The sequence below is a fragment of the Schistocerca gregaria genome, chromosome 4 (genome assembly GCF_023897955.1).
Source record: "Schistocerca gregaria isolate iqSchGreg1 chromosome 4, iqSchGreg1.2, whole genome shotgun sequence".
Classification (NCBI taxonomy): domain Eukaryota; kingdom Metazoa; phylum Arthropoda; class Insecta; order Orthoptera; family Acrididae; genus Schistocerca; species Schistocerca gregaria.
Genome location: NC_064923.1, coordinates 302,390,552 through 302,534,730, shown reverse-complemented (window position 1 = coordinate 302,534,730; position 144,179 = coordinate 302,390,552). Strand labels below are relative to the sequence as shown.

The 144,179-nt window shown below is 39.7% G+C and overlaps 1 protein-coding gene across 1 annotated transcript; it reads left to right on the top strand.

Annotated features, from left to right (window-relative positions):
- Nucleotides 1-37,425: 37,425 nt before the first annotated feature.
- LOC126366010 (exosome RNA helicase MTR4) lies at nucleotides 37,426-132,264 on the top strand. The gene is made up of 16 exons (XM_050008854.1): nucleotides 37,426-37,631; nucleotides 50,208-50,333; nucleotides 57,527-57,769; nucleotides 76,023-76,197; nucleotides 77,078-77,392; nucleotides 77,472-77,706; nucleotides 80,603-80,734; nucleotides 80,819-80,979; nucleotides 83,099-83,375; nucleotides 94,567-94,739; nucleotides 107,826-108,143; nucleotides 108,354-108,542; nucleotides 113,294-113,457; nucleotides 117,617-117,779; nucleotides 121,339-121,501; nucleotides 131,591-132,264. Exons 1-16 carry the CDS (start codon nucleotides 37,504-37,506, stop codon nucleotides 131,746-131,748), a joined length of 3,120 nt encoding a protein of 1,039 aa, XP_049864811.1. The 5' UTR covers nucleotides 37,426-37,503; the 3' UTR covers nucleotides 131,749-132,264.
- The last annotated feature ends 11,915 nt before the right edge of the window (nucleotides 132,265-144,179 follow it).

The window sequence follows — 144,179 nt, the reverse complement described above, 5'->3', positions numbered from 1 at the left end:
GAACTCACGAGGATCCCTTCCATTGATTTCATGCTCCTATTTAAAACTAGCTTCTGCAATGCCCTTCTGTCCTTGGCCTTCAGTACACAAAGCCTGCCTGGTCTTCCTTTAGCTGAGGTTGTTCCTTCGCGTTTCCACTTCACAGTCACATCACCAACAGTCAACTTGGGCGGATTTAGAAGGGCTAAAATGTCCCTGATGGAGTTGTTACTCATGTACTGGTGTTACTAGTCCACGTTCAAGATCACTGAGCTCTCCTGCCCCGCGGAGTGGCCGCTTGGTTTAAGGCGCCATGCCATGCCACGGACTGTGCGCCCCCCCCCCCCCCCCCCCACCCCCCGCCAACGGAGGTTCGAGTCCTCCCTCGGGCATGAGTGTGTGTTGTTCTTAGCATAAGTTAGAAGCAGTTAGTTTAAGTAGTGTGTAAGTCTAGGGACCGGTGGCCTCAGCAGTTTGGTCCCTTAGGAATTTACACACGTTTAAACATTTTGAGCACTCCTGACGGACTTAATTGCTGTTACTGCTTCTCTGCCTACTTAAACAGGATGAGTCATTAACTATTGCCACCTAGAATAACTCCGAAAGTATGATACTAGCTGAAAAGTTTGCGGGACAAATGTTGCATGGGACAACGGCGGCCACAGTATGACGTTGGTTTTTTGTTGCTATGTAGGGTCGCTTCAGGGCTACGAAGGTCAACTTTTTTTTTTTAATGGGTTGTTATAGTTTGGTACTTATTTTCTGATAGCGGCTATCGAGACGAATCCAATGATGTGTAACAGTATAGTCTTTGAAGGTCAACGAAGGTCAAAAAGGTGGCATGAACGTCCCTTTACAGAAGGTGTTCGAAGTTATGACCATTCGTATCAATGCAGTGCTGCAATCTCCTTCTCATGGACTGAATGGTATTCCTTATCACTTCGGCGCTCATCGAAGCACATGCTCTGACAATTCTCTCTCATATATCGTGCAAACAGTAAATATTCGCCGAATATGACGTATCCATCTAACGCGCCATTGACATGTAAACACCATTCTGTGGTTTCTCAATACAACCCTGATAGGAACGGTAAGACTAGTATCGTCGAATCAAGCGAATGTGAATGATGTATTCCTTCGAAGAACAAGTCTATATGCTTTTCATTTACGGAGAATACCAACGAAATTGAGTGAGAGCTAGAGACTTATACGATGAAAGATATCTTCAACATACTCACCCTACACATCCTAAATTTACATATGTGTACTATACACTGAGAACAAGTGCATCTTTAACGCATCGGACACATATCCGGCAAAGGAAACGGAAATAGGTGCTCTTGCCACTGTGGTTGGAGATCCTCGTTTTAGTTCACGTTAAATTGCAAGGGAACCTGGCATGAGCGAGAGTAGTGTCTTTCGTGTTCTGCATCGCCATAAATATCATCCTTGCCATATCAGTCTCCACCAAGAATTAACTGCTACGGACTGTATGCGTCTCACTGAATTCTGCCGATGGGCTTCAGATTCATAGGGATGACACATTTATTAATTTGATTTTATTTACTGACGAGGCTACATTCACGAAACATGGAAAAGTTAATTTGCATAACATGCATTATTGGGCAACTAAAAAATCCATGGCCGGCCGGAGTGACCAAGCGGTTCTAGGACTACAGTCTGGAACTGCGCGACCGCTACGGTCTCAGGTTCGAATCTTGCCTCGGACATGGATGTCTTTAGGTTAGTTAGGTTTAAGTAGTTCTAAGTTCTAGGCGGCTGATGACCTCAGCAGTTAAGTCCCATAGTGCTCAGAGCCATTTGAACCAGTACAAAATCCACGTTGGCTGCGGCAAGTTGCACACCAAAAACCGTGGTCGGTGAATGTATGGTGTGGGATTCTGAAGGACAGAATTATAGGCCCCTATTTCGGTGAAGGAAATCTTAATGGTAGGAAGTGCACCACATTCCTGCAAGAAACATTAGGTCTGTTATTGGAAGAAATACCTTTAGGAACAAGGAACAGAATATGGTATCAACACAATGGGAGCCGTCCGCCGTGGCCGGGCGGTTCTAGGCGCTTCAGTCCGGAATCGGGCTGCTGCTAGGTCGCAGGTTCGAATCCTGCCGCGGGCATGGATGTGTGTAATGTCCTTACCTTAGTTAGGTTTAAGTATTTAAGTAGTTCTAAGTCTAGGGGACTTATGACCTCAGATGTTAAGTCCCGTAGTGCTTAGAGCCATTTGAACCATTTTTGAACACGATGGGTGTCCGGCATATTTTTCGCTGATGGCTAGAAACGAGTTGCAGAGACAATTCCCACATCTTTGGATTGGACGCGGAGGAGATGTGTCGTGGCCTGTCCGTTCGCCAGACTTGTCACCTCCGAATTTTTTGTTGTGGAGATTCGTAAAAGACATTGTTTATGAAGACGTTCCAACTACACCTGAAGATATCGAGAGAGAACTGTCAGAGCATGTTCTTCGATAAGTGCCGAAGTGATAAGGAAGACCACTCAATCCATGATAAGAAGACTGCAGCACTGCATTGATACCAATGGTCATCTCTTCGAACACCTTATGTAAATGGACGTTCTTGCCACCTTTTTGACCTCCGTTGACCTTCAAAGACCTTTCTGTTACACATCATTGGATTTGTCTCGATAGCCGCTATCAGAAAATAAGTACCAAACTATAGCATCCCATTAAAAAAAAAAAGTTCACTTTCATACCTCTGAAGCGACCCCACCTAGCAACAAAAAACCAACGTCATATAATGGGCCCCGTTGTCATATGTAACTTTTGTTCCACAAACTTTTCAGCTCCTATCATACTTTTGGAGTTATACTTGGTGGCAATAGTAAGTGACTCACCCTATATACGGACGGTTCCGCATCTCGTGATATCTGTTGGTCATTCTGAATTACATAGGGCTGTTCGGATAGTTTTGATCAGATAATGTATATATTTTAATGGCAAATACCCATTTCTTTTTCAGTATTTCATCATTCTGTAAGCTTCTAAGCATTCAGGCACTTTCTTCTTTTTTGAAACCCACGTTTTCTCATCTTAAATGTTACTCTAACCATGCGCCGAGATATTTTGTACAAGATGTTTGATCAGTGCTGGAAGTCTATATCTAGGGCTAGCCATCCAGATTAACACTAGGCATAATTCTATACGAAAGCGTTAAGGCATTGACGATAGTTAAACTTGATACAACTCTTTTGGTACCACAAATTTTCAGGGTTCGTTTCATATGGATTTCTTCTTCAAATGCTGATTGGTTAGAGTTCAACGATGTTATAAGTTTGTTTACCTCTGCTACAACTTTTAGGGCCGATTCTGCAGTTTTCTGTGCGACATCAGGTTCACGCTCTTACGTCTTACGTCTTCCACCCGCGTCCGGCCATAATGATTTAGGTTTTCCGCGATTTCCCTAAACCGCTCCTGGTAAATGCCGGGATTGTTCTTTTGAAAAGGCATGGTCGATTTCCTACCCCATCCTAGACATGCGTCTCTAATGACCTAGATGTCTACAGGACGTTAAACCCAATCTTCCTTCCTTCCTTACGTCTTCCAGTTCTGTAGCACTGTCTGACATTATGCAACCATCCACTGCCTCCCTTGATAGCAGTGTAATCTATGTCTCTGGTAGTTTGATTTGCATAATGTAGTAGGTCACTAACATGCATATTATGTAATAGTATCAAGCATACTTGAACGCGCAAACACCAATTTTTGTAACAAGTGCGCCTTGCAGTACATGTATTAAAGCTTGCATTTGCTATTATTTCAGTACTACCGTAGAAATCCTCCATGTTTATCCATAGTTTTTCTTATGCACTACACGCTATATTGCTGAGGACTTATTCCATATCTGTTCATTTTATTATACTGCGTATGATCTTCCACATACACAATTATATTTAGTACACACTCCATGGACAGCGACGGTCCTTTACTACGTTTCACTCGAGATGAGATTTGCGGCTTCCCGTCAGACAAGCATGATGTACTACATGGCTCAACAACCAGTTTTAATGTCACTTTCACTTGTTACGCACGTACTGTCATCACTGTACTCCTCATGTACATTGTCCGCACAGTCAAGCGTATGACACCATACATTCTACTGACTCATACTGCAGAAACGTTAGTATTTCATCTGCCACTTCTTTCTCACTCTGCGAAATTCCTTGGGTTCCTTTCTGCCGAAATGTCAACTTCGACGACTTTAACTGTAGATATAATGCAATGATTGCGGCCGGCCGCGGTGACCGAGCGGTTCTAGGCGCTTCAGTCCGGAACCGCGTGACTGCTGCGGTCGCAGGCTCGAATCCTGCCTCGGGCATGGATGTGTGTGATGTCCTTAGGTTAGTTAGGTTTAAGTAGTTCTAAATTCTAGGGGACTGATGACCTCAGAAGTTAAGTCCCATAGTGCTCAGAGCCATTTGAACCATTTTTTGCAATGAGTGCTTTGTTTATCGTCGCCATTGCTCAGCTTCGTATCAACACCACTAGCACTGTAGAACTGTTGTGGGTTACTCACCGACCAAGCAGTTCAACCACGCTCATTAGCGTCATGATGTTCTCACTACTGGCCGCGCGGGGTAGCCGCGCGGTCTCAGGTGCCTTGTCACGGTCCGTGCGGCTCCCCACGTCGGAGGTGCGAATTCTCCCTCGGCCTTGGGTGTGTGTGTTGTCCATAGAGTAAGTTAGTTTAAGTTAGATTAAGTAGTGTGTAGGCTTGAGGCAACGGCCTTGCCGCAGTGGATACACCGATTCCCGTGAGATCACCGAAGTTAAGCGCTGTCGGGCGTGGTCAGCACTTGGATTGGTGACCATCCAGGCCGCCATGCGCTCTTGCCATTTTTCGGGGTGCACTCAGCCTCGTGATGCCAATTGAGGAGCTACTCGACTGAACAGAATACCATCATAGCGACCGGGACAGCGGTGTGCTTACCCCATGCCCCTCCTGTCCGCATCCTCCACTGAGGATGACACGGCGGTCGCATGGTGCCAGTAGGCCACTCGTGGCCTGAAGACGGAGTGAGTAGGCTTAGGGAGTGACAACCTCAGCGGTTTGGGCCCATAAAACCTTACCACAAATTTCCAAATTTGTTCTCACCATTGGTCAACTGCAGTCCGGGGGCGTGATATGGCGTAGACATCATTGGCCTTTTGCAACCTTGCACTCAAGAAATTGTTTGTCAGACGATAAGCAACTCAATGGTCAACTCGTCCTATACAGCGAAGTCGGCCAGCGTCCGTTGTGAACTGCTGAGCCGTCGAAATGTGACACCGGCATTGTCGGCGGCTGCTGGCTGGGTCAGCCACGCAGAGTAGATGGTGTCAGCAAGGACCGCCGTGGAAAAGCCGGCCGCCTGGGAGAAGGCAAAGCGCGCTCGACGTGGCCCAGGCCTGTCGCAAGGCAGCTAGCGGAGTGCGGGACGCTAAGGAGGCAGCATAACAGTGTCAGCCACAGGATTCTCGTAATTTGTGTTCCACTTGTGGGCCACTCGGGTCGATGCCGCAACAACAAATTACAGCTCATCCCCACAGATTATCCGACAAACTAACATTTTCCGCTTGCTAGGGTTCTGATAAGATGTGCACATGCTGGCGACGTATTGTTTGCAATTTCATCAGACGCTACCAGTCATCTAAGTTAAAAAGGGCCAAAATTAACCTTTTTTTATTTGAACTTGCTTAAATATTTGACATGGAGGATTTCTACGGTAGTACTGAAATAGTAACAACTGCAAACTTCAATACATATACTTTAAATTATTCCATCTATAGACCATTTTACATAATTTCCATCGATCAGTTCGGAACAATGCCAAAGAATCTAAGTGAAAAAGAAATGAAAAACATCAAAGCTAATTTTTATTGTCTTTTAAAATAGTACCCATTGTCTATATAACGTTGCTTCTCATTGCAGCAGCAAAACGTCTTTCCACGTTGGTATTAGTCTTTTTACCCTTCTTCTTATAAGTTCATGAGCGACGTCTGAGTATATTTTATTTATACGGTGTTGTAGTCCATATTTATGTTATTCCCGATTTTAGTATGACAGTGACGATACATTATTAATATTGTGCCCTGCACGCATTTGCAGCGTCATGGCTGGTTGGAAACGCCAGAGAAGTGACCATTAAAAGCTGTCCACTGCAACGAACATGGTGCCCCACATAGACATAGTTGTTTTAAGTCCCTGTTGACATTCTCTTTGTCAGATCCAGACAACATTCAACGCCATTCAGTCAGCAGTACTTGAACGCACTTCATTTTTCATCGAAAATAAACGCACACTAGATATGTCTTTCGCGACTGACTAACAACAAGACAGACTCAAGAAGCCACTATAATTTTCATGGCTTTTATCATCTCTCTGTTCAAATATCTATATAGAGAGATACTCTGACGTTCGTGCCACTGGCAGTTTCCGACCGAAAGGTGTGACTGAAAATTCTCACAACACATGGCTGTGATGAGGGTCGGTTGGAAATGACAGATAAAGGTAAGTTTGACTTCAGGAAAGATAAAGGAGCCAGAGAGGCATTTACGACATTAGGCTTGGTAATGGAGGCAACACCTAATAAAAATCAAGACACCTTGAAACTATTTGTAGACACAGAAAAGCATTCTGGAACGTGAAATGGTGAACGATGTTTCAAAATCTCAGATAAATAGGGAAAAGGTATAGGTACAATATGTGCAGTACATACAACAACCACGTAGGTACATTAAGAATGGTAGACCGAGCGAGAATTGCCCAGATTAAGATGGTTGTAAGGCAAGAATGGAGTCTTTCTTCCCTACTGTTCGATCTCTAGATCAAGGAAGGAAAGACTTCAATAAAATAAATATTTAGGAGAGGCATTAAAATTCAGGATGGAGCGACATTAGTAATAAGGTTTGCTAAGGACATTGCTACCCTCAACGAAAGTGAAGAAATACTACAGGGCCTGCTGAATGAAATTACTACTTTAAATGAGCAAGGAATATCGACTGATAATAAATCAAAGAAAGCGAAAGTAATGAGATTAGCAATAAACTTGCCATCAAAACAGGGGACCACGGAAGAGACAAAGTGAAGTAAATCCGCTGCCTCGGAAACAAAGTACCGCACGGTCGACGAAGCAAGTTGACAAGCACAGGCAAAGAAGGCATTCCTCACTAAGAACAGTTGAGAAGGACTCAGAAAGACCAAGTGAAAGGCGTATTCATATTTGTTCACATAAAAAAACGAAAGTTTTGATCACAGACACTTCCTCTCTATTTCAGGAACGGTACGAACGTCTTGCATCCATTAGACCAGGTTGAGCAATTTAACTTCTCTCTACCTACTGGCCGGTCAAACACAAACTTGAATCCGTTTGCAGTTTTTCAGAAGAAAACCTACCGTCAGTAAACATTGTTACTAAAAAAATTTCAAAGCATGTCTCTCGTCACATATTGGTCAGAAATGATACAAAGCGGAGTAAAATACATTACACAATTTTTAAAATTCTCACTTTGGAACGTTGATTTAACTTTTGAACACATGGTACATGGTTCATCAGTCTGGGTATTCTTTCATTGGCCTCTCAATATATATGTCCTTTAATTTCGTTTCTCGTTAAAAATGTCAGCTAGTTCACAAGAATTAGCAAGTTTCACTCAGTTAATACTAGGCAAAAATCCAATCTTCATTTGGATCGCGCTTCCTTGACTCTTGTGCAGAAAGGCGTGCAGTATACTTCTGCATTAATTTTCGATAAGCTACTACAAGAATCCGAAAACCTTAGCAGTAATCTACGAGCTTTTAAATATAATCTGAAGACTTTTCTCATGTGCCACTCAGTCACTCATTCTATATTGTCTAGGAGTTCCTTGAAAAATGAAGCTGATTCCTGTGTTATATTGTTGATTGCGTTTACTTAAACTTAAGGCGTGTCGGTTTTTTGGGTTTATAACATTTCATTTTATCTGTTATTACTTTTATGTAATAGTTTCATGTACAGATACGTCCCATTACCGCAGAGATTGGCTCTCAATTTGGTCCTACGCAACTAGATGTGTAAAACAAAGAGACTAAATCAACATCTGACAGAATCACACAGCCCTTCTGCTTTAATACAGCTTTGCATCTCGAAATTACTGAAGTCGCTACGATTATAATTGCTAACAGGACATCAGAAAGACAACGTCAATGCTTTCTATCATGTATTACAATTACTGGAATTAGACAATGTAAACCATTCATAAAGAGACACTCGTCATGCAAAGGGCGTAAATACGATGACAGACAATACACAGGAGGGCAGAGACAACATTTCAATCAAGGAGCGTATCGGAACGACAACCATTTTCAACCCGAATCGAATTACCAACGACATAATAAGCCACGATTTAACTCAGAGCCATTGTTTAACTCAGGTAGAAAAACGAATAATGACGCGAATTGACAATCACATCAGCAAACATACATCCACTCACACCACACAGGGAACAATTACGTACGGAGGAATAACTATCCGCACAGGTAACGACAGCAATCAGAGTATCTGAATCATTCCAATTACAGACAATATAACGAACACAGAGATCACGACAGGAATACGAGCGCTGATGACCGCGCAGTTGAGCGGCCCACAAACCAAACATTATCATCATGACAGGAACAGGAACAGAGGATAGGACAACTGGAACAAGTCGAATTAAGTGAATGAACAACATTTTTTCTTTAAACAGTTCTGACAGGAGACTTCATCCAAGACAGGGTAGCTTAGAAAATTCGCCGCCGCAGCGCTCAGTTCAAATTTATGAGCTTCGTCCACCGGATCCCCGACATGGTAACACAAGAACCGCGACAGCGTTGAACGACAGTGACTAGAAATAAAGCCTCCGGAGAAAGCGCTCGCACTGTCAACACAGAATACTACTCATTCCAAGAGTATTATTACAAACATGATCACTCTGGAAGACATCAGGGACACGTTAATCCAGGACAAGCAAGAAACTGAAGGAAATATTGATCATCCTGTTATTAACATACACACAGTAAAACATGCTTTACTTGCGTTTTTGGATTCGGGCTGTCTCATCTCAGTCATCAGTGACACTGGTTTCAACAGATGTAACGAAGATGAAACGTGCAGAACAATATCTTTACAGAGTACGAAAGTAAGAGATGCCATTTCAGGAAGAGGAGTAGATGTTAAAACGTAAATATATTTAGAATTCACTCCACAACGCCACACATTTTTTGCTAACTTCTTAATCGTTTCGCTACTTACAACCGAAGTTCTGTTTGACATGGATTTCTTGAGCAGACACAAAGTTATACTTGATTCCAGTAATTCTTATATTTCTCTACGAAGTAACGACACTTCGGTTACATTATATTTCGATCTTTGTATAACGAGAGAAGAACAACATCTCAACAGACTTCACTTTTCGAGTTCACACAGGAATATGAATTGGTATTCATCTCTTTATACTAAGGTAGAAATTTTCCACATCAACGAAGACAACGAATCTGACATAGATCTTTTTCAGGTAACGCAGAACGAACAAGATAAAGTTGAAGCAGCGACAGATAGTGAAAAGCAACAATTACTCCGCATTTTAAATTCTCACTCTCAAGTTTTTCATGACATTCCAGGATTTGTGTATGAATTTCAGGTAAAATCACATCACGAATTTACAGTTCCACTATGTAATATTTCACTCGTGTACAAAAAAAGGATCCAACAGAAGACTGAGCTTAGGCTAAAATAAGTTATCATCAAACCTACAGTCAGCTCTTATAACAGCACGCTTCATATAGTTGAGAAGAAAGGTTGTTCGATCAGACTAGTATTGAATTCCAGACAAACAGACACAAATCTAAACTTGAAAAATCTCACATTAAATTTATAGGACATTCTACCAGATCCAGAGAAATTACGGCACTTTCTAACACTGGAGGTATTACTACAAAAATGTCGTGGTATCAGCTTATTATCCACCCTTGATCTCAATTTTGGGTTTTTGGCAGATTGAGTTTCTCCCAAACTGTCGTGAATACATAGCATTCTTACTTCTTGGAAATTTCTACCAATTTTGCAAATTACCTTTCGGTTTAAGTAGGCCTATTTCTTCAGTTGAATTCATTAGAGGTTTGAATATCATTCTTCCAAACAAACATCTTTGTCGATGATATTCTCGTTTCGGAGAAACCTTGGTACGACCATAATTCCGCTCTGAAACTGTTGTTAGAAACCATTTCAGATCGTGGCATTAATGTCAGTGCTGGCAAATCTGAATTCGAAAAATCTCGCATTAAATTTATAGAACATACCATTTTGAGCACAAACATTCTACCAGATCCAGAGAAATTACAGGCACTTCGTAACATTCAAACTCCTACAACGAACCTCAAGTTATAAGCTTTCTTGGTCCGACAATTTTTTTGCGACACTTTATTGATTGCAAAATTCTTGACACTGCAAGGTTACGCCCATTAACAGGTAAGAACACAGTTTGGAATTGGGATAAACAAGCTAAAACAGAATTTGGTAGTTTAATACATGCACTAATTAACGCGCAATTACTTTTAAATCCTGACCTTTATTGTGATTTCTGCAGGTTTGAAAAAAACGAATTTTGAGGTTAACTCTACAGCAACGAGAATGCGAGAAAATCCTTCTTTTGTCGTTGGGACTGGCCCGTAGAGATTAGTTGTGGCTAGATGTCGTAATTTTACTAGCAAAGTGCGAGACTGTCGGAGGTTTACCTTTCTGACAAAGTTTGCATTTAGGAAGAACACAACGAACACGTTTTTCATGTTGAAGAATAAGAAGTCAGTCCTGGTATGCGAAGACATGAGCATAAATGAGATGAATATACCACACAAATTTCTTTATAAGGTCTTCTGGAATGCATACATGGCAAGTAGAGCTGTTTGAGTTCTATCGTTTGAAAAGAATATTCTTCCTCATTAATTAGTAGTTTACACAGTCGAATTGTTCTTGTCATACCATCGTTGTTTGATGTCTTTTCAAGTCGGATCTTTATCTTGTTCTTTTGAAATATCGCTCAGAGCGGATGAGACGAAATTTTCAAAATCTACCTGTTGTAGGTAGAAAACGCTAAAGTGGTTTTGGCAAAATCCTTTTGCTGTGTCATACTGTGTTCCATCAGTCGACCTGAAAGAGCGTCATGTTCCGTGTGCCGGGAATGTGTACGACAGTCAACCGAAATTCTTGAGCGTACAGCGCCCAAATTACTCAAGTCGCTACGATTTATAATTGCTAACAGGACATCAGAAAGACAACGGGCTGCTACCCGTGGTCTACGGGTGGCCGGCACGATAGCTCAGCTTGTTCGGTTAGAGGGTTTACTGCCCTCTGCAATAAAAAAAAACTGAGTTAATCAATCAACAGCGAACTTAAACGGATGTCTTACGACGTCCGCCCCGAGCAGATACAACGAACATAAGCGAACAAAATAAGACTAAAAAAAAAAAAGGTAGCGTCTTTGATTCATAATCAAAACGTCTTCGGTCCCGGGTTCGATCCCCGCCACTGCCTAAATTTTGATAAATAATCAGCATTGGCGGCCGAAGACTTCCGGCATAAGAAGTCAGCCTCATTCTGCCAACGGCCTTGTCAAAGAGGGCAGGGAGCGGATAGAGGTTCGGGGCACTCTCTTGTCCTAGGGGTGGGAAATTGCCCCTAAAGGCGGAAGAATCAGCAATGATCAACGACATGAGGATGCAGAAGGCAATGGAAACCACTGCATTAAAAACACGTAACGTGTATCCACAGGACACGTGGCCTGTAGTTGAAGAAGTGTCATGATGATCTATCCATTGGCAAAAGATTCCGGAATAGTCCCCCATTCAGATCTCCGGGAGGGGACTGCCAAGGGGGAGGTTACCATGAGAAAAAGATTGAATAATCAACGAAAGGATAATGTTCTACGAGTCGGGGCGTGGAATGTCAGAAGCTTGAACGTGGTAGGGAAACTAGAAAATCTGAAAAGGGAAATGCAAAGGCTCAATCTAGATATAGTAGGGGTCAGTGAAGTGAAGTGGAAGGAAGACAGCAGCAGAAAATGGCATAACAGGTGTAGGATTCGCTATGAATAGGAAGGTAGGGCAAAGGGTGTGTTACTGTGAACAGTTCAGTGACCGGGTTATTCTAATCAGAATCGACAGCAGACCAACACCGACAACGATAATTCAGGTATACATGCCGACGTCGCAAGCTGAAGATGAACAGATAAAGAAAGTGTATGAGGATATTGAAAGGGTAATACAGTATGTGAAGGGGGACGAAAATCTAATAGTCATGGGCGACTGGTATGCAGTTGTAGGGGAAGGAGTAGAAGAAAAGGTTACAGGAGAATATGGGCTTGGGACAAGGAATGAAAGTGGAGAAAGACTAATTGAGTTCTGTAACAAGTTCCAGCTAGTAATAGCGAATACCCTGTTCAAGAATCACAAGAGGAGGAGGTATACTTGGAAAAGGCCGGGAAATACGGAAAGATTTAAATTAGATTACATCATGGTCAGACAGAGATTCCGAAATCAGATACTGGATCGTAAGGCGTACCCAGGAGCAGACATAGACTCAGATCACAATATAGTAGTGATGAAGAGTAGGCTGAAGTTAAAGACATTACACAGGAAGAATCAATACGCTAAGAAGTGGGATACGGAAGTTCTAAGGAATGACGAGATACGTTTGAAGTTCTCTAACGCTATAGATACAGCAATAAGGAATAGCACAGAAGGCAACACAGTTGAAGAGGAATGGACGACTCTAAAAAGGGCCATCACAGAAGTTGGGAAGGAAAACATAGGTACAACGAAGGTAGCTGTGAAGAAACCATGGATAACATAAGAAATACTTCAGTTGATTGATGAAACGAGGAAGTACAAACATGTTCCGGGAAAATCAGGAATACAGAAATACCAGTCGCTGAGGAATGAAATAAATAGGAAGTGCAGGGAAGCTAAGACGAAATGGCTGCAGGAAAAATGTGAAGACATCGAAAAAGATATGATTGTCGGAAGGACAGACTCAGCATACAGGAAAATCAAAACAACCTTTGGTGACATTAAAAGCAACACTGGTAACATTAAGAGTGCAACGGGAATTCCACTGTTAAATGCAGAGGAGAGAGCAGATAGGTGGAAAGAATACACTGAAAGCCTCTATGAGGGTGAAGATTTGTCTGAGGTTATAGAAGAAGAAACAGGAATCGATTTAGAAGAGATAGGGGATCCAGTATTAGAATCGGAATTTAAAAGAGCTTTGGGGGACTTACGGTCAAATAAGGCAGAAGGGATAGATAACATTCCATCAGAATTTCTAAAATCATTAGGGGAAGTGGCAAAAAAAAAAACGACTATTCACGTTGGTGTGTAGAATATATGAGTCTGGCGACATACCATCTGACTTTCGGAAAAGCATCATCCACACAATTCCGAAGACGGCAAGAGCTGACAAGTGCGAGAATTATTGCACAATCAGCTTAACAGCTCATGCATCGAAGCTGCTTAAAAGAATAATATACAGAAGAATGGAAAAGAAAACTGAGAATGCGCTAGGTGACGATCAGTTTGGCTTTAGGAAAAGTAAAGGCACGAGAGGCAATTCTGACGTTACGGCTAATAATGGAAGCAAGGCTAAAGAAAAATCAAGACACGTTCATAGGATTTGTCGACCTGGAAAAAGCGTCCGACAATATAAAATGGTGCAAGCTGTTCAAGATTCTGAAAAAATTAGGGGTAAGCTATAGGGAGAGACGGGTCATATACAATATGTACAACAACCAAGAGGGAATAATAAGAGTGGACGATCATGAATGAAGTGCTCGTATTAAGAAGGGTGTAAGACAAGGCTGTTGCCTTTCACCCCTACTCTTCAATCTGTACATCGAGGAAGCAATGATGGAAATAAAATAAAGGTTCAGGAGTGGAATTAAAATACAAGGTGAAAGGATATCAATGATACGCTTCGCTGATGACATTGCTATCCTGAGTGAAAGTGAAGAAGAATTAAATGATCTGCTGAACGGAATGAACAGTCTAATGAGTACACAGTATGGTTTGAGACTAAATCGGAGAAAGACGAAGGTAATGAGAAGTAGTAGAAATGAGAACAGCGAGAAACTTAACATCAGGATTGATGGTCACGAAGTCAGTGAAGTTAAGGAATTCTGATACCTAGGCAGTAAAATAACCAATGACGGACGGAGCAAGGAGGACATCAAAAGCAGACTCGCCATGGCAAAATGGCATTTCTGGCCAAGAGAAGTCTACTAATATCAAATACCGGCCTTAATTTGAGGAAGAAATTTCTGAGGATGTACGTCTGGAGTACAGCATTGTATGGTAGTGAAACATGGACTGTGGGAAAACCGGAACAGAAGAGAATCGAAGCATTTGAGATGTGGTGCTATAGACGAATGTTGAAAATTAGGTGGACTGATAAGGTAAGGAATGAGGAGGTTCTACGCAGAATCGGAGAGGAAAGGAATATGTGGAAAACACTGATAAGGAGAAGGGACAGGATGATAGGACATCTGCTAAGACATGAGGGAATGATTTCCATGGTACTAGAGGGAGCTGTAGAGGGCAAAAACTGTAGAGGAAGACAGAGATTGGAATACGTCAAGCAAATAATTGAGGACGTAGGTTGCAAGTGCTACTCTGAGATGAAGAGGTTAGCACAGGAAAGCGCCCAACGAGCCAAACGTCTGGTGGGAGGGCTTTGCTGTCATTAAAAACTGCAGTGCGCGGTGTTCAGTATCTACTTTAGTGTGTTTAAATATGATGTAGAGAAATTTTGTATAAGTCCAAACGACTGCTAATACATCTAGTTCTGAAAGTGATAAAACACGGGTGACGAAAACAATACTCATTTGTACCATAACATTCTTCTCTTCAATTTTCTGAAACAAGCGTACACCAAGTGCACTCTTAACAGACTGTGGGGAAACTGGAAAATAGATAGAAGCATCTGAGATATGATGCTCCAGAAAAATGCTGAAAATCAAGCGGAGTGATAAGATTTGAAAATGGAGAAGTCCGCCACATTCGGTTCGTGTGGTTGTTTGGGGGAAGAGACCAAACAGCGAAGTCATCGGTCTCATCGGATCAGGGAAGGATGGGGGAGGAAGTCGGCCGTACCCTTACAAAGGAACCATCTCGGCATTTGCCTGGAGCGATTTAGGGAAATCACGGAAAACCTAAATCAGGATGGCCGGACACAGGATTGAACCGTCGTCCTCCCGAATGGGAGTCCAGTGTGCTAACCACTGCGCCACCTCGCTCGGTAAGTCCGCCCAGATACGTCGTGTAAAGGAACGTGTTGGACAAACACTGACTACAAAAAGGAACAGATTGATAGGACATGTGTTAGCACGTTTGAGAATAGCTTCCGCCGTAACAGAAGAAACGACAGAAGGCTTATACCCTAGGAGTAGATTAGAATACATCCAACATATCATTGAGGGAATTTGATGTAACTGCTACTATGGGATAAAGAGGATAGCAACAGGAGCGGATGTTGGGTCCGGCCGTATCAAACAAGTAAAAGAACTGATGGCCCAAAAATAGATGGAAGTGAAAAAAAGATGTCAGGCTCTAGTTTGTGCCTTCTGAAAAGCACCACGGACGCAATCAGAAATGCCGTGCACATATAATGGAAGGACGAATTCTCATACTATCACTTTCTGGGACATCAGTGACAAGTCTGAATCCAAACCAGTATCTACGTACTGTCGCCTAACGATAAACCCATAAACTATCAAGAGAAATGAGATATGTCAGTCTGTTTTGTGTTTTTTCTTCTCTTATATCACTCGCATTTACTGAGTTGTACAGTATAATCAGTGAACACTGTAGTTTCATGAACACAAACCCTGAAGGTATTATAGTCTCCCAGAGAAATGACATTTTCTCTCGGTCCTGCCAACATGTGATTGCTGATGGCAGCAAATGAGTGTCTACGTATCAAGCAAACTCCACATCTGCCGAATACTCACTTCTCTGTTCGTCAGGATTCAAGACAAGGAGTCGTACGTCATGCAGTAGATATACTTCCCAGTGACATTCCAACTATTCTAGTAAACAGATATCACACACCAACAACGTTATTCGTTCACACATTAACTCCACGGACTTGAACCGAATGACTTTAGCATCACAGTTGTTTCTTACTACCTCCCAGCCTCACTCCTTAACAAACAAAAATACTATATCCTGGAAACCTGCCATTTGCAATACTTTTACACCTTCGTAAACGTTACACCAATTGTTCGCAGCCTGGGATTAATTACCCCCTAGGGATAAACATAAATTTTTGAAGAGTAGAAATAAAAAAAGGTTCGATAGTCGCTCAGACACGAAACTATTTTCAGAAGATCATTATTATTATCATAAATATTGTAAGGCTAATATTGATGACGTAACACCAGTAATTACTTATTTTTGAAATACTTTGATTAACATGTGACACACAGCAGTGGAGGTTACAGTTAGCGAGACGAATGTATGAACATTTTCTTCATATATCCAGTACCCCAATACAAATACTTCGTTCTCTGCATCTATGACAATAAACATGAGACACATAGTAATGCTACATATCTCACGAAAATTTCTTCTCCAAGTTGTAGATACTTCCTACAGTGTATCATATATTGCTTCATTTCTCACCTTGAAACAGATAAACGAAGTAAGTAATGGACAGCAAAAAACAGCAGTAGCTACATGATGGCTAATATACTGCTGCACGCAATATTGATATTATTAGTATTATTAATGCACTGGATTTGACAGGATATCCTTCAGCAGAACATCCAACAACACTCAGTCAACGCCAAGCCGAATAAGTGCTTCCATAATATTATATTATTGTCATTTTAAAAATAAAAGAGTTCAAAGAAAAGTCGTTCTCGCTTTAAAGTTAGGTGCTAATGTTGGTGATGGGGTGGGGATGGAGAGGGAAGGGGGACAGGGAAAGCGGGTATACTAGCTAATATCTGATTGCGCACATGGGTAGCGGTCTCAGAAAAGTCAGGAAGCTCTCCATTACACACTGATGCTATTGTGCGCCTCTACCATTACACTGTCTGCTTCGTGTACAGCCGAGGGGAGTCAAGTCACAACATCTGCGTAGATGATGGGGGTGCAGGTAGAAACCCCGTTCATAATCATGGAAGGACTTGTAGTTACAGCGAACAGTTTTTCAGCTTCACTGTGAAAGTGTAGTGATGCGAATTGCATTTACTTACCCATCTTGAATAGCTGATTTATATTAATTGCTTTTATTGTTATAAAATTCTGCGTCTGAGTATGATGTTTACAATGATTTTTGAATAAACAGTAAGTCCGCCAGCTGCGGTGTAGAAGCAATATACATTAAAATTACTTTTATTTTCGCAAGGTGCTCACTATTAGACTATACCTAGATTGATTGCAGCGATCCCTTACATAACTTAAGTAATTGAACAAGAAGTTAGTTATTCCCTTAAAAAAGCACATGGTTGCTTTGTAGAGCTATAGGTGGTGTAAAACTAGTACCAGGTGGTCGTGTGACCATCCACTACTAACCTGAGTCATTACAGTGAAGTTGGGTTTATGTACTAGCTGATGGTATGGAATCAACACAATAAGTTAGCTCGACCTGCTGTCATGATATAATGGTAGAAAAAATATATCATATTTGGCTGTGCCCCTGACCATATCATGAATGAAATTGCCCAATTTGTTGGTGTATCAACAAGGACTATGTAATGTGTATTCAAGGAAAGTAGCTGTGTAACATGGCATAAGAACAGTGGTCGTTAAAACGCCTTGACAGGGATCAGAGATGAGTTTCATACTTTGGAAATGAGCTTAACAACGCTGAAATAATGAGAGTAACAGTTGATTTGGAAAAGCTTATCAAACTGCAAGCGTTGAAAAGGCATTTTAGAACACTAAATACCAGCAAAGTCAGTAGCAGTATGGATTCCAGAAAGGCCTCCCCTATCTACATGCCAACTGCCACTGCACTAACCATGCATTAAAATATCTGAATGACAAGATTTCACTTACTGGACTTTTTTGTAATATGTGTAAAACATTTGAATTTGCGAAGGACAAATTTAAGAGTTTGTGGGACTTGATGTACAATGAGTAACTGGTTCACTTCATATTCAACTGATAGAAACGAAGAGTCATAGCAGATAGCTCACACAGCTCTTATTATGAATCTTATTCTGAGTGAGGACAAATTTCTACTGGTATTCCTTTGGGCTCAATTCTGGATCCACTACTGTTCTTGCTGTATGCAAGTGACCATAAATCTTACACTGATAAACTAGAAATAGTGGCCTTTGATGATGATGTAAGGTTAATCAAACCCAACAGATCTGCAACAACAGAATGAGCAGTAGACGAAATATTCAAAAGTGGTATTGACTGGTTCTTAGTAAATGGTCTAACACATAACTTACTATCCCAGAGTTCATTAAATTCTGAATTTCTGACTGTGTATATTGGTCAGAACATGTATTGGAAATCACATATTATAAACCTTCTCAAATACTTGAATTTAGCAACATTTGCCCTGTGTGTAAATACCAATTTTATACATGGAAGAATTCCATTCATTGATATAATCTGGAATAATTTTCTGGATCAATTCCACACTTCGAGATATCTTTTAGACCACAGGATTCCTTGCACTGAAACAAGCTGTCAGGATAACATGTGGTCACCTTCCTCAAACTTCATGTAGGCAACTGTTAAAAAAAAAATATGTATAGCAGTGACAGCCTGGTGCTATGTTTGATTTTACACAGAAATAATGAATTATACCTCCACAAAAATATTTGAGCACCTCCTTCAGGAATAGGCACTGGAAAACAAATTTTTAAAACATACTGAAATAATTAGCGATTGACAACTTCTTTCTGAATCGATTGTGTCTAAATGTTTTTAGGTTACATTTATCAGAGCTTCTTGCACAGTAAAAACATAAATTACCAGAATACAGCGATATTCTCAGAGAAAAAATGTAAATTATGTGTAAACCTACAGGGACTTTTCACATAAAAATGAGTTGTCACTAATATGATCCACAGAATATGCAAAAAATTAAGCTAAACTAAACCAGGTCTTCTGCAAGATAGCATCTCAAGAGAATCATTTTCTTGAGTTACATCATAGATATTCCAGGTGGTATTAGGCAACAAGAAAAATTCTCTGCATGGATGATAGGAACATTTTAATTACAGACAAAATACCAGAGCTACTGTTAGTGAAAGCAAATGAACCTCCAAGGATATTTACAGCTGCCCAATAAGCTGTACTTAAGTAAAACAGCATAAATTTCCGTTTAAAAAGGGAAAATACCACTGTAACATTCATGTAAATGATTTTATAGATGATTATTGACTGTCAATTGAAATGAAATGCACACACAATCATACCAGCAAAGAGAATGCTTGCCCTCAGAATCCTGTTGTCAATATGTAATATCAACTGCCTCATAGTTACATAGTATTCCTAAAACACTCAGTTCTCAGCTATGGAGCCATTTTTTTAGCAGCAAGTGCACTACACTAAAAGTTCAGAAAAGGGTAACTATAGACAGTAGATAGACTCATAGTGAAATATGCTTAAAGAATTGAGAACTCTAACAGCACCTTATGAGTATATCTGTTTATTATATTGAGAAGAACTTAAGTAATTTCACACTAACAGCTATGATTATGGAGTGAGACACAGAGTTAACCTACAATACTAAGAAAATTTAAAAAAGAACTAAATACAAAATTTCTTACCAGGTGTTAGCATCTTTAAAGTGGCAGTACACCTCTTAAATTATGTATGCTATACGGTAAAGAGTTACTTAAATAATATGAAGTAAGGGTTGTTAAAAATATTGCAACTGGTATAATTTGAATATAAAACATCTTTGTCATTTCAAACTATACTTCCAAGAGCATAATGCATTTTACTGGAAAATTGTATACTCTAGATTTTTGATGGAAAATGTTAAACTTCTTCCATCTTCCTGGGGTCAACTGATTCAATTTTTCATATGGACAAATGGGATACACACAGAATGTAAAACAAAGGCAAGTGTTAATCATAGTCCTGATGTAAACCAAAAGATGTCTGTGTAAGATTTGAGTGAGTGCACTATGTGCAAGACCTCCTGGCGAGATGTGAATAAATAGTATAACATTGACTTTGGAGTTAACTAGACCTGTTAGCAATTATAAGTTCATAAGTATACTAACTTTCAATAGTGTTTTATTGTTGTATTAAGCAGATATGTTTAATATCGTTGGAAAATGATGTCAACAGATAAACAGTTAACTAGCAAAAAGTAATCAACCGTCTCAGTACACATCATTTTCTAGAAAGTTCAGGGATTTTGAAAAGGGTTTCTTCACTAAACAAAGAAATTCTTCTTCTTGTGTGTAATTTAAAAAAAGCTCAGAAACCAAGCACATTTTTAGTTTACAGTGTGAGGGGGTTCTGAGCGATAACTGGAGTCCGTTGAAAAACAGCTGTCACTTTGTAAGGCTACAGAAAATTCAAAGTTTTAGTTTCAGAAGATTCCAATGAATATTGCCTTTGATTTAAAATTTCTATACTCTTGGCATTGGATATGAAAGAATAAACGTTATAGATTAAGTAAGACTTCGATTTTGACAGTCGATGATTTATTTATGTAGCATGTACTAGATTAAGTTTCTGCCTGTGTTCTGAGATTTCTGTTTGAAGTATTTGTTGAGCTTCGAGCCGTGTTGCGGACGACTTTAAATAGACTCTGACATCAGCACAAGTACAGAAGAGTGACCTCAATGCCGCACATCGTTGCAAGGAATACTTCAAGCAGAGGCTTCCTTGGAAAAATGTGAACAATGGTCTACAAGAGAAAGGAATGTTTCTTTTTTTTTGGCTAGGAGAGAAAGTTACTCGTACGAAATCCTTGCAGTTGAAAAGTTCTATGTAACTAAATAGGGTAATAAACTTGTTTGTTGTATGAAAGTCCTCAGTTACTTACTGCGCGAAACTTGAGTAACATCAGTACGCCTATGTTTGGAAGAATAAAGTGTATGAGTACCCTGCAAGACTAGGAGACAAGTAATTTTAATCCTGCTGGCACCTCTCACCTTCTTCTGACTATAGCTGTAAGAAATACTGATATACCTAAATAAATAATAGAATATTCCAGAAAGGGGAGGGCGGCAGGGAGAAATTCGGGGTTGGACTGGTCCTCACATCAGCTGCCCCTCGCATTTCTACATGTCACGTACTCCCCAAACGTAACCCCACTCGTCTCCCTACTGGTCGTACCATTGTGGCTGCTTACAATGGTCCCACCAAACGAACCTCTGCCTTTCTTGACCAACACCTGCAAACTACTATCTGTAACCACCCGTCTTACATTTAAGAGATCACTCACTTCTTTCACCGTCTTTCCACTGTTCCTCACCCATTACTACTAGATTCTCTGTTGCTCTTTCTGGACGAGATATCCTAACACACTAATATTTCCCTTTCCCATGGTCTTGAGATCGTGTGACACTACCTTTCCCAACTTCTTCCTGATATAAAAATCACTCCCTCTTTCCTAATCCTCCTAGCCAACCACATTCGTCCCCGCAATCATTTCACTTTTAAAGGCCAAATCTATAACCAAATGTGTGGTATTGCTAGGGATGCTTGCATGGCATCGTTCTACATCAATTTATTTATGGACCATCTGGATGAATCTTTACTGTCTAGTCAATATCTAATATCCTTTGTCTGGTTTTGATTCATTGATGATACTTTTATGATCAGGTCTCATGACAGCGACAACCTTAGCTCTTATCTCCATAATCTCAACACCTACTTCCAAATCCATTTCACCTGGCTCTTCTCTCCTCAACGATCCACCTTTCTAGATATCGATCTTCACTTCTCATATGGCTTCATATACACATCTGTTCCTACCTAGAGCACCGAACCTTCACTTTGACAGCTGACACCTGTTTCATGACAAAATGTCTCCTCCTTACAGTCTCGACGTCTGTGGATGCAACGTCTGCATTGGAAATATACCGATAATCTTACCAGAGCCCTTAACTGACAAGCATATCCAATCCAGCTCATCCATAAATGGGTCTCCTGTGCCGTATCCTCCTCTGACTCTTGGAACCTGATAACTATTCAGCAACCTGCACTCTTCTGGTCACCCATTATCATCCTGGGCTTGAGAAGCTCAACCACAACTGTCACCAGATATCTGACAGCATTTCGTTGTGCCCTGAGATGTGGGATATCATACACAGGGTCCTGCCCCGTCACCCATATTTGTGTTCCGCCGCCCACGCAACCTACAGAATATCCTTGTCCAACCCTACTCTTATGCTGATCCTGATCCAGCACCCCATGGGTTATTCCCCTGTTGTCAGTACAAGACTTTCCCCATGCACCCAACTACCTACTGCAGTCCAATCAGAGGTATGAGGTATTTCCTACTCTATAAAAGGAAAAGCCAATTGTGAAAGCGACCATGTTACGTATCAGCTAAGCTGCAATTACTGTGCAGCGTTCTATGTGGGCATGACAAGTAACTAATTGTCTACTCACATATATGGCCTTCAAGCACCAGCGAACCACAAATTTCACCATCCATTTGTCGAACATGATGCACAACAGAACACAAATGACTTCAACAGCTGCTTCTCTATTCGAACTATTTGGTTACTCCTTTCCAGCTCTAGTTTCTCTAAATAATCCAGGTGGAAATTATCTCTCCAGCATATCCTGAGCTCTCGCAATCCTCCTGGCCTAAAGCTCTGCTAACATGTTTCCCACTGTCTCACCTTATCTTTTCCCTTCTCTCTTCTGTCCACATCACTCCTTCCCCATCCATACCATTTACTGCCTTCTCCCACCACTCTTCCTCCCTTCCATGTTGGCATTCTCACCCCCAACTCTCTCTCTCTCTCCCTGCCGTTTCTGTCCCTTTTTAACCACTTTCCATTTCTCTGGTTCCTCCTCTCCCTTTTCCCTCCTCCCCTCGTTCCTCTGTCTGCCTCTTATACGCTCTACGCTCTGAACACCTTTGTCTTGTTGTGCAGCCACTTTCTGTCGAATTACCTGCCTCACAGTATCCACTATTCCCTCCTCGCCTTGAACATCCTTTGCTGAACCCTCCTCACCTCTATCAGCCCAGGAAGCTTCTATCGATAATCAGCAGTTACTCTCGCCATGGCCCCAGTTGCGTTGCTTTGGGTGTCTGTGTGGCTGTGTGTGAATGTGTGTAGTTCTACAAGAGAAAGAGAATGAGCTAGAAAGCTACCGAATATATTGTTTTCTGATGTGTGTGTCTATGTGCCACACATCATTCAGCTACAGGTGAGTGGTTTCCTTTCCTTTATTTTAAGTGTTAGCCCACATTTCTGCATTACATGTATGATTTTCTTTTAAGACAGCATACCTGAATTTTTCTCTACTTTCTCCAATTTTTAGCCACAAATTATATGTGACGCAATTTTATTTCATGTTACTTTTTACCCTCTACAGCTCCCTCTAATACCATGGAAGTATAGCACTACAAATTAGAGGATGAAAGCAAATCCTGAAGATGTAATAATCACCTCTATTTAATTATATGATAAGAAACGTATTACTACTTATGAGAAACAGCCAGCATTGATGAAATGTTGCTACGAATCCACGAGTGATGAAGCTTGAGAATGTATATGGGATACATTTATACTGCAATGAGTTTGTCATCTCAAGAGAAGTGTAACGCACGTACCATATTTGGGCATAATAGTGTGAGGCTGCGCGGTGTATTGCGTCCATACTGGCAGCAGGTGAATGCAAGATGTTGTCACTGTAAAACTGAACAAGGCTGATGTGGCGTTACGAGGCAGATTAGCGAACTCAGTGGCACTGCATACTCTCATGCGGCAAGGGGCAAGGTATATTTCCATACCGACAGTGATGTTTTAGGATATGTGACTGGTACTGGCGCCGATGCACAATGACTGTGCCACAGTCAACTATAAGTACAGGACATTGTTGTTGTGCTCTTCAGTCTGAAGAATGCTTTGATGCCGCTGTTCATGCTACTCTATCCTGTGCAAGCCTCTTCACCTCCGAGTAACAACTGAATCTGCTTACTATATTTATCTCTCGGCCTCCCTCTCCAATTTCTATCCCCCACACTTCCCTCCTACACTACATTCGCAATGGCTTAAAGTCTCAGAATGTGTCCTATCAACCGGTCCATTCTTCTAGTCAGGTTGTGCCACAAATTTCTTTTCTCCCAAATTCTGTTCAGTACCTCGTCATTAGCTACATGATCTACCCATCTAACCTTCATCATTCTTCTGTGGCACCGCATTTCAAAAGTTTCTATTCTATTCTTGTTTAAATTGTTCATCATCCATGTTTCTCTTCCATACATGGCTAGCCACAAACTCCTCCAGAAAATACTTTCAGACATTTTAATCAAGAGCAGAAGTTAACAAATTTCTCTTGTTCAGAAACTCTTTTCTTGCCGTTGACTGTCTACATTTTATATCCTCTCTTCTTTGACCATCGCCAATTATTTTGCTGCCCAAATAGCAAAACTCATCTACGTCTCTAATGTCCCATTTCCTAATCTAATTCCTTCAGCATAGCCTGATTTAATTAAACTACATTCCATTATCCTCGTTTTGCTTTTGTTGATGTTCATATTATATCCTTCTTTCAGAACATTACATAATGAAGTTCTTCTCAGTACCGCAACTCTGCCAGGACGAAGGGGCTGTGCTTGGTGAGGGCACCACATGTAACTGTTGGTAGAAGTCACCTGTTCAAGGCCACAGTGGTGTAACAGCTCTATGTGCTGAGTCCCTGCCAGAGTTAGTGCCACAGACAACAGGCCATCCCACGTCTACTCCAGCAGGACGTCCGACTACTTCCCAGGGTGCAGCGGGGTTGGCAGCCATCTTCCGCCATCGCAGAACGAGCGCTTTATGAAGGCGGGCTGCCCCTGCCATGACACGGCCTTGAAGCCACCTGGGGCTGCCGCAGTTACGGCGTCGTCAATAGAATTGTCATATTCTTCCATATAATTTGTGTGATTTCGCCCTTTCTTCTCCTTCCTCGACCTAACAAACAATATTGTCGTCACTAGTTCTATAACTATTACTGCCATTGTCAAAACTTATGCCGCGCGGGATTAGCCGAGCGGTCTAGGGCGCTGCAGTCATGAGCTGTGCGGCTGGTCCCGGCGGAGGTTCGAATCCGCCCTGGGGCATGGGTGAGTGTGTGTTTTTGTGCTTAGGATAATTTAGGTTAAGTGGTGTGTGAGCTTAGGGACTGATGACCTTAGCAGTTAAGTCCCATAAGATTTCACACACATTTGAACATTTTGTCAAAAGTTATTCTCTGGTTAATTTCACTAACCCTGCCAGAATCACCGGTTTGGTTATCCCGCGTTTATTCTCCGGTTAGGCGTTATTACGTTCGTACAACGCGTTTTCCGCGCTGTTCCAAGAACAGGACTTAAGCGGCTGCTAACCGAGTATTGGACAACTGATCCTTAATAGTGAAGCGATCTGGAAAAATATTTTCTGTCAAAATTTCATTTTTTTGGATACACTGAGAAGATAATGTATAATCTTTCTTACCTGTTATTCCTGTTAGTCGTTTATTTCCATTCTGATAGTCTGACTCTATGAATTTCGTTAACAATTATAAACAACGCTTATCAATCGCATACCCAATCAACCACAGAAGCAAACAGCTACTGGTATTCACCCGTTCGGGTTTATTCGGCTCAGATCATGTAACCCCATCCCCTTCTGTCTGCAGGAAACTTTTTTATTCCTTAATGCAACGGCGATTCCCATGGCATAGACATCACGTACATTATGCATGCTTTCAAAAAAATCAACTCATGATTCGTTCAGAAATCATCTTAGAATGTGTTCAAAAATCAACAGGGATGCATTTCAAACACATGTGAATAATCGATAGACCAACGTGCTCTGGATGCTAGGCGCATTAAGAAATAAGGTTTTTTTCTTCCAGAATATGAATTTGGCGCCCCCTTAAATTACCGCGCGGAGGAGATACCTCGGTTGCCCCTCCTAGATCCACGCCTGAAGTTTGAGTATATCCAGTATGAATTTGAGTATATCCTGCCCACTTTTCTTCCAGGTACGATCTAAGTGTAAATAGCCCATATCCTTTTCCTTTGCTGGAACAATCGACATGTTACAATAATATTGTAATAAGACCTGTGGTAGTCATATAGGAACACTGGAAGGGCTTCAGTTCGGCGTCATTTTATTTTGCAGATGTTCCCAGAGCTCGTACCGGTTGTAGATAAGAAACTGCTGTTTCCTCGTATTTTTGTAATTCCCGATTTGAGAGAGCGTTCCGGACTTTTTTTTATCGGTGGGTGGTTACTAACCGCCAGTATCTGCAGACTGTAACGATCATACAGCATTGCTCAGCGAATATAAAGAGACATTTCTGTTGCGTCCAGGAGAAGGGCATTAATGGGGGAAGAACGCATAGCTCCGAGACGCGTAGGCATTTGTACTGCAGTTTGTCCAGCAGTGTTGGTACTTTTTAGCAGCTTTGTGGTAGACCATGCACCCGTAATATATAAGGGAACGTATCAATGCGTGGTGTAACGTAAGCATAATGTTGAGCGAGCTAAGCGCCGTACTCTCGTCACCGACCTGACGAGGTCCAACGCTTTTTCGCTTAGCCTGTACTGATTATGGTTTTGATATGATGTCCCGAGCTCATTCTTGAAAAAATAGACTATCATCAAATTTAACCAGGGGTTTTATTTTTATTTTATAGGTAGAGCCTTTTATTGTTCAAAAAGTCTCTTACAGTTTATTTTTCGAAAGGAACAATTACTGATTTTTCTGGGGAAGTCTCAAACCCCTAGCCGTGTAACGTCTGATATAGTAAACCTACAGCATTAATAGCTTACACACAGCCTAATCTAGACCTTTGGTTCACACATACAAACATGAAAAAAAGTTTTCCATCACCCCAGTTCCCAGAACTCTTGAAGATAGACGTTGACTGTGGATACTGTATCACAAACACAGTCCTTTTGACTGTTCAGAGATGTCACTAAACCCATCCAAAGATGTAAACAACCATGCATAAGCAGCGCCTATTAGACGGAGGTGTCCGACAGCCGATCAGTTCCAGTCATTCCACCAGGAAGGAGGTACACGGCACGTGTTGTCCGTAGTTCTGCCATGCCTCGACGGTCAATACCGCGGCTCGATCGCGTCCGCATTGTTACTTTGTGCCACGAAGAGCTAACTCTCAACAAGGGAAGTGTCCAGGCGTCTCAGACTGAACCAAAGCGATGTTGTTCGGACATGGAGGATGTACAGAAAGACAGGAACTGTCGATGACATGCCTCGCTCTGGCCGTCGAAGGGCTACTACTGCAGTGGATTACCCCTACCTAAGTATTATGGCTCGGAGAAACATTGACACCAACGCCACCATTTTAAATAATACCTTTCGTGTAGCCACAGGACGTCGTGTTAAGACTCAAACTGTGCGCAGTAGGCTGCATGATGCGCAGCTTCACTCCCAACGTCAATGGCGAGGTCCGTCTTTGCAACCATGACACCACGCAGTGCGGTACAGATGGGCCCAAGAATATGCCGAATCGACAGCTCAGGATTGGCACCACGTTTTTTTCACCGATGAGTTAAGCATTTGCCTTCAACCAGACAATCGTCGGAGACGTGTTTGGAGACAACTCGATCAGGCTGTAAGCAAGGTGGAGGTTCCCTTCTGTTTTGGGGTGGCATTATGTGGGGCCGATGTACGCCGCTGGTGGTCATGGAAGGCACCGTAACGGCTGTACGATAGGTGAATGCAATCCTCTGACAGATAGTGCAACCATATCGGCAGCATATTGGCGAGGCATTCGTCTTCATGGACGACGATTCGCGCCTCCATCGTCCACATCCTGTGAGTGACTTCCTTCAGGATAACGACATCGCTCGACTAGAAAGGCTAGCATGTTCTCGAGACATGAACCCTATTGGACATACTGCGGATAGATTGAAAAGGGCTGTTTCTGAACGACGTGACCCACCATCCACTCTGAGGAATCTACGCCGAATCGCCGTTGTGGAGTGGGACAATCTGGACAAACAGTGCCTTGATGAACTTGCGGATAGTATGCCATAACGAATACAGACATGCATCAATGCAAGAGGACGTGTTACCGGGTATTATAGGTACCGGTGTGTTCAGAAATACGGGCCACCACCTCTGAAGGTCTCGCTGTGTGGTGGTACAACACGCAATGTGTGGTTTTCATGAGCAATAAAAAGGGCGGAAATGATGTGTATGTTGATCTCTATTCCAATTTTCTGTAAAGGTTCCGGAACTCTCGGAACCGAGGTGATGCAATACTTTTTTTGGTGCGTATATATCCAAATGTTGTTAGCAATACTGTAGGATTTTCACAGAGGGAGGAATAATTCTGTCAAGCTCGCTAGTTTAGAGTCCAGAGAGTAAATGGACTGAGGACAGCGTTATTCTATAAAACAACCGTGGCGGGATTCCAACACTTTCCAACTTCCTCAATAACACAAGTGTGTGAACGTTATCATAGGCTGCCACGACTTCGAGAAGGCAACTGTAACATTTTCTTTACTTCTTGCTGCATCATACATGTTGGAAGTTAAAATACATAAATTTTCAGTTGTTCCCCTGCCTTTCCTAAATCCAAACTGGATCTGATTTGAGTCCAATCACCATTCCAAACGATTTTTGACCAAATGCTTTAAAATTTTTCCGACGCAGTAAGAAAGAGGGAGTTTGTGGAAAGGTCTTATGAGACCAAACTGCTGAGGTCATCGGTCCCCACGCTTACGTACAACGTAATCTAATTTAAATTAACTTACACTAAGGACAACACACACACCCATGCCCGAGGGAGGACTCGAACCTCCAACGGTGGCAGCCGCGCGGAACGCTACAAGAAGCCCTTAGACCGCGCGTCTACCTCGCGCGGCTATGAAGAAAGAGAAATAGGTAGTAGTAGTAGTAGTAGTAGTTTTATTCATCCGTAGATCTCTTTTTACAAGGATATAGGACATGTCAAAGTATTTACAAGCTTAGATCAATTTACAATAAGCTAATTCGTATACACATATATTTACAGACTTCTAGTTAGAGACAATCATTAGATTTTACTCCTGGTCTGTATAACGTGGTTTACTCGTCATCTTAATGTGATTTCATTAGAGAGATAACTACTTGACTTGTCCAATCCTCTATTAGTTTGTCGTTCATCCATATTTGGTTAAACATCTGTAGTAGTTTCCTTCGTGCTGCGTCAAGGAGATTTTCTGTCGTTTGGTAGTGTATTCTGTCCTTGTCAGGTGAGAAATTTTGCCGCCTTTTTATCGTCTTTCATCAGTGCTTCGTAAGTAAGTCATATCTCGAGAGTCCGCAGCTCGTGGTCTAGTTGCTAGCGCTGCTACCTCTGGATCACGCGGTCTCGGGTTCGATTCCCGATAGGGTTGGGGATTTTCTCTGCCCGACGACTGGGTGTTTCTGTTATCCTCATCATTTCACCACCATCATCACCTTTCGTGATAGTGGCTAGATTGGACAGTGTAAAAATTGGGACTTGTGCAGGCGCTAATGACTGCGCAGTTCAACGCCCTACAAACCAAACATCATCGTCGTCATCATAGCATGAGAGGTTGACAGCAATCCTGGGTACGCAATCGCTTCCCGACTGCGGAAGCTGGTGATATTAAGTTCGCAAAAATTATTCAAGTAGTGCATCATTTACTGACTAAATATTTTTTGAGCTCTTGTTTTCGAGAAACGTTAAATTCCACCATACATCATCGATACTTACATTATTTGTTAAGGAGTCACAAAAATGTTTCGAACTGTTCTTCTTACGCTATTCTGTCTTCGAACTCTCGCAGTTACTTTCTTTTAAGCTATGAAATTTCCTACGTTTTATTGTTTCCAGAAGTTACTGCACGGAAGTTTTCGCTGCGCTGTAGTTCTAGGGCACTCTGGTGTCCACCAGCCATTGCTTCAAAACAATAACTTACTTTTGCCTGGGAACTGAAGCTGTTGCAGCTTCTTCAGTGACTGAAACGAGCTGTTTGTAGGCGTCGTTCGGACTTATAAATTGTTAAAATATTGAAACTTATCCTGAACTATAGCAGCGTAGTTTGACCAGTCAGCTTCCTTGATTTTATATCCGGTGTTTGGCTATTTAATATGAACTGAATTGCCAGATGATTCTCTTATGGCTTCCAGAGAGAGATGATGTGAGCCTAGAGTGTCACATTTGACCGTCCACTCCTTTACCCGGCGGAAGTCAACAGAGTACAATGTCAAATCTAATACCGATGGACTTGTGTGTTTGGTATGTATCATGGTGGGAGTCCTACCGTTTACAAGTACTAACTTGAAATTTTCCATAAATACATTCAAATCTCTAACATTCACGTCATGTGCTTCACCACCTCAGATTGACGTATCCATTGATGACTGGCACTTGATGTTGGAAAACAATTCGATCCAGTCAAATGTTCGTATTTTACACATAGGAGGCTTGTAAACGGTGACAATGGTAAATGCCTGCTTGGCAGACTGCTGTCCTAACGAGGGAATGGTCCAATCCTACATGTCGAAGCTAACGCTGAAATTTTTTATGCGGCAAGAATAGAATGAAAAAAATGGACTGTCAAAATTTTAGCTGCTAAGATGCAATGCGAGTATTTTTTAAAAACTGTTGAAATTAGTCGTTTCTGTCGCACGTAGAACCGCTTATGACAGCGGTTTGTACAGCCCTTCCCGGCTAGCGCACGATCGGCCTAGAGTACAAACATCCTGAGTGACACTGGCAAATTTGAAGCACCTAAGCCACACAGAAAACGTCATAGGTCATTAATATTTTGAATGAGAGGCAGTTCGTATCGTCAGCTAAACTGTTGCTTATGTAATTCTTAACAAAGTTGACTAGCAGAGGAAAATAAATCGAGGTAGTGTTTGATGTGACATTACATACATCTTCCATCAATCGTGACTTTAAAATATTTCTTGCACATACATCATTTTTAACAGTTCCAGTGGTATAGTTCTTACTCTATTTTTTAAATAACTTACATCTTAGTAACAATAAAACAGTGCCATGCTTATGCAGCATAATCGCAACAGTAAATCAGAGTGTCATTTGAATGCCAAAAAAAATCTTCCTTACATCAGGCACACCCTGACGTAAGAAAAATTACTGTTTTCAGGCACATCTCGGTAACTACCAGTTTTGTTCACACAGAAATGAGATGGAGTAAGAAATGGTCCTGGTCACTGCTCTGCTTTTTTTGCTGCGTATGTAGCATACTTTAAGCAATTCATAAAATGTGCTGATGCAGACTGATAATGCACAAATGACTGAAATTTAAGAATACCGTCATGCTGATAAACAAGTGACAGAAAGCTATGGGAAATTATATTGTCCGACAATTTGCTTAAAAATACTATCTAAACTCGAGAAAATTCTGTATACAGGGTCACATTGGTTGTTCCGGGTGGAATCGGAATTATATCAACAGTCTTTTCATCGTCCTCCTGAAAGACAGAGGCATCGCTGTGCCCAGGCCAATGAATCATTTTTTTATATTACTTTTAGAAATAGTTTCGAATGAAATGTTAATAATATTCTTTCCCATTTTTCCACATTTTTAAAAGTCTGTTATAAGATTCTTGCAGCGATGCAGACCTTGAAATGATAAAGCGTAGTTTGCTTGCAGTTCATTTACGAAGCCTGAGTGATCGGCATTTGGGGGGATAAAAGCAAGCTCTGTCTACATGTCAGCTGCGAATTAATGGCATATCCTCTACAATTTTATTTGAACTAAAATTCGTTGTTTTGTGACTTCCTTTAATGTATGATTTCTTGAATTTACCTAACCAGATCGAAGAACACTTAAAACAGCAGTTTTCCATCGGTAATGGAGTGCATTGCCTCTCACAAGCAGCTTTATATGGTTCATATCTTAAGAAATTTCGTTTAAAGAACTATTGTTCATGATATTTATTCAGGCTAAATGATTTATGTCAGATATTAATTGGGAACGGAGCAGGGGGGGGGGGGGGGTAACAGGAGTTTGTGGCCACCCTGTACATTAGATAGTTTTGTCAGAATTTTGCGAGTTTCACTTGGCACGTATTTATTACTTGGTGTAAGTCTTTATTCCCTTTATATGGTTCACAGTCAAATTTCATGAAGCAAAACTGGGTTTGCAAACTGCTTAATATTAATCGTCTTACACAATGAGTATTAATTTCAGTTTTACATCCATTGTTAACACTGAAGCTACTGTAAAAGCAAACTGGTGATTGTTATGGATATTAAATGAGTTGTAAATTTGAGTGACCAGTAATTGCAGACAACTGTTTCAGAGCAACTAGCAAGAAGAACTGAAATTTGGCATAGAAATTACTATCACATCAAGTCGTGTTATTCGTTTATTGGTGTACCATCAACCAAGGAATAGACCTACCATGTAGTGCACACGTGCAGCTCACTAAAGCTCTGGTAGAGGTGTGCATTTTTTCAATCATCTGGTGAGCAACGTATTTGGCGATTTTCGATTTTTTTAAATACTTGTAGTGCATCTTAGTAGCTAAAATGTTGACAGGGTCTTTCTTTTGACATATTCTTCCTGTATACACAAAAATTTCAGGGTATGCTTGGAAAGGTCAGATTGGATCATTCCTTTGTAACATTGCTGTAGCATTTTTTAAACTGAATTGTATCTCTAATTAAAATGGCTACTCCTCCTTTTCCATCATATCTCTCATGTCTAAGAGTTGTGTAACCTTTGAATTTTATTTGATTAGGTGTCTTATTCTAAGTTTCATAAATACAGGCTACTGATTCATGGTTTCTGCAGATCATGCATTCCACGGAAGAACTTTAAAAGACATCATCAGATTTGCAGAACTCTTCAGCATCATTCTGTATAAGAGTCTATACTGTTTCCGTGTCTGCCTGGTATGTGACAGAAAGAAAGAACTGGAGTATTGAAGCACAAAAGCTGTTAATAGCGGCTCCTCGACCAGACAGAGGAGTGGGAGTATATGGATTCCTTTTTATTGAACTTGTGGATCCTGAAATTTGTGTAACATATTAGAAAGGCATCCTTGTATGGACTCTGAATGGATCTTTTATTTTTGTAAGATCTGGGAGCTGGAATCGATATTACTACATGCTTAGGTCCCTGCTGTAGTATTTTTTCTGTCATGTTCTAATCCACTGGTTTCTCATACGTTAGGCCAGTCACTAGTAGTGAGCATTCGCGTTGTAAGAATATCAGCAGCAGCGTGCGCAAATGATGGTCACATTGATGAAGCATTAGATAAGTAAGAATTGCCGTAGGATTTGCTACACTTGGCAGCAATGTACTGTTGATAAATTTGGCACCAGTGCAGTGTTGTTTCTATTGCAGGGTAAATACCTGGGCTCTGTGCTATGAGCACATTGTGAAGTGTAATGTGCTCCTGTGCATCCACAGGAGCACAGAAACATCGAAGACAATTGTGGGTCTGCAGAACTGACTGGTTGCATGGACCAAACAGGCAGCATGCACATCACATACCATATGCATATTGGGGAATTTGAGATTTAAATGTGACAATGCATTTAGGTGTTGCATGTACTTTCACTTCTCCATTTTCAATTACTATCTGTGGGAATCTTCAAATGTTGGTTACCAAAAATTCAAATTTCAGTTCTTCAAAGATGTCTAGATTGGATAATGCTGTATCAACATCAAAAATAACTCCCCACATCTTTGTTAGAAAATTAGGGATGTAAGCCAACATACCCATTTACTAAATTCCCAGTTATGGTTTCAGTTTTAAATCTGTTTCTGCATATAACTGAAATATTAATAATTTCATGTCCTAAGTTGTTACTATCTTCAAACAACAGATATAAATTTCCAACATTATAATTTCTCCCCCTCTCCAAAGACAACATATAGACCCATGTCTGTTCATTGATATATATTTTCTTTGCTAGTATGTTTCTTGTTTCTAGGAAACATTTTACTACCTGCAGGACCTACAAATGTGGTCATTGAATTCTCAAAGTCTTTACCACAATCAGACTTTTGGGAAGTAAGCAGCCCACTGAAATTTCTACCTTGTGAATTTACAAACAAGTCACTGTCTATGATGACGAGATATGTATTTGAGTCTACATTTGCAGTATCTGCCATATCTACATCCACCACATTACTACTATTACTAGTACTATTACTTTGCTTCACCTTCTTTGGTGAATTTGTATCAGAAGTTGGTACCTGTTGTGATCATTCTTTTGATTTTTGTCACTTGGTCTTGTTTGTTGAGACTGCAGTGGAACTATTGTATGCTATGGATGATGTTTCACCTCCTTCTGATAATTCTGAGGACACTGATCTTGCAACAATATTTCAGTGGTGTCCAACTGATGGTGATACATAATTAGCAATTTTGAAGTGGGTTACATCATGACAGCTCGCTAGTGTGGCACATAGATGCCATAGATGACTCTTGGCCAGTGTCAGCTGGGACATCTTCATTAGTTTCCCTTTTAAATATCACCTCTGAGAGTCATCAACTAGCAGTGTCGCTATGACACATAATGCAAGCGATTTGTTAATAAAATATCCAGTGGATCCACTAAGAGCGCTGGACAAAAATTCTATAAAGCTAAACAATGATGCACCTAATGGAAATGACACCAGCTGCCACACAAAACATGAACAACTACTCAGTATGGGTGCCACAAATGGACACAACTTGTACTGTATTGTATTGTCTGTTACTGATCCAAGAAGCCACAACATTGTATAATTTGTACTTATGATACTGGACAACTCAAGTATATATGTATTTTAACAAGTAATTTTTACAACTTATTTCTTACAGATTGAGTGTGTTATATGAAAGTTTGTAAAATATTACAAGTGGGAGCAGACATCACAGTGTACTTTCATATTTAAGTGGGTTGTACATTCATTTTACAACAATATGAAATACAATGGATTATGGTGAGAGCAATATGTGAATAAATGCAGACCAGTATATTACATACTTTAAAGAAACATGCACTCCAGATAATTATCAGGTATAAGTGGTCTTTTATTAAGAAATAAATTACAGCGCATTTATAACCAATCTAAAAAATCATTTACTGTGTTAAAGTTTTGTTCTAAAATATTTTTTAAAGAAATTGATATGTGAAAGCTCTTCTCATTCTATTCTTTAATTTCATCTGGTAAATTATTATACATCCATATCCCAACATATAGAAAATTCTTCTGGTCACTAATTGTTCAGGACTGCTACCTTTTTCACTACTACGAATGTGTTCATTTAAATTAATGAGGTGTCTTTGTTTAGTAGGCAGGCCTTAACAAATTATATAACAATATAAATGTAAACAGATGACAATGTCATAATGCAAAGTCTGTCGAGATGTTGTCTGCTTGATTCATTACATCTCAGATTGCATATCACATGTATCACCTTTTTTTGCATGCCTTAATGCGAAGTCTCTTGAAATGTGTCTGCTTGATACATTATATGTCAGATTTCCTATTACATGTATGATCTTTTTTTTTTTTTTGCATTTCCAAAATGCCTCTTCTGGTGGTTGAGTGCCCTCAAAATAATATGATTCTACACTGAAATATGGAATGAAAGTAAGAATAATACACTTGGATAAGGACTGATTTGTTGATTGATTTGCTGAGTATCCTTATAACATAAGTGTTCCATTTAAGATTTTCTTTAAGCCATATACAGAAAAGCTTAACAGAACGTACATTGGATAGCTCTTGGTAGTTTAGGAGCATCCCTGGGATTGATCGTTTTTGAGATGAGAGGCTGAAACCAATGTAAGTTGTACTTTGTACATTTATAATGAGATTGTTCTCATTGACCCATTTTATTATTGCTAGATATGTATTATTTACCAGTCACGACTGGACAGACTGCCTCAAGATTACATACATAGATATGATTCACTTCAACTTTTCATATCTTCGAGGGCTGACTGAAACTCTTCATAATTCTTCAACAGTTGGCAGCATAGGTATGCAGCAGCTACTGGCTTCTTCCGTAGCCTCTTCTCCACAGCTCCAGTTGATGGGAAGCCTTAGCATTGAATTGTTGTGTTGTTACTGTGTAAAGTATGGAACCCTACGCAGACAGTCTGTCTATGCGATTTAAGCAAGGTGCAGTCATTGATTTCTTGACAGCAGAATATGTCACCCCAAAGGAGATTCATCACGGAATGAAAGCAATTTATGGTGACTGTGTTGATGTGAGTACTGTGCATCATTGGGCTAGTAAGTTTAAATATGTTGAGGTGGGAACATCTGACCTGTGTGATAAGCAAAGAGTTGGCGTCCTGTGACAACAACCACCGAGTTTCACAAGCAAAGTGTTGACAGATTCATACAGGACGATCATTGTATCCCTCATCTTTGCTTGGTTATCGGAAGATCTGTGCACAGCAGAACGTCAGAGACTGAATCTCACCAACTCACGACATCCTCCATACAGTCCAAATTTAGCATTGTCTGACTGCCATCTGTTCTCAATGATTAAAGACGATCTGCGGGGTCATCATTATGCTTCTGATGAAGACGTTGAGTGAAGTGTGAGACTATGGTTATAGGAACAGAGTGTTGACTTCTTCTGTGATGGCTTCAGAAAACTTGTTCATTGTTGGCAGAAATGTATCCATTTGGCTGGTGGTTACGTGGAAAAGTGAATATTGGTAATTACATATCACATGCTAAGGATTATTTCTGCATTTGATTTATTAAATTATTCCGATCCAAACCCAATTAACGAAGGTGGAGGCATTACCTTTGATTCAACCCTTTATATATATATATATATATATATATATATATATATATATATATATTAAAAACAAAGATTCCAAGACTTACCAAACGGGAAAGCGTCGGCAGACAGGCACAATGAGCAAAACACACACACACACACACACACACACACACACACACACACACACACACACACACACACACAGAATTACTAGCTTTCGCAACCGATGGTTGCTTCTTCAGGAAAGAGGGAAGGAGAGGGAAAGACGAAAGGATGTGGGTTTTAAGGGAGAGGGTAAGGAGTCATTCCAATCCCGGGAGCGGAAAGATATTTAACAGGTATTCTCTGACGACAGTTGGTTTGCAGAGGCGTTTTTCACGTTGGACAACAAGGTTTAGAGCTAAACTGTTAATAATTAATCTATATTTCTTAATATTTTCGTGAGCGATCTGAAAACAATGTTATAATCGTTGCTATGCAGAGATAACTGTAACATACTCTTTTATTCAGCTGTTCGTGTTGTTGTATAGTTGGCTGCAGTGTCACCGCATTTTAATCGTAGTTGGGTTGATGTTTGTTGTGTTTTGGAAGCATGGCGAATTTTAGCGATGATTTGTTCAGTGTTTTCGAGGAAAATGAAGGTCAGGATGATTCCATTCACACAATATCCTTACATGAAGACTCTCGTGGAGATGACCACACCTCTCAAGACAGCGCTGAGTAAGTACAACACTTTAACTGGTATCACGACTGTAAATTGAGGTTATGTTTGTGTGTTGTTCAAGCTCTATAAATTTGTAGGGAAAGATAGTGATTGTTCATGTCACTTAAAATCACCAGAACAAACCGGATTAATCTGCCGTGTGTGTCTTGTCCACAACAATAGAATCAAGTAGGTAAATTTGTTTATAAACTGCGTGAATTTGGAAGTTGGGACGTTACTGTGTACCATTTGAAGTATGATATACAACTGACTGATACAGAATTGGATATTGTTCCTCTGTCTCCGTAGTTGCGTTTGTTTTCATGCAAAACTTTTGGGATTTCAAATCACCCACGCCGTTCCAAAAGTTGCTGGTAGAACCACAGTTTATCAGTACAGAGGATGAGTACTGTGTTAAATGACTCTTTAATTTATTGGTGATTGTTGTTGTTGTTTTTGTTGTTGTTGTTGTTGTGGTGGTGGTCTTCACTCCTGAGAATGGCTTGATGTAGCTCTCCATGCTACTCTATCCTGTGCAAGCTCCTTCATCTCCCAGTACTTACTGCAGCCTACATGCTTCTGAATCTGTATCGTGTATTCATCTCTTGGCCTCCCTCTAAGATTCTTACCCTCCACACTGCCCTCCAATACTAAATTAGTGATCCCTTTATGCCTCAGAACATGTCCTACCAACCGATCCCTTCTTCTAGTCAATTTGTGCCACAAGCTCCTCTTCTCCCCAATTCTATTCAGTACTTCCTCATTAGTTATGTGATCTACCCATCTAATCTTCAGCATTCTTCTGTAGCACCACATTTCTAAAGCTTCTATTCTCTTCTTGTCTGAACTATTTATCGTCCACGTTTCACTTCCATACATGGCTACACTCCATACAAATACTTCGAGAAACGACTTCTTGCCATTTAAATCTATACTCGATGTTAACAAATTTTTCTTCTTCGGAAATGCTTTCCTTGCCATTGCCAGTCTAGATTTTATATCCTCTCTACTTCGACCATCATCAGTTATTTTGCTCCCCAAATAGCTAAACTCCTTTACTACTTTAAGTGTCTCATTTCCTAATTTAATTTCCTTAATTCCCTCAGCATCACCCGACTTAATTCGACTACATTCCATTATCCTCGTTTTGCATTTGTTGATGTCCATCTTATACCCTCCTTTCAAGACACTGTCCATTCCGTTCAACTGCTCTTCCAAGTCCTTTGCTGTCTCTGACAGAATTACAACGTCATCGGCGAACCTCAAAGTTTTTATTTCCTCTCCATGGATTTTAATACGTACTCCAAACTTTTCTTTTGTTTCCTTTGCTTGCTCAATATACAGATTGAATAACATCGGGGATAGGCTACAACCCTGTCTCACTGCCTTCCCAACCACTGCTTCCCTTTCATACCCCTCGACTGTTATAACTGCGATCTGCTTTCTGTACAAATTGTAAATAGTCTTTCGCTCCCTGTATTTTACCCGTGCCACCTTTCGAATTTGAAAGAGAGTATTCCAGTCAACATTGTCAAAAGCTTTCTCTAAGTCTACAAATGCTAGAAACATTGGTTTGCCCTTCCTTAATGTAGCTTCTAAGATAAGTCGTAGGGTCAGTATTGCCTCAAGTGTTCCAACATTTCTACGGAATCAAAACTGATCTTCCCCGAAGTCGGCTTCTGTCAGTTTTTCCATTCATCTGTAAAGAATTCGCATTAGTATTTTTCAGCTGTGACTTATTAATCTGATAGTTCGGTAATTTTCGCATCTGTCAACACCTGCTTTCTTTGGAATTGGAATTATTATATTCTTCTTGAAGTCTGAGGGTATTTCGCCTGTCTTATACATCTTGCTCACCAGATAATAGAGTTTTGTCAGGATTGGCTCTCCCAAGGCTGTCAGTAGTTCTAATGGAATGTTGTCTACTCCGGGGGCCTTGTTTCGACTCAGGTACTTCAGTGCTCTGTCAAACTCTTCATGCAGTATTGTATCTCCCATTTCATCTTCATCTACATCCTCTTCCATTTCCATAATATTGTCCTCAAGTACATCACCCTTGTATAGACCCTCTGCTTTCCCTTCTTTGCATGGAACTGGGTTTCCATCTGAGCTCTTGATATTCATGCAAGTGGTTCTCCTTTCTCCAAAGGTCTCTTTAATTTTCCTGTAGGCAGTATCTATCTTACCCCTAGTGAGATAAGCCTCTACATCCTTACATTTGTCCTCTAGCCATCCCTGCTTACCCATTTTCCTCTTCCTGTCTATCTCATTTTTGAGACTTTTGTATTCCTTTTTGCCTTCTTCATTTACTGCAATTTTGTATTTTCTCTTTTCATCAGTTTATTAGTACTCACCTGAAAACAAAACTAAGTTCAACTGTGTAAACAAATTCTGTCTAAAGAAACTATTTATCTTATACCTGCACTGTAACTACCATATCGTCTACATTTTGCCTTTATATTCATATTAAATTCACTGTTCATTTGATATCTACAAGATCATATTTATCATTGTTTTCTGGTGTTTGTGGGCTAGATACTGTTCTGACAATCTTCATATTTTCTTTGTGTGTTGAACTAAATTCTTACTAATTAATGGAAAATCTCATACAAAGATGTGAAACAATTACTAACAAAGAGATAGAGGGGCTGGCCAGTACTTACCTCAGCTCAGTACATCATAGAAACACAAAAAACAACCGAAAATTTAAGTTCCTACCTTTCGGAATAAATGTTCCTTCATCAGGGAGGATAGAGGGGAAAGAAAGGAAAGAAGGGAAAGTGGATTTAGTTACTCACAACCCAGGTTATGAAGCAACAGGGAAAGGAAAACGGGGAAGGTAGCAAGGATGGAGGCATGGTTGTCAGAGGGAAGCCAAAGATATTCTACTGTAGGTACTGTGCCAGCTTCAAACCAAGGAGGATGCATACAGAAGTAAAGAGGTGTATAGTATAAAGATGTAGGATGAAAAGATGCATGAATGGCTAAAGAGGAGAAGACTGAAAAGTAAATGGGAGTGAGGTTGTTTAACGTAGGTTCAGTTCAGGGGGATGGCGGGATGAAAGGATGTGCTGGAGTGCAAGTTCCCATCTCCGCAGTTCAGAGGGACTGGTGTTGGGTGGGAGAAGCCAAATGGCACATACGGTGTAGCAGGTTCCTAGGTCCCTAGAATTATGCTGGAGGGCATGCTCCGCTACTGGGTATTGGACATCTCCTAAGCGGACAGTTCGTCTGTGTCCATTCATGCGCTCAGCCAGTTTAGTTGTTGTCATACCAATGTAAAAGGCTGTGCAGTGCAGGCATGTCAGCTGATAAATGACATGTGTAGTTTCACACGTGGCCCTGTCTTGAATTGTGTATGTTTTACCAGTAGCGGGGCTGGAGTAGGTGGTTGTGGGGGGGATGCATGAGGCAGGTTTTGCAGCGGGGTCGGTTACAGGGGTAGGAACCGCTTGGTAGAGAAGGTAGTCTCGGAATATTGTAGGGTTTAACAAGGATGTTACGGAGGTTAGGGGGACGACGAAAGGCAACTCTGGCTGGTGTGGGGAGAATTTTGTCAAGGGATGATCTCATTTCAGGGGTTGACTTGAGAAAGTCATATCCCTGGTGGAGTAATTTATTGATGTATTCGAGGCCAGGATAATATTGGGTGACAAGGGGGATGCTTCTGTGTGGTCTGAGGGTAGGAATATTGTTGTTGGACGGGGAGGAATGTATTGCTCGGGTGATCTGTTTGTGGACAAGGTCTGCAGAATAGTTGCGGGAGAGGAAAGCACTGGTCAGGTTATTGGTGTAATTGTTGAGGGATTCATTACTGGAGCAGATACGTTTGCCATGAATATCTAGGCTGTAGGGAAGGGAGCGTTTGATGTGGAATGGATGGCAGCTATCAAAGTGAAGGTACTGTTGTTTGTTGGTGGGTTTGATATGGACAGAGGTGTGGATGTGAGCTTCAACAAGATGGTCAACTTCCAGGAAGGTGGCTTGGGCTTTGGAGAAGGACCAGGTGAAATTCAGATTCGAAAAGGAATTGAGGTTAAGGAGGAAATTAAGGAGTGTTTCTTCACCATGAGTCCAGACCACAAAGATGTCATCTATAAACCTATACCAGGCCAGGGGAAGCAGCTGTTGGGTCTTCAGGAAAGCCTCCTCCATGCGGCCCATGAAGAGGTTGGCATAGGATGGAGCCATCCTGGTTCCCATGGCAGTTCCCCTGATTTGTTTGTAGGTCTGGTCTTCAAAAGTGAAGTAATTATGGGTGAGGATGAAGTTGGTAAGTGTGATAAGGAAGGAGGTTTTTGGAAGATCTTCGGGTGGGCGTTGGGAGAGGTAGTGCTCAAGGGCAGAGAGACTAAATTCTTACTCAGTTTACAAGAAGGTAGTTATTGGGCACAAGGAATGTGAAATAAAGCCATTGAAATTGCTCCTTATTATCTTCCAATACTATTTTACTTGAACCATGTGATGCAGCACTCTACACCATTATACCACAATAGATACACTATTTACCTGAGAGTTATGATAAGAAGTTAATTTCCACTCTCTGTTCAAGCTATAAATCGTGTGAAGTAGTTGATATTTGCATTATTTTGTAACATATTTATGACATTCCTTATCTTTCTTTTATCCCTGGGGTAAAGAAGTGACACTTAACCCTTCACCAGTTCATTTTGACACATCTGGGCCCATTCACTAAGATTTACTCATTATTCCAGTCAGTCTTTTGGGATCATTTAAAATTGTGCAGTACCTCTATATTGGTATGAATTTCGATAGACTGTGAGCACTTTAGTGCGTAGATATTGTAAATGCCCTGTCTTCTTAAGATAGACCTGTCTGGGACTATGGGATCTGGCATTTGTGAATGAATGATGAATTATTTTATTTTCCTGTTTTGCTAGAGCACATACTTGATACAGCTATTGCACAAAGGTACAAGGTTATATATGTCAGTCAGCCGAGCCTATCGATGTCAAATGTCAGCCGCATCCCATAACATAATTATGATTTGGCATGTGATGTCATACATGGCTGAAGTTACATCTTGGACATCTCCTAAGTCTTGGTTGTTGTGATAGTCTGATCTGTTGGGCAATCTGAGGTCTAGGTTAGGTTGAAAGGTAACTATTTAGTTATGAGCTGGTGAAGCCAATGAATGTTAAAGCAGGAAATCTGGGTGTTGTAATAAACTGACCCATAGCAAAGCCTAATGTTATGTCCATGTCATATTGAAGAAGGCAAAGTGGGTCCAATATGTAACTTTTATGCAGTCAGGATACAGTGACTGTTTTTCCATTTTTTGTCATCTCTGTTAGTGTTTTGGATTGTTGGTTGTCGTGACAGACTAGTCTGTAGTTAGTCAGAGGTCTGTGTTTGGTTGGAAGGTGACAGCTTTGTTGTGAGTTGGTGAAGCCACTGAATGCGAATAAAAAATCTTAGATGTAATGACATACTGATCTGTATTGTATTGAGATGCTCACTGTGTAAGGCAGAATAGCCCTAGACTTGGTGCCAACTCGGTATTATCATCACTTATAGGTGTTTGAGACTCTGGAACCATATAGTTTCATTTCATTAAAGCACTTATGCTTGTGTTCCTGGAAGGATCTCATTTTGTTCAATGCTGAGGTGCTATTCCAATACAGTTGGAGAGCCTCTACAAAGCTGTTCATCTTTAGATGGAGTACCAAGTGGGCTGAGGTGTGAATGGCAATTCACATTGAGGAGAGAGGCATGCTAGACCAGTCAGTTCAGTTGTGCAAAGCCACTATGCCAGGGTGGTGTAGTGGTTAGCACATCTACTTAGTGACCAGGAGTCTTGAGTTCGTATCCTGGCCTTGATAAAAGTTTTCATTCATCGCTCCAGTTTGCTTTTATACACAGTGCACTTATGTTTGAAATATAATAGTGCTAATTGACAGAACAGTTCCTCACTTACTTGCAAATATCATATTCAAAACACAAAACAAACAAATTGTATTGTTAACTGTGATAAACCATATTTTTTATTAAAAAAATGATGTTTGAGGAGTTTCAGTTAATATTTTGACTTTTTTTCTCATACACTTCCCACAACTGAACTGCTTTTTTTGGGTTTCCAGCACGCCGTTCATGGGCCCAGAACTTGGGTGTTTGCACTGGCCCCGGACACCATTAAAACTTTTTGATCATAGCTTCCAACAGTTGATACATTCGACTTTATCCTCGAATGAATTTTCACTATATGCCTCCTCAGTTTATGTATCATATTCAGAGCTGGAGAATTTTCATTGCAATGTTTCTTCAATCTCTTACCACCTCTCTTTTATGTGAAAAGTTTGCGTTTCTTGCAGGTAGCCTTAATTGTATAGCGGGATTCAGATTTTCAAAAACCTTTCTTGTTTGGAGTGTACATAAGTAATTTCACTGACTAACCTTTGGTTCTCTTATGCTTGTTATAGTTGGGTTTAGGCTGGGAAGCAAACTTGTTGAGATTTGCTTGTCATTGACTGTTTATCATTATCACCACATTCTTTGTTGTTGTATGTTCACCACTTTCTTTGTTGTTGGATGTTTTCTGGTCAATGGGCTCCTCTACAAAGTTGGGCTCATCGAGTAAGTTCCCGCTGAAGTTGTAGATACCAGCTTTCCTAAACCCATTTGGGGCAGTTCCTATTGTTGCCCCTTTAATATAAGCTTTTCTCGAAAGCTTAGAGGTCTGGTACTGTGTAACAGAACATACTGGATCTCTGCGATTTGTCAGCCATGTCTGAATTTCAGCGTTGTTGAAAAGTCAACAGTGAATACATAAATGCAATGCAGATTGGTACAGTTGATGAGAACTGTCTCAAGAAGAGGACTGTACCTGATGCAGAAGGGTTGGTAGTTTCTACAAAATGTTCAAATCATTTCGTGGATATGCCTATCTTGATCCACCCAGGTTTGTGACAGTTGAATATCAATACTGGGACTGCTCCATTCTTAAACTGACTCTCCATGTTATGTCTTGGAAATATAAGGAGCAGTGGCATGTAATTTGCAGCTGCACTCATGCAAACAACAATGGTGATTAAGCTTTTCTGTTCAGAAAAAAAGTAAGCTACCACTTGGGGTCGGCAGAAGCGTCCAGTCCCACGTGTCGGCTTTGACCCGTGACGTAAGGGTGTTGTCGTGTGTGACGTCATGACGGCACGGAGCGTGGTTTTAGTGTGGTGTGTTTCTAGATGTCGCGTTGTGGTTTCTTGTGCTCTCTGGTGGTATGTTCAGGGTTTTGTTTGCTTGGTGTAATGGGCTCAGTTTGCTTTTAGTCACTATCCAGAATTGTTAAGAGTGTCGGCTGTGTTTGTAGTGGAATTCGTTTCAGTGAGTTAACGATTTTGTTTGAAGGTTAATTTAGTGTTTGCTCTACATCGTGTGGTAATTTTAGTCAAATTAATCTGTTTTTGTTCAGAAATGGATATGACGGATAAAATTAACAGTGCGCTGGTCAAGGGAAGTGTTCGATCCCAATCTGTGGCTGTGTATGTTGATATTGGTATAGGGAGATGTTTTTGAGCTACATAGGCCAAGGGAAGTGTTTGATCCTCATTTATGGGATTGGGAGCTGCTGTTATGCTATATAGGTCAAGGGAAGTGTCAGATTCCAGATGATATTGTTTAGTGGTATTTGGGGAGTTTTGTGATGTCTGTATGGGTGTGGGTGTCTAAATTTGTTTATATTTGGTTTGCCCTCACCCAAAAACACCCCGTTTCCCGCACTTGTCCCGTTAGTGTCATTAGGCTTTTTGTGGAAAGTGTGTGTGTGTGTTTGTTTTTAGATGTATTTTCGTCCTCATACTGTGTATGTACCAACTTTATATGCGCCATATTGGAATCGTGGTTTATGGTCGTTTCCGCCATATTTGTGACATCATGGGTCAAAGCAGACGGACGGGATCGGATGCTTCCGTATTTCCGCTACTTGCTTCTTCCTTTTCTTTGCTATGACCTTGACTTGTTTTGACTATACTACAATTACAAAAATTGCTGAAGTTTTCTGGGAAAAATCTGAGATGGCTATTAAGGAAATGCAGGTTGATACTCATATTGCAACCTAAATTTTTCTTAGTCATCAGCATATCTGCCACAAATTTCTTATAACATGGGTGCTTTCTGTTCCCCGAAAAACCATTTATCATATTCTTGAATCCTATCTGAGGCATTCTTTCCTCATAAGTCATCAAATCCCTAAATTGTATGTTATTAGATTCCTTATCTGTGGCCCCACAGATCTGTCCTTTCAGTTTAGCAGCACACAGGAAGGAAAATTTGTGACAGATATACTTAAAACATTCACCACATTTACTCAGTCGCATTATGAATTGTTTCATGATACCGAGATTTATGTGGAGAGTTCACCAAACTTGCTTTATAACATTCTTGTCTCCTGGATCCAGATTTGTTTTAGGTACCCATTACTTTCTCACCCCGTGTAAATCATGTCCACTACTATCCCAGCAGGGATATTTTGTGCAGCCTGACTGTTGCCCAAGAAACGTTCCTTGAGCTTTAGATCACCACCCATTATATATTTTTGCTCTGAATATTTTAAATTGCTGTTAATATCATTGAAAAGGTTTTGTAGTTTTCCTTCAATATGTAAGAGTAACTTAGTGATATTAAATCATAATTATTGATAATGTGCAGGAGTGCAGCCCCCCTTTTTTCTGGGTTCCATAAATAAATAACCTTCATTCTTTATTGTTGTATTACAGTAAACAAGAGGGCTTCTTCAGTGAAGTACTCACAAAACTCCTCTTATTTGATACCAGGAGAATGTTGTAACAGGTATTATCAGTCTTTTTTTCTCTGAGCAAGAGCCCAAAATCATTTACTTCACCTTGGGTAAACAGCCCTGCTTTCAACTGTTTAGTGGGCACCAAAATTTCATCAGCATCTGCAGAATCAGATGATGACAATCTGATGGCTGATTTCAGATTTGGATATCCAATTCGTTTTATACTCATTTTATTATGGCCCTATTGTTGTGGTTTGTTTGGTATAGCCACATCATTGTAATTCCTAAAGGTAATGAATTCTTCTTCCCCTGCATCCATGTTTCTTAATCTCGTAACACACATACAACACTTACGGTGTGGCACATATGTCTTGTCTTGGTCTCCTAACTTGACACAAAAATAAGCTAGGTAAGCTTTTTCTCACATATGGGGTTATGTTCTCCCTTCTAGATTTCAAAGTAAATGAGCCACAGATGAACCAAATTGAGTTGGGATTGTTTGCACACTGACATCTTGAGGAGCTCACCATTTGTAGACAGACTTCAATGCACCAGTAAATGTAAAAGTTGTACGAAGCATACTTTTTGAAACAATTAAGCTCAAGTTCATAATCGCTTTCACATTAGTGTGCCATAACTGGCCGTAGGGATACTGACATGTGAATAACTTAAGGCAAGTTCAACCAACCCAGTTGTCATAAAACCAACATTAGGGTAGTTACCAGAAAACTTATAGCAAAATTTAATTACAATTTACAGATGCATAACATACACTAATGCAGCCATAAACAAATCAATCTTTCATCACTAACAGATGCATTGGTACATGGCTCACTTTACTACAGTCCCAAACTATGAACCAACACTGCAGATGACAAATTATTAATCAACTTTATGTTCACTGTACCTCTTGAACATGAGGCAATTTGGAACAACACAATTAAGTGTAGCTTTGTAGTCACAGAAATTAATTAACCCCCTTACATACAAATTTCAGCCATCGGAACCTGCTAACATGTATCCACAGCTACGGACTGCCCTGAAGCTGACATCACTTCTCTAGAATACTGTGCACATAGTTCAGCATATTTGCAAAGCCCAGAAAGTCTACAAAAGAAAGGCTCCGATCAGCCACAAACAACATTGAAATTTGCAGAACACTGCCAGGGTACAATTTCGTGACACTATGGTCAGTGATAAGACTAACCTGCTCTTTGGCGCTACATCCAATGTGATGTGTCCCAGAAGAAGTAGGAAAAATTCTCCTAAGACTTGCTAGCCAAAAACAGTTTAATTTACAAGTTAACCCTGCGTGCGGCCAGAGTCGATCTCAGATGGACAAATTACTGTTCTAGCCAAGACAAATGACCAAGTTCAAATTCGAAACTGAATGCCGATGCTCACCAAATCCAGTAGGAGTGCAAGGCACTAATTTGGATGTGATATGCTTCCCACCATCCACTGACTAAACAGCAAACTCTGGGCCGCTGACCCATCACTCAGGTAATGCCATAGCACTTTCCGCAGTTCCAGTCCACAACTAGCATGTGCCCAGCCCTTATTACATGGCTTATTCCGTCCTCTGTCGTCCAGACCACCAGTTACGTAAAGCTTGCCCGGCGTGTAGTTAAAACTACTATACACATCTGGCATCTCTGACCCCAGAACAATTTTTATTTGCTTAAAGGTGTATTGATTATCTAGTCCAATGACCATGATTCCAGAATAGAGCTCCAAATACAGTAAGCCCTAAGGAAACTTCCAAGATAGACTTGGAACTCCCCACCAAGACAGAAGAATAAAGACAGACCTTTCCAATAAAATGGTTTCCATTGCTCGGTGGAAAATGTATGCACCTGGGACTCACGCAGAAGAATTGAAGCGCCTTGCACAAGAGAGCATTCATGTTCGTGTCTCTTGAGACACATTTTCGAACTGCTGGCAAACTGCTGCTGTGGGCCTACAGTCTGCACAAAATATATGACTATGGTAGTTATAATGCCATTACTGGTTATATTTGTGAATGACACTTCATTCATCACCAGCCCCACTTACTATTGTTGCTATCAGAGTGAGTACATAAAAGCAAATAAAAGTGTGATCTTCATATATGCTGTCCCATGCTCATATAGATATAAATGCTCTCAGGTATTGACTCTGTATTCGTCCGCTCTCCAATTCTCTTCATGTGAAATTTCAAAACACAAGACATACTGTTATTCTCCTAGTATCTGCCTTTAAGGTTGAATTAATAGAAAGTCTGTTTCAGAGTGCATCTGTCAGCTAAACAGGAACAAGGGACTCACTTCAGCATTTTGTCAGGGTCGGTATGAACCATTGCTGTGCCCTACCATTATTCGGTCATTGATCTAAATTACATGAGTTTTGGAGTCAATAATGAGGGCTTCAAGCAGGTGATTATAGCTTTAGACATATTGAAAAACAGTATTGTCATGAGTACCCCAAGAGCTGTGCATGAGGCAGTGGTGAAGGACGACTTTTTCAATGTCATTTCCTAAGTCTGGCAGACTTCAGCTTTTCATACCATCCATGGCAGTGTGAAGCTAGGAATCTTGAACATCTTCTTCAAGTGTTTCAACTTTGAGGAAACATACACTCACCTGTTTTGGAGATGCCACTTGGAGCCGAAGTTCTCTCTGCCTATGGCATGAGAAAGCATCATAGGACTGGAGCAAAATCAGTGTACCATGTTGAATTATCTGTCTTCAGACAATAAAGGTATAGTACTTCTTGATAGTTTTAATAAAATTTGGTCTCACATATAGTCTAGGAGGAATGCAGTAATTTTTCTATTGCGATCTGACAAGGACAACGCCAGTCCAAACAGTTACTTAAGTGTCATCCTCATCAGCTGCTTAGAAAGGGTTGACTAGGTAGTTATCCATCTTACATCCCAAAACTTCCTGGGCAGCTTTCATTGTGGACTGAGATAGTATTGTTCCACCATGGTAAACTAGTCCTATAAGTGTCAGTCATTCAAGAGTCTTTTACCTGGAATAGCTGTAGAACACCACTTGGAGATACAACAACCTTTTCTGAGTTCACAGTTGCGGCTTATGAGTACATCTAACAATTCTGACACAGTCTTTCAGCAGCATTTTAAGTGTAACATTATCTATAATAGCTATTAAAATTGTTTCATTCAAAGTGAGTAGTTCGGTCAAGCAATTTGCTGTTCATTGATTATTTCATGATCTTTACTTTTGTGTAGCCTTACAACAATAATGGAAAACAATATATGTAAATGTCATCTGTTCATGTCATAATTTGAACCAAACTGATGTGGACCTAATCTTTAACAAGATCGTAATATGGTTACCAGTCCTAAAGGACTGAGGAATGAAAAGGATAATAAAATCATTGAACATTGTGAAATGCATCAGCTGATACCTGCGGGATACTATGGCGTCACTATTTATGGATAATCATGGATCTCCTACATCAAATTGATAGACATTGTCCACCCTAAAGTCATCAGCTGCCAACAGTCGCCTACCAGCCCAGTTCCAAGTCTGTTTGCAGAGGCTTGGTGAAGTGCTGCTTAAAGATTTGTTGCCATCTTTTGGTAAGACATACCCTGAAAGTTCTAACAGTTGCCTAGAAGCCTGTGAAATGACTTTCCATGCTATTTTGATAGAAATCTTGCAAATTATCTGTGAAATTTGGAATTAACTCACTATTTGCGTAGAATATATAATTTGCCATGTTCAGTTACTCCATTATGGGATATACATATTTTGCTGTTGACCACTATTTTAAGTAACTCAATGTTTTGTTTTCCCACAATGAGCTAATGTATATAAATTTATTCTTTCAGGTTTAAAGATATAAGTATTACCAGACCGGCCTCTGACCAAGTGAAACGAGATTATGAAGATGAATTTGGAGGTGGAGAATCTGACCACAAAAAACTGAAAAGGGAAACTATCCTTGATGACATAAAGTAAGATTACTTTCATATTGTGCTATAAATTATGTAAATAGTTTTCATACTCTAACGTAAGTTTTTTCTTTTGCATTAGTGCGAAGAAAGCCTACAGTTGCATGTGTAGATCTGATAATGAACCACACTAAAAAGTTTATAGAGCATTACCATTTTAGCATTTTCCTTGATACTGTTTTTCGTATTATTTATTATTTCAAAATAATGTCATGTGTGATTGTAGGGCAACAGTGCTAAATGCTTTCCAGTTGTCTTGCCACCTTCGTGCAGACCTTATTCATTGGTTTATAGGTGTCACAGTGTACTAAGGAGATATCCATGGACATTAATTTTTTTTCATTCCAGTACAGAATTTATAGTTAAGGCTTCAGTACACAGGGCCATAAAATCAGTTTCTGTGATGTCCATTCAGTTAGCTATTTTGGAAATGAATCACAGTTACAAACATTTTTGTTGTCTGGGCCAAGACAGATTCTAAGGCTCCAGCTTCAGAGTCATGGTTGTCTCAAAACCAAGGATATTTTACGTATGTAGAGTTGTGGAAATGAAGAAAGTGGAAAATGAAAATGATTTTAACTTAAGAAGCTCCTGCTGCGAAAATGTTTAAACATGTAAAACCTATTCAGGTGTATCAAGTAATAATTGCTGTAACCTACAATAATAAGCAAATACCTTTGAAGTTACGGAATATACTTTCTATCAAACTTTAATACAGCTTAAGTCATCAGATCCTTGCATCAGAAAAAATTTAAAATCCATGAGAAAGTAAATGAAACAGAAGGAACTCCCACGTGAATATTCAGTGGGAGGGCAGAGGGGGGGGGGGGGGGGGGGGGGGAGCGCATGACTTCTCATTTCATACGAACGGAGGCTATAATTGCGTAATGCATCAAAAGAGCCTATGCTAGATACTTTTGGGATATATGTATGACAGGCTATTACAAACTGGAGACAGATGGTAACCAATTTGCATGTGGCCAAGAATTAACACATGCCTGAAACTAATTGGTGCTTGGCCATACCCAAGCAGAAGCATAGTACCTGGCAGGAGAGGACCAGAGCTCATTTTTGTTATGCCAAACTGCAATTAAACTCTATCCAGTAGCTGGCGATGAAAATGTGTATCCGTAGGTGCCTGTTGTATAGCCCAGTTTGCGTCATGTGGATGATCTTCACCTCCTTTGCTTGTGATAGCCATGTAGACTGTGCCTTGTGATAGCCATGTAGATTGTCTTGTGTTGCTGTGACAGACAGCAGCAATATGGCTTGTCCAACCACAAATTATACAATCAACTAAGCAGCTGGGACAGGCATAACAGGAATGGTGGCAGAAGCCCTGTAGGCAGTGCGGAAGCTTCCTTTAATGCTGGTAAAAGTGTGCTGGCTAGTGGTCAGTGGCAAAGGTGGCTGTTGGTTGAAGCTGTGGAGGCAACATCTCTCAGTTGCTACATTGGGCACCAGTTGCCTGTGTGCAATGGCTAGGGTTTCTTCCAAGGTAGGATCTAGTAAATTGATAACATGGATTTGGACTTCATGGTTGGGTGCATCTTGGGCCATTCTGTTGTGTATGAGACTGTCTGTCTGAGATCCAGTACAACTCTCTGCTGTGCAAGTGAATTTATGAGGTCAAAAGAACTTCCTTCAGTAAATCTGTCCTCCAACAGGTGTGAAGTGGACATCCTCCATCTCTTTCAATCCTGAACATCCTCCTTCATTTGCTTGTAACTTCTTCCTCTCATTACATATGTTAGCATTCCAAACCTTGTGTTTTCTCTACTTTTTTTCCTTCTACTTTTCCCTCCACACTTCCTTGTAGTGGACTATTCCTACATAATGTCTCTCATCCACAATGTTTTCCTCTTCTGTATTATCCTCATTAAGTTCCTCTTCTCTAATACCCTGCTCACCACCTCTTCATTTCTCATTCTGATGATCCATCTTATTTCTTTAATGCCTTGGAGTTTGCCTTTCATGCTTGTGCAGCACAGTGAAAGAAACAGTTGTTCTGATACCACATGTAACTGACAGTATGCTGTTGAACTGTTGTCTCCACCAGCTTGTCCAGGGTAAAGGCAGAAGGTTCACACTGAGGGTAAATCTATTTCGCACTGCGAGATGTTGTCACAAGCATGCTGCATAGTAACTCCATTCCGTACATTTGTTATTGAACATAGGATTCGGGCCAGTATGGGCTGTACTGTAGATGGTGGGGCCCATCTCAGAGTGAGACAGTAGCTGCTCCATAAGATGCACCTGTTGCTGTCTGTCGCTGCCAATGGAAATAAAAGTTCAATGGCAGTCCAGTAGGCTGAGATACTGAATTAAGCAGAGCTCAATGGATCAAGTGACATCGTACTCAGAGTTTAGCGACAGTGATGGAGAGAAGACAATCGTTGAGCGTAGCTGGTGGTGATCTGCTTGAGGTGGTTGCCTGAAGAGAACTGACTTCTGACTTACATGATTGGTGCTCACATGGCATAGTTACTTTGCTTGTGGTAAGGCCACTAAACCTATGATGTCGTTGGTATGTGCCACCAATATGTTTTCAGTGGGAAAAATATAAGAATGACAAAATGGTTTTTACTACTGAAATAACAACTTCAGAATTGCTTTCACTTGTTTTTCACATTGATTTCCTCTAAGGCAATAAGATGTTCTTTAATTTGTCTCTACTCATATTGATGTGAGCCAAACTAGAGATGTGAAAAAAATAACTTATCTTTTCTGACGTTCTGTGTGAAACTTCAGAGTTACACAAAGATTCTTCATTTCACTTTTCTAGCTCATTTAGAATAATTAGTACATAATATTTTATGTGTATATTCATTTGTGCACACGTGTGTGTGTGTGTGTGTGTGTGTGTGTGTGTGTGCGAGAGAGAGAGAGAGAGAGAGAGAGAGAGAGAGAGAGAGAGAGAGAGAGAGAGAGCGCAGTTTGTTTCTTGCTCCCTATCTTCACTTAGGGTCTCCCTCCCTATCTTAATTGAGTGGATCAATCACACGTATGTTCTGCCTAAATAAAACCAAGACAAAGCATTTAATCCTTGTTCTATTTCTCATGTTGATTCTGTTAGCATTTCTAGACAGAGGACTGTTATTCAAGCATGGACCAGACAGGCATTTTGTAAGCAGCCTTCTTTGTAAATGAGTGACACATTTTAATAATTCTTCCAGTAATCTTATCCTGATATCTACTTCATCAACTAGAGTTGTTGTATCATTCTATCTTAAGTCTCTGCAGATAAGAACATTGAAATATTTTATAAGTGTAACTGACTTAAATGAATATTGCACAATGTTTAATCAAACAATATACAGTTATTATCTTCTGTGCTATTCATGCACATAACATTAGCCTACATTGTGAATCAGCTGTCAGTAATTTTTTTATGCCACATGATGTTAATTGGAATTCTTCCCACATTTTGTTATAATGTTCCGCAAAAACTACCACTTTATGCATAACTATTCAGCCATATAGAGTCTAAGAGGAACACTAATGTAATGTGCCTAGTCATTTACATTCACTACAGAAAATTCTTAAAACAATTACTTTGGTATTATAAAGTGAGTATGTTATTAGCACAGTAAAGTTGCGCCAAACTACACTGGCAAACCTGTGTTATTGCAATGATATGCATCATCTTATGTAGCAGACACAGGCATGTTTGAAAGGAGGATGGCAATGGGTGCAGCAGATGACTGGAGTTTGCTTGTTTGTGACTAGTATAAGGGCCAAACGAAAAGGCTACACAGTCCAGAATCAGTATACCAATGAGACAAAATTACCATGAGCATTGAGCCAATCGTCCCACCACTGTGCCTGGTTGAAGATACGTGTTTGGTAAAATGCCATGTCCTGCTACATGAAGAAATTCGTAACTGCCTGCTGCACACTCTTGTCCAACAGGAATCATTGACCCTTTCAGGTCTGTTTCAAGTGATCGAAGTAGTGATAATTGCCAGGGGAGAGATCAAGACTATAGGGCAGTTACTCAGATGTCTCCCACGTGGATGAGACTGACCACCTGGATGACCAGTGTCTTGTGTCGAATCGCGACCAGCACAAAACTTGGTGCACCATTCCACAGTGGTGGTTTTTGACAGACATTATTTATTCTCTGGTGGGTGCCTACCAGTTTACATCTTTCAGCAGCCAAGAAAAGAACAGCAGCATGTTGATCCTGTTTGGACGCATTTGTTCAGAAAGTTGTTGCTTGGTCTTAGGTGTAAATTGGTATGCCCAGGTTTCGTTACCCATGACAATTGAGTCCAGAAAGTTGTCCTGTTTGGCTGCAAGGCAGTGAAGAAATGCATCAGAAGCATCAACTCGTTGCCACATGTGGTCCTCAGTCAGCATGCATGGCACCCATCTTGCGCACACCTTCCAGTAGTTCAGTGTTTCCATTAAAATTCTGTGAACGGTGCTTCAGGAAACCTCAGGAACCAATGTGCAGAGATCATCCAGGGTGATCTGCGATCTTCATGCATGCTTTGTTCAACCTTCAACAGTCTCCTCAGAAATTGACAGTCTGGCACTCCTTTGTTTGTCGTGAGTTTTGGTCAAACCAGCTGAAAACTCTCTACACCACTTATGAACATTTTTTACATCCATGCATGTCTCACCATACATTTCCGTCAATTGGCGATGGATTTCAATCGGTGCAGTGCCCTTTGCGTTCAAAAACCGAATATCTGTGCGCAATTCGCACTTGCCGGTAACATCCAAAGGGAGCTCCATTCTCAACGGCTGCCAAGTCAAGACTGAGCACCTCAGCACGGCGTGCGCATGTTTACACACAGTGCATGAAGCACTATTCATAACAATGTGACCAACCACCACACAAACAGAGTTCTGTACTTATAAAAAAATAGGAGACCTTACTTGTGGGATTACCCTTGTATGTTCTGCCTTGTTGCCAACGATAATCACATTCCATGTTGATCTTACTTGTGCTCTATCCAACTGACACATCCAATCCATTCATGTAACTCGTTCAAGATTCAAACATTCATTCTGTACACAGAATTATATTACTGCATTTTATTTACACCCTGTTTTATTCTACTCTTTGCGTAGGTTTCATCTCTAGCTTCTGCATTATTGCTGTTTTTGTGATTCTTTTCTTTTTTTAGTAGAAACGAAAGTATAACGGGTATACTAGCTGCCCTTACATACTTCCTTGAGGTACAACCAAAATTCTAATTGTATCATCTCTTCACTGAGTACAATATATTGCAATCTTTTAAGTTAAGAAATCCATAGAGCGCCACATACCTAGTCAAGGTCAACAGGACATTGCTAGTAATTGAAATATGGTGTTAGTCTGAATGTCACTCTCTAAAAGTCTGAGTCTCTGAAATACATAGGACAAACATGAAGTTTGCAGTATTGATTCATTTGCTTACAGACAAGTTGCTGGGGCTCCAGAAAAGTCATCACATATGGACATAAAAATTGTCCTTAATTTTACGACAAATTGATATCAGCAATAATAGGTCTGTAGTTCTTCACAGCTTTGCTGTGATTTTTACTGATACTGGAATGTCACATGGCTCACTGAAACCTACCTTTGTACATCATGGTTACCTAATAGATTAAATGTGATGTTCTATTGAATTTCTTCAGACGATCTCTGTACTTACTCATCTTACAGGTCCTGTGATCTCTGTACTTTTTAACTATTGTTTTAAACTATTGTTTTTCAGTTCAGGAATATGGAGCTCAGAGTTTCAGCCATCATTTTCTGTTTTGATACCATTTCTCCAGTGTTAATTTGTCTTACAAATTTTTACCACTCTCCTCAATAGTGTGCAGATGACTGCAGCTGGATCATCATTTCATGAGCAGAGTAAAAATGCAATATATTGCTGTTCCAGGAGCCCATCCAAAAAAATTGTGGAATGTACCACTTATTAAATCCTCCAACACACTGATTGAATAGTAATAAACATTGTTGAAGATGTGCCACAAGTAGCAGCTAGCTACTTGTTTAAAATAATATGGTTTTACTTTTCTTATATTACTTTATGTGTGTGAGATTAGTAAGTTATTTTAATCTGTTTGTAGCAAGAATACATTATCAGCTAACAGCAGTAGTGATGTGTGCGCTAATACCCCAGTACTAAAGATCATTTATGCTGCATCGTACTACTGTGTGGTTCAGTATTAGGCATAGCATTTTCTTCAGTAGAAGTGTTGTGATGTAAGTAATATTGTATGATTTTGCATTTTCCTGGTGTGGAAATACCTTGAATATTTTTCAGATGTTCAGTTGGGTGATGGTGTCCAGAATATGCAACTTTCAGCAGGCTGACTTCTTGCCATCTTCAGGCATTCCTGATGACTGTATTTCACTGGGCACCCAACAGTAGCCTCTACCCAACCACCTCCAAGCCTGGACCTGATATGGAGATGGGATAAACATGTTACCACCAGCACCAGACGTTTGTCTGTGCCAGTGCAGCAACAATACATCCATGTCCTCTTCAGCGACCATGACTGACAGGAGTGGATTTCCATGTAGATTGCTTCTGTGCTTCGACCATGCTCAAGGCTGGATCCCAGGCCAAGCTCAATTGAAAACCACTGCCTTTATTATTAATTTGTCACATAGTCAGATATCTACAGACTCTTTTAGAATACAGTCTCTGAAGGTGGTGGACTGTTGCAGCAATTAGGTGCCATTCTAATTTATGACATGACCATGGGAGATGGAGTTCTCTACCACAGGGAATTTTGTTATCTGTTTTATGTTTGTGTGACATTTGTGTTCAGTGCACCTCCTCTGCATGTAATTGCCCACCACTCTGCCAGGTCTGCGACTGGAGACTGCTGGGCAGGGGATTGTTATGTAAAGTCGATATTCAGTGAAAGTCAGTCAGTCACCAGGAAAGCTTGAAGATAGCAAGAAGTCAACTTGCCAAAATATCACATCTTCTAGGCAGTGCCGCCCGGCTGACTACTCAATAAATATTCAAAAGTAAGGAATATTGTTAAAGATCTACATGTACAGGTTACCTGCTCTCTATTTTATAAAATACTGTAACCTTTCTACTTTTTGTGCAGATGTCTCTTCTGCTTGCTAATACAATTTTCTGATGCTTGTATGTGTTTTTATTTAGATGAACATTTTACTTACAGAAAGTATTGTGTAAGAAACATTCTATTCAGTGTTTTCCCTTTCTTTCCAGTATCAGTGAGCTGCAGTCACGAATAAAGGTCCACACTGTGGAAACATTAGAAGCATGTACACATGAAGTGGCTGTACCACCTAATATGGAGTATGTTCCTCTCAAACAGATAACAACAAAACCAGCAAAGGAGTACAAATTTATTTTGGATCCTTTCCAGAAGGAAGCTATACTCTGTATTGATAATAATCAATCAGTACTAGTTTCAGCACACACATCAGCTGGGAAGACTGTTGTTGCTGAGTAAGTTAAAAGTGTAATATATTGTCAATGTTTTCTTCTTTACCGTTATTGTGATTCACTTATGTAAGTAGGAGGAGGAACACCTCTCTTGAAACCCAAATTGTTAAATTGATTAGATCATAACATATTGAATGAACCACACATCTGTACCAGAAGGGCATGCCCCAGATCCACCTTATTAAACTGTAATAGTAACTAACCAGATGACTTTTTAACTTCTCTCCGTTTCATTTCACTGACACTCGACTACATCTAGATTCGCTATTTCATTTTTTATTCCCCTTGCAGGTCCAGGGGTTAGAATAGGCCCAAGGTTTCCCTGCCTGTCATAAGAGGCGACTAAAAAGAGTCTCACACATTTCAGCCTTTATGTTATGGTCCTCTGTAGGGTTTGACCTCCATTCTTCCAAATTTTTCCAAAGAACAAGCCAATTGAGGTAGGACACCTTACATGGTGCATCATTTCCATCGTGCACTGAGACCTCTCGCATCCTTTGTCGATGTGGATCTTCATTTCCGCCCTTTCTCTAGGTGTTGGGTGGGGTCACCCTCCCGGGTGTGTTTTCCTCCATCCACTGCGCACCATCATTTTCTGCATTGACAGTGCTAATCAACTTCTTTGCACCCAATCCAGCATGGTAGCCAGTCCATTGTGGTGGGGCTGTACCCTGTTGTTGGTTGTAGCCACCTGACCACACAGGGATTGCTCTGCTGATGCCTGCACCATTAACTCTCCACATATGCCAAGGAGTAGATGCTCGTCACCCTGTGGCATTGGGACTCCCGGCAATGGCCATCGTGCCAGATGGCCTTTGCTGTGGCTTGGTGGCGTCCGTGGGGAGGGCCCCTGATTGGAGTGGGTGGCATCAGGCTGGATGACACACCATGAAGAGTAGTTCATCATCTCTTGCTGATGAGCAAACACCAGCAGTCTCTAAGCGATCAAGGTCTAACTTCAATTCTAAGAAATATTACCCCAAATCCCCCCCCCCCCCCCCCCCCCCCCCCCCATATGGCCACACCATGGGAAGAACGCCAGGCTAAGGATGGCAGCGGAGCTTATTCACCCCGGTTCCTCATATGTACGAGAATTGATGGAGAATCTATTGTTAATGAAACCTCAGTTTTTTATGGAGCATTTAGAGGACAAGTGTGGGGAGGTGGAGGGCTTGTCCAAAATGTGGCCAGGGTCTGTCTTGACCAAAACAGCATCCTCTGCCCAGTCATGGGCACTACTGGCCGGTGACAAGCTGGAGGATGTTTCTGTTTCAATCATGACCGATAAGATCTTAAATTTGGTCCAGGGTATCGTATTTCAGAGGGACCTTCTTTTGCAGTCTGACAATGAGCTGTGCACCGATTGAAAGTGGTGAGGTGTCCACTTCGTCTGATACACCTGGGTCCAAGGGATAATCAGGTTGCCACCAGTGCCTTCATCTTGGACTGTAAGGGTGACTCACTACCTGACAAGGTCAGGGTGATGGTTTACCACTGCGACCTAAAACCATATATCCCTCCCCCAATACAGTGCTTTAGGTGCTGGAAGTTCGGCCATATGTCTTCCTGCTGTACTTCCAGCATCACCTGTCGATATTGTGGACGTCCTTCACATCCCAAAACTCCATGTGCCCCCCCTCCCATCTGTGTCAACTGCAGAGAGCACCATTCGCCTTGCTCACTAGACTGCAGGATTCTCCAGAAATAAAGAAAAATAATGGAATACAAGCCCCTGGACCGACTGGCCTACAATATGGCTAAGAGAAAATATGAGAGGCTACATCCTGTGCAACCTACACCGCTGCTACAACAACGGTTCTACCATCTTCCATTCCGCAGCGTCAGTTGGCTCTCAGAGCCATCAGACTCCACCTGCCCTCTTGATGGTGGTGGTGGGGGGGGGGGGGGGCACTTCTCTCCCTGTTGCTCCTGCGCAACCCACTCCAACACTCTGCCCCCCCCCCCCCCCCCCCCCCCCCCCGGCTCCACTCGCCAGGAAGGGATCCCTTGGGTCACTCCCTTCCCTTCCCTTCCTACCAGTGGCAAAGCTGACACCCGCCAGTTGCTGAAGCAACCACAGGTAGCTGGTGATAGGGCTTCATGGTCCTCCTCAGTCCCTGAGACTGAATCAGTGAAGCCCTCCCAGCCAGACAAACTTAAGGAGCAGTGAGAGAAACCTAAAAAGAAAAATACCCCCAAGAACAAAGGCACTGCAGTGGCATCCACACTACCACTACCTACAAGCTCTGTGTCTGAGGATGAGGTGGAGATTCTGGTGTCCACTGAGGACCTAGATCTTGTTAGGCTCTTAGACACCATGTATGTCAATCACACAGGTACTCATCTGGTGGCAGCAGGTGACCCTGAGGTAGTGAGCAGTTCCCCATCTTCCTGTCACTCCCCCAGCGTCATGCCCACGGACACCTATGCAGATGGGCTTTAAACAAGCTGAATCTCCTCCACACGATGCCATTGATGTTGTTGAGCTTGATGTTGTTGAGCAGGTCACTACAATGAGTGTTCCATGCCTTCCCAGTCTCACGATCGTGTAATCCTCCAGTGGAATTGCGGCGGTTTTTTCCACCACATGGCTGAGCTAAGGCAGTTGTTAAGCTTTACACCTGCTTTCTGCATTGCCCTCCAGGAAACCTGGTTCCCAGCAATGCGGACCCCTGCCCTCCACAGCTATAAGGGATGTTACAGGAACTGTAGCGACTATAGTAGTGGCAGGTGGAGTTTGCGTTTGTCCCGAACTCGGTACGTAGTAAACCTGTGCCCCTTAAAACCCCCATTGGAGCTGTGGCTGTCAGGATAAGGACAGCACAGGAAATAACTGTCTGTAATGTATATCTTCCTTCAGACGGTGCAGTGCCCATGAATGTATTGGCTGCACTGATTGATTAACTCCCTAAATCTTTCCAATTTTATGGAGATTTTAACGCACATAACGTCTTGTGGGCTGGTGCTGTGCTTACTGGCCGAGGTAGGGAGGTCTAAAATTTACTGTCACAACTCGACCTTGATCCTTACGTCGACCTCTGCCTCTTAAATACAGGTGACCCCACACATTTCAGTGTGGCACATGGCACATATTCGGCCATTGATCTCTCAGTTTGCAGTCCTGGTCTTCTTCCATCTATCCACTGGAGAGCACATGATGACCTGTGTGGTAGTGACCAGTTCCCCATCTTCCTGTCATCCCCCGGCATCATGCCCACGGACACCTACCCAGATGGGCTTCACGTGTGGTCCCTTCTGTCTGAACTGGAGTCCTTCCTGTTACCACCTCTTCTGGAGATCCAGTCATGTACACCTCCATTCTTCTAGAACTTTCGCATGGCCCTAAGGGCTCCGATAACCCTGCAGCTCTCCGCTATAACTTCCTCTCGATTCTCGACATGTACTGGGCCATGAAGTGGTTTACACAGACGGCTCGATGGCTGATGGTCATGTAGGCTTTGCATATGTTTATGGAGGACATCTTGAACAGCTCTCCTTGCCATATGGCTGCAGTGTTTCCACTGCAGAACTGGCGGCCACATGTTGTGATCTTGAGCACATCTGCTCATGCCCTGATGTGTCATTTCTCCTATGTACTGACTCCTTGAGCAGCCTACAAGCTATCGACCAGTGCTACCCTTGCTGTCCTTTGGTAGCGTCCAATCAGAAGTCCATCTATGCCCTGGAATGGTCCCATTGTTCAGTGGTGTTTGTTTGGATCCCAAGGCACTTCGGAATCCCAGGCAACGAACTTGCTGACAGGCTGGCCAAACGGGCTGTGCGAAAACTGCTTCTGGAGATGAGCATCTGCTAAACTGACCTGTGTTCCGTCTTACACCGCAGGATTTTTCGGCTTTGGGAGACGGAATGGCAAAACAGCACACACAACAAACTGCTTGTCATGTAAGGAGACTACGAATGTGTGGAAGTCTCCCTTGCAGACCTCCTGCAGGGAATCAGTTGTCCTCTGCCGGCTCCGAATTGGCCATACATAGCTAATGCATTGTTACCTCTTGCATCACGAGGACCCACCTTGGTGTCGCTGTGGCTCACAAATGATGGTTGTCCACCTCTTGCTCTACTGCCCACTTTTAGCCACTATGCGGCGGACTTTTAACTTTCCCAGCACCCTGCCTTCAGTGTTGGTCGACAATGCGTCAACAGCATCTTTAGTTTTACATTTTATTCGTTAGGGTGGGTTTTATCATTTGATCTAAGTTTTAGCGCATGTCCTTTGTCCCTCTGTGTCCTCCTCCCTAGTGCTTTTAGGGTGGAGGTTTTAATGTGTTGCAGAGTGGCTGGCTTCTCCTTTTTACTCTCATGATCAGTCGGCCACAGGAATCTGCTCCCTTGTTATCTCTTCTACATGTTTCTTGTGTGTCTGTGGTTTTCTTGTCCGATTTTAAAATTAATATGAAGCACAAATAAGTTATACTGAAATGTCTCATGGACCTTATTGTTGCTGACTTTGGATTTGTATTCTGCATGAAGTGACTTCAGTGGAAATTCATTACAGTTTTACCACTTGGCTGATTGTTATTGCTTCCTTGTTGGCACAAAACATCTGGTCAGGCTGGTTTTAAAACTTTAGAACCACAGTATATCATTTAGGTCATGATCCATCAAATTTGTTATTAATAAATAAAACTTTCATACAGTCACCATATTTATTTGAAGGATAAGTGCTTCTTCACTATTGTAATGTCTCGCCTAGTGCTAGAACATGCAGATGGGTTCGTCTACTACTACAACCAGAATGCCGGAAAGCATTAGATTTGTATGAATCTTCATTTGTTGAAAACAAAGGTGCTCTTTCGGTGTCAGCGGCTGTTCCGCTGTGTGCTGCTGTTGACAGTTCGTTTCCGTTGGTCATAACCAATGAGGTGATAGTATACAGTAGCCAATAAGAATTGCTGTAGCCTAATGACTTGTGTTGGTGGAAGATATAAATTTTTTCTGTTTGTTTTCGACATGGATAGCACGAGATTGACAATTATTGATCTGGCTGGTGGTGGTGGTGGTGGTGGTGGTCTTCAGTCCAGAGACTGATTTGATGCAGCTCTGCATGCTTCTCTATCCCGTGCAAGCTTCTCCATCTCCAAGCACCTACTGTAACCTACATCCTTCTGAATCTTCTTAGTGTATTCATCTCATGGTGTTTCTGTATGATTTTTACCCTCCACACTGCCCTCCAATACCAAATTGCTGATCCCTTGATGCCAAATAGTTAAGTTGAACCACAAATTCCTGTTCTCCCCTATTCTATTCAGTACCACCTCATTAGTTATGTGATCTACCCATCTAATCTTCAGCATTCTTCTGTAGCACCACATTTCGAAAACTTCTATTCTCTTCCTGTCTACACTATTTCTCGTCCATGTTTCACTTCTATCCATGGCTACACTCCATATAAATACTTTCAGAAAAGACTTCCTGATGCTTAAATCTATACTCGATGTTAACAAATTTCTATTCTTCAGAAATACTTTCCTTGCCATTGCCAGTCTACATTTTACATCCTCTCTACTTCGACCATCATCAGTTATTTTGCTCCCCAAATAGCAAAACTTCTTTACTACTTTAAGTGTCACATTTTCTAATCTAATTCCGGCAGCATCACCCAATTTAATTTGACTGCATTCCATTATCCTCGTTTTGCTTTTGTTGATTTTAATCTTATATCCTCCAGTCAAGACACTATCTATTGCTTTACCTTAATGTATCTTCTAAGATAAGTCGTAGGGTCAGAATTGCCCCAGGTGTTCCATCATTTCTGCGTAATCCAAATTGATCTCCCCCCGATGTTGGTTTCTACCAGTTTTTTTCCATTCGTCTGTAAAGAATTCGTGTTAGTATTTGGTAGCTGTGACTTATTAAATTGATCGTTTGGTAATTTTCACACCTGTCAACACCTGCTTTCCTTGGGATTGTAATCATTATATTCTTCTTGAAGTTGGAGGGTATTTTGCCTGTCTCATATGTCTTGCTCACCAGATGGTAGAGTTTTGACAGGGCTGGCTCTCCCAATGCTATCAGTAGTTCTAATGGGATGTTGTCTACTCCGGTGGCCTTGTTTTGGTGATCTTTCAGTGCTCTGTCAAATTCGTCACATAGATCATATCTCCCATGTCATCTTAATCTTTATCTTCTTCCATTTGCGTAATATTACCCTCAAGTATATCGCCATTGTATAGACCCTCTATGTACTCCATCCACCTATCTGCCTTCCCTTCTTTGCTTGGAACTGGTTTTTCATCTGAGCTCTTGATATGCATGCAAGTGGTTCTCTTTTCTCCAAAGGTCTCTTTTAATTTTCTGTAGGCAGTATCTAACCAACCCCTAGTGATATATGCCTCTACATCTTTACATTTGTCCTCTAGCCATTCCTGCTTAGCCATTTTGCACTTTCTGTCAATCTCATTTTTGAGACTTTTGTATTCCTTTGTGCATGCTTCATTTACTGAATCTATATATTTTCTCTTTTTGTCAATTAAATTCAATATCTCTTCTTTTACCCAAGGATTTCTAGTAGCTCTCGTCTTTTTACCTACTTGATCCTCTGCTGTTTTCACTATTTCATGTCTCAAAGCTCCCCGTTCTTCTTCTAATGTATTTCTTTTGCTCATTCTTGTCAATCATTCCCTAATGCTCTCTCTGAAACTCTCTACAACCTCTGGTTCTTTCATTTTATCCAGGTCCCATCTCCTTAAATTCCCACCTCCTTGCAGTTTCTTTAGTTTTAATCTACAGTTCATAATCAATAGATTGTGGCTGGAGTCCACAACTGCCCCTGGAAATGTCTTGCAGTTTAAAACCTGGTTCCTGAATCTCTTGTCTTACCGTTACATAATGTATCTGAAACCTTTAAGTGTCTCCAGGCCTCTTCTTTAGTGATTCGCAAACCAAGTGTTAGCTATGATTAAGTTATGCTCTTTGCAGAATTCTACCAGGTGGCTTCTTTCATACCATACCGCCATTTCATATTCACCTACTACTTTTTCTTCTCTTCCTTTTCATAATATCGAATTCCAGTCCCCCCGTGACTACTAAATTTTGGTCTCCCTTCACTATCTGAATAATTTCTTTCATCTCTTCCTCATCTGCAGAGCTATTTGGCATATAAACTTGTACTACTGTGGTAGTCTATCTTGGCTACAATAATATGTTCCCTATGCCATTCATAGTAGTTTACCTGCGCTCCTATTTTTTTTTAATTATTATTATTCATTAGTAAACATAATCTTACTCTACCCTAATATGATTTTGTATTTACAACACTGTATTCACCTGACCGAAGTCTTGCTCCTCCTGCCACCGAACTTCACTAATTCCCACCGTATCTAACTTTAATGTATCCATTTCCCTTTTTAAATTTTCTAACCTACCTGCCTGATTATGATATCTGACATTGTACACTCTGATCCATAGAATGCCATTTTTGTTTCTGCTGATAAAGACTTCCTCCTTAGGAGAAGATCTGAATGGGGGCTATTTTACATCCGAAATATTTTACTCAAGAGGATGCCATCATCATTTAAACTGTACAGTAAAGCTGCATGCCCTCAGGAAGAATTTAGGCTGTAGTTTCCCCTTGGTTTCAGCCATTGACAGTACCAGCACAGCAAGGCCGTTTTTGTTAATGTTACAAGGCCAGATCCGTCAATCATCCAGACTGTTTCCCCTGCAACTAATGAAAAGGCTGCTGCCACTCTTCAGGACCATATGTTTGTCTGACATCTCAGCAGATACCTCTCCATTGTGGTTGCACCTACGGTATGGCTATCTGTATCGCTGAGGCACACAAGTCTCCCCACCACCAACAAGGTCCACGGTTCATGGGGGAAGATCTGGCTATTATGGATTATAAAGTTGGTTACTGGTTTTCATATGTATTTCTTGTATGTTTTTTGGAATATGAAACATTTTCTTCAGATATCATTTTGTACTCCGATGTTATAGTTTGGTTGCGAGTTGGCAAAGCTTATGAATGTGAGCGGAAAATAACTGCTAGTGGTGACAGACTGATCTGTAGCACAGCCCGAGGTAGAAGTTAGGTTGGCATGTTATGTTTTGTTTGGAGGTGGTGAAGCCAACAAATGTGACTGAAGAAAAACTAGCTGTAGTGACAGCTGATCTGTAGTGTAGCCCAATAATTGTTTAAAAAATTCTGTAGGGTATTTTCAGAAGTCCCATTTTAAATTTTACAGATTGTTCTGCTTTATAAATCAACAGTCTGCGCTATCTATTCCATTTCCCTGCCATGTTATTTCGTATGCTCCACATCAGGAAAACGTTTATCGAACATCATTTTCTTATTGGTTCCACCGTCTTGTGTAATCATCTGACTTATCATTCATCAAGTTCATTTTCCTTAATGCGTCACACAAACAGCTACCAACTGTGCAGTGCAAGGAAAAAGCTCAAAAACATAAGTGCACTTTTACATAAAATGAAAGCTGAGGGAGAAATTTTTAAACATTGTTGAAAATTATTAGTATCGCATCTGAAGGCTGACCTACATATATTTAACTGCTCAACTGAAAAGTTTCACCACCAGGGAACATTACGAATGGGTGCAGAAAAATATGAAGAAATCAAAAACGAAGTAGATGGTTTGAAAGGCACCTACGTTGTATAGAAAAGACAAACAACTTTCAGTGGAATTAAAAACAAAGGTGTTAAGTTAAAGAGTGCAAAAGAAATTCCATTGTTAAACAACGAGAAGGAGAGTAGAAGCAGCACATTTATGGTGTCTGTGAGTGGAGAAACTGCCTGCTGACTTGATAGAAAACAAATTAGTGTCATTTTTAGAAGACGTAGGAGATATAATATTAGAAACTGTTTTTGGCAGAGCTTTAGAAGGCTTGCAGTCAAACTAAACAGAAGCAATAGTCGTGATAAATTCTTGTTTTAAGGATAAGCAACTATCGTGCATTTAAAGGAGTACACTTTAATGTAACTGATGCACGTATAATATGCTCGAACAAGAAACAACGGACAACTGACTGAACAAAGAGCTACTTACAGCGGTGTTGGAAAAAAGAGAGAAAGAAAACAAAACATAGAACATATACATAAACCAACAAGAAATAGAAAAATAGTGAACTCTCAACACTCCTCTGTAATTATTTTTCTTCTTAATTTTTTAAACACTTTGCAAGTTGGTGGTTTTGTCAGTATGCCAGGAAGTTTACTTGAACTTTGTACATGTTTGAATTTTATGGTCCATATGTTGTTGAATCATTTTTTGTGGAATATTAGTATGTTTCTTGCCTCTTGTTATTTTCTTTCATGGGTATTCTACAACATATGTGTGCCAGCTTGATCATCAGTACAGAGTTCTGTCACTTGATTCAGAACTAAAACTCCAAGTTCTTTTCCAAGGCATTGTACCCAACATACAGCTTCGATCGAAGAGACGGTGTCTTGATATTCTGCTTCAGTGGTTGAAATTGCCACAAGATGTTGCTTTTAAATGTACCAGACAGTGGGTGGTCCACATATGATAAGAACTCCACTGGTCGCGTGTCTAGTTGAGATATCACCTCCGAAGTCAGAATCAGCAAAGGCAAGCAGTGTTTATTCTCCATCAAAGAATATCCCAAACGTCGTAGTTCCTTTTAGGCACTGAAAAATAAGTCTTGAATTTTCCAGTGACTAACCATTATTTTATTATTAAATATATGCAAGTAATTAACAGCAAAACATATATAGATGAGATGAGATATTGTTGTGAGATACAGCAGACTCCCAGTAGCTTCTCTGTTGGCTTCAGTCCTTCACAGTGGAACATCAGTGACAAGATTTTCTTCATCTGTCATCATTCCATGCTATGTAGGTGTAGCTGCTGGATTCAAATCATCAAACTTAAACTGTCTTAAGATTTTCTTTGTATACATAGGCTGATTTACAAAAATTCCCTCTGCACTTATTTTAATCTCCTTTCCAAGATATGATATTTGATTTCAAAATGTTCTGTCAGTTGTTATTTCAGACTTATGATTCAGCTTGTTCAAAGCTTCAGTAATGCTGTCTGTGTTCCTTTCAACAACAAACCCATCATCAACGAACAATTCTATAATGATGCTTCTGTCTTCATTACAGTAGATACAAGGATCATTGTCAGTGTTAACAAATCCTAATGATAGCAGATAATTTGGAAGTTTCTCATTCCATTTCTTTGGAGCTTATTTTAGGCTATATAAACTTTTCATCTTGAAAACTCTGTTTGTACCATCGTTGAATCTATCAGGTTGGTTCATGCAGATTTCCTATTGCAGATTTCTGTCTAGAAATGCTGTCTTTACAGCAAACATCAGTCCTTCCTGTTGCCCTAAACCTCTTATAGCTAGTCTGGCTTTATAACGTTCCGTCTCACTTTTTATGCAATACCCAGCACCAGGTTAAAGATTTTACATTATTTGGAAGTTCTAAAAGACTTGAAATTTTGAATTTTATTAGGGATTTGTATTTATCAGACATTGCTTTGTAGTAATTTTTCTCCTTCAAGGTATTTGAAATAGAAGTGTCTTCAACTTTGCCTACCATGCCAAAGTTTCCATTATTACAGCATTGCAAAGCCATTTCGTAGTCTGTAAATGTGTGTAAGGTTTCGTCACTCACATAGTTTTGGCAGGGATATTCTATTTTGTGCCATGTAATCAGAAGAAAAGCTACTCTCTTCAATGGTATCACGTAGTGATCATCAGATATCTGGTTTTCTTCTGGATACTGATACTCAATTTCATTCCCCTTTTCTCTTGCGAAAGTCTTGACTACAGTAGCGTCTTCTTCTATTGTTTTGTCAAATATGACACATCAGAGGCAACAAATGCCCATTTCATTAGGTAGGTATATTCTTTAGCAGGGAAAATCCAAATCATATTCGAACATATTCCTTTCTTTTATTTCTTTTCAGTCTTTGTCTGTGATCCGTAGTCGTAACATAGCACTCGCAGCGAAAACTACGTAACTTAGTAAGATTTATTTTTCGTCCAAACCACAATTAAGCAGGACTTTTATTGCACTTCTTCCACTTTGATTTAGCATAAAGACTATGTCATTTATGCTTTGGCCCTCAGGTTCTCATTTGGTTTTGCTTTCTTCTCAAGCTAATTTTCTACCATTTTCATGAAAGTTTCTAATTTGGCAATAGCTTCATCTTGCGTCTTCAGAAAATAAACCATTTGGAAATGGGAAAAATCATCTTTAAACAACATAAAATACCTTGCTCCTCCTAACAACATGATATTCGTTTCACACAAGTAACATGAATTACATCCAGGGTATTTTACGCAATCTTCGTATTTGTCAGATGAGATTTGTGATGGTGTATGCCATAGAGACAACCAACGCATACATACTCATTTCAGTCATCAATATAATCAGTGCCTTTTTTTTTAGTATGACTATAACATATGCAACATTTGGATGTGCTAACATTTCATGCCATATTTTAATTGAGCTTGGTGCCATGCATTTGTTGAATTCTTTTGTACAGAACAACATTTTGTACATCTGTTACTCATGTTTACCTATTGCTACAGTTTGCAAATTGTCAGTGGTTTTGAAAACTGTGATGTCCGCATTTGTAATCTGAACATATCCGTTGTCTAAGACTTCAGTGACAGAAAATAAATTGAACTGTATATTCAGTACACATAAAAGATTTTTCCAGAACTGTCTCATACCACTGTTCTCCATCAAAAGCTCTAATTCAATTACTTCCACCCCAGTTCCTTCTAATGCAGTGGCACCACCAATCAACACTTTCATACATTGATTTAGTTTTGCATAAATTATTACCCAGTCCTCCTAAATGTCATGTGGTGTGCAGCACCACGATCTTTGTACCAAGTGTTTTCTCTGTCAGACTGCATATTTATCATTTATGTTGGCAACAGGTAATTCAACAGTGACAAATGCTTTTATTTTGAAACCTTTTGATTCTTTGCTGTCTGTTTTTCGCTTGTGCATTTCTTCTTAATGTTGCATTTGGACGTTTCCTGTCAGAATAACTCTCCTGTTTGCAGTTGTTGCATGAATAATTGTGTTTACAATATGTACAATATGCTGAATAATTGCCACATGATATATACCTGCACTGTTTCCTTACATGCCGGTTTTCGCCGCATTTGAAATGCTGAACTGTAGACTTTTCCTGCCGACTTGCTTTGAAAGGGGGTTTATTTTGTTTTGAGATGAAAGTATTTTGGGACATGTTTGACTTCTATCTTCTCACAGATACAGACATTCAAATAATGTGTTGAGATTTTTGTTGGATGCTACCCCATGCAATACAGAAGTGGTTAAGTTTTGGTGCTAACATTCTGAGAATTTGTGACATAATCCACATGTTTCACAGCTTCACCTTCTGCCTTTAAATCTTCTGCATATTCTTGAATATGCATACAGTTCTGCATAGCTGACTTACTAGTATCATATTTGTAAATCCCATATTACACAATGCGCCTAAACCTTACACCTATGCACCAGTGCCCCTAACATGCATACCTGTAACTACAGACTAGTTCACTCCGACCTGTTACACCATCCACGTGGGATGTACCTAGTGCACATGCGCAGCAGCAGATGATATGCATGAAAAGAAAATAGAACTGTCTGATGTTTTGTAAAGTCATTCGTTCTACTGCCCGCAACTCAAGGTGGACTGTATGATATACTGGAATATCATATGTTCAAATTATTTCTATGCACTCAAGGTTGCTATTTAATAAGAAATTGTTTTTTTACCATTATTTATGAAGTAATTGTTTCTCTATTATGTAGGTTAGTGTTGTTGTTGTTGTCTTCAGTCCTGAGACTGGTTTGATGCAGCTCTCCATGCTACTCTATCCTGTGCAAGCTTCTTCATCTCCCAGTACCCACTGCAACCTACATCCTTCTGAATCTGCTTAGTGTACTCATCTCTCGGTCTCCCTCTACGATTTTTACCCTCCACGCTGCCCTCCAATGCTAAATTTGTGATCCCTTGATGCCTCAAAACATGTCCTACCAACCCATCCCTTCTTCTAGTCAAGTTGTGCCACAAACTTCTCTTCTCCCCAATCCTATTCAATACCTCCTCATTAGTTACGTGATCTATCCACCTTATCTTCAGTATTCTTCTGTAGCACCACATTTCGAAAGCTTCTATTCTCTTCTTGTCCAAACTAGTTATCGTCCATGTTTCTCTTCCATACATGGCTACACTCCAAACAAATACTTTCAGAAACGACTTCCTGATACATAAATCTATATTCGATGTTAACAAATTTCTCTTCTTCAGAAACGCTTTCCTTGCCATTGCCGGTCTACATTTTATATCCTCTCTACTTCGACCATCATCAGTTGGTTTGCTCCCCAAATAGCAAAACTCCCTTACTACTTTAAGTGTCTCACTTCCTAATCTAATTCCCTCAGCATCACCCGACTTAATTCGACTACATTCCATTATCCTCGTTTTGCTTTTGTTGATGTTCATCTTATATCCTCCTTTTAAGACACTGTCCATTCCGTTCAACTGTTCTTCCAAGTCCTTTGCCGTCTCTGACAGAATTACAACGTCATCGTCGAACCTCAAAGTTTTTACTTCTTCTCTATGAATTTTAATACCTACTCCAAATTTTTCTTTTGTTTCCTTTACTGCTTGCTCAATATACAGATTGAATAACATCGGGGAGAGGCTACAACCCTGTCTCACTCCTTTCCCAACCACTGCTTCCCTTTCATGCCCCTCGACTTTTATGACTTGCCATCTGGTTTCTGTACAAATTGTAAATAGCCTTTCGCTCCCTGTATTTTACCCCTGCCACCTTTAGAATTTGAAAAAGAGTATTCCTTTCAACATTGTCAAAAGCTTTCTCTAAGTCTACAAATGCTAGAAACGTAGGTTTGCCTTCTCTTAATCTTTCTTCTAAGATTAGTCATAAGGTCAGTATTGGCTCACGTGTTCCAACATTTCTACGGAATCCAAACTGATCCTCCCCGAGGTCCGCATCTACCAGTTTTTCCATTCGTCTGTGAAGAATTCGCGTTAGTATTTTGCAGCTGTGACTTATTAAACTGATAGTTCGGTAATTTTCACATGTCAGCAGCTGCTTTCTTTGGGATTGGAATTATTATATTCTTCTTGAAGTCTGAGAGTATTTCGCCTGTCTCATACATCTTGCTCACCAGCTGGTAGAGTTTTGTCATGACTGGCTCTCCCAAGGCCGTCAGTAGTTCTAATGGAATGTTGTCTACTCCGGGGGCCTTGTTTCGACTCAGGTCTTTCAGTGCTCTGTCAAACTCTTCACGCAGTATCGTATCTCCCATTTCGTCTTCATCTACATCCTCTTCCATTTCCATAATATTGTCCTCAAGTACATCGCCCTTGTATAAACCTTCTATATACTCCTTCCACCTTTCTGCCTTCCCTTCTTTGCTTAGAACTGGGTTGCCATCTGAGCTCTTGATATTCATACACGTGGTTCTCTTCTCTCCAAAGGTCTCTTTAATTTTCCTGTAGGTAGTATCTATCTTACCCCTAGTGAGATAAGCTTCTACATCCTTACATTTGTCCTCTAGCCATCCCTCCTTAGCCATTTTGTACTTCCTGTCGATCTCATTTTTGAAACGTTTGTATTCCTTTTTGCCTGCTTCATTTACTGCATTTTTATATTTTCTCCTTTCATCAATTAAATTCAATATTTCTTCTGTTACCCAAGGATTTCTAGCAGCCCTCGTATTTTTACCTACTTGATCCTTTGCTGCCTTCACTACTTGATCCCTCAAAGGTACCCATTCTTCTTCTACTGTATTTCTTTCCCCTATTCCTGTCAATTATTCCCTTATGCTCTCCCTGAAACTCTGTACAACCTCTGGTTCTTTCAGTTTATCCAGTTCCCATCTCCTTAATTTCCCACATTTTTGCAGTTTCTTCAGTTTTAATCTACAGGTCATAACCAATAGATTGTGGTCAGAGTCCACATCTGCCCCTGGAAATGTCTTACAACTGTAGGTTAGTACTGTCCTGAATTAGAGACTCTACAGTTTTATATTACGACACCTCGTTACACAGGTATATGTATAGCGAAATTTATATTTATACAGCAACATGGAGGATCCACTCGTTTTTGGAACTATTGCCCTGGCAGTGACAGTAAATCTTCGGGTTAGGGCAGAACGGTGATGAAAACGAAAAGTCAGATGTTGTTGGGTTCAACCCTGACTGAAAAGAAGGGACAAAGGCAGGGGAATATATTCACTGTTAATGAAAGAACTGAGGCCCGAACATCCGCAAGAATATCGAAACTTTGTTAGGATGGATATGACCTGTTTTGAGATGCTGCTATCTATGATAGAAAATGGATTCAGAAAGTGTGGCACAGTCATGAGGGAGGCTATCTCGAAAGTAAGAATTAAGTCATATGTTTATACATTTTGTGATCATACCAGCCTAGATCACTGATAAAATACCGGTAAATGCCCTGTTATGTTGTTGGCTGGTTGTAACATTATTTTTCCTGGTGAATGGGGAATCTTTTACAAGTCTTGGCTTTTAGCCACAGAATAGCACGGCCCACCATTTCAAAAGTTGTTGTGGATGTATGCATTGCAGTTTGCAGCAATTGAAAGGACCAATACTTAAAAGGTGTGCTTGTGATATTTTTCCAAATTTTGAATATACGGTTTATAAGTGCTACTCAGAGTTTTTCAGTTCTGTCTATCACACTGAGCAGAACTGCACAGACTTTGTTGCCGATCACTGCCAGTTTCTCTTTTCTGTCATGCTGAAATAAATAAGAGATGCAATCAAAATAAACATGAACTTTCGTAAGCTAAGGCATTATGATCTAAATTGAAAATCACCATGTGGCATTATAGGCTTATTACTCGGAAAGAAACAATTGCCGACATATTGTATTATGATGCAGTGAATAACACATACATCTTTCCTCACTGTATGGCTGAATTAAAACACTTAATGCCTCTTTGCTCCATTTCGTTTTTAGAATATGAAATAATCAATAGAAGTAATACTTTCACAAATAGCTAGTCCAAAAGAAAGTCTACTGGCAAAAAAAAGTTTTTTCTCTGCATCTATGAAAACCAACTTACTGTAAAAAAAGAAGGAAAAAACCGCAAAAAAAACCCCGACACGAAAATCTGAAATGAGCTAATAACCACCAAGCAGTAAGCAAATAACAAGCAGAAAACACTGTGGTAGCTCCTTCTGCACATGCGTGAGTTATCGCTGCCAAGTGCTCTTGCACGGATTGATGGCAGTTTAGAACTGCTCTCTATTCTGGTGCACAGATAATGTGTCTGCTAATTTTCGTGGTTTCACTCGTTCTACCACTAGATGGCTGTCGCACTAGACCAGTACCGTTTGTGGCAGATCGTCATGTAATACCCGCTTAACTAAAGAAATTTCTCTGCAAACCTTTGATCATTGAATCTGGTTTCTGTCCTTATAGCATTTCTAATTTTATAAACATTTGACTAGCAGACTTACAATTTGCTTTTTTCTTGGCTACATTGCTGCTGACATTCAAACCTATAAAAATTTATGCCCCATGATCTATCTCAACCCAAGACTTTACATTTAGTATAGTTTCTCCTCCTATCAGTTTAACTTGCTGCCCAGTTGCTACTGAGTACAACATTTTCGACTTAAATGTTATGTATAGTTTAAATCACCAAGAGACATAATTGAGATTTTCGTAATGATACTCTGACAAAAGTTCCAAAGAGCATGTAATGGACTTTTCTTACTGTACTTTGACTGATTATCAACAAAATACTTAAACAAGAAACAGCAGATAATTGATGGAGCAGGATGTACTATTGCGTGCAGCATTATTTAAAGTAAATAAATAAATGGAACATATCTAAAAACACAATATGGAACAAGATGACATAGAAAAATAGTTAGCTCTCAACATTACTTTGGTGTTTTTAAAATAATTGAGGAAGTGGCAACTGCACAATTATTGAAGTTAATGTTTAGAATATAAGGGACTGGAGACAAGATGTTAGAAAAATCAAGACCCCTTCAAAGCATTTGTCGATTTAGATAACATTTGATATCTAGAAAAATAGGTGTATGCTGTAGGGAAAGATGGGTGATATAAAATACTCACAAGAACCAAGAGGGAACAACAAGAATGGAAGACAAAGAGATAAATTTTCAGATTTTTAGGCTTAAGTCATTCCACTGTTTAACCTGTATGTAGAAGAACCAATAAAGGAAGAGAAAGAAAGATTCAGAATTGAGATTAAAATTAAAGGGGAAAGGATATCAGAGATTAGATTTGCTGATGACATTGCTATCCTCTCTGAAGGTGAGAAAGAAGCGCAAGAACTGTTATGTGGAATGAAAAGTGTGCTTGGCCCCAAATATGGATTGAGAATAAACGAAACAAAGGTGAAAGAGACGATGAGATTACTGATAAATGTAATATCACGATTGAGGACTATGAATAAAAAGCATTCCTCATCTAAAGAATTCTACTGTTATGAAACATAGGCCTTAATTTTAGAAAGAAATTTGCGAGAGAGTTTGTCTGGAACACAGTACTGTTTAAAAGTGAATCATGGACTGTGGGAAAACTGGAAAAAAATTGAAGCCTATGAGGTGCTGAAAACTGAGATCAGAAATGAGTGAAAACTGAGATCAGAAACGAGATGTTTCTCTATAGACAGCAATGAAAGGAATGTGTGGAAAATACCATCTAGAAGAAGAGAGAACAAAAGGGCAAATTTCAATAAATGTGCTTGTTTTCATACCAATTAGTCAGAGACAGTAAGGTTCTGTTAACCATATGTCATGTGGGACATCGCACTTTCTGTGATCAAAAAATATGTTGCTTTTTAATTATCTTGGTATTCTGGTGTACTTCTTTCAGTGTGCCACATTTAAACTTACTTGTTGACAAATATTGAGTTGTAAAACTGTTCCGTTACTAACTGATTTGGTTCTGCCCCATCCTTCTAGCCCTTCTTTCTTCATCAATACCAAATGAACTAATAATTAGTAACAATGTTTTCGAAATGACAGAAATTTTTATTTTGAATTTATATAAATGTGTACACATATACTAGGCTCTTTAGATTGAGATAATTTTCTTAACTGTTTTACTGTGCTTGTCTTGTTAATTCATGTTATATGTTGATGATAGTACCTATCTGCATCATTGCCAATTGGTGTAAAAAATTACATGCTGAAACTTTAATTCCTAAATTATATTAAAGGTAAATGTTCTTTTGACAGGTACAGTATTGCCATGTCACTCCGTGATAAGCAGAGAGTGATTTACACAACTCCTATAAAAGCTTTGAGTAATCAGAAGTACAGAGAGTTCTATGAAGAATTTAAAGATGTTGGGCTTGTCACTGGAGATGTTACCATCAATCCTTCGGCTAGTTGCCTCATTATGACAACAGAGGTACGTAACAACTTCAGAGATGTGATTTTGGTGTTCTTAGTCTTATAGTGCCAGGTGAGTTGCTGTTGAAATCTTTGGATGATTGTGATTTTGATGTAAACTTAGTACACTGGCCAGGGTGTAGATGAGTTGGATAAAGATTAAAATTATTCAACCCATCCAAGACCAGGTTAGTGGCAACTGACTGTACCTCAAAATAGTAATTGTTTATTCACATCACTATGATCATTGTGGCAGAGTTTGTGTTAATTAGGGGACATGCAATCTGTGCAGGCTGCTTTATGTATTTCAAGTGTGTGTTGTTCAGTGAATACTTGTTTCAGAACTCTCTTATCTTCCTACCTTTCTTTTGGCAACTATGTTGTGCATTATCATAGAGAATGATTTTGTTTTTCTTGGCCAGTCAACCATAAAGTCACAATTATTGTCTGGTTTTTGAATAACTTTTCCAGTTTTGTCCATTCTTATTGTCATTCAGAATATCATTTCTTTTCTGTCAGTTGAATATGTCCATTGCATTTTATACACAATCTTAATTATTACTACATTTTTTGTCTAGTTATACATTTCAATGCACATTCAACACACAAAACTGTACATAAATGTTAGGGTTATAATAGTGCAGAGTTAGGTACTGTTTCCTGGATGATGTCATTCCTTACTTTGTATTGAGTGAGTGAAATAGTGACACTGAAATCTGTTTGTTGTAACACATAGAGGTGATGTTATGCAATGAAATTGTCTGGTATCTTTTGTGGCAGAAATATGAAACAGTTTAAATTGAACTGTACTCAGATGTAGTATTTTGCATGCATTTCATAACATTTATCTGTTTTTAATTTTGTAGTATAATCTCTATTTCAAAGTTTTCAATTTCTAGATCCTCAGGAATATGCTGTATCGTGGGTCAGAAGTAATGCGTGAAGTAGGCTGGGTTGTTTTTGATGAAATCCATTACATGCGTGACAAAGAACGTGGTGTTGTTTGGGAAGAAACACTTATTTTGTTGCCGGACAATGTACATTACGTTTTTCTTTCGGCAACCATCCCAAATGCTCGTCAGTTTGCTGAATGGGTAGCACATTTACATCGTCAGCCTTGCCATGTTGTCTATACCGATTACAGGCCAGTGCCTTTGCAGCACTATATTTTTCCTGTTGGTGGCGATGGAATTCACATGGTTGTGGATGAAGCAGTAAGTAGAAAATTGAATGGTAGAACTTTTTGAAAAACTGTACCTGTAATTCTCCACCAGCAAAATTGTTTTGTTTCAGGGCCAGTTCAAGGAGGATAATTTCAACAAAGCAATGGCAGTTCTGCAGAATGCTGGAGATGCTGCTAAAGGTGACCAGAGGGGTCGACGAGGTGGAATGAAAGGCGAAACAAACATCTATAAAATTGTAAAAATGATCATGGAGAGACAATTTGCACCAGTCATTATTTTCAGTTTCAGCAAAAAGGACTGTGAACTTTATGCTATGCAGATGGCAAGATTGGATTTTAATACTGGTAACAATTTTGTTTAATCATTGAGTCTTTCTGCCATTATCACCATATGGTGCAAAGGAATATTTTGAGAATTAAGTTATACACAGCAGTCTGATGATACATCATTATTCTTATTTTGCTTTCTTTTTCCTGCTAGTTAAACATTTCTTGCAAATTTCAGCCCAGAGCAAACTCACCAACTATGTAACTTTTCACTTGAATTAATTTTGTAGATGAGTTGCTAGGAATAATTGCAACAAACTCTGAAAGTAGTCTGAGCATTTCACAAGACCTCTGTACCTCATTTATTGTAATGCTTCTTAGCAGTTCAAGTTAATGTCTGTTGCTCTCTCGTAATTGTGACTCTGACAAATAATAAGTTTTAAAAATACCTTTGATAAAGGGTTGATTCTATTTTTTAAAAGACGTAAATTAGTAGATATTATCATAGTTATTAACTTAAAATTGTTTGCAACCTCTTAAATTAAGAAGGTTTTTTTCTCGGTGGTACAGCATTTAGAAACATGAAAATACGAGTGCATATTTTGCACTGGGTGTTTAAAAGGATGAATCCACATTTATTTTCACTTAGGGAACGGTACAGTTATAACACACAGAAGTATTCACACCATGAATATCTTTACAAAATAATGTGATGGAAAAGAAATGGTAGAGCAGTCCAAATATATATTTTGGCATTCAAACTGAGCAATACTTGCATCTAATGCACTTGATCTATGCACACAGGAGAATCTAGTATGAGTATGGTGGATGGCATTAACTGCTTGGGAAAGGGCATGTTCTATACAGCTTGGAGACAACATGGAAGTCTTGCCGCTGGTGATTGTACTATAATTAAGGAGAAAATGTTGGAATGAATGTTGGGGTTATTCCATAGCAAGCATAAATAAACTTCTACAAATTGTATCTAATAGAATTGAATGTATCTGTGTGAAAATGTAGAGAGTGAGTTTCTATATTGTAATAAACTGGTCTTGCGTGTGTGGTGTGGTGGGAGGGAAGGGGGTGGAGGGGGAGTGTCATATATATGTGGGAGCAAGCAGGTTTGAATCCACATTTGTCCAGTCTAAATCAGATCTCCTTTGATTTCCATAATGGCAAGCTGGTTTGGAAAACAAAATATAGTACTATATTTCTGTGAATGCAGAAGCATTCTTAGAAAAGGTATGAAAATAATGTGTTATTCCATCAATACTCATACTTTGGTTTCAGTATGCTGATAACGTTTTCACTGTTTGGACCTGCTGTGAGACTAAACTTCCTTTATCATTTAAACTTGTTTTCACAGCTACTATTGACAGTCAAATTGTCTGGATATTGTGTCACCTTCCCTGTTGATAACATCCATTTCAGTGATGCACACTTCCATATTTCTTTGCATACCAAACCCTTCAGCTAATAGCAGTGCCTGCAATTTAACTGTTAACATACTTTTTGCATGAAATGCATCCACAGTAGCAACAAGAGAATTTCTCATGCAATCTTAACTGATGGGGAAATGTTGATTGCTATGAAAAGCAACAAAGAAGTGCACTTGTGAAACAACTCATGATATACAACAGATGAGATGTAATAATTAGAGCTTTTTTTGGTATGAGAAAGGCAATTTTGTCTGTAGGAATGAATAAAGACAGAATATATGCGTGTCACACACAGTACCGCGTGGGTAGCTTGCTCAGTGAAATGATAGCCATAACTTCTAAGCCTACTGTACCACTGGCGTGATTTTTATTCCATCCCCAGCACTTCTGAAGTACGTAGCATCTTCCTACCACCCATCTCTCACTTTCAAAACAAACATTATTCATTTATTTGTTTTTTTTTCCTTTTTTATTTTTGTTTTTACATTTTGAAACTTACATTTTTGTCCAGTTTCTGTTCTTTTCTCTTTTATATACTTCTCATATCCTATGCTTGTCGGTTACTTTATTTACCATTTCTAACTACACTTTTCCAAAACTTTTTGGATCTCGTGATGCCAAAGTCTGATTTGTGTATCACATTCTGTTTGTCCCTGTGTTGTTCACTTTTCTCTTTTTCTTTTGCTTGCAGTGTCCTGTCAGCAGAAGTAAACCATTCCAAGGTGTGATTACTTCAATATTTTGGCATTAGCAGCCTACATATCTTTCTGAAGCAAGCTCAGGCACAAAAATTGACACAAGATATATCTTAAAATTCAGAAGCCAGAGTTCTTTCAACTGGCAAAAGAAAGGAAACATTTAGAACTAATAGATTAATTAGGAAATTCACACATGCCAACCAAGTTGTAATAGGCAGTATAAGAGGAAAATGAGTGGCTAAGATCTGAAAATTGAGGAGAGAAATGGCAGTTTACAAATCAGATGTAAATAAACATCAGATGAAAATAAAATTACATAAATGAAACAGATATGAACTTCAACAAACAAAAACAAAAATAATTACATATCATGGTGAACAGGTAATAAATGGAAGAAGATAATAAAATATGTAAGAGAGACTTGTTGAGATGCAAGGACAATATTTCAAATCTACCAATTCCTGTTTAATTTCAGTTCCATCAACCATTTCTTTGTTTCTGACAGAAAAAAGAGGTGAATGAACAAGGTTCCACCAGCCATTTTTTTAGAATGTGTCCACATGGTATTCCCTTATCGTCATTTGGCTTTTAATTGGAGAGATTTTTCTCCTTGGATATTGTGTGTAGTTCATTGTTTGTAAGTCTGATGTGATATCATAGCTAAAGTGAACAAGTCAGAAGTTCACTCCCAGTAGCTGTCACAAATATTCATGTGGTCTCATTTTGTACAGAATTCTGCGGTGCAACATCAACAGCATCCTTAATTTAATGACGAGAATCATTACCAAATGTTTGTAAACTAATAGTGAGAAACAACTTTTTTTCTGTATCTTACAGCTGAAGAAAAGAAATTAGTGGATGAAGTATTCAATAATGCAATGGATGTTTTATCCAAAGAGGATCGTCAGCTTCCTCAGGTGGAAAATGTTCTACCACTTCTTCGAAGAGGGATTGGTATTCACCATGGAGGTTTGTTGAGAAATCTATGGTTGGAGTTCGTTTTTAGAGATTTTACAGTGTTTATGTGTTCTAAAGTTTTTTACTTTTTTCCAGGATTATTGCCAATTTTGAAGGAAACTATAGAAATTCTATTTGCTGAAGGTTTAATAAAAGCTTTGTTTGCAACTGAAACTTTTGCAATGGGTCTTAATATGCCTGCCAGAACGGTGTTATTTACTGGCCCTCGAAAATTTGATGGAAAGGATTTTCGTTATGTAATTATATCATATATATTTTAAGTAAGCAAATTAAATAGTAGAAGCTATAAACATGAGTAAATGTTGGTAAGAACTGTTAGCAAAAATTTATCTCTGTTGCATAATTGGTGTAGGGGGTGTGTTGTGGGGAGAGCTTTAAGATCAGGGATCATTCTTGAAAGAAAATAGTTTGTCATATGATGGAGGAGCTTCCTTAGTGAAAAATAGTTCTTGAAGTGAATGATATAAATGACTATTCAAGATTACTGAACATGAGAATTTTAAAACAAAGTATATGAATTACCAAAGAGGATGATTTGCACATAAGTGTGGAAAATGTAGGAAGTGTTGACATCATCATAGTGCATGAAGAAACATTATTTAACTATCAAAAAATTACTGTCTTTTACTAAAGTTTATAGCTTCTTGTTAAGCAAAGGTGCTGTTGAAATACATTGTGTAGGTCGTAGTTTATTGAGAGTAGGTTTTTTCCAAGTATTTTCTATCTACCTTGTCTCTTGGTGGAAAAACTTAGTACTAAGACTCAGTCAAAATATTGGATTGTCCTACGAAAGAAACTTGATTTGGATTCATACTTACTTAATTTCCTTTAATTTTCTAAATCATTTGTGGTGAGAACTGCCATAATTCACAATGAACTTGAAGTTCCTTTCTCATTTCTTGTCCAGTTAAGATAGTGTTCTATACATTTATACCTTTAACCAAAATTAAGTTTCAGAAATTCATAAACAGAAATATGAATATGGTGTTTATCAGTCTTTGGTTACACCATCACAGGGAAATTACTATTGAAGTTTACACAGCTACTTGAAGAAACAGGAGCATAAAAGAAAAAAATCATGAATAAATGTGACTAAGTTCAGTTACAATGTACTTATTCATGTGTAGTGTTGCATTGTTAAAACCAAAAGTCATTAAATGATTGTTTGGCATAGCATGTACTCAGTAGCCGTGGTAGCAAAATTCTGATGTCTGTGCTAGGAGCACAAAATGTTAAGTACTGCCAGTGCAAATGTGCAGTGTGATGTGACAGTGTACGTTTTTTGCCTACTGCAGTATTGATTGACATATGGAGAATCACAGGGGAGGTCTACAACCCATTCCTGATATGGATGGCCATAGCCTCACTTCTTGTGGCCTGAACCAGTAAGCTATGTGAAGCTAACTGATATTATCATGTTCATTCATTAGATGAAGCATTGTCCATGGTATGGGAACTGCACCACAATAATACCCCTATTCTAGACTCCACAGTTACTGAATTTGAACATTGTCAAGCTGTTGTGATCTGTAGCAGATAATCATGTAAGGTATATTACTCTCCTCCAGTATCTCTCTAACTGTTGAAACAATTTATTTGAGAGTAATTGCATAAAATCCCAGTGACTGCAATTCAGGAGTAACAGTAAATGCTTTAAAAAAGAAACTTCCTGGCAGATTAAAACTATGTGCCGGACTGAGACTCGAACTCAGTTCTTTGCCTTTCTCGGGCAAGTGCTTTACCAACTGACCTACCCAAGCACGACTCACGCCTTGTCCTCACAGCTTTACTTCTGCCAGTACCTCGTCTCCTACCTTCCAAACTTTACAGAAGTTTCATATCAGTGCACGCTCCACTTCAGAGTCAAACTCTCATTCTGGAAACATCCCCCAGGCTGTGGCTAAGCCATGCCTCTGCAATATTCTTTCTTTCAGGAGTGCTAGTTCTAAGGTTCGCAGGAGAGCTTCTGTAAAGTTTGGGAGGTAGGAGACGAGGTACTGGCAGAAGTAAAGCTGTGAGGATGGGGCGTGAGTCGTGCTTGGGTATCTCAGTTGGTAGAGCACTTGACCGCAAAAGGCAAAGAACCGGGTTCGAGTCTCGGTCTGGCACACAGTTTTAATCTGCCAGGAAGTTTCATATCAGTGCACACTCTGCTGCAGAGTGAAAATCTCATTCTGAATACATGCTTTGACGCCCAGGATACATGTCTGGGATGCCAGAAGTGACTACACCAAATTAAGTGAATGTTAATTTTATTTAATCCAGGTCCTTCAGTAGTGTTGCATGCTTTAATAGTAGTGATAAATACAGTTCTTTTCTTGATATAATTTCTAGACATTGCATTTATATTTATAGCTTACATCAGGAGAATATATTCAGATGTCTGGAAGAGCAGGTCGACGTGGTTTGGATGAAAAAGGGATTGTAATCCTTATGATTGATGAAAAAGTAAGCCCAGCTGTAGGCCGTGACATTGTGCAAGGCCTGCCAGATCCCATAAACTCGGCTTTCCATCTTACTTATAATATGGTCCTCAATCTCTTGCGTGTGGAAGAAATTAATCCAGAATATATGCTGGAGAGAAGTTTCTTCCAGTTTCAAAACCAGTCATCTATACCTCATCTGTATGAAAGTAAGTGCTTACAAATTCATTGTCTTCACTTGCTCTGTGCTGTTTTGGGATGTGCATATTTGTTGTACAATTTTTGTGCTGCTGCTATTTTATCTGTACACTTTTCATTACACTGTAATGTGTGTTGCCAATTTGTTGCCTTCACATATATAATACGTATGGGGGGGGGGGGGGGGGGGGGGAGAAACAGTATTCTGTGAGATGCATGCTTAGAAGCCATATAGGTACACATACATATTTACAATCCCATGGCTTTCAAAACTAACTTTTTTAAAGGCTACAGATAGACAACTGGATTAAAGAATGAATGTACGTTCACTAAAGGCAAGGTAGAAATATTCTTAACCCTAAATCAGCAGTCACACATTACAATGAAGTGTTAGGAACGAACAGCCAAGATCCAGCGTGAAAGAAAGAATGAGATATGGATGCAAATGAATGACTAATTATTGCAAAAAGGTTGAGAGGCAAAGATAGATAGATAGATAGATAGATAGATAGATAGGTCGAGGGAGAGCTAGAATATGAGAAGTTGAACGTAGAGAAAATAAAATTAGAGACTTTTTATGTGTATGCACAGCACTACAGGAAAATTTTCACTTACTAGGAGCTCTGACAGTGAAATAAGAAAGTAATAAATGACCAAATTAATATGTACATTTAAGTGTACACACTGCAAGGCACCTTTAGGGTATGTGGCAAAGAATACTTTGTGTACCACTGTCACTTCCCCTCCTTAAGTAAGTACAGTAATAATCACACACACACACACACACACACACACACACACACACACACACACACACTGAGTGTTAACTACAAATTGATGTGAAAATTAGCATACAACACATTTGGAGAGCCCCTTTTCACCTTCCTTTTTGAGGTTAGTGAATTTTAAAAACCTGAAGCAGAAGACCTCTGCGGCCTATATCTTAAGTGATTACGCTAGCGAAATATTGCAGACCTGATGAGTAAAACATTGTAATGCAAAACGGAATAAAGAAATAATATATGAAATTTTTCATTGGATGAAAATGGAAAATTAAACACTGTTTTATCTATCAAATATAAGTGCTCCAGACAACCGGCAGAGAGAGAGAGAGAGAGAGAGAGAGAGAGAGAGGTTATGAAAGTAGTTATCTTTCAAACTGACATTTCTTATACCAGAGTTTAAAAAAAAAAAAAAAATGGTGGACTTGTAAACTTTAATATTTCTTCTTTCTCAAATAGTTGGTCTTGTGCTGGTTATGTAAGATACTCTCCTTTTTGGTCATGCCTCTTCTGAACTGGCACTTCAAAATTTACTGCAAAATCACTGTATGCAGTTAAGAACTACACTTGCACCCATCACAGAATCCTGTAGCTTTTCAATTTTTATATCCATTTCTCTTCTCAAATTTTCTTCCCGTCTGTGATATGACTTTTAGTGCCAGTGCTCAAGATCATTAGAGAGAAAATGTTTTCTCACCATTTAAATTACGCAATATTTACCTCGGAAGTAAACAAATCTTTCTCATCAACACTCAACTGTCAACTTTCTTCTGAAGTATTTTACCATCCTAGACAGAGAAGAGATGAAATAGATTTTTAAATTATTCTAATGAACATGTCTTGTACTCTCTCCTGAAAGAAACTCTTAAGCTAAAAAAAGAACCCAAGGCTCAGATTTATAGTGAAAGATCTTCTTACTGCATAATGACCCTCATCATACTTTTTTCTTCAATGTCAGATCTAATTTTTTTCACTCATTTGTGAAATTATGACGTTTTTCAGTTTTTTATCTTATTTATAAAAAAATATTTGTTTTCTTCAACATTTCATTTTATACACCTAGAATGGTAGAATGGATCAATTTGACACTACTGTAATTAGTTTTCTGAATATGTGCAAATAATCCAACAATGAAGTGGTAACAGTAAGAAGTCTTGCAGAGTTGTTGCTGTTCATTGTTGCATCTTGGCACATGCACAATTCAATCTGCCACAGTTTATATAATATTATTCAGGTAATAGTCTTTGTCTTTGAAAGACATTTTTGAACATGTATCATCAGCTTGAACTCTCTGATGAGCTGTTATAGCTCTTCGAGAATTCCAACTTTGAAACAGAATTGACATCACTGATAAAAATAAGGATTTTGTATCAGAAACAAGTGAAGATGAAGACATTGTGAATGAAGGAGGGATTAGTGGAGGATGCTTATCTATGCTAATCCGCACCTCATCCATCTCAGCAGGCCCAAGTGATTGCCTCTACATAGATGATTGCTAGGATTGGAACGAAATGGAAGGTTGCCAATTTTTTATCTTCTGGAAGAAAGTCAGCTGTGAACATTCTAAAGGAGAGAGGAAGTCCTACTATGACTCTGTCATCATAATCCTCCTGCTTTATTTTTGACAAAGCGATGCTATGTCTCATGAAGAAATATACAGAATCAAATGCATGAAAAGTACTAAAAAAATGGTGGTTGGACATGTCACGTGAGGAACAGGGAAAATTGAGCCATCATGTACACTCGGGGTGTCACAGGTAGAAAAAGTATATCTGTGAATGACCTCTGGTTACATTCTTGAGGGCTTTACTTTCATCATTTACATTATACCAAGGGTTAAATTTCAGGAGCTTCTCGGATTTTTCTGTTTGATGATAAATCAACCTGAGCTGAATGTCTGCCACCAATAAATTCACTTTTTTATCTAAAATTTGGAGACAGTTCATTGAAACTCCTGTCCCCACTTTGTAAGTAACTTATAAGCACTTAAGTAACTTACACAACTTTAGACAGACTGAGCATGTGGTTCAGGAAAGAACTTGCATAATCAACAAAAAGAATAACTGTTTAGTTTATTTAAGAGAAGTATATTATGTAAAAAGACACACTGGAAATCAGTGTCATCTACTGTGACATCCGCCACAAGTTTCTGCTACTCAGCATCCCTAGGATCATCAGCATACAGTGATCCATTGTTTCAACAGAGTGAGAAGTGTGAAGGTTTGAGTAGTACATGTGATGTACGAGGGTCAGTCAAAAAGTAATGCCTCCTATTCTTTTTTCTACGTTTAATTGTCAGGAAATTTAAATGCAATTACATAGGTTGAAAACCACAACATTGAGGATCATTTTGTCATTTTTCAATGTATTCTCCGCCCATCTCTACAGTTTTGGTCCATCTTTGAACAAGGGCATGTATCCCAGCACGGTAAAAATCACAGCTCTGCTTCCTAAGCCATTGACGCACGGATGTTTTGACGGCCTCCTCATCTTCAAAATGAATCCCACGATGAGCTTCTTTTAGTGGCCCGAACAGATGGAAGTCTGATGGTGCCAGGTCAGGGCTGTATGGGGGATGAGGCAAAACTTCCCATCCAATTTTGACAATCTCGTCAGAGGTGTGACGACTGGTGTGTGGTCTTGCATTGTCATGCAAAAGAAGAACATCTGCCATTGATTTTGTTGGGCGAACTCGCTGAAGACGTGCTTTAAGTTTTTTGAGGGTTGTGACGTATTGAACAGAATTTATTGTGCATCCCTGCTCCAAAAAATCAACCAGAATCACACCCTCTGTATCCCAGAAAACTGTTGCCATAACTTTCCCTGCTGATCGCACAGTTTTGAATTTTTTCTTCCTCGGCGAGCTTGTGTGACGCCACTCCATTGACTGCCTCTTTGATTCGGGTTCAAAAAAATGCACCCATGTTTCGTCCCCGGTCACAATTTTTTTCAGAAACTCATCTCCCTCCAAACGGAAGCGCTGCAAGTGTTGGGAGGCTATTGTTTTCCTTGCCTCTTTATTCTGATCGGTTAACATTCTTGGAACCCACCGTGCACAAACTTTTGAGTACCCCAATTGTTTAATAATCGTGATCACACTGCCTTTACTAACAGAAATAATACGACACACTTCATCTGCAGTCACCCGACGGTCACCACGAATGATGTCATCAACTTGCTGAATGTTGTGTGGAGTCACTGCACTCACCGGCCTGCCGCTCCGCTTTTCGTCAGTCAACGGTGTTTGCCCTTCAGCTTCCTTACGACGACGAACCCATCGTCTAACAGTGCTGACATCCACTGTCACAACACCATACACCTTCTTCAGTCTTTCATGAATGCGTATGGGCGTTTCACCTTCTGCATTCAAGAATTCAATCACACAACGCTGTCTCAAACGAACATCGATGTCGGCCATCTTACAAACTTCTGCTGTGCTGCCACCTGTTGACACAGAAAGTTACTACTGCAGTGGATTGCAGAAGAAGGTTTGAGGAATGGCGCCAAATTCAAATTTTTCATTTAACTTAATTTTTTTAAGTAGAAAAAAAATGGGAGGCATTACTTTTTGACCGACCCTCGTATACGAGGGATGTAGAATGTACGCTAAAAGGTACTGCAGTCGTCCCTGCATCCTGCATGCATCGATCCATTGTAGAGTTGAAACAGAGGTGCATTTGCTAGTGATAACAGCCACCCTCATTTTCCTGATGGTTTGATGTTCAACTTGGAAAACGGAAGCTTATCAGAGATGTTCTCTTTTTAAAAGATTGTAACTGGATCAAGTTTCTGATACCTAATCCAGTGCATCCTTAGCCATGAAACTAGAAGGTTTGCTTTATCAAACATTTTCAAGGTATTTCCTTATTTTCTGCCACTAAAAGCTCTTCACCAGACATCACAGCAAGACTAAAAGGATTCTTTTTCTTTGATTCATGATAACTCGAAACCAGTTAGGAGGGCAAAACATCTGTTGACACTTACTGTACAATTCAGTTGAGCCAAAGTCATTCAGAAAATAGGAATGACCACTGATAGTAAACTGTTGATCAATGGCTTTGATATTGGTGTTTTCATTCAAAACTATCCTCAGTAAATTTAACACCATGTTCCGGTTTCAGTTTCGTCCTGTGCATGTATCGCTGTATAATACAATGTGTATTACTGTTGGTGCTCTACATTTTTATTTGACTAAACATGCAATGATTTTATGTGAGCCTCGAGATCCCACAGTTTCATCCCAACAGTACACGTGGCCTAGTCCTGTTGGTAACTCTCGGAACTTAAGTTATAATTGTGTGTACAATAAGCTTTTTGTAATGTTAGTTTTGGGAGTGGTAATGACTTTTTCAAATCAAATGAAAAGTACTAATAGGAGCTATCAGAAGCCGATTTTTCAGAGTCTTCTTTAATAGCATCTCTTACCTTCTCAGCCTTTTGTCAGTGAAGTTCATGCTTAAGTTTAAGTTATCTCCTCTCTCGGTCATCTACTGAGAAGTTTATCGTACTTCTAAAGGAATCACATTTCACACATCTGCCATTAATGTGTAGCATGAAAATTTAGACTGAACTCCATGCAGACAAACATGTAGTTTCTGAAGAGGCGCATCAGCCTTTTCAGTAGTTGCAGGGGCAACAGTCTGGATGACTGACTGATTTGGCCTTGTAACATCAACCAAAACATCCTTGCTGTGCTGGTGCTGTGAACGGCTGAGAGCTAGGGGAAACTACAGCCATAAATTTTCCCGAGGGCATGCAGCTGTGCTGTGTGGGTAAATGACGATGTGTCCTCTCGGGTAAAATATTCCAGAGGTAAAATAGTCCCCCATTCAAATCAAAGAGGTAGGACTACTCAGGAGTATGTTGTCATTAAGATAAACAAAACTGGCATTCTGTAGATTTGAGTGTGTGATGTTACATCCCTTAATCAGGCAAGTAGGTTAGAAAATTTAGAAAGGTAAATAGATAGGTTGACGTTAGATGAAGTTGGAAACAGTGAAGTTTGGTGGCTGGAGGAACAGGACTTCTGGTCAGGTGAATACAGGGTTATAAATACAAAGTCAGATAGGGGTAATGCAGGAGTAGGTTTCATAATGAATAAGCAGATGGGAATGTGGATAAGCTACTATGAACAGCACAGTGACCGCACTATGATAGCGAAGATAAACACGAAGCCCATGCGTACCACAGTAGGGAAAGTTTATATGCCAACTAGCTCTGCAGTTGATGAAGAGATATAAGACATATATGATGAGATAAAATAAATTATTCAGATAGTCAAAGGAGATGAAAATTGATTTGTGATGGGGCACTGGTATTCAATAGTAGGATAAGGAAGAGAAAGAAACATAGTAGGTGAATATGGACTGGTGGGAAAGGAATGAAAGAGGAATCTGTCTGGTAGAATTTTGCACAGACCACAATTTAATCATCACTAATACATGATGTAAGAACCACAAGAGAAGGTAGTATACATAGAAGAGACATGGAGACACTGGGAGGTTTCATATTCATGCTGTAATGGTTAGTCAGAGATTTAGGAACCAGGTTTTAAATTGCAAGACATTTCCAGAGCAGATATGGACTCTGACCATAATTTATTGGTTATGAACTGTAGATTAAAATTGAAGAAATTGCAAAAAGGTAGGAAATTGGGGAGAAGGGACATGGATAAGTTGAAAGAACCAAATGTTATTGAGAGTTTCAAAGGGAGAATTTGGCAAAAGTTGACTAAAATAGGAGAAAGGAATGCAGTAGAAGATGAATGGGTAGCTTTAAGAGATGATACAGTGAAGGATAAAATAGGTGAAAAGACAAGGCTTCATAGAAATCCGTGGATAACACAAGAGATTTTGATTCGAGAACGGAGAAAATTTAAAAACGCAGGTAATGAACCAGGCGAAAAAGAATACAAATGTTTGAAAAATGAGACTGACAGGAGGTGCAAAATGGCTAAGCACGAATGGCTAGAAGACAAATTTAAGGATTTAGAGTAATATTTCACTAGGGGGAAGTTAGATACTGCCTATAGGAAGATTATAGAAACCTCTGGGGAAAAGGGAAGCAGCTGTTCGAATATCAAGAGCTCAGATGGAAAACCAGTTCTAAGCAAAGAAGGGAAAGCCGAATGGTGGAAGGAGTATATAGAGGGTCTGTACAAGGGAGATGAACTTAAAAGGCAATGTTGTAGAAAGGAGAGTGGACATAGCTGAAGGTGAGTGGGGAAATATGATACTGCGAGAAGAATTTTACAGAGCTCTGAAAGATCTAAATTGAAGGAAGGCCCCAGGGGTAGACTATAATCTGCCAGAGCTAATGATAGCCAGCCATGACAAAACTTCCGTTTGGTGTGCAGGATGTATGAGACAGGTAAAATACCCCCAGAATTCAAGAAGAGTATAGTAATTCAAAGTCCAAGAAATCATTTGCTGAAAGGTGTGAAAATTACCAAACTACCAGTTTAAAGTCATGGCTGCAAAGTACTAACATGACATCTGTACAGAAGAATGGAAAAACTGGTAGAAACCAACCTTGGGGAAGATCAGCTTGGATTCTGAAAAAATATAGGAACATACAAGGCTATACTGACCCTATGTTTTATCATAGAAGACAGGTTGATGAAAGATTGACCTACATTTATAGCATTTGTAGACTTTGAGAAAGCTTTGAAGATGTTGATTGGAACACTCTATTTGAAATTCTGAAGGTAGCAGTGGTAAAATACAGGGATAAAAAGGCTATTTACAACTTGAACAGTAACCAGATGGCAGTTATAATAGTCGAGCGGTATGTAAAGGAAACAGTTATTGAGAAGTGAATGAGACAGGGTTGTAGCCTATCAACCATGTTATTCAATCTGTACATTGTACAAGCAGTAAAGGATCCAAAGAAAAATTTCCAGTAGGAATTGAAGTTCAAGGAGAAGAAACTGTAATTCTTTCACAGACAGCAAATGACTTGGAAGACTAGTTGAATGGATTGGACTGTGTCTTGAGAGGAGGATGTAAGATGAACATCAACAAAACCAAAACAAGGATAATGGAATGTAGTTGAATTAAATCAGGTGATGCTGAGGCAATAAGATGAGGAAACAAGACACTTAAAGTGGTGTATGAGTTTTTATATTTGGGCAGCAAAATAACTAATGATAGCCGAAGTAGAGGATATAAAAGGTAGACTGGCAGTGGCAAGTGAAGCGTTTCTGAAGAAGGAAAATTTATTAATGTTGAATACAGGTGTAAGTGTTAGGAAGTCTTTTCTGAAGGTATTTATCTGGAGTGTAGCTATGTTTGGAAATGAAACATGGTCAATAAATTGTTGAGACAGAAAGAGAATAGAAGCTTTCGAAATGCGATGCTACAGAAGAATGTTGATGATCAGATGGGTCGATCATCTAACAAATGAGGATATACTGCATAGAATTGTGAGACAAGAAATTTGTGGCACAATTTGACCAAAAGAGAGGACCAGTTGATAGCACACATTCTGATACCTGATACGGCAAGGGACCAGGGAAGTGTGTGTGTGGGGGGGGGGGGGGGGGGGGGGGGGGGTTCAAAGTCATAGAGGGAGACCAAGGGATCAATATAGTAACCAGATTTAGAAGGCTATAGGCTGCAGTAGTTATTTGGAGATGAAGAGACTCACACAGGATAAAGTAGCATGGAGAGCTGCATCAAACCAGTCTTCTGACTGAAGACCACTACACATTTAATTTTCTATGATAAATATGTTCTTTAACTGGTTCTTTGCCCTGTTCAGCACTGTAATCCTTGTAGATGTTAAATAATAAGCGGATATTTAGAACCTCTGACAAATATTTTCTTTTCGTGTTCTGGGATCTTGTATAATGGGACTGATAAGTCATTTTTTAATGAGGTATTTTATTCACCGGGACATACCTTCACTGGTTGTGTCAGCCTGGTGACTGTCCAGCTTTCATTTTCTTAGTGGCCTAGTCATCCAGCAATCAGATATTTTGAAAGTTTTTAGGAAATATTCTATCACTTTGCATAACATAGTACTGATTAGTAGTGGACTTTGCTGCTCGACAGCAATTTTTGGACAGTGAAAGAATCTGTGTTCCAGAATGAGTCAAAAGCATTTTTTTCTGTGAATCCTCTGAAATTTTTTCAGAACATTTATTCTTGCCTTGGAATTAGGATTTTTAAATTTTTTCCCTCTAACCAATTTTATTTTTCAGTTTTATAAATTTTTCCTACATTTCTCATTTTCTTGCTTTCTACTCTGTTCTTCTTCTGGAATTGTTTTGGCACATATTCTGTTTCGACAATTTCTAGACCTTTGGTGGGATGAAACTGCGTCTCTTCTTCCTCTTCCACATTTTCATCTAATAAACAATTCTGTGCGTTTTGAGCAAATGATTTGGCCCACCAGATCACCCAAAATGAATCCGATCGAACATTTATAGGACGTAAACAAGAAGTCAGTTCGTGCACAAAATCCTGCACTGGCAACACTTTGGTAATTATGGACAGCTGTAGAGGCAGCATGGCTCAGTAATTCTGCAGGAAACTTCCAGCAACTTGTTGAGTCCATGCAACATAGGGTTGCTGCACTATGCCAGGCAAAAAGAGATCTGACACAATGTTAGGAGGTATCCCATGACTTGTCATCTCAGTTTATTTGTCACCAGATTTTTTGTCAGCCAATATATGTGATGTGCTAACACTATCCCTGTTGCTTTTTGAGCTTATTGCTTCACTCATTTAAAAAACAAAATAACTTTGAACGTGCAGGGTGATGTGGAATATACCGTCAGTAGCATATAGTATCCATGACACTAGAACAAAAACAAGAAACTGAAATAGTGGTGTAACTCCCAGGTACACTACTTTTGCTATCAACAGATAACTGACTGCACAAACTTGTGCTGGCATCTGCTGAGCTGTTTGGGGAACTAGGAATTACACTACTATTCTTGTTGATAATTTTACATATTCAGAATTCATTTCTAGCATTAGCACACATTTTTAAAAAATTTGGCTTTAAAAGACTAGTATGTAATGCTTTCCCATTCCTCAGAAAAGAGAACACAAATAGAGATCAGAAACTACCCGTAGCATACATCGTTCTGCATCTCATGGAGCCATTTCTGAATTAAGGAAGAATTGTGATGACAGATGACTTGTGCTTGTCTCTTCAGTTTGATAAGAAGCTCAAAGAAAAGAAAACTTCATTAGTTGGTATAATAAACAATAAGCTCTGATAATGTAAAGAAGCCAAATGCTGAAATACATTCCACCCTTATCCTGCACCAGACTGGCAACACAGACTGCTCCATGACTATATGCCAAGGAAAAAAAAAAGAATAAAAATGCCAGTCTTCTGAGTACATTGCATGCTGGAGTATCAATAAATGAAGAAGAAAACTGAAATTACAACATTCTACAATGCAACAAAGTATGGGGTAGACATGGTTGATCAAATGAACTGAAACTATTCTACAAAGGCTGCTTGTAATGATGCATCTCTTCTACATAATCTTGGAATGTGACAATAAATGCATGGGTCATCCACAAAACAGTAACAGACAAGAAAATAGAGAGGAAGTAGTTGATACAACAACTGAAGAATGAACTCAAGGGAATGAAAGAGCAAGAAGAGAAACAGACAAAGGTAAAGGATACAGGTACAAAAGCATCTAGAAAGCCTCTGCAGAGGCAACAAAACTAGTGACATTTGGGTGAAGGGTCACAAAGCTGTATATGGAAAGTGAACACACAAAACAGAAATCACCTGTGCTAACTGTGTCTAGCAGATTCAAATGACTTTAGTAAAAAAGTAGAACAAAACCATATGTAGGACACACATGAGTATAATGTGGACCTTATAAACTACTTGTATCTAAACTGTTCTGCAAATGGTTAATAAATGAAAGACTACAGTTTAAAGCTTGTTAGCATTAGTAACAGTAAATTCATACGATATTTTGTTGTTGATGTAAATAAGTACTATATTAATCACGAAGTTAAGCAGTTCTTGTTGTAACTCTAAAAATTGTAGGAATTAAACTATACTAAAATAAAGTACAAGATTAAGTTCAATATGAAAAATATTTTATGTGGTGTCAAAATGACCCCTTTTCACTATTTTAGGAAAGTCAGAAACTTTGCCATTTTAGTGTTAAAGTATTCTATGCGAAAACTTACACTTTAAAGAATGTACAAATGGCTTAATTCTGTATATGTTGTATCATTAGACTTGCTGTCACAACTGTCTGATTCCTTTTGAAGAATATTCTGTAGAAAAAAAGAAACTTTTTCTAAAATAAATAAATCAAGCAAACTGTCGTAAAACTCAATCTGAAAAAAGCACAGGGTATTGTTGTTGATTGAATTTCTTATTCTGAAAACATGGAATTTCCTGTAACTGTAGTCACTTCATTTTTCTTTTACAGAAGCACAGAGGCTCCAGAACGAACACGATTCCATTATTGTTCCAAAGGAAGCCCAAGTGGCTTCATATTACAGAATCAGGCAACAACTGGAACAGTTAGGGAAGCAGTTCCATACATTCCTCACAAAGCCTGAATATATCATTCCTTTCTTGCAGCCAGGAAGGATGGTAAAGGTTAGTTCTTGGTCGACTATACATATCATATAACTTCTGCATGGAAAATCCTTATTTGCTATAGTTGGAGTCACGAATGTTGGTGGCCAAATTTAGGCTTCTCCTGCACACCTGTGTCACGCGTTCTCCGATAGCCAGTGAGCATTCACAAGTGTTCTTTGTGGTGTGCTGTGAGAGTTTGCAATGCGGATGTTATATGTGATTGTAGCAATTTATTTAGTGAATTTTTATTCCATTTTCTATGAGTTGTCATGGCTGAAGGTGGTGGTGAATGACAAGTTCTACACAACCAAGCAGTAGACATAATTTTCAGTGTACACAGTTTCATCAAGTGCAAAGCATGCGTATGCACATACCACAACTGTTGCTTGGAACCAGCAACAGTGCTATCACTGTCCTTGTCTCAACCAGTGAGAACCACCATCGTTCGTGGACTGGACCATAATAGCCTTAGTGGAATATTGTGTTAAGTTCAAATTTTTCCTTCCAGATTACTTCTCACAGAGCATTTTAATGGAAGCAGTAAATGGTACAGAAAATTTATTCTCAGAATAATTTATTTATTCTCTATGAGAAATAACATCATATTAGTAGTATTGGTTAAAAACAGTCTTGGTTACAATTTTAGTTTTCTATTTTTCAACTACGTGTTTTGCCTTATTTAGGCATCTTCAGGTTGATCTTAATTTGGTATTTCTTAGACCCATCCTTTAGACAGTGTAGCCAAAGGGCATCGTCAAATACATCAGGCCAACATCGTCTTCATTAATCTCAGTACAAACTTTTCTAGATCTTATTCTGTTACTCACTCCTGTGAACAGGAACACGTTATGGGTCTTGGAGTCACTCACGTCCATCTAGAAAAGTTTTTACTGATTTTAACGAAGGCGATGTTGGCCTGATGTATTCGACGATGCCCTTTGGCTAAACTGTCAAAGAATCGGCCTAAGAAATACCAAATTAAGATCATAAGGCGAAATGTGTAGTTGAAAAAAAAAAAAAAAATTAAACTGCAACCAATACTGTTTTTAACCAATACTGTTAAGCACTGGTTTGCTGTATGCCACAGATGGATTGGAAGAATTTCATATTTGTAGAGTTGCAAGCTTTATTTTTATGTGCACTGGATAAAGTGCAGATATTTCCTTGTTGCACTGAAGTACTTGGGAAACATCTATGCCATGTGTAGGAAAGCTGCATATTCACTATTAATATTTCTTTTGAACACACATTAGTACATTCTGCAAAATTGTTTCTTAAGAACTGGTCATAATAGACTTGCATTTAATTGGTACAAGTTAATTAACTTAAAACTAACCTACGTAGCTACAGGGTGTGGTGTGTAAAACCGGTCCATATGGTCAATACATGAACATGAAATGAGATGTAATGTATTGAATATGATTACTCACTGTCACAAAGGTGCTGAAAGTATCCTCTGCCCATTCAGTACACATGTGAGCATGCTTGAGTAGATTCAGTTCTTGTGTTGTGATACTATTGATGACGTCCTGGATCCTGGTCTTCAGTTGTGTGCGGATGTGTTTTGTATACTCTTCCCTTTAACAGTCTTCACAAATAAAAGTCGCAAGTGGACAAGTCTGGTGACCGAGGAGGCCACAAGCCTTTGCTGATTATCCTCTGTGATGTAAATGTCTTGTGCACATTGGACGATGATGCAGCTAATGTATGGCATGTTCATCGTCCTGCTGAAAGTAACATAACTGACTCTCCTTTTCTGTCAAGTTGAATAAAACTCCTCCAGGATTCCCAAATACGCGTCAGTGGTCACTGTCTTCTCAAATAATATGGCCCCCATAATGCTTGCGGGAGGAAATGGCACGCCAAACACCAATCTTTACATCATGCAAGGCTACCTGGTGGATCATGCATGGATTTTCTGTTGACCAATACCAGCTGTTTTGGTAATTTATGTACCCATACAGGTGGAACCACATCATGCCAGTCATGCTGAACCATAGTGGGTCCAAAACACCATTGACAACATTTATCAGCAGCCATGAACACAAATACACATTCTTCTTGCAGGTCAGGCTCCATCAGTTCTTGTACAATACTTGTCTGGTATGGTTCTAACTTCAGTCCCATTACTTAAACCACATCTGCAACTTCTCTCACTTGCTTGAACCTGTTGACTCAGTCTCCTGGTTCACTTACGACTTCTTGTCATAATCTCCTACACTTGCCTTTTTATTTAAGATGTGCAGACATGCCACACCCTGGGTGGATTTTCAACCGATTCTGTACATCACCATTTTTCAATCAGTTCCTGTATGGTGCTTTTTGCTGGCAATGAACATCCTAGAAATTTCTCCTGAAACAAATTCTTTGTTTTCACAAAAGATCCAGAGTGAATGAATGCTTCAGTAGTGGCAATATGCTCTGGTAATGAATCCCTGTTATAATCATTTAGTTGCTGTGTGTTACTATTCATTGCAGTAGGCTATTTTACAATATTGCATTTGCTGTCAGTTCAGCTCTTAAAGACCAAATAAATTAATAGAAAATCTAGGTTTGAATACTAGTGTATGTATGAGAATAGATAGCTATGATAGGGAAGTACTCTTTGAACGGACCTTGGATTGCCCAATAGCTCTGACTTGACCACCTTGTCATCCTCAGCCGATAGGCTTCACTGGATGCAGATATGGAGGGGCATGTGATCAAGATGCCACTCTACCAGCTGTTGTCATTTTTCCTGGCCGGAGCCTCTACCTCTCAATCAGGTAGCTCCTCAATTGGCCTCACTAGGGCTGATTGCATCCTGCTTGACGACAGCACTCAGCAGACCCGGACAGTTGCCTATGAAAGTGCTACCCAAGTGTGGCACTACACAACTTTGGTGATGTGACAGGAACCAGTGTTAGCAAGAAATGTAAATAATTTAGAATTAAAGGAGACCACAAGCCATCAATGATCTGTAGGCACACAAAAAGGAATGAAAACTTGCTCGCTTTTGGATAAAATAAATCTTTTAACACACACACACACACACACACACACACACACACACACACACACACACACACCTGTGCAGCTACATTGTGTTGGCTGAACACACATGGCAGGACTGGAGTTTGGTGTGTGAACTGGAGTAAGGGATTGTGCTTTGTGGGTTGGGTAGAGGGAAAAAGAGGTGATAAGTGGGAGAAGAGGTTGGGTTGGTGAGGACCAGCTGCTGGCTCAGAGGGAGACAGCCGGTGTGTGGGACTGGAATGCAAGGGGGGGCGGGGGGGGGGGGGGGGGAGCACCAGGTGTACCGGATAGGAATGGAACGTGAGCTCAAGAGCTAGTGAGTTGTGCAGTGCACAGTGATGTTGAGGTGAAGGAATGAATTGCGAAGAAGTGAGAGGACAAGAGGAGAGACTGTTAAGGAGAAGATGTAGCCAGGAGGCTTACAGGAGCTAAGGATGTATTGCAAGGATAACTCCTGTCCGCATAGTTCAGAGAAGGTGGGGTTAAAAATGCAGATGGCACAGGTTGCGAAGCTGCCATTGAATTCAAGAGTGTTGTTGTTCAGCCTTGTGTTCCGCCACCGGGTAGGCAACGCTATTCTCAGCCTCAGTTTAGTGGTGTCCATTCATTCTTGTGGACAGCTTTTTGGTGCTCGTGCCCACATAAAATGCTGTGCAGAAATTGCAGCAGAGCTGTGTGTGTGTGTGTGTGTGTGTGTGTGTGTGTGTGTGTGTGTGTGTGTGTGGGCGCACGCACGTGTGTGTGTGCGTGTGCGTTTTTCTTTACTTCTGGCTGCTTTCACCAGTGGTCCTCCCTCTGACGGGATAGGATAAGCCTGTGACAGGTCTGGAGTAAGATTTACTGAGTGGGTGAATTGGGAAGGTCTTGCATCTGGCTATTCCACAGGGATATGTCCCCTACATCAAAGAGTTGGGAGTGGATGTTGAATAGGGGTGGATTGGAATGTTGTGTATGTTGGCTGGATGCAGAATATCACTTTAGGAGGAGTGAGGAGGATTGTGTGTAGTATGTTCCTTATATCCAGGCATTATGATAGGTCATCAAAGCCTTGGTGAAGGACATGATTCAGTTGCCCAATTGTCCTAGGCTGAAGTGATTTGGGTGATGTACAAGTTCCTTTACAACTGGTTCTTGTGTGGGTGGCGAATAATACATATTTTTGGTGAGTAGGGTTTGGGCTGAGGGGTAGTGCTTATATGTGAACGCCTTTGTGGGTCCTTCAGCATACTGGGCATATTGCTGTCCCTGGGTAGACAGGCTAAATGGCAGCGATTTTTTGGTGTCTAGGGAGTGACAGCTGTCAAAATGCAGCCCTTTCCTGGGTCAGGTTCATTGATGATGTCTTAATGACCTGGGCTCAGGGCCAAGATACCATACACTCATTCCTCCACAACCTCAACACTACCTTCTCCATCCACTTCATCTGGTCCTCCTCAACCCAGTATGCCACCTTCTTGGACGCTGACCATCTCTCTGATGGCTCCACCCACACATCTGTCCATATCGGACTTTCTGATCATTAACAATACCTGCATTTTGACAGCTGCCATCCCATACACACCAAACAATTGCTATCATTTAGCCTGTCCACCCAGGGACAGCAATCTGCAGTTATGAAAATCCCTTGCCCAGTATGCTGAAAAAACCACAAAGGCCTTTACATATAGGGAATACCCCTCCTGCCCAAAGCCCAGTCACCAAAAAATAGATTGTTCACCCCCCACCCCACCCCCTGTCCCCCAAGAACCAGGTGTAAACAAACCCCTCCTTCATCACCCAAATCACTCCAGCCTGGTGCAACTGGGCTGCTGAATCATGTCCCTCACCAAGGCTCGATGACCTATCATAATGCCTGGATATGAGGGACGTACCACCCACAATTCTTCTCACTCCTTCCAAAGTGACATTCTGCACCCAGCCAACATACACAACATTCCAATCCAGCCCTGTTCCACTCCCTCTCCCAACTCTTTGATGTAGGGGACATATCCCTATCGAACACCCAGATGCAAGATGTGATCAACTCACCCACTCAGTACATCTTACTCCAGACCTGTCACAGTCTTATCCTAAACAAGCAGCGGCAGAGCCACTTGTGAAAACAGCCATTTCACATACCAAATCTGCGGCAATTTCTGCACAGCATTTTATGTTTGCATGAGCAGAGCCACTTGTGAAAACAGCCATTTCACATACCAAATCTGCGGCAATTTCTGCACAGCATTTTATGTTTGCATGAGCACCAAAAAGCTGTCCACTAGATTGAATGGACACCACTAAACTGAGGCTGCGAACAAAGTTGCCTACCCAGTAGGAGAACACATTGCCGAGCACAATATGCTTGAGTTCAGTGTCCGCAGCTCGTGGTCTACTGGTTAGCATTGCTGCCTTTGGATCACAGGGTCCTGGGTTCAATTCCTGGCAGGGTTGGGGATTGGCTCTGCCTGGGGACTGGGTGTTTGTGTTGTCCTCACCATTTCATCATCATCATCATTCGTGCTAGTGGCTCAATTGGACACTGTAAAAATAGGGACTGTGTACGGGCACTGATTACTGCACAGTTGAGTGCCCCACAAACCAATCACCATCATTATCATCGAGTTCAATGCCAGCTTTGCAAGCTGTGCCATCTAGATTTTTAACACCAGCTTCTCTGAACTATGCTGGCAGGAGTTATCCTTGCAATACATCTTTAGCTCCCTAATCCTCCCAGTTACATCTCCCCAACAGTCTCCCCTCTTGTCATCTCCTCTGGATGGCTTGTAAACAGACTGGCATAAGTGTGTTCCATTCTGGTGCCCATGGTTGTGACATGGGTTTCTTGGAATGTCTTTCCCTCCAAAGATTAGTAGTTCTTAGTGAGGATTGGTGTAGTAGAGTTGGAATTGGAAGGTGCCTGTGTGACACATCCCTGACCCGTACATCTGCTGTCTTCCCCTTCCGCATTCTTATCCTGCCTCCCTCCAAGCTGCTAGCTACCCTTCCCCAACCTCTCTCCTTCTACTTACCAGTCCTTCCTCCCCCCACCCCCCCCAATCCCTCCTGACACAACCCCTCACCACAGTCCACCTGCCAGCGCGTGCGCACGCCTATGTGTGTGCATGTGCACACGAAGGAGAGGGACAGGGTGTGTGTGTGTGTGTGTGTGTGTGTGTGTGTGTGTGTGTGTGTGTGTGTGTGTGTGTGTGTGCGTGCGTGCGTCTGTTGATCACTATTCAGTGTGTGGTCTCCTTTACTCCTAATTGATTTAAGAGAATATATAACTATTCACTGAATGGGAGAGACATTGAGCAGCCAGAGAGCTGTGCAGAAAAGAGTAGTAAATATGGCACAACCCCAGTTAACCAAACTAAGGAGGGAAGCCATTTCAGATAACTTTTTTTTTCCTAAGCCATGTTCATCAATGCTAGTATGTGCTGCAATATTTTGTATTGTAATTGCAGCCGGTAGTTTTAAGTTTTGAGATTCAAACAAGGAAAAGGATTTTGTTGGCAACATTGTGAAATGATGATCTAGCATTTGTAGACTTAGAGAAATCTTTTGACAACATTGCCTGGAATACTCTTTCAAATTCTGAAGGTGGCAGGGGTAAAATACAGGGAGTGGAAGGCTATTTACAATTTGTATGGAAACCAGATGGCAGCTATAAGAATCGAGGGGCATGAAAGGGAAGCAGTGGTTGGGAAGGGAGTGAGACAGGGTTGTAGCCAATCCCTGATGTTATTCAGGAAACAAAAGAAAAATTCAGAGTAGGAATTAAAATCCATGGAGAAGAAATAAAAACTTTGAGGTTCGCCGATGACATTTTAATTCTGTCAGAGACAACAAAGGACCTGGAAGAGCAGCTGAATGGAATAGACAGTGTCTTGAAAGGAGAATATAAGATAAACATCAACAAAAGCAAAACAAGGATAATGGAATGCAGTCGAATTAAATCAGGTGATGCTGAGAGTATTAGATGTGGAAATGAGATGCTAAAAGTAGTAAATGAGTTTTGCTATTTGGGGAGCAAAATAACTGATGATGGTCGAAGTAGAGAGGACATAAAATGTAGACTGGCAATGGCAAGGAAAGCGTTTCTGAAGAAGAGAAATTTGTTAATATCGAGTAGAGATTTAAGTGTCAGGAAGCCGTTTCTGAAAGTATTTGTATGGAGTGTAGCCATGTATGGAAGTGAAACATGGACGATAAATAGTTTGGACAAGAAGAGAATAGAAGCTTTCGAAATGTCGTGCTACAGAAGAATGCTGAAGATTAGATGGGTAGATCACATAACTAATAAGGAAGTATTGAATAGGATGGGGAAGAAGAGAAGTTTGTGGCACAACTTGATCAGAAGAAGGGATCGGTTGATAGGACATGTTCTGAGGCATCAAGGGATCACCAATTTAGTATTGGAGGGCAGCGTGGAAGGTAATAATCGTAGAGGGAGACTAAGAGATGAATACACTAAGCAGATTCAGAAGGATGTAGGTTGCAGTGGGTACTGTGAGATGAAGCAGCTTGCACAGGATAGAGTAGCATGGACAGCTGCAGCAAACCAGTCTCAGGACTGAAGACCACAACAACAACAACATGGTCGAAGTCGAGAGGATATAAAATGTAGACTGGCAATGGCAAGGAAAGCGTTTCTGAAGAAGAGAAATTTGTTAGCATAGAGTATAGATTTAAGTGTCACGAAGTCATTTCTGAAAGTATTTGTATGGAGTGTGGCCATGTATGGAAGTGAAATGTGGATGATAAATAGTTTGGACAAGAAGAGTATAGAAGCTTTCAAAATGTGGTGCTACAGAAGAATGCTGAAGATGAGATGGATAGATCACATAAGTAATGAGGAGGTATTGAGTAGAATCAGGGAGAAGAGAAATCTGTGACACACCTTCACTAGAAGAAGGGATGGGTTGGTAGGACATTTTTCTGAGGCATCGAGGGATCACCAGTTTAGTATTGGAGGGCAGCGTGGAGGGTAAAAATCATAGAGGGAGACCAAGAGATGAATACACTAAACAGATTGAGGAGGATGTAGGTTGCAGTAGGTATTGGGAGATGAAGAAGCTTGCACAGGATAGAGTGGCATGGAGACATGCATGAAATCAGTCTCTGGTCTGAAGGCAACAACAACAACAGCAACAACAAGGTACCCTGTAAGTTTCAAGTATAGTTCCTAGAGTTTTTGTGACGTGGAGTCTGTAACCACCAACAAAAGAATTGCAGATTACAAACTACATTGAAATATTATTAGCTGTTCTGTAAAAGGTAGAAAGTGACATCTACATCTACATGGTTACTCTGCAATTCACACTTACGTGTCTGGCAGAGGGTTCATCAAACCATTTTCATACTACTACTCTACCATTCCACTCTCGAATGACGAGTGGGAAAAAGGAACACCCAAATCTTCCGTTTGAGCTTTGATTTATCTTATTTTATTATGAGGATAATTTCTCCGTACGTAGGTGAGTGTCAACAAAACATTTACACATTCGGAAGAGAAAGTTGGTGAATGAAATTTCGTAAGTAGATCTCACCGCCAAGAAAACCACCTTTGTTTCAGTGACTGCCACCCCAAACTCGCGTATCATATCAGAGACACTCTCAACCCTATTGCGTGATAACACGAAACGGACTGCACTTCTTTGCACTTTTTCGATGTCCTCCATCAATCCCACCTGGTAAGGATACCATACTGCGCAGCAATATTCCAGCCAAGGATGGACAAGTGCAATGTATGCTGTCTCTTTAGTAGATTTGTTGCATCTTCTAAGTGTTGTGCCAACAAAGTGCAGTCTTTGTTTCACCTTCCCCACAATATTATCTATGTGGTCTTTCCAATTTAAGTTTCTCATAATTGTAATTCCTAGGTAATTAGTCGAATTGACAGCCCTTATATTTGTGCGATACCCAAAATTTATCAGATTTCTTTTAGTACCCAAGTGGATGACCTTGTGCTTTCCTTTGTCTAGTGTTACTTGCCACTTTTTGCACCATACCGAAATTCTCTCTAGATCATTTTGTAATTGGAATTCATCATCCGAGTAAAGATGGTTACAGCATCATCTGCAACCAATCTGCGGGGGCTGCTCTGATTAGCACCTAGATCATTTAAATAAATCAAGAACAGCAGAGCGCCTATGACACTACCTTGCAGAGTGCCAGATATCACTTCTGTTCCACTCGATGATTTACCATCTCTCGCTACGAACTCTGACCTCTCTGAGAGGAAATCACGAATCCAGTCACACAACTGAGACAATACTATATATGCACACAATTTGATTAATAGTCGTTTGTGAGGAGTGGTATCAAAGCCTTCGGGAAATCTAGGAATATGGGATCAATCTGAGCTCCCTTGTCAACAGAACTCATTACTTCATGGAAATAAAGAGCTAGCTGTGTTGCACAAGAACGATATTTTCTGAATTCGTGTTTGTTATTTATCAATAAGTCATTTTCTTCATGGTGATTTGTAATGTTAGAGTACAGTATATGCTTCAAAATCCTACTGCAAATTGATGTCAGTGATATGGGTCTGTAATTCAATGGATTACTCCTATTTCCTTTCTTGAATATTAGTGTGACCTGTGCTACTTTCCAGTCCTCCGGAATAGACCTTTTGTCAAGTGAGCAGTTGTATAGGATTGCTAAGAAAGCCGCTATTGTGTCTGCATACTTTGAAAGAAACCTGATTGGTATACCATCTGGACCGGAAGACTTGCCTTTCTTAAGTGATTTGAGTTGTTTAACAACAGCTGAGATATCTACTTTTATATCACTCATGCTAATAGCTGTTCTGGTTTCGAATTCTGGAATATTTACTTCGTTTTCTTTTGTGAAGGAATTACGGAAAACTGTATTTAGTAACTCTGCTTTAGTGGCACCATCATCGGTAACATTTCCATCACTATCACGCAGTGATGGTATTGACTGTTTTTTGTCATTGGTGTAGTTTACATACGACCAGAATCTCTTTGGGTTTTCTACCGTATTTTGAGACAATGTTTCAGTGTGGAAACTGTTAAAAGCATCTCACATTGACATCCGCACTAAATTTCGAGCTTCCGTGAAACTTAGCCAGTATTGAGGATTTTGCATTCTTCTAAATTTGGCATGCTTTTTTCATTGCTTCTGCAACAATCAAGCGAATTTTTATCTGCTGTTTTAAATATATATATTTTGCGTTTATTTTTAGTGGTTTTGGTTGATACGGTTTTGAGCATCGCTACAATGACCTTGTGTTCACTAATCGCTGTATCCTTCATGACGTGCTCTATTAGATCATGATCATTTGTGGCTAAGATGGCATGTGTGTTTTCGTAACCATTTACAATTCATGTGGCTCATGAACTAATTGTTCAAAGAAATTCTCAGAGAAAGCATTTAGTACGATTTCGGAAGATGTTTTCTGTCTACCACTGGCTTTGAACGTGTATTTTCGCCAACAAATCGAGGGTAGATTGAAGTCTCTATCAATTATAACTGTATGAGTGGGGTACTTATTTGTAATGAGATTCAAATTTTCTTTGAAGCGTTCAGCTATTATATCATCTGAGTTGGGGGGGGGGGGGGGGGGGGGGGGGTCCGTAGAGGGAGCTAATGATTGAAACTTCCTGGCAGATTAAAACTGTGTGCCCGACCGAGACTCGAACACGGGACCTTTGCCTTTCTCGGGCAAGTGCTCTAAAGTTTGGAAGGTAGGAGACGAGATGCTGGCAGAAGTAAAGCTGTGAGGACCGGGCGTGAGTCGTGCTTCAGTAGCTCAGATGGTAGAGCACTTGCCCGCGAAAGGCAAAAGTCCCGAGTTCGAGTCTTGGTCGGGCACACAGTTTTAATCTGTCAGGAAGTTTCATATTAGCGCACACTCTGCTGCACAGTGAAAATCTCTTTCTGGAGCTAATTATTATTTTGGTACGGCTGTTGAGTATAACCTCTACCCATAGTAAATTGCAGGAACTATCTATTTCAACTTCACTACAAGATAAACTACTACCAACAGACACGCACACCACCACCTACTTTATTTAATCTATCCTTTCTGAACAAGGTTTGTGCCTCTGTAAAAATTTTGGCAGAATTTACGAGGGTCAGTCAAAAAGTAATGCCTCCTATTCTTTTTTCTACGTTTAATTGTCAGGAAATTTAAATGCAATTACATAGGTTGAAAACCACAACATTGAGGATCATTTTATCATTTTTCAATGTAATCTCCGCCCATCTCTACAGTTTTGGTCCATCTTTGAACAAGGGCATGTATCCCAGCACGGTAAAAATCACAGCTCTGCTTCCTAAGCCATTGACGCACGGATGTTTTGACGGCCTCCTCATCTTCAAAATGAATCCCACGATGAGCTTCTTTTAGTGGCCCAAACAGATGGAAGTCTGATGGTGCCAGGTCAGGGCTGCATGGGGGATGAGGCAAAACTTCCCATCCAATTTTGACAATCTCGTCAGAGGTGTGACGACTAGTGTGTGGTCTTGCATTGTCATGCAAAAGAAGAACATCTGCCATTGATTTTGTTGGGCGAACTCGCTGAAGACGTGCTTTAAGTTTTTTGAGGGTTGTGACGTATTGAACAGAATTTATTGTGCATCCCTGCTCCAAAAAATCAACCAGAATCACACCCTCTGTATCCCAGAAAACTGTTGCCATAACTTTCCCTGCCGATCGCACAGTTTTGAATTTTTTCTTCCTCGGCGAGCTTGTGTGACGCCACTCCATTGACTGCCTCTTTGATTCGGGTTCAAAAAGATGCACCCATGTTTCGTCCCCGGTCACAATTTTTTTCAGAAACTCATCTCCCTCCAAACGGAAGCGCTGCAAGTGTTGGGAGGCTATTGTCTTCCTTGCCTCTTTATTCTGATCGGTTAACATTCTTGGAACCCACCGTGCACAAACTTTTGAGTACCCCAATTGTTTAATAATCGTGATCACACTGCCTTTACTAAGAGAAATAATGCGACACACTTCATCTGCAGTCACCCGACGGTCACCACGAATGATGTCATCAACTTACTGAATGTTGTGTGGAGTCACTGCACTCACCGGCCTGCCGCTCTGCTTTTCGTCAGTCAACGGTGTTTGCCCTTCAGCTTCCTTACAACGACGAACCCATCGTCTAACAGTGATGACATCCACTGTCACAACACCATACACCTTCTTCAGTCTTTCATGAATGCGTATGGGCGTTTCACCTTCTGCATTCAAGAATTCAATCACACAACGCTGTCTCAAACGAACATCGATGTCGGCCATCTTACAAACTTCTGCTGTGCTGCCACCTGTTGACACAGAAAGTTACTACTGCAGTGGATTGCAGAAGAAGGTTTGAGGAATGGCGCCAAATTCAAATTTTTCACTTAACTTAATTTTTTTAAGTAGAAAAAAAATGGGAGGCATTACTTTTTGACCGACCCTCGTATTTCCGGCTTCCGCCAGCTTTCTGTTCCTATAACGATTTCAGCTTCAGTGCTTTCTATCGGCACTTGAAGCTCTGGTACTTTTCCAACACAGCTACAATAATTTACAACTAAAATAAAGACTATTGCTTGGTCGATTCTCGTCGGTTCTTTTCCCTGTACCCTTTGATACTGGAGCTCTTTTTGATCTTTCCCAAGACTGTCTAACTTTAAAAAACTGTCCATTCCACACCACATGGCCCCTGCTACCAGTGTAGCCGCCTCTTGTGTGTAGTGGACACCTGACCTATTTAGCAGAATCCGAAACCCAACCACCCTATGGCACAAGTTGAGGAATCTGCAGCCTACACGGTCACAGAACTGTCTGAGCCTCTGATTCAGACCCTCCTCTCAGCTCTGTACCAAAGGGGCGCAGTCGGCCCTGTCGACAATGCTGGAGATGGTGAGCTCATGGATAACGTATGAGCTTTCATAAACAAAAATCATCTCAAGATTATTATGTTTTTCGTTTTCTCTTTGACTTCAGGATGTTGATCATATTTTGCAAATTTTGTTAGTAAATCAGATGATCTTACGTTTTGTAGTAGTAAACTATTGATGTTCCTGAGAATGGATACAAATACTTTATACTCTTACAAAATAAAATGTCATCTGATCACAGTGTTTCAATTTTAGGTAAAAAACGAAGATGAAGAATTTGAATGGGGTATTATTATTAATTTCAAGAAGGAAGGTGAGGCTACTCCAGGAAAGAAGAAGGGCAATCCTATGAATGCACCCACCATAGTTGTGGATGTTTTGCTTCATGTAGCTGAAGGGACTGGTGGAGCAGCCTCGGGCCAGCCCAAGCCGTGCCCAGAAGGAGAGGCTGGAGAGGTTGAAGTTGTTCCAGTTCTGCACACATTGATATCAAAAATAAGTTCTCTCCGTTTGTATTATCCAAAAGATTTACGACCCCCAGATAATAGGAAATCTGTTCTGAAAACAATCCAGGTACATATTTTATGTTAGTGTTTTAATTCCACTTGAAAGGTTTTTTATGTAAAGCATCCATTTTATGATAAATTACAGTTCAATATAAGGAATATAGTTCCAATCAAATAATTAAAAGTGATGAAGAGCAAGTTCTTATTTTAAATTGTTTATTTTTTTCATTCTCATCTTTCAGAATGAATAATTTATCTTATGTAACTTTCCTCATAGGAAGTGAAGAGACGGTTTCCAAAAGGCATACCACTTTTGAATCCAATTACAGACATGCACATAAAGGATAACATCTTTGAAGATGTTGTTAAAAAGATTACAGCGTTTGAGGAAAGGCTGTATGCTCACCCACTGCATGAAGATCCAGATTTAGATGAACTGTATGCTATGTATGAGAAGAAGTACCAGGTAATAATATTTATGAGATATGTATAATTCAGAATTGTTGTCTTGTCAAAGTGTCATTCCCTGTTGTAGGCAACTGACCATTGATTACTTTGAAAAGAGAGGTATCCAGATGAAATTTGCTTCTGCTGCTTATCTTACTACTTATTCTAACCCCCCACCTGTGTGTGTGCGCGCGTGCGCCCCCACACACACTCTATCTGGATATCATTGAAACAGATGTAGGAAGAAACACACACTAGTATGTGGTACTATACCCTGACAAACACAAGTAGTCTCTATCTATTGTGCTTATTTACATTCTGTATACCGTATTTACTCGAATCTAAGCCACACTTTTTTTACTGTTTTTGTAATCCAAAAAACCACCTGTTGCTTAGAATCTAGTGCAAAGTAAGCGCAAGTTCTGAAAATTATTGGTAGGTGCCGCCACAACTAACTTCTGCCGCCGAATGTATGTAGCGCTACACAGACATGCTTTGCAGGCTCAAAGGTAAATACTGGCGCCAAAACCTCTGCGTCAGTAAATAAATTAAAAAAAAAAGTGGAAGACGAGCTTTTTTCTCCGTCCCGAGTTTCGACCACTGCATTTTCATACATTATCCAACGAAGTAAATACAAATTCCATATTGTTCATTTCAATTTACTACGAAAATCTGACTGGCAAGATTGTTTGGGATGTTTGTCAATATGGCCAACTCTACGTCCCAAATTTTCTCCTACCTGTGAGAAAAGATGGTTGCTAATAGGAACTTTTATGAATTGTGAATCACATGCAGTATTCTCTTCATCATAAGAATAATAAGAATATAAACATTTTGCCATGTATTCTTTCATGTTTGCTGCTATCTCATTAAAATCCTGTCTGCCTTATAACCTATGAAACTAGTGTGAGACAACAGAAAGTACTGAAGAATATACATATCATGTCATGTTTATATTCGTATTATTCTTGTGCCTAATAGTGATACAATCTGAAATGAAGCACGGCAATTGACTACATTTTTAAATCTAAGATGACTCTAATTTCTGTGCAGAATGTAATGTACAAAAGAGGCATCGGCAAAGATTTTCAAACGGAGAAAAATTTTAGCTAAACTCTCATTCGGAACATCTATCATACACGGTATATTATTTGGTTCTTGTTGATCATTATCAAAGAAAGCAGTAGTGTAAGTAACAACAAATAGCAGTCTCTTGTCATTGTTTCGCTAATGAGACAATTCCTCTTCTTTTTATTGTAAGCGGCAGTAGCGCGCACAAAAGCAAGCCATGCCGTGAGCGGCAAAAGGTCAAAAACACTCATTATCAGAATGTGACAAACAATGCATGACACAGTACAATAATGCATTTTCAGCTTAGAGTGACATAAACACCTATAACAAAGAGAACAGCAATTATCAGATCAAAGAAAAATAAGCTACCGATTCAAACCAGATGAAGCACGTGAAAAAGGAAGGGTATCCATATAAATACGGACGGAGCGCCTGACGCATAGCTATGGCTATCTGGTAAATCTTAACTGCTAAGCTTACGACTTGAACCAAACTACTGTAGCTGTATCGTCATTCATTCGACCTAAATTATGTCTCATATTGCAATAGACCAACTTAGTTTAGATTTGGAGGTGCGGCCTAAGACTTTTCTCTCTCCTTGAATTTCGAGTGTCAAATTTCAGGTGCGGCTTAGATTCAGGAAATTTTTTTTTTCCTTGATTTAGAGTATCATTTTTCAGGTGCGGCTTAGATTCGAGTAAATACGGTATGTCTTGGCTTGATTGTATAAAATAGGGTAGTTAAAATGCTTTACAGTGGATAGTCAGAAAGTTTTAACTATCACCTATTAAAAAATTAAGATTTTAAAATATTGTACGTGCCTGGAGCAGCACCTGTAGGATGAAATCTCTGTGAATAGTAATAATAATAATAATAATAATAATAATAATCAGCCAATCAACTGCAAAGTGGAAAGTTTATTTAAACCTCTTGACCGTAGTTTCGATGTTTATAAAAGCTGCTTTTCAGGTGGAAAATAGTCATAACCTAAACTTGTTGTAATAATTCATTACAAATACAAAAATTATTTGAACTTAGTAGGTTACATGTTGTAGCAGAGGTATGTTAAAATATAGTCGAAAGGCATCTGTAAAATTTCACCTCCATAAGGCTTGACCTGTTATAAGAATGAGAAATTTTTAACAGTTTTCTCACAAAGATAGATCCATTCTGAATGAAAGAGTGCAATTAAAAAAATAGAAATTTTGTTGATGGTTTTAGAGCCCCAATTTCATTAATGTTGCGGAAGTGGCTTGATCTTCCATGTGGTTGTTGGGTATGTCATTATCTTCATCTGTTAATGCTGGTAGTACTCTGTTTCTTCTCTGTTCTGATGTTAGTGTACTTCTTGAAGTTTTGATGCTCACAGTTTCTCAGATATGTTGTGTTTTTTTCTAATGTAGACATTTTCTTTTCTCCCCCTGCACCCCCCTACCTCCAACTCTCTCCACGCCCCTCTTTCTAAAATGAAAAAAGGAATCCCTCTGGTCTTATTATTTAAATTATCTCACAGTGTATGTATTTGATTTTACTACAGTAATCTTTTCTTGGTTGTAACTTACTATTTGTTGACATTTTGTTAATTTTACATATATATACGGCTAAATATGATCTGGTTTTCTATGTCATAATTTTTATTTCTAACATTTTAAGCAAGCTTAGCATAATGAAGTTCGTTCACTATTCTGCACTCTCCTTTCACACATTACTGGGTGGTTATAATTAAATTTTACCTGTCTAACACATTATTACATGGAAACTAATTACCGTACTAGTACCAAACTTGGTGACATTAATGTCCAGAGTATGAGATGCATGATTTCTATGCATCACAGTGCCACTGACCAGTTCCAACCGTGGCCACTGGGTGGCGTGATCGGTCATTGTGATTCATAGTCTTACACACCTGACCAGATCAGTGCACTTGTTGACGTGTCAACGTGAGCTTGGACAAAAGGAGCAGGGCATTATTGGTGAAGCTCTTTTATCACAACAGTAATGCTGCAGCTGTACTTTGAGAATATCACCGGCTGAAAGGATTACAGAAGGATTCTGTTTCTCCACCTGCTGTGCGAAGCATGATGAAGAATTATGAATCAACTGGAGAACTGGGCGTTGCTCTGGGAAGAGGCTGATGCCCGGTTGCACCGCAGGTTGTTGATGAAATCGAGGCTGATGCCCGGTTGCACTGCAGGTTGTTGATGAAATCCCTGTTACTATAGCAGACAATGCTGTGTGAAATTCCTGATCATCAGGCATTGCTTGTGCTGTGTCATCGAACCATTCTCAAATGGTATCCATACAAGATCCATATTGTACAGCAGCTTGCACCACAGGATGCACGACGACATGTTGACTTCCTTCTCTGCTTTTTCACAAGGATTGAATATTGATGAGGGCTAGCTCTGGACCATCCTATGGACAGATGAAGCTCATTTCTCTCTGACAGGCTAGGTGACCGCACAGAATTGGCGAATGTGGGAATCTCCACCTCCAGTCACTATGCATAGAGTTTCTCTGTATGGTGAATGTGTCACTGTATGGTGTGGTTTCATGGCTATGTCCATCATTGGCCCCATTCTTTTTTGAACAGGTTGGCACTTAAGGACCAAAGACTTGCAGTGTGACTGGTCTGCCTTACTGCGGTATTCTTCGCCAGCATGTCATACCTGCCCTACAGGAGAGAGACGCTTTTAACTCAACCGCACATTACATGTGAAGTTCACGTGCTTCTCCAAAACACATTTGGAAACAATCAAATTATCAATCAGTCGTTCCCAAATGCTTGGCTGGATGATCACCTAAGTCGTACACCCTGTGATTTCTCTGCTTGTGGGGCTACCTGAAGGACAGGGTTTGTAAGGGGAACATTCACACGTGCTGCTCTGAAGCGTATCTTATCAAGAGAGGTAGGCAGTATACCTACTGACATGCTTTGTTGTGCTGTGCAGAATGCAATCCTGCACTTTCGGGCTCTTCTGGACACTGATGAGCACCATATTCAGCCCATTTTGTAGCAATAATAGTACCGGCATGTAATTCTATGGTGTACCATAGCAGCACATTAAAATTGTCTCAATTGAATTGATTCTGCATTATTTCTCTTCCCATGTCCTTTATATTAGTACTACCAAATTTGGACCTCTTATGGTAGTTAATACAGTTTAATTTTCACTATAAAGAATTGAAAATTTGACACATGTGCGGTAACAACAAGTGCGCTGAGTCAGATATGCAAGTCTACAGAATCTCATAAGTCATTCATGCGGTATTGTTTATTTAATAATATTATAAAAAGATCAGGATAAACGCAGATGTACAACTTTTTTCATTTTATAGGTATTGTTTGAGTGAGAAGAGGAATAAAAAAAATCTAAAAGCTTTCAAGTCATGAAAAATGTTTGTAATTCTAAAAATAAAATCTAATCAGTGTGGAGAATAGTTAGAGAGGAAAAGCGTATCGGCGATTAAAGATAATGACTAAATTGTCCATGTCACCAAGCATACAGCAAACCCCTTTAATAATCATTTTCTAAATATGACTGAGAGATTCAATACAGTCAGTTCTAAAGAAAAAGCAGTGCAGTATATGCAATGATGAAATCAGGAAAATAATTAACTGCCTTAAAAGAGAAAGCTAATATTGTGTCTTGCACAAATTGAAATTGCTTTGTATGTAAAAATAATTTGTATTCCCAGGTCGCTGAGGAGCTGAAGGCTGTTAAACAAGAATTGAAGCAAGCAAAATCATTACTGCAGATGGATGAACTTAAGTGTAGGAAAAGAGTTTTAAGAAGGTTAGGCTATTGTACAGCTACTGATGTAATTGAAATGAAGGGAAGAGTTGCATGTGAACTGAGCAGGTAAGAATTCCTAAGAAGTCTATACCAGAACAATAGATTGGGAGTGGTGTTGGCAATTTTGTTTGATATGCAGTCTCTCCATACAAAGCCACATAAAGTTCTCTGTCAGATGACAAGATGGGAGATTATTCCCTTTATCGGAAAAGATCCAGGAAAGGGTGTTGCCAGCATTTCCGGAGGTTTTGGAAGCAAACAGAAATTGTCAACTGTGATGCAGGGAAACTCATTTATCACGCCCGTTGGATGTCTGCTAAATGTTTAAAGCATTTCTATCTGTCACCTTTTCACTCACGGAAACAAGAAAAAATCACAGGGTGAGAGCTCGGGCGTATATGGCAGATGTTGGATGGTAATAACAGACAGAATATCTGACCAGATACTCAATAACAGTTAAAGCAGTGTGGAGTCTAGCATTGCCATGCAGTAAGAACTAGCCCTGAGAGTGCCACAAATCAGAGTGGCGATGTCGAATAGTGTATTTGCAAACATTTCAAGACTTAGATGTAATTAGTTTGGTTCACTGACCTGGAGGAACATACTCATGGTGAGCCAATCAAAGTGAGCTTGTTCTCGAAAGGTGTCATTTGACTTTTTTTGAGACTGGTGATCCAGGACTCCACCATTCACCATTTTGACACTTTGTGTGAGGGTCATACTGGTAGAACCAACTTTCACACCAGCAATAACCTTTGACAGAAATGCTGGATCAGTCTGGCTCTATCCAGTAGCTCAGCAGAAATTCTTTGTCTTTCCTCGTTCTGTTCATCTGTTAGTATGTGAGGGACAAGTTTTGCATTAAGTTTCCATTTCTCTAAATCTTTACGTAAAATATTATTACACACATCTCGATTCAAATTTAGTTCTTCTGATAGTGCACTTACAGTTACATGACTGTCTTCTTGCAATAACTGCCTTATAAGCTCTAAATTTGCACTGGTATGTGCTGTAGATGGGCGACTAGGTCTGGGATTGTCTTACACTGAATCTCTGCCTTCACGAAAACTTTTGTGTCACTCGAAAGCACGAATTCCTGAAAGTACTTCACCTCCAAATATTTGCTTAACCATTATCCATATTTCACTAGGGGCTTTCCCGAGCTTTACGCAGAAGTTAATATTTGCTCTTTGCTTGCAGTCAGCATCCGTTGTGTCACCATAACTAATGCAGCAAGAACCCAAACAGTGTGTTTTTAAGCACTGCCCTCTCACCTAGTGAGTTTGCGCAGAAACATGGCCAGTGTCATTTCAAGGATGCACACATACCAGGTAACATAAAAGAACATTTGTTCTTATTTAGTATGGCTAACCCAGAACTAAGAAAACTGTCCTGGAACTTTTCTGATAAAGGGAGTATTTTGTTATGTATTGTAACATTCTAGTAATGGCATTTACATGGATGTGTAATACACTAAAATTCTGCATCTGTGTTTGAAATTTCTACCCCATCACCTCTGGACTAATGTTGGAAAAATGCTTACGTATGTACTATGTCTGACCTCTTTTCTCCAATGCATCCCTCTTCACCTTCATCTTCCCTTGCCCTCACAGCATATGGGGTCTCTCTCAAACCTGTGGCTGCACTAAACTGCTCCTCCTTTTCAACTTCCCTCAACTTGCCAGTCTTCTTCTCCTAAGTTTTATCTGCAGTACATGGAATTTCATTTACTGATGGAATGTACTGATTAATCATTTTGTCTCCTAGTAATAGGCAGTAATTTCAAACACAGATGCCTATTACTAGGAGACAAAATGATTAATCAGTACATTCCATCAGTAAATGAAATTCCATGTACTGCAGATAAAACTTATGAGAAAGGAGACTGATAAGTTGAGGGAAGTTGAAAAGGAGCAGCAGTTTAGTCCAGCCACAGGTTTGAGAGAGACCCCATATGCTGTGAGGGCAAGGAAAGATGAAGGCGAAGAGGGATGCGTTGGAGAAAATAGGTCAGACATAGTACATACGTAAGCATTTTTCCAACATTAGTCCAGAGGTGATGAGGTAGAGAGAGAAGTAAGGATTGATTAAAATAAGGGGAAAGAAGAGGTGGAATGAAGGTTCAGTAAAGAACTAGGAGGAAATTGGAAAAGACAGAAACCAAAAAGAGAGGGGAAGAAAATAAAGATAAAATAAACCTTTTTTTCCACTTTTAAATGTATCTGTCAACAATACTTGGAATATCACCTGTTGAAGGCAAGTATTGCTCAACCATAGTGTCATTGTAATTTTACAGTTTTCTGAAATTAATTTTCTTTTGATACAAATCACTATCATTTGCACACCTAGTCAAGTCTTTTTAATAACTTATTGCTTGGATCATTTAAGAGTGAAGTAGGGAGTTCCAGTTCTCTCATCAAAAGATTGTGTGTCAGACAGACAATACCTCATCTTGCAAGTAATTTCTTAAAGCATAGACACCTATTTTTGTAAAGTCAGTTTAAATCCAAATGCATCAGAAGGACAATGACTAGTGAATATGCTGTTCAATACATTTGTTGAACGTTTAATGGAGAGTAGATGAACTTCATGCCAAAGCTGTTACTACAGAATGAAATGCTGTCTACATTTTTGTCCAGTCCTTCCAGTAATCTTACCAAATCATGGTTAGTTTAAAACCTGCATGGACATACTATCTCAAACTTGAGATGTATGACATGCCGTTATGAGGTTAAAAGTTATATGGGACTAAAAAGCCTTTCATTGCTGAAAAGGTTTCACCAGTACCCATTTCATCACTATGTTTATAAACTGTGACACTACAGTTCACCTATGACAACAGTCTCACATTACCCATTAACATGGGGTACATAGAGATGCTTTCAGTGCACGGGATGTCACTGATCATCACCTTACCACATTTGTATGTAGGTCAGCAGCCTTGATTTTAAGCACTTGTGAAGTACGTATTGCTCTCGGTGAACCTAGTCTGCGGTATTCCTTTACTGAGTGATGACACAGTGGTGAGACACAGGATTCGAATTTTGAAACTGGAGGATTCAAATCCCCATCATTGGGCCAAACAGACTTAAGTCAGAAGGCACAAGATTGGGCTGTGGGGAGGATAAAGAAGAGCAGTCCAGTGAAGTTTTGTGAGCTGCTCTAAGGTGTGAAGTCATTTCTGCTATTTCCTGAGGATATCACAGCACACTTGTTAAACCAAGATGGAGGACATCAAACTCTTTAAGAGTCCCAGAAGACCATTGGCATGACTTTACTGGCTGAGGGTGCAGCCTTGAACTTTTTCTTTGTAGGAGATGTTCTGTGGTGGACTCCATGGATTGCCGTTTTGTTACCAGTTAAAAGTGATGAACCCATGTTTCATCACCTGTGATCAGCCCTGTAATGTGCAAGCAATTCTGCACAGATGGTCCTTTGTTGCTCTTTATGGTCTTCTGTTAGGCGACGAGGAACCCAGTGGGCACACACTTTGAGTAATCGAACTGGCGGATGAGTGTGTCTGCAATGCCAACAGGAATGCCCAGCTGTGGACTGAGGTGTTTGATTGCGATCTGCCTATCACTTTGAATTAGTGTGGCTACACGTTCCAGCATTGCAGGAGTTACAACTGTATGTGGCCGGCCTGCAGGCAAGAAATCTGACAGGTTTGTGCGATGTTGCGTTGATGACAGACACCTTGCCCAACGACTTTCCATACTTTTGTCCACTGGCAGATCTCCATAGACATTCTGCAAGCGCCTATGAATATGCTCTGGTTTTCTGCCAAAAGAAACTCAATGACAGTCCTCTGCTTGGAATGCACCTCCATTACAGATGCCATTTTAAAGGAACATATAGCGCCTCCATCTATTGGAACTTCACGATGTCCCACAACAAATTCTGCATCTTTTAGTGAAAATTTGCTGAGTAAAAAAGTCTTGCATTACTTATTGAATACCCCTCGTAGTATCACTATTATAGGATTTTCAAAAAAGTTATAATGAACAACTGAAACCTGTCTAGCAGTGGCTCGCAAATCTTCTCTGGAATTTACTATTTCCAGTCAGAGGCAATACATCCTTTGTCAAAACTTGTGTTAAGACAGTTAAGTTTTCATCTTCTGCTGTTAACTCTTTTTATTTAGTTAGAAATTCAGTCTTTACACAATATCATTTGGTTCTCGTTATTTCATTCGCATTCTAAACCATCTGTTTTACATTTTCAGTGGGGATGAACTGCTTATGACAGAAATGATATTCAATGGCATGTTCAATGACCTTTCAGTACCACAGTCTGTTGCACTTTTGAGTTGTTTTGTGTGTGATGAGAAGAGTTCGGAAATGCCAAAGAGGTCAGAAGAGTTAGCTGGTCCCTTAAGACAAATGCAGGTATCAATATAATTCGTATAACATTTTGTTGCATATTTCTCAGTATATTATGTGGTTAGATGACTGAAAGATTTACTTCTTGTTGTTGTGTTGTAATGATTGCCTTTTCACCTTTGTAAGTACTGTGTCTTTGTGAAATATCTCAAGCTTTTGTAGGCTTTGGATTCTGTATTAAGCCGAGTGAGTCAATTTTTGGGCCAGAGGAAGACAAGTGCATACCAACTCCCTCTGTATCAGAGTTGGATAACCTACTGTGCTGTCCAGATGAACCTCTCCTTGATAACTGTTTCATTTGCACCCAGTGAGTTGATGTGCTAAATAAACCTCCAGTAGAAAACCCACGAATTGTGACACAGACAAGTGTGTTTCAGTAGTGAAATGTGACACAACTGATTGGTTTCAAATATTGCAGTGCTACAAATGGAGAGGGGGATATATATATATATATATATATATATATATATATATATATATATATATATATATATATATATATATATAATAAGTAAATTTTAAATGTGTACAGATCCCCACTATGAAACTTCTGAACAGTTTGTTAGACACCACGATTCTTTGTTATGCAGGCTGTTAGGCAGAAAACAGCTGTTAATGATTTCTAATTATTTCATTGTAAATTTTCTGAAGGATTGTCAGAGGAAAAATGCTCTAGGAATACAATCTATCATACACTTGTAGTTCAGTAATTAATTTTCCAGTGAGTGTGGATGGTTCTGGTAAGATCCGATCGATAATTTCTTTGCAGACAAATCTCAAAACAAGCAAAATAATTTATTCTTCAAATGAATTGATTGCTGCATAGCTAGTTGCTATAAACGTCTGGTGGTACAATATTGAGATACTGCTGTAGCAATCGACTGTGATAACTAATTTATAACAGGTGGTGTAGATTAAATTTGTAGTGAATGGAACTTGAATGTAAAATTTCACATAGTCTATGGTTGGTTTGTGTTGTTGTTGGAAAACACCTTTTTCAGTAAAATGATTACAAAGGACATAAAATAATGACATAAAAGCCTACACTGTGGGGATGGGATTAGAGTATCTTGTGTTGGATATAAATATGGGATTGGAGTATCTTGTGTTGGAAACTCGAAATAAAAGTGACAGAGGAGGGTAATGTCACTATTGGCTTGTAATAACGTTGAGTGACTAGTTCAGTTTGCATAGCGGCAATGGGTGATGTCACTGAATCCCCCAAGCAGTGACAACAAAGTATACTTCTTAGACCTGTGACAGACAGAGATTGTGCTGTGTGTTCTGGTGGGTGAAGCCTGGAGAAATGGGTCCACACAGAAGGGAGAGGCCTTGGTGATAGCATTTGCTGACAGTTTGCGCAATATATCCAAGAGGGTGTGACAAGGTCTGTCATGGAGCCACTCCACCGAGCTGTGTGTCTTGATCAAAGTGTTAGAAAACTACAGAGGGCATTAGCAGCAGTGTTAGACATCATTGCCTCGCAGAGCTGGGTTTTGGAAGGTTTGATAAAGTGTCCATATGGCTGTGTGAGACATAGCAAAAAGGCACAGTGCTAAGGTTGAATCTCATTTTGGATGCTAAAACAATTCTTGGTCATGGGAGGTAAATGCTGTTCCTTAATTAGAAACCAAGGTGGGTTGTGTGCTTTCAAGAGCAAAGATTTTTTCCAATGCTGCAATAATTGCAGCAGTGGTGACCTGATACATGTGAAACACTAAAGGGAAGTGAGATATGCTATTAATCACAATAAGTCGCATGGAGCCCAAAAATGGCAAAATTTAAGTGAAGATGCTCCCACAGGTTCGTAGTGTCTGCGAAGGGAGAGCATCATTGGAAGGTGCAGCATGATGAGCCTGAGAAGTGGAACATTCATGGACCAGGTCAGCACTCTCTGAGTCAAAATTTGGCTAAAATATGTATTGTTGGGTCACAGTTTTCATTGCGGAAATGCCTCAGTGGATGCTGTGCAGGAAGCAAAGCACTTGCGGCTGAAGGAGGGGAGGAATCAGGATGCAGCAATGGTCTTCATCTGAGATCCACAACAGAACCCCTTGGTTTAAGTGTTATTGATGCCATCATGGCTACTAGGGATGAAATTTGGATCCAGGAGGTATTTGCAGCAACTTTTGTTGTACAAAGTGAGCGAGGTGGCTTAATATCGGGTTGTTGTCTGTGGTGACCAAGGAAAGGTTGAATTGGTTGAATTCAGATCTGAATCAAGCTGGAAACACACCAGTTCATTATGGCTTAAGTCTGGGTCAGTTCCCATAGGGAATCGGGGCATGTTTGTGTGTAATCTTGCTGCACGATAGTGGATAGAATAATGGAAGTTTTACAAGTATAGTGCCCAGCCCTGGAAGTGATTGGGTAGTCAAATGCGGAAAGTGATGGATAGAACCAAAGGTAGTGAGTAATGGATGATGAGCAGCAAAAAAATTAAACTTTCTGAACTGCACAAATGATAGTGAAGGCCTCCTGCTGTATTTGGGTATAACTTTGATGAGATGTGGATCAGGTCTTGAAAGCAAATGTGATATGGCAGTCAATGGCGTAGCAGTATCTGCTGTAAAGGACGGCACTGATACCTTGGGAATTCATCAGTTCCTACTACCAAAGGCATGTGAGAGATGTGTGCTGTCAAGTGAAAGTGCCCTTAGGGAAATTATGGAAAGCCTAAATCTTAAGGTCTTGGACGGGTATTTGTACCATCGTTGTCCTGAATGTGAGTCCAGTGTGCTAAACACTGTGCCGCCTTGCTCGGTTTGCCTCAGGGGTATAGGCATTAAAATGTCTCCATGTTAGTGTGTCCAGCTCTTTTTTAGAGTCAGAAGCATTGGATGTATGGGAACTGTCACTTTAGTAATGACTGAGCTTTGAAATCAGTTGTCTTTCCTAATCCAAGATTTGAGCACATTTATCACAGAGAGTTTTAAGGAGAGGCAAGGCTTTCAAATTGCATGGTATGCCCCAGCCCCCCTCCTTACCCCCACCAACTATATCGCTTCTCCCATCGTACACTATTGCTTGCAGCCTGGCATAGGCAGCCAGAGACTTTGGTAGTGTGTGTGTGTGTGTGTGTGTGTGTGTGTGTGTGTGTGTGTGTGTGTGTGTGAGCATGCATGATTTGTTTTTGCATTGAATGTGTGTGTGTGTTGTTTGTCTAACTCAGAAGAATACCTTTTGGCCGGAAGATTATTTGTTTAGTAGTCTCTTTGTTATGCCAACCTGGACTCCAATAAATGGCAAATATGTCCTTACTCCATCCTGTTTTTTCCATTGTTTGAACTTCTGTAAAGTGTTTGTCGAGGCCCATTAACCACTTCTGATGTCATCTAGCCACATTCCTTTATCCATGTAAGTAACTTTGTTGTAATACCTACCTTAGGACATACATAGCTCCAACACGCAAGACATGATTATGAGGAAATACACATGCTTTATGAAATGGCCTTTTTAAGTTCTGTAAAGTGGTTCAATGTTGCCATTAGCATCTGTTTACAAAACTAATGTTTTGTGAAACCGGCTTCTTTCTCTCTCCTTTCTTCTTTTTTTCCCCCCATAGGATCTGGCACGGAGGATAGCAAGAGTCAGCGCAGAAGCAAAATTAGATGTAAATGAAGATAATTATGTAGATCAATTTAAACCATTCCTTATGGATGTTCTGTATGCATGGTGCAAGGGAGCTACATTTTTGCAGCTCTGCAAAATGACAGACATATTTGAAGGTAAGTTGAAAAACTTAATTCCAGTTGTACATTGGAAGGGCAGGTAACATAACTTTGAATCTAACATAAATAATATATTCAAAGATGTGTCACTTCTGTTGCGTTGCAATAGATTAGCAAAATTCAATGCATGCTATGCTACTTCACTGGTGTCCAAGGGTCTCAGCTTTAAAACCAAGCCTGAAATTTTGGGACAACTTCACGTTTACTATTAACTTCATATGAGAATTAAAACTCAATGTGATTACTGCTGGTGGCAGCAGGAAGGAATGTTAGACCCAACTAATAAAAGTACTATATTTTACGGACTATAAGACACTGCGAACTATAAGACACACCTTAATTTTTAAACAGTTAAAAAAAATCTTTATTATTAGATTGCAACACCAGACTTAAAAAAATTCTTACTGTATAAAACCGAACTGAGTTTTAAAATCCCTGAAAATAGTCATCTGAACTTTCTCCTCCTCCATCATCATCATCATCATCATCATCATCATCATCATCATCATCATCTTCCTCTCCATATGTAAGGTGGTTTCCATTGACAGCGAGACCGTTACTTATGACACGCTTCTTGAAATATTTATCAATAATGTCTTCTCTTACTCTAGACCATGACTGTTTTATTTACTGACAGAGTTGTTTGATTGTAGACCATCTTAAAGCTCCCTTCGGCATGAATTGCTGTTGAGTTTCATCCATTTGTTCCATTGTGGTAGTGCAGTGGGAGGGAGGCAGTGTTAGCAAGCTTGTGAATCTCCACAACTCATGTTTGTTGCATTGGAGCACTGCTGCTGTCTGTTGAATCCAAAGTTGCCAGGTTGAGATAGGTTTCCTGTGGCATCGAATATATGGCATTTTTAAGACTGGTGGGATTTTTAAGTCGACCACTGCACATTTTTATTTTTATTTTGATCATAAAACACACCTGAGTTTTGGAAGCAGTTTTTCAAAGAAAAAGATGTCTCTTAAGTCCATAAGATATGGTGTTTTTTGAGCAGCTGTGAGAGAAGTTATGTAACGAAAGACATTTCACTGCCAAAAGGAAATGTAGTTGAAGTTGTGTGCAGATTAATAAGAGAGAAAAATATATTCAGATGTGAAGAAAGCATAATGGCTTACGTGATACATAACACCAAATTAATAGGGTCGGCAGAAGGAGGTGCCAACCCTCAAGGTGGTAAGAGTTAGTCTAACCATACTGTCAGTATTGGTTTCATCTAAACTGTATGTTTGTAATAAGTAGTTCTATTGCAACTGCTGGAAAACAGTTGTCATGCCACAGTATCAGTATGGTACTGACATCAAAATCTTGTAGTGAATAAAGAGATGGATGCTTGACGAAAAGGTTAATGAAGACGATGATTTGTTTATTGATGACAGTGATGCAAATCATCATTATGCACCAGAGAATAGATTTGATGTTGAAGATACCTTAAGTGTGACTTGGCATTATATTAGCAGTGGTCTAACCTCAAAGTTTTACACACAAAATTTGTTTAAAATTTTGTAGAATAATTTAATGTTGGTAGTATATAAATTTAATCTATTATATATCCATAAATCCCTTTAAGGTTGTTATGTCACTGTTTGGCTTCATATCATAACAATTGAAAATGAATCTAAATGCAACAAACAGAAACTGTGAAGATGGCCAATACATTAATTTCAAACATGTCTGCCTCATGACAGTGATTGTCAAACATCAAATGAACAAGTGAGTGCAGATTTCTCAAATATTTCATTAAAAAGGTAGAGGGGCGGTAGTGCCACCCCAGAGTTAGCAAAAAAATGTAATGGACCACATCTAGTACAGAAAAAACAAATGATGAAAAATGGTTACCACCAACATATCACTCTTTTATTTTGAAAATCTTCAAGTGAATAACAAAGAAAATGAGGATACAAAATTGTTTTGACTACACAAAAGAAACTCCTATAATTTCTTCATGACTTTTCTACACATATTGTGTTGTAGCTTATTTATGTGGGAAATTTTGACCCTATTTTCCAATTCAAAAGAAAATGAACAGAGAAGTTCATAAATGCTTTGTGCGTTAATTTAATCACTATAAGAAAACTGACATTGTTACCTTGTGGAAATGTAAGGCTGTTATGGTAATAATTATTTTCTCTCTTATGTTTAGCAACTTCTACTCTCTGATGTAATGTAGTAAAAAGTCATTCATTTGTTCGCAAAAATTTTCAGAATTCATTTTGATGAAGACATTGTTAACTCACAGTAATTGTAAAATTTATACTTCATAACTGGAAATACCACATGTATTAAAATATTCTAGTAGCTGACAATCCAGGATGGAATGTAACAATATTATGAAAAGGATAGTTGCTACTCACCATATAGCAGAGATACTGAGTCACAGATAAATACAAATAAAAGGACAGTCACAAAATAAGCTTTTGGCCAATAAGGCCTTTGTCAAAAATAAACACACACACACACACCCGTGTGTGTGTGTGTGTGTGTGTGTGTGTGTGTGTGTGTGTGTGTGTTTTCTATTTTTGACAAAGGCCTTGGTGGCCAAAAGCTTATTTTGTGACAGTCTTTTTGTTGTGCCTATATGCGACTCAGCATCTCTGCATTATGGTGAGTAGCAACTATCTTTTTTCATAATATTGTTATTAAAATATTCTGTAATACTGTAAAAATGTAATCCACAATAGCTGGGATAGTGCAGCAAGTAAACAATTTTGTAGAACTTATTAACAATTTTTTACCCATTTAACAGATTATATAGCTAAATGAATAGTGTAACTGTTCTTAGAATAAGTAGTTATAGGTCCACTGTGATTTATAGTTCACAAATTTAATCAAACATACGACATGCAAAAGCTCAAAACTATGCTCTCATGGGTTAGCTCTTTATTCTGCCATGCCCTTCAGTTGGAAAAAGAATAGACATCAATTATCTTTTCAACATTTGCTTTGATGATAAGTGACAAATGGAATTTCAGCACTCTATGAGTAGAAGCAGTGATGTTTATGCTTGTCTATTATACAGTCCATCTTAATGGAGGCAGTAAAAGACACAAAAGAGAGGATTGGGGTGATTGATATCCTGTAATGGAACGTGACACACACAAAAATAATGAAAAGAAGTATTCATGTCTCTTGCTGTTGAAAATAAAGTTTCTCTTCATTTCCCTTGGCTCTCCAAACACAAATTATGCTTCCTGTCATTTGGAAAGATAAGTTGTAAGCTGATCTGGAGCAAGGAAAGTTGTCTGTGAATAGATTTATTCATTAGTGTATTTCAAAAAAACATGTCGTCGTCATCATCTTCAGCCCAATGGCTGGTTTAATGGAACTTCCCCTGCTATTCTAACCTGCATAAACCTCTTCATTTCTCCACAACTACTGCAATGTACATCCATGTGAACCTGTTTACTGTAGCAAGCTTTGGTCTTCTACTATTTTGACCCCGCACTACCTTCCATAATCAAATTAAGTACTCTGTGATTCTTCAAGAAATCTCCTGTCAATCTACCTCTACTTTTAGTTAAGTTGCACCAGAAATTTCTTTTCTCTCCAGTTTTATTCAGTTTGTGGATATTATTTACTCAATCTATCCATCTAATCTTCAGCAGTGTTCTATAATATTGCATTTCAAAAGCTTCTTTTCTCTTCTTGTTTGCAGTGTTTATTTTCCACTTCTGTATTGGCATATACTTTTAAAAAACACTTTGTAACACTTATTATTATGTATTATGTAACAATTATTAATTGTATATTAGATGTTGAAATATTTCTTCTCTTCAGGAACTATCGGCAGTTTGCATATTTATCTCCTCTACTTTGGCTATTGGAGGTTATTTCACTCTCCAAATTACAACACTCATCTACTACTTTCAGTGTCTCATTTTCTAATTTAATTGCCTCAGCATCACCTTACATAACTAAAATGTTTTATCCTCATTTTACTTTTGTTGGTGCTCATTTAAAACTTCTTTCCAAGACACTATCCGTCCTGTTCAGCTGCTCTTAAAAGTCCTTTGTGGTCTCTGACATGTCATTAGCAACCTTCAGAATTTTTTGTTCCCTCTCCCGGAAGTTTAGTTTATTTTTCAGATTTCTTTTTGTATCCTGTACTGCTTGATCATTGAACAAATAGCCTGCAGCCCATCCCCACTCTCTTTCATGTCGTTTGTCTCATACAGCTGCAGTCAGGGTGCTGCACAAAATGAAGAAAAGCTGTGCCTCCCTGCTATCTTCAGAATTTCGAGGAGTGTGTTTCGGCTTTCTCGAAATTTACGAATGCTTTGGTTTACCTTCTTTTGGTCTATCTTTTAAGATGAGTTGTAGGGACATATTGTATTACTTGTTCCTACAGTTCTCTGAAGCCCAAACTGATATTCCATTAGTTTGGCTTCTGTTGGTCTTTCCATTCTTTGTGTCAATACTTTGCAGCCAAGACTTGTGGTTAAGAACTGGCATTGTTATATTCTTGGTGAAGTCTTAGGGCATTTCACCTGCCTCATAAATTTTGAATACTAGCTAAAATAGTTGTATTCTATGTGGTTCTCCCAAGGATTCCAAGAATTATGGGGGAATTTCATCTACTCCAGGAGCTTTATTTATTTTCCCAGCTTTCTGCAGTTTCTTCACTTTTACTCTGCAATTCATATCCAATAAAAGGTGTACAATTTTGCTTCCACCGTTTGCCAATAGATGGCGACAACAGTAAGTAGCGGTAAAAAAAATGGATCCTAGACATCAGGCAGTTAGCTTGGACCTAGGTCAACATAACTTCATTCAAACATTAGTTGATTTGTGTCTGCATCATAAAGTTGTTCTTGCTTGAAAATGTCAGTTTACGAGCCTAATTCTCGTCATTTGTGGGAGGTGTTACTGTTTTGTTTCAATATGAGAAAAACAGTGGCTGAGTCTCATCGAATGCTCTCAAGTACATATGGTAAGGATGCTATTAGTGAAAGAATGTGTCACGAGTGGTTTCAACACTTCAAGAATGGTGATTTTAACGTTGTACACTGGCATAGTGGTGGAAGATAGACTGTTTTTGAAGATGCAGAATTAGACACATTGCTGAATAAAGGCTCGCGTCAAACTCGAGAACAATTGGCACGATTAGTGGGTCGACACAGCAAGCCATTTCAGAATGTCTGAAGGCTATGGGCATGATTCAGAAAGAAGAACTTGGGTCCCGCATGAACTGAAACCAAGAGATGTTGAAAGGCATTTGTGTGTTTGTCAACAGTTGCTTCAGAGGCCAAAAAGGAAGGGATTTCTATGTTGCATTGTGACCGGGGACGAAAAATGAGTTCATTACGATAATCCTAAATGCAAAAAATCATGGGGATATCCCGGCCATGCTTCCACGTTGACGGCCAAACTGAATATTCACGGCTCCAAGATCATGCTCTGCATTTTGTGGGACCAGCTCGGTGTCATGTGCTATGAGGTGTTAAAACCAAGTGAAACAATCAAAGGTGCTCGTTATCAAACACAATTAATGCATTTGAGCAGAGCATTAAAAGAGAAGCAGCCGCAATGCAGCAAGAGGCACGATAAAGTAGTTTTGGTGCACGACACCACTTGACCCCAAATTGCAAAAGAGGTCAAAACGTTAAAATGGGAAGTCCTACCCCATCCGCCCTATTCTCCAGACATTGCTCCTTCTAACTATCACCTCTTTAGATAAATGGTGCATGGCCTGGCTGACCAACACTTCCGCTCTCATGAAGAAGTCACAATTTGGATTGATTCGTGGATCGCTTCAAAAGATGATTTTTTCGATGTGGGATTCATACAATGCTCAAAAGATGGAAGATAGTAGTGGCCAGTGATGTAAAATACTTTGAATGATGCATATGTAACCAATTTGTTTCATTAAGGCCTCAAATGTTGGGGAAAAAATGGTGGAAGTAAAGTTGTATACCTTGTAAATAATGGACAGTCTACATCTGCCCCTGGCAACATACAGTGTTGTGTCAAATTCTTCTTCCTGTATCACATCTCCTATCTCATTTTCATTTACTTCTTGTTCTCTTTCCATAAAATTGTTTAAAGTTTCTCTCATCTGTATAGCTCTTCTATATATCTGTTCTATCTTTCAGTCTTCCTTTATTTGCATAGTATTGGTTTACCATGTAAGCTCTTGATATTCATACTGCTGCTTTTTCTGTCTCCGAAGGTTTCTTTAATCTTGATATAGGCAACATCTAGTTATACGTGCTTATACAGCTTTGCATTTCTCTTACAACCATTCTTGATTTCTCATTTTTCTCTTCCTGCCACTCTCAGTTTTAGATGTATGTATGTCCTTCGCTGCACTTTTATATTTTCTTCTTTCATCACTAAATTCAAAATTTTGTGTGCACTCAATCATTTTTACTGGGCCTTCTTCCTTTTCCTATTTGATCATCTGCTGGCTTCATTGTTTCATCTCTCTAAGATTTCCTTTTGTCTTCTGTTGTATTCCATTTCCTTTTCTGGTCAGTCATTGCCTAATGCTCCCTTTGAAACTCACAACCACCACTGGTTTTTCCAATTTATCCAGGCCCCACCCCCTTAATTTCCCCATCTTTCTACAGTTTCTTCAATTTTAATCTGCTGTTCACATCTGCCCCTAGTAATGTACAGTTTAAAATCTGGGTTTGAAGTCTCGGTTGTACAATTACATAATCAAAGCTGTTTTAATAGTGCCCCATAATGCAGTGGTGCTCTTGGGCACTCTTTAGCTCATGCACAGGCTGGCACAGGTAGCATAGCCTACCTGCCAGGTGGCCTTATTGCATGCATGAGCCATTTGGCCCCCCCTGCCTGCATACACTCAGCCAGTGTAGTAAGACTGCATATGCCACAACCATCTGACTGATCGTGCACATCAGTTGTTTGATTACCCCTTCCCAATTGTACCCTTGAGTGACTAACTGCTCACAAGTGGACACCCAGGTTGGAACAACCTGATGTAGTCTACCTGAAATGTTCAGGTATATCTAGATCTTCTTTCATCATTCTTGAACCAAGTGTTTGCTGTAATTAAATTGTGTTCTGTGTAGTATCTTGCCAGACAGTTTCTCCTTTCCGTACTTTCATGTTCGCCTACGATTTTTCTCCGTATTTCTTTTCCTACTACCAGTTCCAGTCTCCCGTAACAGTGAAATTTGCATCTCCCTTGATGAATTGAATAATGTCTCTTATCTCAGCAGACAGTCTCTTCATTGTGTGCTACTATTTGTACTATTGTGCTCTGTATGCTGTTCATAGCAATTCACCTGCAGTCCTACTTTCTGATTTGTTATTAGATCTACTCTTGCATTATGCCTATTTGATTTTATGTTGCAGTTCACTAATTTCCGCTATAACTAATTTCAGTGTATTCACTTCTTTTTTCAAGTTCTCTAACATGCCCAATTAAGGGGTCTAAAACTCCATCTTCCGACTCGATGTTGAGTAAATGGAAGGGGGGGGGGGGATGTGTTGTTCCCCATCTTCATTAGATTCAAATTGGGGCCATTTTACCTCCAAAATAGTATACTGAAGTGAAGTAACCATCCAGTAGAGCTGGATGTCCATGGGAAAATATAACAGCTGCAGAGCCACATTGCTTTCAGAAATTTGCATTACCATACAGCAGAGAATTAAGCGATGAAGGGGGAAGGAGTTCTAGAAAATTGAAAGAGAACTTTCCATATTTTGTGGAATGGTCTGGAGCATGAAATGAAGATCAAAATAAAATGCTTTCTTTTCTGTAGAAGGTTAACGAGATGTCTCGAGTCAAAGCAACTGTAATAAAGACATGTAATGAAACACACACAGAATGAGAAAAGTGAATTCCCTAGTGACAGGTACATTAATATTCATAAACACAACTGAGGGTCAGAGAAATAGTAAACCAGCAGAAAAATTAGATGGAGGTTTGATAGGTTACCCAAGGAATGATGAGAGGAAAGCCTTCTGAGATCATAGTAATGAGTAAGACCTACACTGTACACCGTGCTGTGTTTTTGAATAAGTGGGAAGAATGACCATTTTTAAATGCCTCTGTGCATCCTGTCATTAATTCAATCACATTCTCACGATCCCTATGGGATCAATATGTAGCAGGTTGTATTATATTCCTAGATTCATTACTTAAAGCTGATTTGTGAAAATTCATAAGTAGGCTTTTTTGTATAGTTTAGGTCTGTCTTCAACTGTCAGCCATTTCAGGTCTTTCAACATCTCTGTGACACTAGGTCTGTCTTCAACTGTCAGCCATTTCAGGTCTTTCAACATCTCTGTGACACTTTCCTGCAGGTCAAACAAATCTGTGACCATTTGTGATGTCCTTGTTTGTAAACACTTACCGAACCTCTGTTAGTCCTATTTCATAGGAGTGTAACGTGGTTGCACAGTATTCTAGGATGGGTCGCACGACTGATTTGTGAGCAATCTCCTTTGTAGACTGATTGCATTTCCCTAGAATTCCACCAGTAAACCGAAATCTATAGTGCATGCAGAATACTGTGGTTGGTAGATGCACAGACGGCAGGTCACACATAGGGAGAGCAGTAGTTTTGGGGTCTGCAGGCAGGCACTGGAGTGGAAATGCTGAGCACTGGGGAGGGAAGTGCCATTCTAAACCGAAGCCTACAATTACATTTTTTGTAAATATTAAGTGACCATTCAGAAAGATCTGTTACCTCCTCTTCAGTTAGTATCTAAAAAGAATACCATCGAAAATAGAGCACTTTATTTTTGCCTGGTGTGTTAATCATTTGTAACTTTCAGAGAAGTGTCACAAATGGGGAATTTTGAGTAGAACCTACACATTCCTCTTGTTGCCATGTTAAAATTTGCATCTTTTGCCAAAATGCTGCAGAGTTTACACAGTCTCACCTTACTAACATTTTGTGGAGACACAATTGTGAGAGAATTCTGAAAAAGTGGTTTATTAAGTGAGGAACTAAGGAAAAGTAAGGTCAGCATCTTACGAAAAAGCACATCCTTGGTACAAAATAAACATGTAATGACAACACTTACATTGCTCCAAGACCCATAGCATTTCTTGTTTCATCAGCTATTGACAGGCCTTAAAAATTACTTCTTTCATCGGAGAAATCTGTAGTTAGTCGAATAATGAGGTAGATAATGAAGTTTTGCATAATAATCATCCAGCAAACTGCTCTCCTCTTGTGTGTGATTATTTGACAAAATCTCATTTCAGTACCTCAAACTGTTTATGAAATATGAGGAATGGTGTGGGTATTTCACTCTGGCTTTATTGCTGGTACAGAGCGATCGCAAATGAGTGCACTACATAGATCGATTTTCTCGAGAGCGGTGAAACCTTCACCCAAATCTAAATAAAAATTCAATATGTTAACTCATTTTCATACACACCAACATATTATGTGAAATGTCCTAAATGCAGAGAATCATTGTGACCACTATTTTTCACTGCAAACTTTTTCGAATTCCGCATAGTGTCTTATGCCATGTAAGTATCACAGTAACTATGACCATTAATGGAATGATGGGCACATCATTGTGAACTTGACATTTAAGCTACAAGTGAAGCAAAAATGAATTTTTTTTACTGGGTAGTTTCTGTAAAATTATTTGAGAAAGATTGCAGGGCAGCACGTTGATTCTCTTATTGCCATCCAGCCAAAAGGTGGAAAACACTTGTCAGCTTCCCCTTATGAACAGAAGAATGAGCTCGGCCCGAGGTTTGGATGAAAACTGGTCACTGTGGATTGGCCACTGTATCCTGCACGACCTATATGACCTGCTTTACCCACGACTGTGCCTTTGCGATCACTCCATTTCATGCCCTACAAACTGTTACACCCATGTATTTGTATAAGTTTACCGATTCCAGCTGTGACTCTTTGATACTGTAGTCCCACGGTACCAATCGTTTTTCATTTTGTAAAGTGCGCCGTTTTACATTTATGAACATTTAAAGCAAGTTAGAAATCCCTACATCTCTCTGAAATTCTATCATAATATTCAACAGATTTTATGAATTGGCATCATTGTTGAGACTGAAATTAGATTTTAGTATGATAGTGTGATTGCTTACAGCTATAATAGTGATATGTTTATAATGTCTACAGGAAGTATAATCAGATGCATGAGGCGCCTTGAGGAAATTCTTCGGCAGCTGTGTCAAGCGGCAAAGAATATCGGTAATACTGATTTAGAAAACAAGTTTAGTGAGGGTATCAAGTTAATGAAAAGAGATATAGTATTTGCTGCTAGCTTATATCTGTAACCAGGAATGACTTCTATGTGAATAATTTTAGAAGTGTGCAGTGACAAGAACATATTTTTGTATATTTTGTTGATACGAAAATTAACATGTGTGAAATACATGCAAATATATTTGAAGAGACTGTGACTTATTTGCTGAAAATATTATGGGAGACATGTTGTGATTTGCATTTTATTATATATTTTAGCTTTTGTAAGAGCAAAAGTAATGTTTCCTGGAAGCTGGGTGATTTTGTGTAAAAAAAAAATTAGTGACTTTACAGCAGAAATATTCTCTTTTCTGCAATTGACAAAAGTGATTAGACCAGGAGGCTGTGCTGGCTGAGAAATGGAATGAACTAAGCTAACAGGAATACACACCTCTAGCCTATGGAAGTAAATTTTTTTCAGCACACAATTGAAAGAGATCAGAACAAAGTTATTTATTGGCAACATAACAAATAATTCAGAGCAGAACTTTGTCAGCTATTTGTGACAAGTTGATTATAATAAAAACTGACTGTTTATGTTTTGTAAAGAACAAGTATTTGTAGTATAAAAATGCTTCGAGATAGTTGTGGTAACCCAAACCTAGCAAAAAGTGAGAGGGTTATTGAATGCAGAGCAAAGAATATTAAAAGTCAGATGCAAAAAGAAAAAAAAAGTCTGTCGTAATGCAGAAGGAAAGAATTAGCATTGCATGATATATATAGAAATCACTGATAGGTAACTGTGTTACATCAGTAACATATGTTATGGACGACATCTTAAGATCTGTTTTTTTTCCCCCCCTTCTTTGTTGACTAATTCTATACAATTATGTAGTTTCTTAAACAGGCTTCTTCTCTGTTTGTCATTATCTTGCTCTCCTACACACTCATATCTTGTTATGATTGATGGTGTTCTCTGGAGTCTCTGTCCATGTTCCCCCTTTTATTTATAATGTTTTCAGTTTTCATATGATGTGGCATAGGTACTGCTGGTAATGATCAGAACTACCATATATAGTATCCTGTTTTACAAAAAAAATTGTCGCCTCACTTCTCCAATTATCCATTATACAAGTGCAATGAAATATATATATCTGGAAACTGAAGAATTTTTTTTTATCTGTCTTCCTGTTGGCTTGACTTTTCTCCACAGTCGTGTACAGTAAATTTAATATTTCATTCAGTTTTTATATTTAGACTTAAATGGCAGATTTTATTTGATAATGGAAAATGTTAATGACATACAATGATCTGTCTTTAAATTGAGCAATCCCATCATAATTTTGACTTAAATGTATATGATATACTTTTTTAAATATATGATTTGTTTTTGGATTATATACAATGAACACAATGACGATTTCAATTTCGTTTGTTGCTTTTCAACAAACATAAAATTTCATTCAATGAATGAGAAAATAAAAGATTTTACAGATAATTACCATTGTGCTTTATTATTTATTTATTTGTTTATTTTTTGAAAAAATCTCACATTCCTTCAGCATCTATCTTATTGGAGAGTGGAGGTATTCTGGTTTGTAGATAGTATTTTTTCAACTGTTAGAAGCAGCTAGGGCTGTGGTTAGCACACTAGACCCACATTTGGGAAAAGGATGATTCAAACCCATACCTCTCCTTTCTGAATAAGTTTTCCAAAGTTCCCTTAAATCATTAAGGCAAATAAGAACAACATTTCTTTGAAGTGCATTTCCTTCCCCTCTTTCTCCAATCCAATGTTGCCCCCTGTCACGAATGACCTCATCAGCAGTTGCACATTAAACCTTAACCTTCCTTTATTTTTATATCAATAGAAACTCAATGCAACATTTATTGACCTTACGTTTGTTATTAGTGTTTACAGAAAGTGTTCCAAGAAAGCTATATAAACTATGAAGCGACTATGTCTTCAAGGCCCTATAGTATGTCTCCTTCAAACAGCTTTGTAGTACTGCATTGTAGGCATACCAACTGCCTTGAGTACTAAAAATATTCCTCACTTAGACTGCTTGGTGCATTAGAGAGAGAGAGAGAGAGAGAGAGAGAGAGAGAGAGAAATGTCACATGACAACAAATTTGGACTGTATGGTTGTATGCAGAGTTGTCTGTGTGCAATCTCCTTAGACAGGCTGTTCCAACACTACCCCACTGGGCAAAGGTGCCTGTGCCCAGCCCTCATCATGCTTGTAGGCAAGCTCAGGTAATGTAGACTATCTGACAGATATCCATATTGCATGTGTTCTGCATGTGTGTAAGTTGCTTAGCCTCTCCCGAAGTGAGGAAGCTTTGGAATTTGATCAGGTATGCCACAGCACTGCTGCAAAACTAGCTACATGTCAGCCATTTGCAACCCAGTATCACTGTATTCCATTGATTTTCACTAATTCAGTAATTCTTTTTTAGGATAAACTCATCTGAAAGACAGGGCCACAGAATAAATACAGCTGCACTTGAAACTGCTATTATTACTACAAAATACAGAAATTTCAATGAAGCCAAGGATATTAACCTCTGAACTGATTATCCCAGGGTAACTGAGATTAAACTGTTTTGCTGAGAAATATTATCCCAAGATAACTGAGACCTCAAATTGTACGCATCTCTGCACAAGTATCACAATTACAAATGTTTTAGTTTCTTTCCCTGCTGCTAGTTAGCACCAGTATCCAGATTATTAACATTGTTGTTACTTGTGCTGTACTAGTTAGTGATTTTTGCAGTTTTGCATTTTGTTACAGTGTATTGCTGTTGGCTTTTGCTCGTAAAGTTGTTGCAACATTGCCATGTTGTTTCATCGCATTTTGGTGCAATTGTTGCATTATTCCTGTACTTGTCATCTTCTAAAATGAATAGTGATTATTCCAGTGAGGAAGAGCAATGGAAAGACCTTGTTTCTGAATCTGGTTATTACTTCTTTGAACTTTCTTCAAGTGAGGAAGAAGGTTAGGAAGACACCGACATACATTGGTCTCAAGTGAGTATCTGACATGTTTTGTGCTCCATCAACGTTTCCATTTACTACTAGTCCCAGCTACACAGTTCCTTTTGCCAGTGATGAACTTAAAATATTTGAACACTTTTTTGATAAGGATTTAATGGAAATGATACATGTGAGAACAGCCAATGGTGTTTCGACCACCGGATGTAATGTTTTGCCACCATGTCAAGAACTTCGAATTTTCCTTTCTCAAACCATTTTGCAAAGTGTTGTTCAGAAACCTGAATTGCAGAGATACCGGACAGGTCGAGCCAGCATATCAACTCCATTTTTCAATGACGTAATGTTTTACAGGAGGTTCTGCGAAATCAAAAAGTATCTTCATTTTGCTGAGCTGCAAATCACACAAATCCTAAGCTGAACAAAATTTGTCCAGTTTACCAGCACCATGAAAATAAATTAAAAACTTCTTATTTTTCTGAACTGGACATTACAGTGGATGAAAGTCCACTTTAGTACAAGGGCACATCATATCCTGATGAAAATAGCAAAATTTGGAATAAAATTCTACATGGCATGCGAATCATGTAGCAGATATGTGATCCCTGATTATTTACTTGGGAAACGAGACAAAACTGGGTGCATACTTTATAGATTTTTCCAGTGTCGTCACAAGTTGTTTTGACACTTGTAAAACCACTCCTGAAGCAAGATTACCGTCTAACGACACATGCCCACAGTAGCAGATTTCTTAATTTTGAAGTCCACTGATAGTTACAAAACAGTAAAAATGACACGTAAAGCGGTGCCACAAGCGCTCCAAAATAAAAAAATTACAAAAGGGGGAAATAGCAGGTGAAAAGCGAGGAAAAAAGTTCTAGCATTATGTTGGAAAGGTAAGAGAGACGTGGAACTTCTTTCAACCATCCACACTGTGGATATGGTGGAGTCTGAGGGAAAGTCAAAGAAAATAATGAATCCAAAGCTTTTGCGTGACTACGACAGCACAATGGGAAGAGTAGATCAGCTGGGAAGAGTCGATCGAGCTGATCAGAGAATGGCATCATTTCCAACGCCCAGAAAGGAAGGCAAGAAATCCTAAAAGAAGATCTTTCTTCCATTTGTTTTAAATTTCTGTGTGGAATTCTTTTATTTTGTGTATTGACGGAAAAGGACTCACAGGAATTTAGGTTGACCCCCCTCAGAAAAAATAATTGGGAAATGCAAAGGGAGTGTCATTCCTCCTAAGCCAGCCTGACCAAAACAAACACCCCACCCTCTTCAGTTGATAGGAAGACATTTCCCAGGAGTCATCGAGCTAACAGAGAAAAACAGCGATCTAATAAGAGTGTTTACAGTTTGCTCCAAGAAGCAGGATGCTTGTGGGAAACACTTCCAGAGAGAAACACGATACTACTGTCCCCTTGTGCATCACACCATACAAAAACAGATTTCTAATACCATTCTGGTGTGGTTCTCATACTTATGCATTATCTACGTTCTGATTTGTATCTCTAAATAAAAAAATTTCATCTTTGTAATAAACTCTGTGTTGTAACGATTATTTGCAGGGATTTGTGAGGAGTCCAAGATATCTCTGGATAATACCTGTTATCCATTTCCCCCTACAATATCTCCTTAGATTTTTAACATAAACATAAGACTGAGTTACCAAAGCAATATAATGTTTAAATAAGTGTAGAATTACATAGAAAAAAAAAAGGTAAGGTTTCGAAAGTTTTGTGACAGGAATAGGTACGTTAGGAGGTTAAAGAAAATGCATTTATTTTCTTCCACCAAGACATAAGAAGCATTTTAAATCAAAAAGGTGAACTTCTCATTTCCATTCAGAAAAATGAAAAGGTAGGTGGAATTTTGACAGACTTGCTATGGGTCACATGAAAATCACTGAAATTGAATAGGTTGTTCTCGATTGTGTTACTTGAGAACCAATAACAGGAAAAGGGGGACACGCTATATGTATTCAAAAAATAATATTAAGTTGCAAGGCCTTCAGGTCAATAAATATTCTGTTGAACAGCTCTCTGAATGCTATGCAACAATAATACATCAGGAAAGACACAAGCTTATAGTTCTGACAGTTTCCAGGCCACCTGCAGGAACTGTCTTAAGCATCCTAAAGCAAGTAGACAGTTTTAATAAGGTTATGCAGACTTGACTGGAGGATCGGTGTTTGTGGAAACTTTTAACATGATTTTCTGTCAGGCATTACTGACAGATGCACGTAGTAATTTTAATGTTCAACTTTGGATAATTTTTCGCAGTGAATTTCCCCACGCGGATGAAACATACTGGACAACAGCTATTGGTAGTTTATTTTTGGACCCAGCAACCTGCCATGATTTAACTATAAAACGAATAGTCATCGGTTTCTCTGACTATGACGGTCAAATGTTAACAGTAAAATTTAATGACCAGTCACAGGGTGTCCAGCAAAGGATTCTTTGATTTCAGAATTAAATATTTTGAAAACTAAGATCTATAGATGAGTGCACAAAAGGAGGTATGTTTATTGTGAAAGCTGTAACTATTTTACACAGAGGTCATAAAGAGGTTTCGAAATTGTTTGAAAGGCTGATAACACATGGCGCTGCATGCTGTGCAGTTCATACAGTATTAGCGTGCATAATTAAACATGTGCTCTGCAACCAGTTTTTGCATTCACTTCACAATCTTTGTGAAATGTCCACCACTCACAGTACAGAGGTGATGCAAACAAACAATGAAATGTGAATCCTGTTGTGTGTCAATGAAAATGGATTCCGATGCCACACAGGTCGCTGATTCAGTCTCTTCCAGTATGGCGGGGTGGTTCTGATAGAAAGTGTATTTCAATGTGCCCTCATAAAGTTGTCATAAGGAGGCAGGTTGGGCGAATACAGAGGCCAAGCCATCCCAGCTCCAATAAATTTGCAATAATCCAGCTCTATTCTCAAAGTATTCATCAAGAAACTGAACCACATGTTTGGTGTGATGTGGTGTGGCACATGGTACTATGTGGTCTGGCCCCATCTTGCACGAACCAGTGCTCCAATAATAGCTGTGAGGTGACAAATTGTTCCAAAATTTCATTGTTAACATTCACTGGTGGTTGTTGCTCACATGGAACAAGGGCCAAAAATGCCTCAGCAGCATACCACAGACCAGACCGCAAATTGGGGAGAATACAGGGGTTTCACTTCACACAAATGGAGATTTCTGGAACCACAGAAGCACCAATTTCATTTATTCACAACTTGATTCAGATGGAGGTGTGCTTCATCTGTGAACCCAAATGTTCCAAACATCGGATCCTTCATTATCAATCACTGTGAGAATGTGGTTTGCAAAGTCAGCCCCCTCTCACACAGCTTGGACTGGTATGACCTGGTGGCCTTGGATTTTCGATGGAAACTATCTCAGTATTTTCTGCTTGGTGGAATTCTTCAAACCAGTCTCTGCTGCAATTCCTTCAACAGATTTCCTTATGTTTTGCATAATAATTCCAGAAACTGGTGTGACAGTTTCAGGAGTAACTACAGTTTGTCCTGGGTGGGCCATCATTCCGCACTAGATCATCAGTTATGTTGCCTGTCTGTTAGAATTCGGTGAAGAGCTTGTTAATGGTCCATGTGGAACATTAGATCATGTTTTAAACCTGCACCTTGTGCCACAGGGCTGTGTTTTAAGTTGTGTTATTCCAGTACCAGAAAAATATGTTGTTCAATGGAATACATGATGTCAACCCTTTCTTTCTGTGAGTTAACCCTCTTTCACATTTCAGTTGTGGAACTGTTCACTCTGATCTACAGCACACTACTTCTAGGCACTGTGTATTGTGCCTACAGTGCCATCTGTTACCGGCTTTTTAAACTATTTCGAAACTTGTGTATAAAATCGTTAGAGCTTCCACAATAAATATACTGGTTGGCGCACTTATCTGTTGATTTCAGTTTTCGAGATATTTAATTTTTAAATCAGAGACTCCTTTGCTTGACACCCTGTAGGTACAAATCAGAAGAAAAATATTGTTTCACAGAATCATAAAAAAATGACTATAACAGTATTTAGAGAGAGAAAAATGTGCTGGATTGAAACTTGTGAAGCTGGCAGTGTTGATGAAAAATTTTAACTCTTTCTTAAACGTATTCCTACTGCTCTGTGGGTCTTGTTTTCTGTAAAACAAATACAGCGAAATTGAACAGAAGCAATGATATGGGATTGATCACTCTTCGAATTAAAGCTGTTTGTGCTAGGAAAAGACAGTTCTTTATAATTAAGAAACAAAGCAATAGTAAAGATGTGAAACTCCTTCAGCACAAGTATTGTCATATCCTCCACTCAACTGTTAATAAAGAAAATCTCATGTGCTACGCACAAGAAATAAAACACATTATAAGTAAGGCAAAAACTATTTGGAACATTATCAAACAAGAAACAAACAAAACTAAACACCGAAATGAGATTGAGCGCCCCACAAATTAGCTCTGGCAAAACTCATGACACTTTCTGGTCATTAGCCACCAAATTCAATGACAACTTCCCCATAGTGGCCACAAACGCTGCACCCAGTAATAATCAATCAAGTACTGGTGACTTAGATTTACTTAAGCAGACACTGCATACACCAACAAAAGACATTAGTTTCAGAAATATAATCCTAAGGAGTTACAGAATTCAGCATGCCACTAAAAAGTAGCAATTCTGCTGCTATGGTGATGTTTCTAGCACTGTGGTTCCCAACCTGGGGATAAAATTACCCCAGGAAGGGTAAAAGGAAATTTTATGAAGGGCAAATACAAAAAGGTTTGATTTTGTTCTGATAGTGATCATGAAACTATATCGTTTTTAAAAGATCATTACTATTATCACTGTTTCATAAGGTTGTAATATTTGTTGCATGATTTATGAACAATTACATTTTTCTTGAAATATTAGCTCTGACACATGACAAATGTGGTGGCAATTACAACTTTTGAAACGAATGTATGAACATCTCACTCACAGTCAGTTCACCACACACATACTTTGTACTTTGTATCCATAACAGTAAAACTGAGGCACACACATCACACATGTTTAAATATCTGATAAAAACATCTTCTCAAAGTTGTAGATAATTCCTGCAGTGGATCAGACATTGCTGCATTATTCACTTTGCAACAATAAATGAACTAATCGACAGCACAACACAACAGTAACTATGTAATGGCTCCTCCACTGTTGTAGTGCCTACACAGTATTTGACTGATTGTAAATGGGGATGCAGGGTGTGGATGATGCAAGTGTCACTAGGGAGAGGAGTGGTGCAGAGGAAGCATGTTCTGTAACAAGTGTCTATCCTCCATGTGGATAGCCAGCTTTCTTTTGTGAGATGTAATTTTAGGTAGTAGCTCTCATGATACACTGAGAGTTGCTTCATCATTCTGTAAATAAAATGTTGTTAGCAGTACGTAGCACCAAATGTCTTCTAGCAGTGGCTACACATGTCGAATGCTGTGACTGAAGTGTTAGCTCCATTCGCACCATCCAGAAATGTAGTTGTGGAACAAGTTGAGTGACTCTGTCATGACGAATGAATAGAGTCAACTGCCAAGTTCGTGACTGCTCCATGGAACACTGTGGTAATGTATGTTAGTTACTCCTTGGAGTTGTAACTCATTTACTTCATGTTTATTCTGTTCTCTGCTTGCTGTGTATTGACAATTTGCCTATACCAACTGATTCTTTCCCTTTTGTTATTTCTTGTTAATAAACTGTTTAGGCGTATTCTCAGCTTGTGACTGAGCACTTATTAAGAACAGGGAGCAATACATGATCTAATATTCCCATCAGTGGTGAGCCCTATGTGATCGGTGTAGAGAGTACTAGTCTGCAATAATGTTGATGACAGGATGGAAATGCCTGCAGTACTATGACTAGCTATTTGCCTCCCACGGTTTTGGCAACATAATCCAGTTATCTAATTTGCCCAGGTCAAGACCAGCTTTTGCTATGCTGGGATTACAGTGGATATGACTAAATTTGCATTGATAGTGAGTCAGCTCAATCAGTGTTATGCTTCCAAAGTCCAGAATATAATCACAGCTTGACCGGCTGAAAACGCCTACAAAATATTAAAGACTGAGCTTGCTTGTAGAGACACAGCATGCAGGAAGACTGTTATCAGACAAGTGCTGACTCAGGAAGACATAGGTGATAGAAAACCATCCCGGCACTTGCGTCACTTCCACAGCAAGGTGGACTCCAGAGCTGTGCCGGACGATCTCCTGTCCACATTATGGAGCAGCCATCTGTTGCCACAGGTAAAGGCAATTGTCGCATCACATACAGACGTGTGTCTGGACACTGTTGTAGTAACTGGCTGACTGCATACAAGAAGCCATAGCGTAGTGCCGTGCCAATGTCTGGTAGTGGTATGTCTATGACCCTTCCCGTCTCAGTGCAGATTACGATGATGTGTCCACTGAATTTAATTCTCTAAGCATGCTGATTGGCGCCTTGATGTCAAGAGTAGGTCCTAGTCGCTGTAGGTGCAAGTGATCTAGGAGCCGTTCCCTGACTCACAGTCTATATCAGATGCTGGTTCACCAACTTGATGGTGCCACAGAAGATTCGGAGAGCAGACTAAAAAGTACAGTAGCTCCTGCAGCTACCAAAATGCAAACGGCAATCAGTTGTACGTGCCACCGGCTGCCCAACTACATCCTGGCACCAGCAGAGTGTTATCCCAGAAGTATTTTATATGCACAGGGTCTGACCTTAGTATCCTGTCAAGAGCATCACTGCACTGTTGCAGACCGCTCACTAAATTTAGCTTGCCTACTGCAAATAATTTAGGAATTGTGGCGTACAGCACATGGTGTGAAGAGTTGAATTTGGGACTCCACCATCAATTCACATGGGATTTTACTGTAGTGGATGTGGCCGAAGCAATTATTTCCTAGCTCACTACTAGCTCCTGGTGGATGTGGCAAATGTCCTCTTAGTGGACAATATTACCAGACTTACGACCACTGGGTATCGTCATGACGCTAGAACATACATCATCAAAATCATACAGGTTGTGGACGAGGAGTACCGTGTACTGCTGCACGAGTTCCCAACGTTAACAAGACCTCCAGGCATGCCACAGCAAATTTTGACTGTTACAGTCCATCCCACAAAAACCACAGATGGACCACTTGTCTTCCTGGCCAAAAAGATTGGCTCCACGGTGCCTTCATTGAAAAAGTGGGATTCAACACTATGTTGCAAGAAGGCATCACCCGACCTTCCAGCAGCCTGTGGGTGCGTGCACTGTGAGTAGTATCCAAAAAGGGAGGAGCCTGGTGTCCATTGTGACTATTACAAATCGCCCAACTTGTGAACTGTGCCTGATTGTTACACAGTGCCACTGTTAAGGGATTATGACCACTTGCTGCATGGAGCCACTATATTCAGTGTTGTAAACTGCACAGAAACATGTACTCAGATTCCTATGGCAACATTCTGAAGACTGCAATTATTATGCATGAGAGCAGGTTTACGACCTGGTAGCTGTTTCCTCAACTCTGTCTTGTGTGGATTGAACTTCTGTTTTGCCTATTTGGGTGACCTGTTAATGTATTCATCATTTAAGTATTAACATTGCCTGCACCTGAGAGAAGTTTTTGAGCATTTCAAAAAGTGTGGCCTGCTTTCGAACATGGCAAAATGTGTGTTTAAGCAACCTGAAGTTGAATTCCTAGATTGTGAAATATTTTCAGCTGGCTTGTTACCACTCACTGAGAAGGTTGAAAACATATTGCAGCTACTTAAGCTGTCTGCAATAAAAATGCTTTGTAGATGATTAGGAATTCTCAGTTTTTACTGCCAGAATTTACCACATGCTGCAGAACAACAGGCACCATTGAACAGAACACTGGCTGGTCCCAAGCTCAAGAACATTATAGTGTGCAGTGGACCAAGGAGATGAATGGCTTTCGAAGCAACCAAAAAGAGCCTAGCACAAGCAGCACTGCTGGTGCACCCCAGGCTCGAATCTCCACTAGCATTAGTCAATTAAATGCCATTGGTGCAGCCTTCCAACAGTGGGTGGACAACACATGGCAGCTGCTGGCTTATTTTTTGCATGAGCTATCACCTTCTCAGCAGAGATGGAGCACATAAAATTGGAAACTTTTTGTATATCAAGCAATCAAGTACTTCCAACTGCAGGTTGAGGAGGGAGAGTTCATGATATACATCAACCACATGCCCTTAACATATGCTTTCAACAAACACAGCAACACTTGCTCCCTGTAGCAGTATGGCAAATTGGAATTTATTAGCCAGTTCAGTGCAAACATTCGCCACATATCATGCATCACTGATGTGGTTGTGGACTCTCTCTCTGGAGTGGCTAGTGTCTCATGGCTTGTGAACGTGATGGCGCTTGCCAAGGTGCAATAAGAAGATCCCGGGCTGCACACCATATAGCTGATGATACTGCAGCACTTAAGTTACAGCTAGTCAACATGCTCAGTGAGAAGAAGAAATTGTATTTTGAGGTGTCACATGGTAGATGACACTCTTTCGTCCCTGTTGCATTTTGTAGGCCGGCGTTCAATGCCTTACATAATCTTTGTCACTCTATAGTCCAGTCGACAGTCAAGGCAATATCTCAGCTGTTTGTGTGGCCCGGGATAGGTAGGAACGGCCACGGCGGATGAGAACTTGCAGCTTTCAAAATCATTCCCCAATCAGAGAGTTCTTCAAGCTTCGTCCACATTCATCTTGACATGGTGGGACTACTTCCTCCATCAGACACCAACATTATACATTCACAATGATTGGTATATATGAGATGGCCTGAGGCAGTACCTACAGACAACATCTCTGCGAAAATGCTAGCCACCACTTTCACATCAACCTTTCTGGCAAGGTTCAGTTTTCCACTCCTTAGCACTACTGACAGTTTGAGTCAGACTTGTTCATGCAGTTCACAAAGTTTGATGGCTACATCCATCACAAGATGACCAGTTATCATCCAGTCAGCAATGGCATGGTGAAACATTGGCATCGGATGCTGGAGGCTGTGCTAATATGTGATGGGACGTGGTGGACATCTGCACTGTCCACAGTCCTGCTCGGCCAATGAGCCACATATAAATCAGATATAGAGTCCTCGGCAGCAAAATTGGTTTATGGTGAGATTCTGCACCTGCCAGGGGAGATAGTTGATGCCAGTCTACTGTCAGAAATGGATAAGCAACTGGAGTTCCTTCACAAGTTATAGAAACTAGTAAATGACATCAAAGCTACAAAGTCCCTCAAGCATGGCTGCCCAACAACTTTTGTGCACGACGATTTCAGCAGTTGTTTTCATGTCTTTTTACATACAGAGTGCATCAAGTCACCATTGCAACCACTACGTGATGGTCATCACAGTGAACAGAGAACAGGCCACTATGTCTCTTAGCAGAGTGAGAGACACTTAATTTTTAAAGGAGGCCTCACCAACCTTATGGTCAATAGTGCATGCCTGGAAAATGTGACATTCCGATT

Coding starts and splice junctions, on each gene's coding strand:
- LOC126366010 (XM_050008854.1), top strand. CDS start 37,504: ATGGCGAATTTTAGCGATGATTTGTTCAGTGTTTTCGAGGAAAATGAA. Junction 76,198..77,077: donor GCCTCATTATGACAACAGAG/GTACGTAACAAC, acceptor TTCAATTTCTAG/ATCCTCAGGAATATGCTGTA. Junction 77,393..77,471: donor ACATGGTTGTGGATGAAGCA/GTAAGTAGAAAA, acceptor GTTTTGTTTCAG/GGCCAGTTCAAGGAGGATAA.